Source organism: Dama dama, chromosome X (genome assembly GCF_033118175.1).
Source record: "Dama dama isolate Ldn47 chromosome X, ASM3311817v1, whole genome shotgun sequence".
Taxonomy (NCBI): domain Eukaryota; kingdom Metazoa; phylum Chordata; class Mammalia; order Artiodactyla; family Cervidae; genus Dama; species Dama dama.
In genome coordinates, this window is record NC_083714.1 from 6,810,648 (window position 1) to 6,954,826 (window position 144,179).

At 44.6% G+C, this 144,179-nt stretch overlaps 1 protein-coding gene, 1 non-coding gene and 4 pseudogenes across 2 annotated transcripts; 3 read left to right on the plus strand and 3 right to left on the minus strand.

Moving 5' to 3' along the window:
- Positions 1-18,757: 18,757 nt before the first annotated feature.
- On the minus strand, positions 18,758-27,033 carry LOC133052151 (protein PRRC2B-like; annotated as a pseudogene).
- LOC133053311 (small nucleolar RNA SNORD62) lies at positions 21,058-21,143 on the minus strand. The gene has a single exon (XR_009692229.1). It is a non-coding gene; the product is annotated as a small nucleolar RNA SNORD62 (small nucleolar RNA).
- Positions 27,034-28,868: 1,835 nt separating the features above from the next.
- LOC133051647 (AFG3-like protein 2) lies at positions 28,869-31,661 on the minus strand. Its single transcript, XM_061136220.1, has one exon. It carries the CDS (start codon positions 31,644-31,646, stop codon positions 29,232-29,234), a length of 2,415 nt encoding a protein of 804 aa, XP_060992203.1. The 5' UTR covers positions 31,647-31,661; the 3' UTR covers positions 28,869-29,231.
- A 28,970-nt stretch (positions 31,662-60,631) lies between these two features.
- On the plus strand, positions 60,632-62,718 carry LOC133051898 (PHD finger protein 1-like; annotated as a pseudogene).
- Positions 62,719-68,425: 5,707 nt separating this feature from the next.
- LOC133052152 (heat shock transcription factor, Y-linked-like) lies at positions 68,426-116,117 on the plus strand (annotated as a pseudogene).
- LOC133053361 (U2 spliceosomal RNA) lies at positions 115,576-115,722 on the plus strand (annotated as a pseudogene).
- Positions 116,118-144,179: the final 28,062 nt, after the last annotated feature.

Consider the following 144,179-nt stretch of genomic DNA (forward strand, 5'->3'; position numbering starts at 1 on the left):
CCTATCTCGCTTAAAAAACATTAGAGATTGATTTTGAATTTGATGAAAAGTTTATACCAGCATCGAGGACATCAGTGGATTTTATCACCCGGCATCCATTTTCCTTCTCTTGGTTCTGGTATCCTCCTGTCACCCTGGGAAATCATCCCTTTCCTTTTCTCTCACCCATTATGATTATGATAGAGTTGACTTCACCTCTGATTCCAGGAGTGGGCAGGTGGCTCAACCAGGCCAGTTGGAGTACTGCTTTCCTCCAGCTGTGTTGATATCATCCAACCAGTGACAGTTTGGGAGCTGTAGGGGAGGCAGGCTGGCAAGGGACAGAGGAGGAGCTAGAGCAAGAAGGTAGATCTCAGGGAACCAAATGCTGGATCCAGCCTTGCCTGAAGACAGAAACTACCTCTGTACCTTTTAGTTACACAGACCCAGAAATTCTCCCTTTGGCTTAAACCAAGGTGGTTTTGTTGTTATTGTTGTTGATTTGTTCCGTTTTTCACTTCCGATAGCAAAGTATTCACTATTATTGAATTGAGGTACCACAGTTTTGTGTATTACTTAATTTTCTTGCTAAGGGATTGGCTCTTAGCTAAGAAACCACCAACCACGTGGTAAAAAAGGAGACAAATGAGAGTTTTTGTGGGTAAATCACCAAAGTGGGAGGGGAGAGTTTACAAAGGATAGCTGGAGGAAAGGGCAAAACCTTGAGAAGGGGCACTGGGGACTGCCCTTTCTAGACAATGCTACCCAAACTGGCCCCGAATTGTGAAGCCAGGTCACCAGGGGGATGGGGCTGTCGTCTGATTCTCCTTTCTTTAGTCAGCAAACTTGGAATCATTCAGCTACTTTCACCCCATATATGGACTGCTGAAGCTGCTAGTTTGCCTTCATACCTGTCAGGTCCTGTAATTCTCTCCAAAACCTCCAGCTGGCTCCCTCTCAGTCAGAGTTGAAGCCACAGCCTTTCAGAGGCCTGAAAAGTCCTACCTGGTCCAGCCTGCATCTTCTCTGCCTTCATAACTTCCCATTTCCAGTACCACTTTGCCTAGTTGGATTGAGACACACAGGGCTCCTTACCCTTTATGAAACATTGGGGTACATTTAAGAAAATTTGTCACACAAATTTGTCTGTGAAAGCCATGGGAGAAATTGAAGACCTAAAATGCATAGATAGATCACATGCGTGTTCTTCAGTCATGTCTGCTGAGAAAAATTGATACTGTTCAGGGCTCAATATCCCCCAAACTCATCTGTAGAGTCCATCAAAATGCCAGCAAATATTTTTGTAGAAATTGATGACCTGATTTCTTAAACAAATATTTTCTTTCTTTATTTCACTGCATTGAGTCTTATTTGGGGAATGTGAAAACTTCACTGTGTCACACAGGATCTTTTGTTGCAGTGCACAGACACTCCAGTTGTGATGCCCAGTCTCAGTAGTTGCTCCACTGCATGTAGGATTTTAGTTCCCTGACCAGAGATCGAAGCAACGTCCCCTGCACTGTGAGGCAGATTCTTTTTTAAAAGATTCATTTGTTTGTTTGTTTATGTAATTTTGGCTTGTCTGGGTCTTTGCTGCTGCACACATGGGATTTTTCTATCTGTGGTGAGTGGGGGCTATGCTCTAGTTGCAGCAGATAAGCTTCTCATTGCAATTACATCTCCTGTTATGGAGCACAGGCTCTAGGCACTCCAGCTTCCGTAGTTGCAGCTGGCAGGCTCTAGAGCACAGGCTCAGGGGTTGTGGCGCTTAGGCTTCGTCGCCTTGCACCTTGTGGGCTCTTCCCGGAGCAGGGATTGAACCTGTGTTCCCTGCATTGGCAGGTAGAATCTCAACCACTGGACAACCAGAGAAGTCCCTGATGAGCTGACACTGAAATTTATGTGAGAATAGAAGCTCAACGATAGCCCAAACAATTGTGACTATGCACAAACTAAAAGACTAACACAGCCTAATTTCATAACTTACTCTACATGTCCAGTACTTGAACTGTGGATCCATGGAACAGGACTGACAGTCCAGAAGCATTTCCAGACATATGTATGTGGTCAGTGGATATTCAGCAGAGGAGTATAGATAATTCAATGGAGGGAGGATAGTCTTGTTGAACAAATGGTTGTGGAAAATCTAGATCCATATGTGGAAAAACAAACCTCCATTGCCTTGTGTACTTACCTTCAGACATTCACAAAGATTATGTTCAAATGCTCAGAGCTTTACAGGCAAAAGCTAAATGGATAAAAAAGTTAAGGACTCAGATGAGAACTTTGTGACCTTCCAGTAAGCAAGTCTTTCATGTATGAAGTCAATATCAATAAGCATGTAAAACAATACAAACAATATGTACCCGGACTTTATGAATCAAAAATATCAGTCAGATTATATCACTGCTCTGTTGATAATTGTACGAGGTTCCTAGGGCTTCCATCATAAAGTACCACAAAGGAGATGCCTTCAGACAAGAGAAATTTATTCTCTCACAGTTCGGGAGGCCAGGAGTCTGAGACTGTGATGTTGGCAAGGCTGATTCCTTCTGATGGCAGTGAGGGAGTCAGTTCCAGGCCTCTCTCGTAGCTTCTGGTGGTGGCCTGCAGTCTGGCCTTCTAGACTTGTGCCTTGTAGACACTTCACTCCAACTCTTCCCCTGTCTTCACACAGCCTCTCTTTGTGTGTGTTCACATGGCTTTCTTACAAACATACCAGTCATTGGATTAGGTCCACTGTAACACAGTGTGAACTCAACTAATTATAACTGCAAAACCCTAATTCCAAAACAAGTCAATCCACAGGCCCCAGGGGTTGGGACTTCAACATTTTTTTTTTCCTGGGGGACACAATTCAACCCACAGCCACCCTCCACCACCTCCCACTTCACTGTGAGCACAAGCCCTTAGCATGTCCCCTGAGGCCTCCACATCCAGTCCCTGTCAGCTCTCGGCCCCCCATCCTGCTGCTTTCCTCTTCACCAACTCTGTTCCAGTCACACTGGTCTCCTCATGCTCCCAAACCTCCCTCCAGTCCTCACTCAGTCTCTGCTTCACAACAAAGCTGACCCCAACCACCTGGTTGAAAATGGAAAACCACTTCTCCAAGCACCCCCTCTCCTTTCTCTTGTTGCACTTCCTACCATAGTTCTCACCATATTCCCATAGGTTACATAGTGTAGTTGTTTATTTGTTTCTTTTTTTCCACATTTTAAATTTATTTTTTATTGAAGGATAATTGCTTTATAGAATTTTGTTGTTTTCTGTCAAACCCCTACATGAATCAGCCATAGGTAGACATATATATCCCCTCCCTTTTGAACTTCCCTCCCATCTCCCTCCTCATCCCACCCTTCTAGGTTAGTACAGAGCCCCTGGTTGAGTTTCCTAGCCATACAGCAAATTCCCATTGGCTATCTATTTTTTACATGATTATATAAGTTTTTGTGTTATTCTTTCCATACATCTGACCCTCTCCTCCCCTCTCCCCATGTCCAAAACTCTAATCTCTGTCTGTTTCTCAATTGCTGCCCTATAAATAAATTGTTCAGTACCATTTTTCTAGATCCCATATGTTAAAACATTATATTTATCTTTCTCTTCCTGACTTACTTCACTCTGTATAATAGGTTCTAGGTTCATCCACCAAATTAGAACTGACTCAAAGGCATTCCTTTTTATTGCTGAGTAATATTCCCTTGTGTATATTTAACCACAATTTCTTTATCCATCCATCTGTTGATGGACATCTAGGTTCCTTCCATGTTCTAGCTATTGTAAATGGTGCTGCAGTGAACCATGGGATACATGTGTCTTTTTCAGTTTTGGTTTCTTCAGGGTATATGCCTAGGAGTGGGATTGTTGTGTCATATGGTGGTTTTATTCCTAGTTTTTTAAGGAATCTCCATACTGTCTTCCATAGTAGCTATATCAATTATAACAGTGCAAGAGTGTTCCCTTTTCTCCACACCCTCTCCAGGATTTATTGTCTATAGACTTTTTGATGATGGCCATTCTGACTGGTGTGAGGCGATATCTCATTGAAGTGTTGATTTGCATTTCTCTAATCATGAGTGATGTTGAGCATCTTTTAGTGTGTTTGTTAGCCACCTCTATGTCTTCTTTGGAGAAATGTCTGTTAAGGTCTGTTTTCCCACTTTTTGATTGGTTTGTTTGTTTGGTATTGAGATGTATGAACTGCTTGTATATTTTGCAAATTAATCCCTTGTCAGTTGTTTCATTTGCTATTATTTTTTCCCACTCTGAGAGTTGTCTTTTCACCTTGCTTAGTGTTTCCTTTGCTGTGCAAAAGCTTTTAAGTTTAATCAGGTCCCACTTGTTTACTTTGTTTTTATTTCCATTACTCTATGAGGTGGATCAGAGATGACCTTGCTTTGATTTATGTCACTGAGTGTTCTGCCTATGTTTTCCTCTAAGAGTTTTTATAGTTTCTGGTCTTCCATTTAGGTCTTTAATACATTTTGAGTTTATCTTTGTGTATGGTATTGGGAAGTGTTCTAATTTCATTCTTTTACATGTAGCTGTCAAGTTTTCCCAGCACCATTTATTGAAGAGGCTCTCTTTGTCCCATTGTATATTCTTACCTCCTTTGCAAAAAATAAGGTACCCATAGGTGCATGGGCTTATTTCTGGGCTTTCCATTTTGTTCCATTGGTCTATATTTCTGTTTTTGTGCCATTACCGCACTGTCTTGATGACTGAATCTTTGTAATATAACCTGAAGTCAGGAAGGTTGATTCCACCAACTCCATTGCTTTCTAAAGACTGCTTTGGCTATTTAGGGTCCTTTGTGTTTCCATATGAATTGTGAAGTTTTTTGTTCTAGTTCTGTGAATAATGTCATTTGTAATTTGATAGGGATTGCATTGGATCTGTAGATTGCATTTGGTAGTATAGCCATTTTCACAATATTGATTCTTCCTACCCAGGAACATGCAATATCTCGCCATCTGTTTCTATCATCTTTGATTTCTTTCATTAGTGTCTTATAATTTTCTCTGTGCACTTCTTTTGTCTCCTTAGGTAAGTTTATTCCTAGATATTTAATTCTTTCTGTTTCAGTGATGAATGGGATTGATTCCTTAATTTCTCTTTCTAATTTTTCATTGCTAGTATGTAGAAATGCAAGTGATTTCTGTGTATTGATTTTGTATCTTGCTACTTTGCTAAATTCACTGATTGGCTCTAGTAATTTTCTGATACTATGTTTAGGGTTTTCTGTGTACAGTATCATGTCATCAGCAAACAGCGAGAGCTTTACTTCTTCTTTTCTGATCTGAATTCCTTTAATTTCTTTTTCATCTCTGATTGCTGTCAGTAGGACTTCCAAAGCTATGTTGAATAATGTTGGTGAAAGTGGACATCCTTGTCTTGTTCCTCATCTTAGGGGGAATGCTTTCAGTTTTTCACCATTAAGAATAATGTTTGCTTTAGGCATATAATATATGGCCTTTCCTATGTTATGGTGTGTTCCTTCTATGCCTATTTTTTGAAGAATTTTAATCATAAATGGGTTCTAAATTTTGTCAAAGGCTTTTTCTACATCCGTTGAGATTATCAGATGGTTTTTATCTTTTGATTTGTTAATATGGTGTATCATATTGATTGATTTGCATATTTTGAGGAATCCTTGTATCCCTAGAATAAACCCAAGTGGATCATAGTGTATGAGCGTTTTGATGTGTTGCTGAATTCTGTTTGCTAAAATTTTGTTGAGGATTTTTGCATCTATGTTCATCAGTGATATTGGCCTATAGATTTCTTTTTTGTGCTGTGCCTTCCAGGGGATGTGCGTCCCTGTCTGGGCTGTCTATGGTGGCAGCAAGGACTGTCTGATTCTCATTCCATTTAGGCTGCCACAGATCAGCTGTTTCACTCCCAGCATTAAATGTTTCTCCTCTGACTCATATAATTGCCCTGATGTGGGGATCGGGCCTGTGCATCAGTTGCCCCACCCCCTGAGAGCAGTTCTAATCCTACTAACACTCATGTTTTTCCCCCTAGTTCCTTCATCCTACCAAGTTTTGCGTGGTTCTATATATTCTTTTCTGTTGGTCAGGTACTCCTGTCTGTTCTCAGTTGGTGTTCTTCATGCATATCTGGGTCTGAATGTGTATTCCTGATGTATCCATGGAGAGGGATGTGCTCCATGTCCACCTACTCCTCCACCATCTTGTTCTCCCTCATTTTTTTTTTTTTTTTTTCATTTCTTGACAGTCTCTCCTGGCTAGACAGTAATCTACATGGAGACCTAGAATGGTGTCCAGCAAAAATGTTGCCCAAGTTATCAAATAAATAAAGCTACTACAGAAAATTTAAGAAAATATCCTTATGAGTTTGGAGTGGGGAAGTACTTCCTAAACATTGTTATCAGTCCATGACAGATTAATATCAAGAATATACTGATATTTTTCATATCCTGCTGATCATCAAGAAGATAACTGCAATTGCAATTTTCAGAAATTAGCAAAGAATACAAATAGGCTAGTTATAGCAGAGGAAACCCCCAAAGGTCGCGGGATATGGTAGGAGTGGAGATGGGTGCAGCCATAGCAGAGAGCAGCCTGGCATGACTGAATCCAGTGAAGCCTGCACATCCCTGAACTCCAGCATTTCTGCTCCTGGGAAACGGTGACCAGTCCCCTCAGTGGGAGTGTATGAGGGTGTCCTCATGGTGTCACCTGTGGAGGCAGGAGTCAGAGTCATCTAGAAGTCCCACTGACTCTCCTTTTGCCCTAATGTCAGACCCTCAGATGGGTCTGCTTAATTCATGAGTTTCATCTTGTGTATGGGTGACAGCAGAAGTCAATATGCTAGATCCTTGCTCGGTATGTTCTTTGGGCTTTCCTCGCACATGTCTGACCAGGGTATCCACACCTACTCTATGTACCCATGTGAATTTGCTTCTGCCTTGACATGTTTTTTCTCCAGGGATTATGGTGAACCCTATTAATATCTGCTAAACCAACAACTAAAACTGTAAAAATGCCTGTCCATGGCTCCCACTTTGTAGCACCCACAGGGGAACCTGGGACAGAGAGCTCAGTTAGTCATCTATTAGCGACTGTGAGGCTTTACTTCACACTTGGCTTTTGTACAGGATCCCTAATCCAACTCTGCACTGCTTTTTAGTCAGAGAAGCTGGCCTGCTCTATTCTCTTCCTGTTGATTTTATTTATTTATTTTTGCATGTGCTGGGTCTTCCTTGCTGTGCTCAGGCTTTCTCTAGTTGTAGGGAATGCAGGCTACTCTCTAGTTGCTGTGCACAGTCTTCTCATGGTGGCTTCTCTTATAGCAGAACATGGGCTCTAGAGCACAGGCTCAGTAGTTGTGGGACATGGGCTCACTTGCTCCATGGCATGTTGGATCTTCCCGGATCAGGCATCGAAGCAGTGTCCCTTGAATTGACAGGTGGATTCCTGTCCACTGAACCCCCACAGAAGTCCTCATCATGTTTTATCTTGCTGTGTCCTGAATTGTAACCACTTCTCTAACCTCTGCTTTCTTCTGGATTAAAAGTATATGTGTATATGTATGTGTGGGCACAGTCACGTCTGAGTCTTTACGACCCACAGGCTATAGCCCACAGGGCTTCTCTCTCTGTGGAATTTTCCAGGCAAGAATACTAGAGTGGCTTCCCATTTCCTTCTCCAAGGGATCTTCACCACCCAGGGATGGAACCTGTGTCTGTTGCGTCCCTTGCTTTGACAGGCAGATTCTTTACCACTAGCGCCACCTGTCTTTCAAAAGCCCAAATCTACTCACACCTGCCGCCTGTCCTTTCCCATTCCTTTCAAACAGGTCCAACTTAGCATCTGCAACCTTTGACACATCCCCCTTGCCATGTGTTTCAACCCAAATATAAGCTTTATTACTGATGAATCTGATTAGGAACAATGTGGCCTGGGCAGCTTTTGCTGTTGTTCAGTCGCCCAGTCCTGTGTGACTCTGCGACCCCATGGATTGCAGCGCACCAGGCCTCCCTGACCCTCACCATCTCCTGGAGTTCACCCAAGTTCATATCCATTGTATCACTGATGCTGTCCAGTCATCTTATCCCCTGATGCCCTCTTCTCCTTCTGCCCTCAAACTTTCCCAGTATCATGGACTTTTCCAGTGAGTCAACTGTTCCCATAGATGACCAAAATATTGGAGCTTCAGGTTCAGCATCCATCCTTCCAGTGAATATTCAGGGTTGATTTCCTTTAAGATTGACTGGTTTGATCTTCTTACTGTCCATGGGACTTTCAAGAGTCCCCTCCAGCACCACAGTTAGAAGACACAGATTCTTCGGTGCTCTGACTTCTTTAGGGCCCAACTCTCACAATTGTATGTAATCACTTGGAAGAGCATAGCCTTGACTCTATGAACCTTTGTCGCAGAGTGATGTCTCTACTTTTCAACACCCTGTCTAGTTTTGTCATCATGTTCCTGCCAAGAAGCAATCATCCTGTAATTTCATGGCTGCAGTCACTGTCCATGGTGATTGTGAAGCCCAAGTAGAGGAAATCTGTCACTACTCCCACCTTTTCCCCTTCTTTTTGCCATGCAGTAATGGGGCCAGATGACATGATCTTCGTTTTTTAAATATTTAGCCTTAAGCCAGCTATTTCATGCTCCTCCTTCACCTTCATCAAGAGGCTCTTTAGTTCCTCTTCACTTTCTGCAATTAGAGTAGTATCATCCACATATCTGAGGTTTTTGATGTTTCTCCCACCTATCTTGATCCTGGCTTGTAACTCATTCAGCCTGGCATTTCTCATGATGTGCTCAGCATATAGATTAAACAAATAGGGTGACAGAAGACAGCCCTGTCATCCTCCTTTCTCAATCTTGACCTATCAGTTTTTCTACATAGGGTTCTGTTTCCTTTTGACCCGCACCCAAGATTCTCAGGAGACAGGTAGTATGGTCTGCCACTCCCATCTCTCTGAGAGCTTTCCATAATTTGTCATTGTCCACATAGTCAAAGGCTTTAGCCTAGTCGAGGAACAGTGTGAGATGATTTTCTAAACTTCCCTTGATTTCTATATAATCCAGTGGTTTTTGGCAATTTGAGGTCTAGTTCCTCTTTCTTTTCTAAACCCAACTTGGACATCTGGAAATTCTTGGTTCGCACAATGCTAAAGCCTAGCATGCAAGATTTTAAGCATGGCCTTACTAGCATGGGAGATGAGTGCAACTGTCTGATGGTTAACACATTCTTTGGTACTACCCTTCTTGGCAATTGGGATGAGGGTTGATTTCTCCTGTCCTGTGGTCTTCCAGATTTGCTGACATATTGAAAGCAAATCCTTGATGACATCCTCCTTTATGGGTTTGCAAAGTTCTGCTGGAATTTCACCATGTTCACTAGCTTTTTTTTTTTTTTTCCCCACTAGCTTTTCTAACAGCAGTGCTTCTTGGGCATCAGAGCAAAGTCAATTTGCTGACTTCTTCCCACTGGAGACCTGGGCATGGCCGCCCTGGGGGAAACATGGGCTCTGAGGATTGACCCACTTGCCCAGGCTGCTGCCTCCCACTGTCAGGTTCATCCCCTGTCTCACACTGATGTGTGTGACAGACCCATTTTCTTTCACACAGTCTCTCACATATACTTTCTCATACTGAGTCAGATTATCTGTCACATGCACTCTTTCTATAATATTCCTGCATCACTCTATAATGCTTTTTCCATCACATGTATTCTCTCTCACACCCCATCTCTCTTAGAATGCATCTCTGACACTCTGACACACACTCCCTCTGTCATGGTTTCTGCCTCTTCCCGTCACACACTGTCATTTTAAATTCCTGACCCAATCACACATTCACTCTGTAACACTCACTTAAAAGCTTCCACCTGCCATGGTGGTAAACTCTGTGAAACTCATACTATCATACACTCTCTTTCTTTCATAGTTCTGTCACTGTGTCACTCAAATTATTTGTCATTGTCATTATCATTATCCTTTGCAGATCTCACCATTCAGACCCAACTTAAGCCCAGCGCCTGATGGAGCCCTGCAGTCATCATAGTTTTGAGACATGCAGAAACCCAAATGCACAAGACTTTTATCCACTGGTGTTGGTGAGAGAGTGGGTGTTTGTGATTTATTTGGAAGAGACCTGCATCATGGGAGACAGGACACCATCATGGCCATACTGTCTGAAAACTGGTGTGATGGGTGAACACGTGGAAGGCAGCTGAAACAGCGCATGGACCATAGGAAGTGCTAGCTATCACTCTGGTCAAACAGCACAGGTATAGATGTGGAGTAGGCAGAGGGGGGACTTTGGTGGGTTGTGTGGCTTGGCCCTTTGCCCTCGACTGGCATCTTAGTCTAGTGAGACCCTTCTGTGGCATACGTTGGAGAAATCAAAGTTGCATTGTGGAACTAGTTTTAGGACTTGAGCCTGGAAAGCCGTCACTTGTGTCTCGGCGGCGTCTCTGCGGACACTTGGCAGGGTCCATTCCATGCCGTCTGGGCCAGCACTGGAAGGGCCCGAGTTCGCAGGCGCACCGGGGACACCCGAAAAGTGCGTGGCTTTGTGAGGGAGCCGAGTCCCTCCAGCCCCACGGGGTCTCCATAGCGGCCCGTGGGTAGCCCGGCCGGCTGGGCGGTAACCAATCCGGTGCGAGGAGGCGCTCCTGAGACGTTTCTGCACAGGCGCACTTTTGCCGTCCTTACGCAGAAGGGGAGGGACTTCCTGAGGAGCTCAGTCTTTTAGACCCTTGTGTTGGCATCTGAGGGAGTTGTGTGGCAGCCATGCAGCCATCGGGTAGTGGCGCTGGTGGTGCCGAAGGTGAGGGCCCGGGCCCCAGTGGTTACCGGGCCCCATTACACCGCCGGGGTGGGCCTGGCAGAGAAAGAGCACTGATGGAAGCTGCTAGAGCTCGTCCCCGGGGTGAGAGGGCACCACGTGCCCCAGGACCTGGTGGAGATGTAGCGCCCGTGGCTGTAGGGCCTAGACCTGGAGAGGTGGTGCTGTATCCTTTTCCTGGAGCCTCCCTGGGGAAAGTCAGTGGTATGGTGGTGGGAAACATGCCAGCAGCCTGAGGAAGGGATAGAAGGGAGCACGGGGGCAATCCGGGGCAGCAGGAGTGGGCAGCCTGGCAGGAAATGGGTTTGTCAAGGCCCGAGGAGCCTGGAGGGTGGGGAAGACAGACCGAAGTGTTAGGGAGGCAGCTCAGGGTGGTCACAGGTGTGGTCGGGAGCACGGGCATCCTGGGGTAAAAACGGGCCTCTCAGGTGTGAGGAAGCCTGAGATACCAGCAGATGCAGTAATGGACGGTGCCTTAACCGTGTCTCTCCCAGCATACTCAGAGTGCCTTTCCAGTCCCCGCTGGAGGCATGCTTGGCTCGCAGGTCTCTGCTCCCAGATATCCAACGCCACCAAGGAAGTATTCGGAAGGAATTTGTAGTGAATGGCCGTGACTTGATTGTGTCAGTTCCAGACGAGTTTGCTTTGGGTAGTGCGGGGGAGGCGGCAGGTGCTGTGGTGTCAGCTCCCTCTTAAGAGTGCTATGATGGACACTGAGGGGCTTGGTGTGAGGAGGGGGGCTAGTACCCTGGACCTACAGGAAAGATCTCCCCTTTAATCTGTTTTTCCCCGCTTTTAGTAGATGGACTGCTGAAGACGTTGCTTTCATCCGACTTTCCATCAACCCATTCCTCGATCAGCTTTTCCTGGTGATTGAGAACATTCGGAGCCTTGCGATACCACCTCCCCAGAGCCTAGGCTGAGGAAAGGGGCTGAAACCTAACCTTGTGTCCCCTACTCGGCAAGGCGTAGGGAATTCAAACTCAAGAGTAATTGTCACTTTGTTATTTAAGTCTAAGTTTTTGCCTGTAGTGGCCTTTAGTCTCTCTTGGTTCACTTGCTTTGTTTCGCAGCTGCTTGAGGAGTGAGATGCCCCAGTATTTATTATTGCAGAAAATAAAGCTAAGTTACTTTATGTGCCTCAGTTTCTTTTCAGCTAATGAGCTTCTAGATTTTAAAAAAAACAGCTTTTTATATTTGTTCTCGTGTTAGAGGGAAGGTTCTGAAATTCAGATATTCCAGTAGGACAAGGTAATTCAAAACTAATTAGGAAAATGAAATTGAGCCCTATGTTCAGCACTAAATATGGTCAACATTAAACAATATTTTCTAGTTGTACTTGGACATTAAATTTATAAAAGCATGTAATATTCATTTAAGCTGCTCAGTTGTGTCCGACTTTTTGGGACCCCATGGACTGCCACATGTCAGGCCTCCCTGTCCGTCACCAACTCCCTGAGCCTGCTTAAACTCAATGTCCACTGAGTTGGTGATGCCATCCAACCATTCTCATCCTCAGTCGTCCCCTCTTGTCTTCTATCAAGTTCAGCAGTAAAGATTTTCCTGAATTTTTTTTACTTAATATACTACCTTTTCCACTTCCTAAAAGCTCTTCAAAAATATATTATTGAATAGATATAAGATGCATCATAATGTAATTATTGGGGACTTCCCAAGCAGTCCAGTGGTTAAGACTTTGCACTTCCAGTTCAAGGGCTGCAGTTTAAATCCCTGGTAGCAGAACTAAGATCCCACATGCCGTGTGGCATGGCCAAAACATTAAAATTGGGTCATTAAATAAAAATAAAAACAACAATAATAATGTAATTATTGAGCATTTAAGTTGTTTACAATTTTTTCATTACTGTGGTTAATGATTCAGTGTAATTCATGTATATAATTCTTTCCCTTAATGTTTGTTTCCTTAAAGTATTAATATATTCCAAAAGTTAGAAATATTGACCTAAATGATTCTTTCTCTATTTTTTTTTTAAGACTCTTGATCACAGGGAATTCCCTCATGGTCCAGTGGTCAGGACTCCAGGCTTCCACTGCAGCAGGCATGGCTTTGGTCCCATGGTGGGGAACTAAGATCCTACAAGCCATGAGATACAGCAAAACAAAACAGAAGGCACAGAGAAAACAGACTCTTTAAAAAATAAAAAAAAAAAAGACTCTTGATCACAATTTCTCTTCAGAAAATATACCTGCTACCAGATTTCTGGTTTCCCAGCATCTTTGTCACAATAGGCTGGGTTTCCTACTAAAATAAAAAACCTAGTTTTAATGAGGAGACAAAAAATCTAGGCACACTAAAATAAGAATTTTGTGGCGGACTGTACTTATTTCAAGTCAGTGAAGAAAAGTGCTGGGACAATTAGTTAAGTGATTGGATGTGGGGAGTTAGCTCTCTCTTAATATATCTTTTATCCTATAATCTTGCTAAATTTGATTAGTTCTTGTCAATATTTTGTATTCGATTTTCTGCATAGGCAATCATGTTGTCTATGGGTAGTTTTACTTTTTCCTTTCCAATTGAGATGCCTTCTTATCAATTGATTTCTCTCCTCGTAATGGTTTGGACATTTCTCATTCTTGGCATACTCTTTTCCTTGGGTGCTGGGTATATTTTTCCCTGGGTGTATTCTACAACTTTTAAAAATTTAATGTTGTTTACTTACTTAGAGACACTTTGATCCTGTTGAGTCTTGCCTTATGGGTTGATCAGTGAGAGTTTGAGACAAGATCCCTCTGAGTCCTGTATATGATGTCACCTGAATGAAGAGTTTCTACTATGGCTCCAGCAGACTCTCTGCCCATGTGCAGGGTTCTCTCCTCCCTCTGCCGCCCTCTTCTCTCTGGTCTGCCACCTGCCAGCTCCAACAGTCTCTGCTCTGCGATTCCCCCTCGACACCCAGGGGGCCGGCTGGACATGGCCTGGGCAGTCTGTGTAGACAGCAAGCTGGGGCAGCGGCACAGCTTGTCTCTTCCGTGTCTCGGCTCCCAGAGATCACTGCTGATCCTCCCTGGCCTGATGTCCAGTTTTTTCACAGCCTGAGCTTCATACATTTTGGGCAGTTTTAAGGGGATCTTTCGGAGAAGGCAATGGCAACCCACTCCAGTACTCTTGCTTGGAAAATCCCATGGGTGGAGGAGCTGCAGTCCATGGGGTCGCAAAGAGTTAGACATGACTGAACGACTTTACTTTCACTTTTCACTTTCATGCATTGGAGAAGGAAATGAAAACCCACTCCAATGTTCTTGCCTGGAAAATCACAGGGATGGCGGAGCCTGTTGGGCTGCTGTCTCTGGGGTCGCACAGAGTCAGATACGACTGAAGCAACGTAGCAGCATCAGTGAGGGGATCTTTGAAGCCAGTGGCAGGGAAGAGCCAGTCCTGTTCCTCCATATGCATAACAGAGTCTGCCATGACAGAACCCAGAGAGCCCTGCCCCCGTGCGATGGAGGGAAGCAGGTGCTGCTGCCAGGGATGGTGGCAATAGTTCTGGGGGTGACAGTGATGGAGTTATCTCACCCGCCAGCACCCAGCAGCTCTAGTGACTGCAGTGATCCTTCCTTTCAAAATGTAAGCCAGATATGTCTCTCTTGTTCAGTTCCCTTCACTGGCTTTATTCTCATTCAGAATATAAGCCAGAGGTCCTTATAATGCCCAGAAAGGTCCCACATTCTCATCTGTGAATCCCCCATTGCCTCTGCACCTCCTCTTCTGTGCTCCCTCTTGCTCACTCCATGCCAACCACACTGGCCTCTTGGCTGCACCCTCAACATTCCAAGTTTTCTGAGGAATTAGTGCTTTTGCATAGTCTGTTCTCCCTGCCTTGATTACCCTCTCAAATATAGCTCCTGGCCACCTCTGTCATCTCCGAGTCTGCCCAGGTCTCATCTTCTCACCTGCCTTCCTCCTGCGGCCACCCTCCCGACAGCCCAGTGGGCAGTCAATCGTCTTCATGCGGTTCTTTCCCACACTGCTCATCCCCTCCTATAATACAGTATAATTTACAAATTTGTTTTACTTCCTGCCTCTTGCCAGTAGAGATAACCACTATTCTAACTTCTATCACCACAGAGTATGAAAATGAATTCAAAGTCATATTGAAGAACAAAAAAGTGGAAATATTTAAAATTTCAAGACAGATAGAAAACAATTAGGTTGTGTTCTTTTGCGTGAAAGTAAACAGAGGATAAAACTCATTCAAATAAGAGGTTTTGACCATGAGAACACAGTGCTGGATAGAAGCCAAATGAAGGGACACGTCCCATGGATTGCCCTGCCTTCTCCATGGGGGTCTCCCAGGAAACAATGTCCGTGTGTGGCGCCAGAGTGGGGTCAGGTTCACGACTGGCTTTGTGGAGTTCCAGTGAGTAGCAGCCTTGATTGGAAAGGCCATCCTGTCCCTTAGGCTCTCCAGGGCCCCATCTGCCGTCGGTGAGGTGTCCATGTGGAAGGGGTCTGGTCTCAGCTCTGCTCTCTCCCATTGGGCCCCCCGCTCCAGCCTGCACGGTGCCACTCTGTCTCAGAAAGTAAAAACTAAATTTATAAAAACAAATGGCACAATTAAAATAAAGAAATAATAATAAATGCAATTTAAGATCAAAGAAACTAAAGTAGAAAGCTGGGAGGTGCCTGGTGGAGTAAAGGGGCCTGTGTTCAAAGGGCCTGGGGCTCAGAGACCTTCAGGTTAGGTTCCCTGGCCCTTGCTTCTCAGGTGAGCCTTCTGGGCCAACATACCCTTCTTTAGACTGGGAGCTTGGTCTGGACTGTCAGGAAAAACCATTCGTGGTAATCAGCCTGGTCCTTGATCAGGGTGAGGAAGTTCACATGGCTTCTCCTCCTTTCTCTCAGCACCAGGATTCCCCTTGGCTGTGGGGTCTGTGTGTTTTGCCTGGTTCCCTGAAACCTGAGCCCCAGCTACTCTGGTTGTTTCTGCCTTACATCATGGCCTAGAGACACTGCTGGCCTGGCGCCCAGGGCAGCTGGGAGCATCAGCTATGGGGAAAAGAGAAGTGAGGGTACAAGAGACCCCTGCCGTGGGGAGGCAGGCTGGGTGCTGTTGCCTTTAAATGTCAGTACAGAAGGTCACCTTGTCTGTGGTTTCTGGCAGGGCCATTGATTTTCCTGTCAGCTACTGAGGCTAGTTTCTGACCCAGAAAAAAGAAGTCGTCTGGCTGACCAGAAGCAGTGCTTGTTACAGCCACCTGCTGAACGGCTTTCAGTGAAGTAACATGGATGTGGGGCATTCCATGTGAGTCAGGTTAGGCCTGTTGTACTTGAAAACATCAGGGAAGTCTATTTTCAACCCTCAGCCTTCAAAACGTGTTCCGAGTTTTTATCAGAGGTCATTACTTAAAACAAATAAGAGGACACTTAAGTCATGATTCTTCCTTATGACCTTTATTAATGCCAGAAATGAAATAGTGAAAACACAGTGAATTTTTCAAAATGGCATGATTTTGTCACATTCACAGGCTCCAGGGGTTAGGACTTCAACATTTTTCTGGGAGTCACAATCCAACCCACAGTCACCCTCCACCACCTCCCACTTCACTCTGAGCACAAGCCCTCAGCATGTGCCCTGAGGCCTCCACATCCAATCCCTGTCAGCTCTTGACCCCCTGTCCTGCTGCTCTCCTCTTCTCCCACTCTGCTTCAGCCACACTGGTCTCTTCACGCTCCCAAACCTCCCTCAAGTCTTCACTCCATCTCTGCTTCACAACAGAGCCAACCCCGACCACCCAGTGGGAAATGGACAACCACTCCTCTCCAAGCGCTCCCTCTCTTTTCTGCTGCTGCACTTCTGGCCAACATCTCACCACCTTTCCACAGGTTACATTGCACAGTTGTCTTCTCATTTCTTGACAGTCTTTCCCAGATGGACTGGAATCTCCACGGAGGCCTGGAAAGGTGTCCAGCAAAAACTGTTCCTTGAGTTACTGAATAAATAAAGCTACTATAGAAACTGTAAGAAAATATTCTCGTGAGCTAGGAGTGGGGGAGTACTTCTAAACATTGTTTTAAGCCCATAACAGATTAAATCAAGAATATACTAATATATTCAATATCCTGCTGAGTATCAAGAATATAACTACAATTCTGATTTGTGGAAATGGGCAAAGGATACAAATATGCTAGTCACAGAAGAGAAAATCCACCAAAGTCCCAGGATGCTGTAGGAATGGAGATGGGTGCATCGTGCCAGGGAGCAGCCTGGCATGACTGACTCCAGTGAAGCCTGCACATCACTGAACTCCAGCATTTCTGCTCCTGGGAAACTGTGACCAGTCCCCTCAGTGGGGGTGGATGAGGGTGTCCTCACAGTGTCGCCTGTGGAGGCGGGAGTCAGAGCCACCTAAATGACCCACTGTCTCTCCTTCTGCCCTAATGTCAGACCCTCAGGTGGGCCTGATTAATTCATGAGCTTTCGCTTGTGGGATGGATGACAGCAGAAGTCAACACACTAGGCACTTGCTTGGGACATTCTTTCGACTATCCTCTCACATGTCTGACCAGTGTCCACACCTACTCTACGTACCCATGTGACTCTGGTTCTGCCCTGACAGGTTTTTCTCCAGGGATGATGGCAAAAACCTATTAATATCTGCTAAACCTACAACTAAAACTGTAACAACGTCTGCTCATGGCTCTGCATTTGTGGGACCGACAGGGGAGCCTGGGACAAAGAGCTCATTTAGCTGTCTGTAAGCGACTGTGAGGCTTTACTTTCCACTTGGCTTTCGAACACGATCCCTAGCCAGCTCCACACTGCCCTTTACTCGGAGAAGCTGGCCTGCTCTCCTCTCGTCATGTTGACTATTTACATATTTTTGCCTGCACTTAGTGTTCGTTGATGCACATGTGATGTCTCTAGTTGTGGCCAGGGGTGTCTACACTCTAGTTGCTGAGCAGAGGCTTCTCATTGCGGTGTCTTCTCTTACTGCAGAACATGGGCTCTAGGGCACAGGCTCAGTAGCTGTGGGGCATGGACTCAGTTGCTCCGTGGCACTTTGGATCTTCCCAGACCAGCCGTCGAAGCAGTGTCCTTTGCATTGACAGGTGGATTCCCGTCCACTGAACCCCCAGGGAAGTCCCCCTCGTGTTTTATCTGGTTTTGTCCTGAACTGTATGTAACTACTTCTCTAACCTCTGCTTTCTCTTGGATTAAAAGTATATGTGTATATATGTGTGTGGGCTCAATTGTGTCTGACTCTTTGCAACCTATGGACTGTAACCCACACGGCTCCTCTGTCCATGGAATTTTCCAGGCAAGAATACTGGAGTGAGTTCCCATTTCCTTCTCCAGGGGGTCTTCCCCACCCAGGGATTGAACCTGTGTCCACTGCGTCTCTTGTGTTGGCAGGCGGATTCTTTACCACTAGTGCCACCTGTCTTTTGAAAGCCCAAAAGAAAGTGTCTGCAAAAGCCAGATGGATGGTCAGGTCAGGTAAGCGGCTGAACTGGCTGGTCTCACCTCAGCCCCCAGAGCACTCACTCCCACATGGGCTGTTGCCTCAGCCCCAGGGTTTCTGACACAAAGGCCTGGGATGGGGCCTGAGAACCTGCATTTACAGCAAGCTCCTAGATGCTGCTGCTGCTAGTCTAGGGACCCCAGTTTGAACCTCACTGGTTAAGCAGACATACAGGCTGTATGAGGCACAGGAAAACCTGTGTGATGCCAAAAGCATGGGACAGACACACTGAGAGAGCGGGCCAAGGGCAGCAATGGGGGAGAGCAGGAAGGGAGGCAGGAGGACACGGGGACAAAAGACAAGGCTGGGCCCCTGGTCTCTAACACACCACAGTTCACTCTCTACCCCAACCCGCATCCCCCGTGGACATGCTCACAGCAACAGGTGGACAAGGGAAGAGCCCCACAGCCTGTGAAGGCTGGAACCCCTGGGGGCAAGCCGCAAAGCCCCCTCAAACCCAGGCATCTCACCTGAAGGGCTGTAAGGAGCTGAAGATCTCCTGAGACTGGGAGACATGCGGCCCGTCCCTCAGTCCCAGCTGGGCTTGAGCTTTAAGAGACGTCACTCATTATCAGAGAAATGCAAATCAAAACCTCAGTGAAGTACCGTTACACGCCAGTCAGAATGACTGCTATCCAAGAGTCTACAAGCAATAAATGCTGGAGAGGGTGTGGAGAAAAGGGAACCTTCTTACACTGTTGGTGAGAATGCAGACTAGTACAGCTACTATGGAGAACAGTGTGGAGATTCCTTAAAAAAAAAAAACACTGGAAACAGAACTGCCATATGACCCAGCAATTCAACTGCTGGGCATACACACCGAGGAATCCAGATCTGAAAGGGACACGTGTACCTCAATGTTCATCGCAGCACTGTTTATAACAGCCAGGACATGGGAGCAACCTAGATGCCCATCAGCAGACGAATGGATAAGGAAGCTGTAGTACATAATACACAGTGGAATGCTACTCAGCCATTAAAAAGAATACATTTGAATCAGTTCTCATGAGATGGATAAAACTGGAGCCCATTATTCAGAGGGAAGTAAGCCAGAAAGATAAACACCAATACAGTGCACTAACGCATATATATGGAATTTAGAAAGATGGTAACGATAACCCTATATGCAAGACAGAAAAAGAGACACAGATGTATAGAACAGACTTTTGGACTCTATGGGAGAAGGCGACGGTCGGATGATCTGAGAGAACGGCATCAAAACATGTATGTTATCAAGTGTGAAACAGATCTCCAGTCCAGGTTGGATGCATGAGACAAGTGCTCGGGGCTGGTGCATTGGGATGACCCAGAGGGATGGGATGGGGAGGGAGGTGGGAGGGGGGTTCAGGATGGGGAACTCATGTAAATCCATGGCTGGTTCATGTCAATGTATGGCAAAAACCACTACAATATTGTAAAGTAATTAGCCTCCAACTAATACAAATAAATGGGAAAAAGAGAGAGAGAGAGAGAGACGTGGGAAGGAAAATTGGGGTCTGCTGGGAAGCAGCAGCCTGCAGTTGGGGAGGTGGGTGGTTCACCATGCTGCCCTGCAAGCTGTTTCTCACAGCCCATCACCAGCACCCCTTCACCTCCACCCCAGTCTTTGTTCCTGGGGCATCCAACACCACCCATAGAGTGAACTCAACACAGCCTGCCTGCACTTCCTTCCTTCTCAGGAGAGAGCAGAGAACCGGCAGGAAGCAACCCCAAACCAGCACTACAAGCATCCCTACACTGGACCCTGCACAGCTGGATGAAGGAGCCTGAGCTCCACCCCCAACAGAGGCGGGTCCAGAAGTGGAACCGTGGATGGATAACGCCACGGACAGAAGAATACAGGTGGTATGGCCCAGTTATGAGACCTTGCAGAGCCAAAAGACATAAAGTTTAAGAATATGCTCTGAAAAGGTCAGGATGGGCCATATCCTCTGCCCCTGGGGCAGTGCTTCACCCTGGGCTCTGCAGGAACAGGGGTTGGCGGGCACAGGAGCCCCGTGGAAGGCCCAGCACCAGCTTCAGGAGGGAGACTCCCTCCACACGCGGCCCCTGCCAGCACAGAATTGTGCCCACTGTGCATGAACACAGACACCTGCTCATTTATACAACTACCGCTTTCTAACGCATCCATGCCTGGGAGTCTAGGCCTTTCTTCTCTTCATCAGAAGGATACCTGATCACCAAAGAGAATTCCGTTTCAGTGAATCCCCTGGCTAGGGTGCAGGAGCGAGAGCGTCAAGAAAGGAAAGCTAAGCCGTCCAGAGCACTCAGCTCCGTCCCTCCTCCTCGGCTCTCACACGTTCACTCGGGAAACACTGACTGGCTGCCATAACGTGCCAGGTACACGGCAGTAATGTGAGGGGTTCAAAACATGAGACAGGCCAGGAACGGGTACATGAAGCAGCCAATCACGCCCTGTGCTGCACCCTCCCCTCTATCCCTGGGTCACCTGTCTCGCTGGCATTACCTGTTGGTAACTCTGCTGCTGAGGAACCAGCCGGGGCTGACTCGCAAACACATGGCCATCCAGGTAGAGAGGTGGCAGGTGGCTGCCTGGAAACACAATTCGAGGCAGGGGAACAGGATCAAGTCTCACTGTCCCAGAAGGTCCTGCAAAGTGGTGGGGGGAGGCAACGTGGCAGAGGTGGCCCTGGGCTCCTGTGCAGCCCAGGGCCCGGGGAGAGGGGCCGCTGCAGCCAGCCTTCCCCTCTCACCCACCACCCCGCACACCCAGGAAGGGCTCGGTCATAAAGGAGGCTGCCAAGGTCTCTCAGTCACGGTCCTCTTCATCTCCCTGCTATTGAGTCCACAGTGGAGAGTCAGAAGGATCTGTTGCAACCGGATCACTGAGACGCTGGCAGCTGGGCCCCTTGAGTCCCCACGGGCTCCTTTGGGCACTGACACCGTGATGAGGACAGTGACCATTGGGGTAAAACTGGCTCCTGCTTATTGAGGCTCAGTTGATACAAAACCCTCCCTGGATGTGAGCTCATCTCATGGGCATGGTGACCCCGCACTGGGCCATCACGACCCTGCTATTTCACAGAGGATGGGGCAACGTTCAGACAGCTGCTCATGCGACAGAATCTCTGATGGGACCTCTCTGCAGGAGGTGAGAGAGCCCTGCAGAGGTCACAGAGTCATGTCGCCCCCCAGGGTCGGACGCTGAGAGCAGCAAGTGCCAGAGACCAGAGCACACAGGAACCCATGGCCCCCAGGCAGGAACATGCTCCTTAGGTCAAGGCAGGGGGGCCTCAGGGCTACAAACCCATGTTTCCCTCGAGGGAACGGAGAAGGATCCGTGAGCTGGACCAGGGGAGAGGTACCTGGAAGGGCTGCAGAAAGTGTGACTGAGGCCACGGGCACAGAGGGCTTGGAGACTCCACTGAAGGAGCTATAGCTGATCCCGCGGGAGGCCCCCCTGGAGGGTGGGGGCTGCGGGCCTGAGCTGGAGCCTCCTGGCGAGCTCTGCTCCGGCTAGCTGGGCGAGTTTTCCCAAGCCTTGTGCACAGACTCCATCTTTGGATGCAAGGAGGTGGGGGGAGATTGAAGTTACGGGCCAGAAGGCAGCGGTGGCACAAAGCTAAGTCCAGGGGTGGAAGGAGGGGGTGTGCTGGGGTGGGGTCTGCTTGCTCTTGCCCACTCACAAGCCAGGCCCCAAGTTACCTTCAGAGTGAAGTCAGCGGTGGGGAAGGACATGTGGGAGGGGCTGATGGCTCTCTGGATGTGGTGGTCACGCTGCAGGATGGGGATGCTGGGGGTGAGCCCGGCCTGGAGGGAAGGACACAGTGGGACACCTGCAAAGGAGGGAACCACACCCTCTCCTGCCCGGACCCAGCCTTCCAGCAGGGCCGCCGTGTTTCAGCAACAGAAGCACAGCTGGTGGCCAGCACGCAGGCCCCACTGCATGGCATGGAGGTCCCAGTTCCTGTCTCAGCCCCTTCCCCCAGACTGCGAAAAACAGGCCCTGGAAACATGCTCAGAAATACAGTGCTAGACCCCCTTCCTGCAGTGTCCAGCGCCCACCTGCATGTCATGGGGTTTCTGAATAATCGCAGAGTAAGGACACTTGTTGACTTAAATTAGCACAGCACTCTCAAACGTGTGTGACTGCGGAACCCGGGAAGTTTTGAATCACAAAGTGCCAAATACAACAGACCTTAGGGGTTACACCACTCCATTTTAAGCTCACAAAACCAGAGCGGGGAACAACTTGCCACGGGCGTTCAACTAGCTAGAAACGGCACCAAGACACAAACCAACCCTTCCAACCCGAGAGCCACACTGACGAGGCTCTCTTCCCCGGGGCCTGCTGGCACAGGGACCACACAGCTGGGCAGTAGAAGCATGGCCAATGTGTCCTGAAGTTTGACAACTGGAATCCCTGTGGGACCAGAGGCAGAGCCGGGCTGCAAGCTGAAATCAGAGTCCTGTAAAAAAAAGGGAACAAGGCCCACCGAAATCACCCTGGCTCGCCTTCTGGCAGAGACACACGTGAAGGAGACCCATTGCCTCAGCAACTCAAAAAACCCAGTATGGGACTTCCCCGGTGGTCCAGGGGCAAAGACTCCGGGATCCCGCTGCAGGGGGCCCGGGTTCGATCCCTGCTCAGGGAATTAGATCCCATATGCCGCAACGAAGACCAAAGACTCCATGTGACGCAACTAAGACCTAGCACAGCCACATAAATAAAGACTTAAAAGTAAATAAGTAAGCAGTATTCACCATGTGAACAAAACGGCCAGCTGTTTCCGAAAAGCCCCCAAGCAAGGCAGCCATCCCCTTCCCTGCCTGGCTTCCTGCTTGGTCTGAGAACTTGCCTGGCATTGGCAGGGAGACGGGACCAGCCCATAGCAGCTCGGCAACCAGGATGCCACCCCACGACATCCCTTGGAGTGTTGCCAGCACCTACCAGCCCACTCCTCCAGGAAAGGCCCCTCCTTCCTCTCCAAGCACCAAAAACAGGGGTTGGGGAGATGTGGAGAAGAAACACTTCAAGCCTCATCTTCGGGTTGGCTCCAAATTCAATGGGTGTCACTGGCAGCACAGAGTCCCCGTGAATCTCCACCCCATGAATGGGGAACCACAGCGCCTGGCAGCCGTTCGGCCCCCTCGGAGCCCTTTCTGTTTTGCAGAGAGCACTCACTTCCGATGGGTCCCAGTCTGTGCTCCGTGCTCTGTCCTGAGCCTTGTTCTGAATCCTTGATGGAAGAGCAAAGAGGCTGAGACACACAGCCTGGAGTGACCCTGACCACTAGCTTCCAAGGAACTGGGAGCCAGAAAAGAAGAAAAAAGACACCGGCCGTTCTGCCAAGCCCCGGAGAGCCGGGCTCCAGATGACCTTTGGCTCTGACTGCTTTTGAGTTTGCTCCTTGTGGCTATTGGCCTTGGGCACCAGGCCAGGCCCACTTGCATCCTCAGGCTTCAGGGTGCCACATGGGGAGCTGCGCTGCGAGGAGGTCGCTAAGGACTCTGGGACTTTGAGCTCAGGTCAACACCACTGTCTCCCTGGCTGCTCTTAAAGCCCTGCTGTGCAGGACACACGGCCAGTCAGCACCTGAGTCCTGCAGAGCGAGACCTGAGGCATGACATGTCTCCTGGCCCGAGCCCATGATCCCAGGTACACATGGACCCCTGCACTCTGAGCATGGCCAGACACCAAGGACCCAGGGTGGGTGCTCCCTGGCCATCCCCTCTTTCTCCCTCCCACACAGGCACCTCCTGCAGAGCTGAAAGCAAGACTGGTGACCAACGATGAGCCAGGCTCACTGCCTGGCCAGGGAGAGCATGGGCGGGCCACTGGGACGGCCCTTGATGGTAAGCACATGCTTGGTGCCTGGGGGCCACTCACCTCAGCAGAGGCAGGCTTGGTGCTGGTGAAGGCAGTGGCAGCTTTGGTCCAGGAGTCACTAGCAGAGGCCTGAAGGGGGAGGGCTGCTAGGAGAAAGACAGAGTCGGGACATCAAAGAGGAACAACCAAGCCAGAAACACGGCCACGGGCAGCTCACACAAACTCAAGTCTCCAAACCACCTCCCTCCTCAGTCTGACACCTTCATTCGACTCCCCAACATCCCCAGAAACATTTCCATAAACGAGCTTCCCGTGATTTCATGGACAAGGAGCTCCAGGTAAACATGCCAGCAACTTCTCACTCACAGGGATTAGAATTCTGTATCACTACCTCTGCTGCGGTAAAGCTTTTCTCACATAAGCCAACTATTTATTTCTACAAATTGGCACCTCCCTACGGGTCTTTGAACGAGTCAAGCTGATTATTACTCAACTGTTGTTAGCCCAAGCATTCTTGAGAATCCAACAAAAGTCACAGACCCTGTGTGTGTGTGCAGAAAATCTCCTGAGCTCTTTTCCAAGATCCAGGGCCCTTCTGAAGCCATCCACACACCCCTGGTCTGAGCAACCACGAGACACTGCGCAATCCAGGAGGGAAATCCTTGATAGCCAAGGGTAACTCCCTAGTTGGTCCATTCTGCTTGACCACGCTGGCAGGTACGTATTTTTGGACATTTACACTGTGACACCCACCACTCTCACAAAACCAAACTGACTGCACCCAAAATATACTGAAAGACTACTGTACTTTCAATCAGAGTTGACTATTTCCCAATATTACATTGAAATGTTTAGAGTCAAGGTTTTAATCAGAAACATGAAGACAGGCCATGTGGTAAAACTAAGAGAACCAGGCTCAGAACCCAGGATGTCTGTCATGCGGCTCCGGGGTTGTCACTCACTCTGGAAGTCTCAGCTGCTTTGAATAAAAGAGCTAGCAATGGATGATTTCACCAAGTTCCCGCTGCCTTCCCTGCAGGGCCTTGCCCAAAGCAGGAACTCAAGAAGAATCTGCTCAATTAACATGGTTTCGTATTTTAAAATGAAAGATTACCAGAAAAATACCACTGGATAAGACATTCCTTTAACTTCAGGGAAACAGAGATTTTCTACAAATTAAGGGCCACCCTAGTCTGGTTTCAAGTCTAAGACGACATTTGGGGAGGGGCCGACAGAACCTTCCTTCTGGCAAGGAAAGGGCACACAGCACAGACAGGAAAGCTCTCGACTCCTGTTCTCCCAAATATTCGTCTGCTGCTCGCTCTCAAGGTAAGAAGAGAGGATTGCTGATGTGGGTGAGAGTCAAGTCAACTCCTGAGCGACCTCAGCCAGGAGGGGTGGGACCACTCTTTCCTGTCACTGGATGCAGAATGCTCTGCTCGCCACCACACTTCAGGCAGGGAAACGTACATCTGTTCAGAGGCTGCAGCGGCACGTGGTGCTCAGATGGCATTAACCCCAGACTAGGCAGAGGAAGCCAGGAAACAGGCAATGCTGTGTCTATGCTCACGGCCCCAAGGCAGAATCCTACCCTGAGAAGGACTGCAAGCCTGGGAGGCGGCCCGAGCCTTGGGATCCGAACACAAGCTCCTACCCTGACTGCTGCTCTCACAGATCTCGGTGCCCAGGCTGCTGCTGGGCACAGGCCCGTCGCCCTGCTCCAGACACAGGTTGTTCTGCTTCTTCGCAAACCGAGAGGAATTCAAGAGGAAAGACTTCGGCCTTTGACAGGAACCTACGGAGAAGAGGGTGATGGGGTCCAGCCTCGATGGCAGACGGGAAAAATTAGCTCCCCCCAGAAAGACGCCTCTGGGCTCCAAAACCACACCCAGAAACCGCTCCAGAGAATTCACGAACCATCAGTTAAAACCTTGACCACGCGGGAACGGCAATGCCAACCAAACCACCCCTGGAAGTGCCCAGTGGGCTGCGATCTGAGACTACAATAGGAGGAGGCTGGACTTCAGGAGCTGACAGAGGTCTATGTCCTGCTCACTTCATTTCAGCTGGTGTCAACAAGGACCAGTCATCCTCTGAGAGCATGGAAATCACACCATCTACCCCACGGAGCACAGGGAGAGTGGGCCCTGGGAGGCACTGCCTGCTTACAAGCATGTCATTCGTCCTCTCCCAGCCCGGGCCAAAATCTCAACACTCCGACTCCGCAGGTCTCTGCGTACAGCCCCCTTGCATCACGCCCCATACCTGCACTGCTTGCTCCTTCTTTCTCCTCTCCTCCTCCAGCAGGCAGCGCTGCTTCTTGGTCAGGACCTCAGTGAAGCCTTCGCCCACCAGAGCCCACCTCACTCTCCTCCCCAGGGCTGGATCCACAATTTTCAATGTTGGTGTCTGAACCAAGATTCACAAGGAAGGGCAACGGTTCCATTTACTGCAAGCTAAGAATAACCTAACCCTACAGACACCTGAAATCGAAGCACTGAGTCAACTCAAAAGGCCAGGCCCTTAGCTGGCTTGGGCCTCAGCCTATTCACTGTCACCAGGGTCTAGGAAACCCAGGGAGGATTTCGACACTCTTCTCACAACCCTGTAATGCGCTGTTATCTCAAACCAAACAGGAAAGAGTGAAGAAAACAGGCCTCAGCGACAGACACACCTGAGGCCCAGCTCCACTCCTAACCAGCTGTGTAACCCTGGACATATCACTCAACCTCTCTGGGCCTCAACTTCCCATCTTTAAAACTGGGACACTGCAGGGCTGTTATGGGGGTGCATCCTGCCAGACCACCAGGACTCCCTGAAGTCGCCCTTCCTTCCCGTGGCCTCCTCCTACTCTGGGAGCTCACTCTCATCCTCAGGCTCGGCGCCTCGCTGCTGTTGCTGCTTGGAAGCTCCTCCTACTCAGAGTCCTCACTGTGGGTCTCGCTGGCCATCCTCCGCCGGGGCTTGGCCCGGGGGAATTAATCTGGTGGGCCAAACTCCTGCAGACCCCGGCCCCGGCCACTCCTCTGGCTGCCGTTGTAGAGGGCCTGTGCCCCAAGGACGCCCCCGCCCCACAGGCTACTACCAGTGGGCTGCCAACAGAAGGTGAACTCTCAGAACCCATGGCCATGGCCCCGGGCTGGCCCCCGGCCCCCAAAGCCTTGCTCCTCATCAATGAAGATCCAGTTATTCCTCTTGGTTAGGAGTGTGTGGCTGGCCTCCCTGGAGGGTCTGGCCTCTGGGGCCCCATCTGTGTTGTTGTGCCCCTCGGGACGGCTGGCCTCATGGTCTGAGCTGGCACCGACTGAGCCCTGGTCCTCTGAGGTGGCCGGGGCTACACTGGCCAGCACGGGGTCAGTCTTTTGGTCCTCGTCCTCAGCCGCCTCTTGGACAGGCCATGTGTCCTGGGCCAGGCAGGTGCTCCCCTCTGCCAGCTCGCCTTACTTTCACAGGAAGGAGCCATAACACATGCACTCAACCCCACCCTGTGGCCCTGCCCCAAGGTTCTGTGGGATTTGCCTCTGACCCCAGGATTCCTCCTGGGCCTTCAGTCACCATCAGAGCCTCTCACGTGAAAGCACCCAGCCATCTTCATCTCACGCTCCTTCCCCAGAGCACACCGGTCCCTCCCAAGGTGCCCCTTCCCTGAGGGCAGTGTCTCCCGGGACAGGGCCTCCTCCCAGAGCCCATCTTACTGAGGACCGAGATTCCTCCTTCAGCTGCAGGGCAGCAGGACCAAGTGTCGCCTCACCTGACATGCACGTCCATGGCCAAATTGTCGCTGGATTTCAGGTGGGTCAGCGAGTAGCCTTTGCTCTGCAATGCCATGTAACCCTCGGGGCTCCACATGGGGCGGGGTCAATGGCAGTCATCTTCCTTTCCAGCAGCGGGGGCACACAGCTCTGGTCCTCAGAGCGACAGCCGGTCCCACTGAGGGAATCCGCGGGCATTATGGGTTTCATCAATCCCGAAGGAAGCAATCAGCCAATTGTTCACCTCGTTCAGCAAGCCATGGGTCGCCCACAGGCCCAGAGGAGACAAGCTGCCCCGACCATCACGCAGATGCAGCACCCCACCTGCTTCACGTCATCTGATCACAGAACCTCTGCAGGCACACACACATGCAATCTGAAAGGCCTGTTCAAAGACCCTGGAGGTCCAGTCTTAGTTCTCGATGAAGAGCCCCTATGTCAAAGGGTATAATGAACTGGCAAATGGAAACAGGACACAACCAACTAGAGAGCTCATGGCTGGTGGCAGAAAGCTAAGGGGTCAGGCAGCTAGCAGCGGGAGATGCCCGAGGGTCTCTTGCACAGACACAGGAAAGATGAGCTACTGCTCCAGGGAGCCCACACACACCAAGGAGCCAGTGTCTGTCGGCTTCTGAACCCTGCAAGAAGATTCTGAAAGGGGTCTGGGCTTCAGCTCCGCTTGTTTCTGCCCCTGAGCTTACAGTGACACACCACATTCTGTCCAGGGAAGGGGAGAAGGGGACACAGATGACACTCAACTCTTAACTGGCCCAAGGAGACAGGGGTATGCTGACATCTCAGTACAGTCAGATACAAACCGGCTGGGGAGATGGCACCCTCCCCCACCAGGGCCCCTCTGTCCACTTCTACCAGATGGGATGCTGCAGACGACATTAAAGTTCCCCCACTGGGCCAGAGTCTGTGTAGAAAAGGGGGTCTGATTGTTCAGAATCTTCAGAAAGCTAATCACTGGCTGCCAATGTTTTTGTGCCCATTTTTATTTTTTTTTATTTTTTTTTTCAGAAGGAAAAATGCAGCATTTACACTTTATTTGTGACATAAAGAAGCCGTATTTACACAATACATTCATATTTTTAAATATGTTACACAGCTCTCCTAGAAAACCACTCCATCACAGAACAGCAGCATGTAGCTTGGGTTCCGTCTTTAAAATATTAAATCAAGTAGAAATACTCTTAATTTCACAGCCCATCACAGAGGGAGACTCTGAGGGAGGTGGGAGTGAAGGGCGGGTAATGGTGAGCACACCCCCACGTGAGGGTACAGGAGACTGGAGGCTGGGGACGCACTCCCGCCCCTGTGACCTCCGAGGCCAAGGACGAAGCACCCCTTCTTGCCGTGCCCTTGGGGCGGCTCTGAGGGTGCAGCACCAGGAGCTACGCAGGGCCGGCACCCTGGACCTGGCTGGTCACCTTCTCGCCCGCGGGCTCCTCCGAGCCCTCGCGTTCCCTGTTCCAGTCCTTCAGGCCCTCTGGGAGCGAGGTGTCCTCGTCCAGGCTGCCGGTACCTTCCACAAACTCCTCATATGTAGACTTCTCCGCAAATGGCCTGGGGCCCAGAAGTTCCACCATGTCGTTCTTGTCTAACACTTCTTTTTCTAACAGCAGCAGAGCAACCTTCTCCACGTCAGCTTTCTTCTCTGTGAGGAGGGCCACTGTCCTCTTGTAAGCATCGTTGATAAGGATTCGTACTTCGTCATCTATGAGTCTGGCGGTGGCCTCGCTGTAAGGCTTCTCCAACACCATGTCCCCCTGACGTGGGAGGTCAAAGGAGATCTGCCCAACCTTCTCGTTCATGCCAAACTGAACAATCTGGGCGTAGGCACTCTGGGTCACTTTGCGCAAGTCGTCCTGGGCACCAGTAGTGATCCTGCCAAAGAAGATCTCCTCGGACACGCGGCCGCCCAGGGTCATGCACATGCGGTCCAGGAGCTGCTCCCGGGTGTAGAGGTACTGCTCCCGGGGCAGGTACTGAGCATAGCCCAGCCCTTTGCCCCATGGGATGATGGACACCTTCAGGAGGGGGTCCGCGTGCTCCAGGTACCAACCGGCAACTGCGTGGCCTGCCTCGTGGTATGCCACTGTCTTCTTCTCCTCGGGCTGTAGGACCTGGGTTTTCTTCTCTAAGCCGCCAATCACTCGTTCAATTGCTTGTTCAAAGTGTTTCTGGTTTATGGAATCTGAAAGGTGTCTCGCGGCAATCAAAGCAGCTTCGTTGCACACGTTGGCAACATCGGCTCCTGAAAACCCCGGGGTCAAAGACGCGAGCTTCCTCGCCAGCTTTTCCTTTTCCAGGGCACTATCCAGCTTCAGAGGTCGGAGGTGAACTTTGAAAATAGAAGCTCTTCCCTTAATGTCTGGCGGTCCAATGAAGATCTGCCTGTCGAAGCGGCCGGGCCTCATCAGAGCTGGGTCTAGGATATCTGGTCGGTTGGTGCCCGCCAAGATGACCACATTGGTGGTTGTGTTGAATCCATCCATCTCCACAAGCAGCTGGTTGAGCGTGTTCTCCTGCTCACTCTGCCCGCCGAAGTTGCCCCTGCCTCTCTTCCTTCCCACCGCATCTATTTCATCGATGAAGAGGATGCAAGGGGCGTTCTTCCGAGCAAGAGCGAATAAGTCACGGACTCTAGCTGGGCCCACACCAACAAACATCTCCAAGAACTCAGACCCGCTAACGGTGATGAAAGGGACATTGGCTTCTCCAGCTGTGGCCTTAGCCAGCAGTGTCTTCCCAGTGCCCGGAGGACCAGTGAGAATGGCACCCTTTGGGATTTTTGCTCCCAGGTCTTGATACTGCTTTGGATTTTTCAGGAAATTCACAAATTCCATGATCTCCAGCTTGGCCTCCTCGCAGCCAGCCACATCTTTAAACTTCACGTCGATCTCATCCTTGAGGACCTTGGCGGTGGTCTCTCCTACACTGAAGAGTCCGCCCATGCCCCGGCCTGTGCAGCCGATCCCGGCTGGGCCCCTCCGGATGGTATAGAGCAGGAAGGCGATGATGAGTACGGTGGGCAGCATGCTCAGGAGGAAGGAACCGTCGCTCTCAGCAATGTAGACCACAGGGACCCGGTTCTCCCCTTCTATGCCCAGTTCCTGCTGCAGAGTCTCCAGGTTCCGCTCAAAGGTGTCCACACTGCCAATATTGAACCAGACGTACTGTCCATCAACAGGAGTTTTTCCTGGTGTAAAAGTCACTCGAACAAATCGCTTGTTGACAACTTCCAGTCTGTCTACTACTCCCTTGGAAAGATAGTTGTTGGCAAAGTCCTTCCATGTGATTTCTCTCCCGGAGCTCTTGAACAGGAAGTAAAACAGGAATCCTCCCCAAAACAGGGCGGTCCAGAGAAAGTACATCCTGAATTCCTTGTCATCCCATGGGATGTCACCCTTCTGGAACCTGGACCACCAGTGAGAGTCATCCTTCTTGCCACCTCGTTTTCCACCACCACCAACTCCTCCAGAAGGACGCGAGGCAGCAGCTGGCTTGGGTTCTTTTTTTTCTCCCATAACTTCTTTAGGTTCACTAGCTTTTTTTCCATTTTTTCCATTGGGAAAGTATTTTTCAAATCCTTTTGGAGGCCGAGAACACAGCCTCTGATAAGCAGCAATCACATCTGTCAGAAGGGAATTCCTGCTGGTTTTCGCCTGAGTCGTGGCATATCGATAAAGCGTCCGCAGGTAGAGCCGTTTGGTGGAGCCCGCGCGGCCGCCAGGCACGAGCATCGGGGGCAGCCTGCGGGGTCGGCAGGCGCCCCGGCCCCACAGCAGCAAGCAGCGGTGCGCCATGGCCGCCGGCGCGCCGCTCAGGCCCGGAGCGGACGCGGGGGCGGCACCGGACGGCCAAGAGGACCCGGAGCGGAGGCCACGGGACCGCCCGCCCGCGACCCCATGCTCGTCTGCGTCTTCTCACGCCTTGCCCCTTGTGCCCATTTTTAAAGCTGAGAAAATCTGATCAGGAAAATGGTTCTGCATCAGGCCAGTGGTTATATACTTTCTTTCAGCTGTGGAGTGCTCTGTCCAAATGTGATCAATATATGACTCCGACACAAAGGTAGTCTGAGTCATGTGGTGGCGAGGACCCTCTCTGGAATCCTAAAATTACACACCATTTACTAAGTATTGATTATGAGGTATGCAGAACTGTTCAGCACTACACAGACCTATTTTTGGCAATATAGCAGCTCATATTACCTGAAAAAGAAAAAAACCCCTCCTGTCACAAAAACACTGTACAAAACCTATTACACATTTCACTTGCAGAGCTCTGCTCCCCCTAACCAGGAAACCCCCAGGGAGCTGAAACCACAGCCATGGGCAAGAGCCATGGGTCAGAGGCACAAGCAAGGGCTCCCTAGAGGGGAGCCAGGGACACATCTGTCAGATGTAGAAACCTACAAGCGTGCTCCTAAGCACTGCCCCTTCCCCCTCCCGACAAGAGATGGGGCTTCTCTGCACAGGCAGAGAGCTACAGCTGAGGTGCTGCTTACACAAAGACCCTCAAAGGGCTGTGCGTTTCAATTTCAAGACCAGAGAAACCTCATGCTCTTTAGGGAGATGACTGAGCTAGTGTCCCAGCCAGGGCCAGAGCAGGGAAAACAGGCCCCTGTGAGGAATTCAGGGCCACATGCCAGCTTTCACTCAGGCTTGGGGGCAGCAGAGTGGACTTCAGACTTACACTCCTAGAATTCTCCAGAAATTTCCTGAGCTACAATAAAAGGTAGTTCTAGGCTGGCAGATGAAAACGTAGAGCCGCCCTGGAAGGACACACCCTCAAACCAAGCTATACAGAATCCCCAGGGTAAGACTAGCTCTGCTGGAAATGAGTCAAAACCCCCAGAACATCAGGGGGAAAGCAATCCACCACAAGTCCACAGCAAGTTCATAGGATCATGCACTGTCCCCAAGAACTTCAGAAAACAGATCAAAATGTTAAACACCAGAGAATTACTGTTTACATTATTAAAATCATAAAAGAAGGAATTGAAAACTCACAAAAAATACAAGACAGAAGGAAAAAAAAGCTTTAAGGGGAATAGTCTAGTAATAAAAATACAGTCATTGATATAAAAAACCCACTGGACAGTAAAACAAAAATAAAAACAGCAGAATAGACACAGTTGGAGAGAACATGGAATTGGAAAATAAGCATTTTCCCAGAGGCACCACAGAAATCAGCTCTCATATATTCAAGAGACTTGGAGGCAAAGTGAGAAGTATCATGATGCAGACACTCGTATAGCAGAATAAGTACAAATAATCAGTACAAATAATCTAAGTATATTACCTAAATACAAATTACCTAAGTACAAATATTAAGTACAAATAATCAAAGTAGATTACCTAGGAAGAAAGGATACAAAGAATGAAAAAAGGCAAATAGTTAACATGATAATTAGAAGAGAAACTCCCAGAAGTGATGAAAGCCGTACAACCGTAGATTTGAGCACCGTGAGTTTTAAGCAGAATAAAGTAAGGATAGATATAGATACATACCTAGACACAGCCTTTTGAGAAAGAACTCCAGTTGACCAAAGACAGAGAGATCTTAAAGCAACACAAACCAGACACAGGAGCCAGAAGAAAAGGAATACTATCTTCACAGTCCTAAAAGAAAGTAACTGCAAACCTAGAGTTCTCTACCAGCTACACTATCGTCCAAGAGAAAGGCTGTCATAGGTGAAAAATAGTGCTCAGTCGCTCAGTTGTGTCGAACTCTTTGTGGCCCCATGGACTGTAGTCAGTCAGGCTCCTCTGTCTATGGGACTTCACAGGCAGGAATACTGGGGTGTGGTGCCATTTTTCTCCTCCAGGGGATCTTCTAGACCCAGGTGTGGAACCCATGTCTCCTGCATTGGCAGGCGAATTCTTTACCACTGGTGCCACCTGCGAAGCCCCATGTGAAGAATGCATATTGCCAAAAATCTTTCCTAGAGGCCTTGACAGAATGTACCTTCTGAAAAAATAAATGGAACCCAGATGGAAGGATAAGCAGCAAAGAAACTAGTCAGCATACAGGCAGATCTGAACAAGCACAGACTGAATAAAACAACAAAGATAATAATTTGGTAGGAATCAAAACAAGGGAAGAATTACAATTCCAGGCAAAAATTACAAGACTCGTGAATTAGAGCTCAGGTTCAGGTTAAACTGATTAGCCTTTTTTAAATCAAGGGTGCATGTCAGAGTTTAACCTAACCACTAACCGTAGAAACAGAATGTAGAAGGAAAGCAAATAAAAAGAATCAGAAAACTTGACACACTCTCCCCCAATCTAAGGGGAACAACTTTGGCAACTAAAGTCACAAATTCTCAATGTGGGTAAAACCGGACACATCTTAAATGTACAAAGATATTCTCCTCCAAGAAGGGCTCAAGCTGACAATAAAAAGTTGGGGGAAAAAGATAACACACAAACACTAATCCAAAGAAAACTGGAATGAAGTTATGGTCAGATAAAGTAGACATTAAAGGTAGAAAACCCAAGTAACAAATGTGCTATACAAAGATACAGGAAAGAAGATGCAGTCATCCCAAGTCTATATGCTTCCAGGTAGGTAAAACAAAAACTGACAGGTTTATAAGATTTGACAAATCCACAATCATAGTCTTAAATGTTCACACACCTCTTAGTAACTGATCAAGGGGATAAAAAACTGTGATGATATTTGTACAGCACAGTTAGCAAGCACAATTTAATGGACCATGTCCATTAGGAGAATACATTCTTTTCAAGCCCCTGAGTGAAGTGTGATCTGCCACTTGTTAAAAATAGAGTTTACTGGAAAGCAACCACACCCCTTCACTTACTATTGTCTATACCTGTTTTTGTTCTACAACAAAAAAAACTGGAGTAGCAGTTTGAAGACTAAATTATTTATTATCTGATATTAATAGAAAAAAATCGTGACTGCTGGTGTATATCATACAGACCATGATATAGGACCGAAAGTCAGCCACAGGAGAAATTAGCATCATAACAGTGATATTAAAACTGTGTATTTGGAAATTTTACAAGGTACCATTAAAAATCACTCAAAATAAGACTAATATTTAGAACTGAACAATAATAAAAATGCTATTTTAAAACTCAGTGACTCATAAACTTAGGTGAGTCTTAAATACATCAGTCTGTTTGCCAGACTCCCTCAGGCTACTCTGGCACACTCAGACTTCCTTCTACTCTTCAGGAAGGATTTACCTCTCACTGCCCATCCCTACCCTCCCAAGAAAACTTCCCTAGAGCAGCTCTTATGACTGTGTCTGGCTGGAGTGACTCTAGAGATCTCTCCAGTTGGCAGTAAATCTTCACCAAACTGAGGAGTAGTTGCATGGCGTCTGCTCACAGTACAAAACTACAACAGCACAATGAATGTATGTAAGTGTCTAGAACATAGGCCACAGTGGGTTTCTGGAATGCTTCCCAGGAGCCCAAGAAAAATAGGGTCTGGGGAGAAGGTTGTAAAGGCAACTTTAAAAAATTCTGGGGAAAGGTGGGAACTTTGATCTGTTTCCCCAGGGCACCCACATTTTGGAACATTTTTGTTAGGTAGTTAGAATAGGAAAAAGGATTCTAAAATGGTGGTGGCTAAAAGACAAGGAAGGGAAAAGCCCATGAAAATAGAACAAAGGAAGATCCGAGGACCAGAGTAAGGTCCTCAGGTAGAACAAACAGGAATCCTTGCTTGCCCAATTTACATAGGGCAGGCCCAGGGGGAGGAAAAACATATAAAACAAGGCACCAAATGCTGTAGGTTACTCTCTCTCCCGCGTGCTCGCTCTCTGTCTTTCTCTCTCTCTCTTCTCTTCACGTCTTTTGGCTCGGCATGCTCTCATGCGTCAAGGATGTACTTTCCTTTTATTTTCTAAATAAAACTGAGCTGTATCATGGAGCTGTTAACACTGATCTGTCCGAGAGCTATAACACGGTCTGTCTGAGAGCTGAGAGCTATAACACAGTCTGTCCGAGAGCTGTGACACGCCAAGGGCTTTAACGTCCATCACTTCAAATTTTTGTTGTGAGGAGACAGAACTCCCCTGACTCTCCTGCTGGCTCAGATGGTAAAGTGTCTGCCTACAATGCAGGAGACCCTGGTTCAATCCCTTGGTTGGGAAGATCTCCTGGAGAAGGAAATGGCAACCCACTTCAGCATTCTTGCCTGGAAAATCCCATGGACAGTCCATGGGGTCGCAGAGAGTCAGACACGACTGAGCACTTTCTTTTCTGACAATTTTTTTATTACTAACAATAATTTACCAGACTTTCCTGGGGGTCCAGTGTTTAAGAATACACCTTTCAATGCAGGGGATGTGGATTTGATTCCTGGTCAGGGAACCAAGATCCCACGTGCCACAGGGCACCCAAGCCCATGCTCTGTAACCAGAGAAGCTGACGTGCCACCACGAAGACCCAGCACAGCCAAAACAAAGAGAGAGAGAGAGACTCAATATTTTAAAAACATTGAGGGAACACCAATAAAAACACTACTAGACTATTGATTAACTAGTCTACTGGCATGGCAGAACCCCTCACTGCCACACAGAGGGTCAGGGCTTCATTCCTTCTGCTTCACACTGACCTGTCCAAGGCCCCACACAGCTAGATAAGCAGCACCGTTAGGAACAGAACCCAAAACTGTTTGACGCAAAAGCTACAAACCTCCGCCCTTAACTCCAAGCCAACATGCCTCTCTAGTGCTCTCCACACAGGCTCCAGGCCCCTTCCTCCTGGGGAGGCTCCAGGGTGGGGTCGCTGTCAGTGTGAAGAGTAGCCACATTGTACAACTCTGAATGAGAAAACCACTCAGACACCACCACCCATTCCTTTCAACACTAGACAACAGGGTCCGTAAACTACCAACAAAGGTTTTCATCCAGAGGATGAATTACCTGGAGAAATGAAAGGCCAGGGCTGGTCTCCAAGGTCCCCTCTCTTCACATCCCTGCTGGCGACTGGGGTACAGGAGGGTGTGTGTCGTTTGCTTTATTTTTTTTTTAATTTTATATATTTTTTTAATTTTAATTTTTTTTCATTTATTTTTATTAGTTGGAGGCTAATTACTTTACAATATTGTAGTGGTTTTTGCCATACGTTGACATGAGTCAGCCATGGATTTACATGTATTCCCCATCCCGATCCCCCCCTCCCACCTCCCTCTCCACCCGATTCCTCTGGGTCTTCCCAGTGCACCAGCCTGGGCTGGTGATCTGTTTCACCCTAGATAATATACACGTTTCGATGCTTTTCTCTCGAAACATCCCACCCTCGCCTTCTCCCACAGAGTCCAAAAGTCTGTTCTGTACATCTGTGTCTCTTTTTCTCTTTTGCATATAGGGTTATCGTTACCATCTTTCTAAATTCCATATATATGCATTAGTGTACTGTATTGGTCTTTATCTTTCTGGCTTACTTCATTCTGTACAATAGGCTCCAGTTTCATCCATCTCATTAGCCTTTGCTTTAATTGAAGGGGCCTGGGAGACGGAGGAGTGGGTATGTTTACAATATGGGCTAAGCATCTCCTGTTTACCTGCTGCTGCTGGCTCTAGAACCTGGAGGGAGTGCTACTTGCTGAATTCCTGTGCAGGGGACCCAGCCTCCCTGGGCCGTTCCTCACTGCTACCACTCTGAGCCACTGCTGGAGGAGCTGTGGGGGCATCTTATGAAAATGTGCTGGTGGTCTCCTGGGCAGAGAACTCAGGGGAGCCTACAAAACAGTTAAGTGGGCAAGCGGCCAGGTGAGATCATGAAAGCTTGGCTGAGCGAGTATTTAATGGCGAATGCATTTTCTTGTTGGCATATACTTTCCACTGCTAAACTATTTGCATCCCCAAACCCCTGCACTGGGCTAACACTTCCTACGCCTGAGCTCACAGACTTCCCTGGCCCCCCACCATCACAGATGAGAAAATGAAGGGTGGAGAGATCAGATGAATTGCGTCAAGTCGCATGATTGGCAGTAGAGCTGGGATGCAATTCCAGGTGGGAGAGGGTCTATTAAAATGGACCCAGCACAACAGAGCAGACGGGGCCTCAATGAGAGCCCACGTGCCCCCAGCTCCACCCAGAACTATGTGAGTCAGGCTGGCCAGACAGCCCCCTGAGGATGACAGCCACGCCTGCCCCACGGGGCTTCTGTGAGCATTAAGTGGGCTGGTCCATGGAGTGCACTTCGAACGGATGCTCCCCACCGTCTCTGAGACTGTGCCCCTTGGAATCCCCTGCTGTCTTCCCCATCCCAGCTTTGCACTTTTCTCCAGCTGTATTATAATTGACATTTGCATTCTTAAGAAATCTACTGCAGAGAGCAAACACCAGTGCAAAGCCTGGGGGTGACTGCAGCTTCCCAGAGGAATGCTGATGAGCAGGGTGGGTGTCAAGGAGCCAGGGGCACACCCCACACCCAGGCCCACTTTGCACCCTGCTGTCCACTCCCTGACTCTCTACTGCCCTTTCAGTGAGTCCCTGACACTGGGCCCAGGCTTCACTCAAACTTCAGTGACACAACATTTACAGAAAGACCAGGGTCTGAGTTCCTTGGCCAGAAGGGCACAGATGACCACCAAGTCACCGGTAAGCCCTCCATCGGAAGCTTTCAACGACTAAAACTAATATCTGGCCCTTCTCTGCTTAAAGACACATGGCTTGAGTTCATTTAAGAAAGCCACAAAGTACATAACTGATCATATTATTTAAAACTAGAGCAAGAGACACCCTCCACCACGTAACACTGGTGTCTCTAGCGCAGCCACGTGATCCAGTCCTTTTAGAATTAACGTCAGGGAAACTGTATTCTAAAAGCAGGCAGGCTTCTTTCAGCGCTACAGAGAGCCCTGTGCTCCTAGGGAGGTCCTCCAGCAACCACATCGCCACTGCCAAACAGTAGTGCTAATGACAACGGTGACGACACCGCGAGGACATGGGTGCTTCTGCATCTAGAGATGTGCTGCATGCTTCGTGACATCATTTCCCAGGACCCTCAGCCTGGGAGGTGGGGGTGGGGTGGGTGGGGTGTGGGTACAAATTCTCTTCCACCCACATCACTGACGAGGAAACAGGCGTCAGAGGGGAGGTGCGTGGCCAGCTGGCTTCAGTGGTGGAAACAGGATGTGACCCAGGCCCCTGATCCAGGCCTGAACTCCTAACAACTGGGATCCCCGTGTGTCGAGCCATCAGCCACAGTGTGTGCTGAGAAGCCAAGGAGATACTCAGTGACACAGCCCCAGTTTCCAGGTCAGGTGCCGGGCTCACTGCTCACCTTTGTGCATGGCAGGGCCGTTCTCCTGGGGAGCCGCCTTCTCAGTCCCCGGAGAGCGGGGGTGGGGGGGGGCTTCCTTTTCTGCGTGCTTCTGGGCCTCCCTTGCCCACTGAGCCTGCTTGCACTTCTGGTTCAGCTGCTTGAGTTTGGTGGCACAGGCAGCCAGCCTCTCCTTGTGCGGCTAGTGGTCCTCCTCTTCCCGGTGCTTCCAGGCTCACTCCACAGCCTCCGCCATTTCCACCTGATGAACTTCTGCTGCAGCGGGGTCTTGTCCTCTTTGTTCTCTGCAGACAGCTGCCAAGATACAGTGCCCATGGAGGACTTCTGCCGAGAGAATACGGTCAGAGGATGTCACAACTCAGAGACAGGCCACTCCTTGGAGGGGGTCGGCTCCCTTCCCAAGACCCTTGGGCACCTTCAAGAGGCCCATGGCAAGAGGATCTGGGCTTCGATCCTGCTCTGCCCTTCACTGTATTTGGAAAGAGGGCTGGACAAGCACCAACAGTCTAAACTCTAATTTCTCTTTTGGAAACTGTGGATAATCAAGGAAGCCCTCCAGGTTGTAGAGGTGCACTGAACAGGAACAGCAAACCACATGCTCATCACTTCCCAGCCACAGAACTACCCTACTGCTTCTCCCATGACAGCAGATGAACCCATGGATACAAAGAGCCCCATGACACCAGAACTCACAGTCATCCATGAGGTTTCAAAGTGATCATATGTAAAAACAAAAAAGCATCTCTAAAAAAGTCTCTTTGAGGTATTTGATCTACTCTTGAGTCTCTCATTGATTGTTAGTTACTAGACAACCACCAGGGAGCCAATGATGCAGTGTGAAGACCTTTCAGTTCTGGGAGGATTTCTCACTGATTTGCAGGAAGTGAGGCTGCAGGCAGAATATGCAGCAGTACAAAGGATGGGCCGGGTCCCTGGACCCCAGCCACTGGAAGTCTAATGACATACGACTGGCAGAAAAACAGTCAACTTCTTGTTTGGAGTGATAGCTACACAGATGAATGTAACTGTCAAAAGTCATCAGACATTAAAAAAAAAAAAAAAAAAAAACGAGATCTGGGACTTTTCCTGTATTTCAATTGTTATCTTTCAATCGCTAAGTCTTGTACGACTCTTCTGCAACCCCATGGACTATAAGGTTCAAGAGAAAGGCCACCTCAGGTTTAGAATAGGACTCAGTCACTCAGTTGTGTCTGACTCTTTGCAACCTCATGGACTGTAGCCCACCAGGCTCCTCTGGCCATAGCATTTCCCAAGCAAGAATACTGGAGTGAGTTGCCGTTTCCTTCTCCGTGGGATAGTGCTGACCCAGGGATCAAGCCCATGTCTCCTGCTTTGGCAGGTGGGCTCCTTACCACTGAGAAGCCAGGGAAGCCCTTTATGTAAATTACACCTCCTTAAAAGCAGTAGCTAACAGTGACTGTAGACAGTGACTTTTCTCCTAAAACTAACTTCTCATAATCCAGAAGCAATTACTACAAGATTATAAATGTCTGATTTAGAAGCACAACGGTAATTTTTACATAATATAATTGGGGCCAAGTGTGTATTCTCCTACTTTGCCCCGACTGGTGCCATCTGTCCAGGCACCATAATGGTTGTGCACTGTCTCACTGCGAGACTCCAGCAGGACAGATCTCACCCTCTGGTGCTCAGGACGCCTTGCAGATGATCTCCAAGGCAAACGCCTGATTATTCCCTTCAGAACATCCAGGAAATGAAATACCAGAATGAAAGGGTATGGGCATATCATCAAGACTTCAGATGTGCCTTTCAAATTGCCCAAAGTGGGCTATCATTTTATAAACTAAATGTTCTGCAAAACATTTACGCAGTGACAATCTTTTCAGAAATTTGGATTAATGAAATGATAAGAGATTTTATCTTTGTTGACTTTAGACAATAACAAAAACACTCAAGATAATTCAGTGTTCTTATCAGCAGATCATTTAAAAAAAAAAAAAAGAAACCTTTTTTTGAATATGGAGCAATCCCAATATGTGAATGAAATCTGGGTTAATTGCAAGATAATTTATAAGAGCTGTACTGTGTGTATTTTCACTTTTTTTCCCCATTTATTTTTATTAGCTGGAGGCTAATTACTTTACAATATTGTAGTGGTTTTTGCCATACATTGACATGAATCAGCCATGGATTTACATGTACTCCCCATCCCGATCCCCCCTCCCACCTCCCTCTCCACCCGATCCCTCTGGGTCTTCCCAGTGCACCAGCCCTGAGCACTTGTCTCATGCATCCAACCTGCGCTACAGAACAGACTTTTGGACTCTGTGCGAGAAGGCAAGGGTGGGATGTATTTTCACTTTTGTGTCCCCTGTACTGAGCACAATTCCTAGCGTGATATATGATATGTGCTCAGCACAAAATACTCAAGATAAAGGGCATTTTCACTTTAGAGGAAGATGTGGAACAGGAGTCCTTTAAATAGCAAAGTGCACTGAAAATGGCAAGTCTGCCAAGTTTATTCAAATTAATGCCTTCCCCGCCACAGCTCTGCCCTTCCTGCTCAGTTCCATCCCAAAGTCATGCGATGTGGCAGAACCAGGCCGGCACCTGGTGCCGGGGGGTCAGACAGCTCAGGGCAGGTGGTCAGAGCCCTCAGAGCAGGTGAGCAGGGTGTCCACATGGAGGTGTGGCTGATGAGGAAGGTGCAGCCCAATCAAGTGGGGTGAAGAAGGAACTTCTAGAAGAGAGGGCTCAGCAGGGAAATTCAGGGCCTCCAGGAGAGGGGGAGGCTGACATCTGAGGCACTGAGGAGGGCACTTGTGCAAGGGAGAGGGTGAGGGTAGAAATAGGGAGACTAGGGAGACAATGGGAAACAGAATGAAGTGTGTGTGTGTGTGTGTGTGTGTGTGTGTGTGTGTGTGTGTGTGTGACAAACATACATTCCTAACTCTGTCACAAACATACATTCCTAACCCTGTGTGTGTGTCTCTCTCTCCAATACATACATTCCCTAACTGTCCTTGGAAAAGGCCAGAAGCAGCAGCACTCCTGCCCATGTACTGGTTTATAAGTGTCATTAAAGGCTGACTCCAGGGCCAAGGTAAGGACAAAATGAGCTTGGAAAAGCTTGTTCCACCAGAAAGCAAGGAATCCCTCAAAAAAGAATAGAGACAGGTGAAAAAGCACATGGCTGCCAGCCTGAAGCTCCCAAAGCAAAGACAACCTGAACATCCAAAGAAACAACGATACTAATTAATTAAAAATTTGATGATAAACAGGATATTCATAGTCTTAAAGTAACTAGCCACAAAACTGCCATCAATTATGAATCTGAAGTGCACGTGAAAGCTCCATGTTGTGAAACACAGTAGCCAACACCTCAATCCTGAGACCAAAGTAAGGCTGTCACAGTGGGCAGAGAGGGACCAGGGTCACCCAGGTGGGAGCAATGAGAAGAGTCAGTGCCAGTTCTGAGAGACTCTAGCCAGAAAAGGGAAGCCTTGAACCCCACCATGAGGAAGCTCCAGACAGAAGATATTAAGAAGAGGTGGCAAGAATATACAGAAGAACTGTCCAAAAAAAGATCTTCATGACCCAGATAATCACGATGGTGTGATCACTCACCTAGAGTCAGACAGCATATTAAAAAGCAGAGATATTACTTTGTCAACAAAGGTCCGTCTAGTCAAGGCTATTGGTTTTTCCAATGGTCATGTATTGATATTAAAGTTGGACTATAAGGAAAGCAGTTAGAGCAGTCCTTATACAGCAGGAATTTTGGTAAAATTGTTATAAGCTTTGAGCAGATATAGAACAAGACAAAATGTGGCCCAATGTTTATAAGAGTCTGAAAAAGAATCACAGAACTGTACTACTTTATATGAGTCTGCCAAAATTTGTACTGGATGACACACTAGAAGTTTATAAAATAAAAATACACAAAAGCCTTATATAAGTATGTTATTTTTCATGTTTTATGGCTGTTATTCAATTTGTATTAAAATTGATGATAATAGGTCTAAGAGAATAACCATTTAATGCAAGAATAAAATGAAAACAAGAAAAAAAAAAAAACAAAACTGAGCACCGGAGAATTGATGCTTTTGAACCGTGGTGTTGGAGAAGACTCTTGAGAGTCCCTTGGACTGAACAGAGATCCAACCAGTCCATCCTAAAGGGGATCAGTCCTAGATGTTCATTGGAAGGACTGATGTTGAAGCTGAAACACCAATACTTTGGCCACCTGATGTGAAGAGCTGACTCATTGAAAAGACCCTGATGCTGGGAAAGATTGAGGGCAGGAAGAGAAGTGGACAGCAGAGAATGAGATGGTTGGATGACATCACCAACTCAATGGACATGGGTTTGGGTGAACTCTGGGAGTTGGTGATGGACAGGGAGGCCTGGCGTGCTGGGTTCATGGGGTTGCAAAGAGTCGAACACGACCGAGAGACTGAACTAAACTGACACATGACTACTGGATAAACCACAGAGGTTTGTGACTGAGGGGACCTTTTTATTAATAAGCTGATGTCTCTTCTTTTCAATACAAGGTCTAGGTTTGTCATAGTTTTTCCTCCAAGAAGCAAGTGTCTGTTAATTTGATGACTGCAGTCACCATTTGCAGTAATTTTTGAGCCCAAGAAAATTAAGTCTGTCACTGATTCCATGCTTACCCCTTCTATTTGTCAAGTAGTGATGGGACCAGATGCCCTGGTCTTGGTTTTTTGAATGTTGAGTTCTCAGCAAGGTTTTTCACTCTCCTCATTCATCCTCATCAAGACACTCTTTAGTTCCTCTTCACTTTCTCTTTTTACAGTTTTACCATCTGCATATCTAAGGTTGTTGAAGTTTCTCACAGAAACCTTGATTCCAGCTTATTACATCCAACGTGGCATTTTGAATAGTATACTCTGCATATATTTCACATAAACAGAGTGATAATGTGCCGTCTTGTCACTCTCCTTTCCCAGTTTTGAACTGGTCAATTGTTCCATGTCCTGTTCCAACTCTTGCATCTTGACCTGCATACACATTTCTCAGGTGACAGGTAAGAAGGTCTGTTACTCCTGTCTCTTTCAAACTGTCCACAGTTTACTGTGATACACACAGCCAATGTCTCTAGTGGAGTCACTGAAGCAAAAGTAAATGCTTCCCTGGAATTCCCTTGTTTTCTCTAGGATCCAATGAATGTTTCCAAATTGTTCTCTGGTTCCTCTGTTGTTTCCAAGTCTAGAAACATCTGGAAATTCTTGGTTTATGTACTGCTGAAGAATTTTGAGTATTACCTAGCTAGCATGTGAAAGGAGCCAAAGTGCGTGCTTGTTTGTACGTCCTTTGGCATTACCCTCCTTTGGTGTTGCAATGAAAACTGACCTTTTCCAATTTCATAGCCACTGATGAGTTTTCCAAATATGATGACATAGGAACTCAGTGCCCCAGTTTAACAGCGTCATTAACAGTTTAGCAGTTTCATGTTAACGAATGCTCACAGTTTTTACTTAAACCATTTGATTTCTCCTTCACATCTGAATGAGATCCTTGTTGGTTTTAGGTTTGGCTCATTCATCATTTTGTGAATGTGCTACCATCCTCTACTGGCCTGAAGAGTTTCTATTGAAATACCAGCTGCTAATCCTTATGGGGATCCAACTGTATGTTATTTATGTCTTTCCTCTTGCTGCACTTAATGTTTGCTTTTTGTGCTTAAATTTTCAGTGTTTGATTAAAATGTGTTTTAAAGTGTTTCACTTTGGGTTCGTCCTGTTTGGGACTCTCTGGTATGTTGGGATTCAGGGAACTATTTCCTTCCCCATTTAATGGAGGTTCTCAACTTTTATGTCTTCAAAAGTTTTCTCATGCCCCCCTCACTTTTTTTCTGTTTTTATCTTCTCCGTTTGGACACCTATGATTCTCATGGTGGGGCATTTAATATTGTCCCAGAATTCTCAGAGCTTTTCCTAACTTTTTCCCCCTTTTTTTTTTTTTTTTTGGCACATCCCACTGTGTTTCATTTATTTCCTCTTTTCCACCTCCACCACAGTTCTTTCTCTGTCTCAGTAATTCTACTGTTGGTTCCTTCCAGAGTGTTGTTAATCTCAGTTATTTCATTGAGTATAACTGCTTTACTCTTCTTTATTTCTTCTAGATCCATGGTAAACGTGTTTATTTCTTCTCAGTCTGGGCCTCCAGTGTATTTATTGGCAACTCCACTTAGCTTTCAAGATTTTGATCATCTTTACTATCATTATTCTGAATTCTTTTTCAGGAAGACTTTCCATCTCCTCTTCTATTGTTTGTTTTGGTGGATTGTTTTTTTCATGTACCTTTACCAGATGCATATTTCTCTCCCTTTTCATTTTGTTTAGATTGCTGTGGTCTGGGTCTGCTTTCTGGAGGCTGGAGGGTTATGGATCCATCAGCTGTGGAACCTGATCTTTGTGTGTGGCACTGGACCGGTAAGCAGTCAAGGTTTAATTCTTGGGGTATCTTGTGCTTGTGCTCTGTTGGGTGGAGCTGGATCACTTCTCTATGAAGTGCAATGAATTGTCCTGTAATGCACTTTGTGGTGTCTGTGGGTTTGGTATGGCTTTGGGCAGCGCCTTTTTAATATTCATTTTTGAGTTCCTGCTTTGCTGGAGAATAGGTGTGGGTTGCCTTGCACTGAAATTGCTGGCTTCAGCTAGGGGCTTGATTTCCATTTAGGCATGGAAACTTTTGGATGTGTTTCTCTTTTAATGTTCACTGATGTCAGGAGTTCAACAGTGATCTAAAGATCTGGAATTGACCTCATGGCCCCTGACAGTAGCATCAAGAATTCTGCACCCACAGAATAGAAGAAAAAACCCAAGGTTAGTGGAGAAGCAATTCTCCACAGCCCGAAATAGCCAAAGGGATTCACAGAGTTATACAGAGCAAAGAAAAGTGAGGAGAGAGACAGAGGTTTCTAGGAGGAGTAAAGGGAGAGTCAAAAGAGAGGGCACAGTTAATTCAGGAATTAAATCCATAAGTGAAAATAGTTCCTAAAGATAGAATTCCCAAAGGTAAAAACAGTGATAAAAAAGTTTCGGGCCTGGTGCACTGGGAAGACCCAGAGGAATCGGGTGGAGAGGGAGGTGGGAGGGGGGATCAGGATGGGGAATACGTGTAAATCTATGGCTGATTCATTTTTTTTTTTTTTTTTTTTTTAGTTGGAGGCTAATTGCTTCACAACATTTCAGTGGGTTTTGTCATACATTGATATGAATCAGCCATAGATTTACACGTATTCCCCGTCCCGATCCCCCCTTCCCACCTCCCTCTCCACCCGATTCCTCTGGGTCTTCCCAGTGCACCAGGCCCGAGCACTTGTCTCATGCATCCCACCTGGGCTGGTGATCTGTTTCACCATAGATAATATACATGCTGTTCTTTCAGAACATCCCACCCTCACCTTCTCCCACAGAGTTCAAAAGTCTGTTCTGTATTTCTGTGTCTCTTTTTCTGTTTTGCATATAGGGTCATCGTTACCATCTTTCTAAATTCCACACATATGTGTTAGTATGCTGTAATGTTCTTTATCTTTCTGGCTTACTTCACTCTGTATAAGGGGCTCCAGTTTCATCCATCTCATTAGGACTGATTCAAATGAATTCTTTTTAACGGCTGAGTAATATTCCATGGTGTATATGTACCACAGCTTCCTTATCCATTCATCTGCTGATGGGCATCTAGGTTGCTTCCATGTCCTGGCTATTATAAACAGTGCTGCGATGAACATTGGGGTGCACGTGTCTCTTTCAGATCTGGTTTCCTCAGTGTGTATGCCCAGAAGTGGGATTGCTGGGTCATATGGCAGTTCTAGTTCCAGTTTTTTAAGAAATCTCCACACTGTTTTCCATAGCGGCTGTACTAGTTTGCATTCCCACCAACAGTGTAAGAGGGTTCCCTTTTCTCCACACCCTCTCCAGCATTTATTGCTTGTAGACTTTTGGATAGCAGCCATCCTGACTGGCGTGTAATGGTACCTCATTGCAGTTTTGATTTGCATTTCTCTGATAATGAGTGATGTTGAGCATCTTTTCATGTGTTTGTTAGCCATCTGTATGTCTTCTTTGGAGAAATGTCTGTTTAGTTCTTTGGCCCATTTTTTGATTGGGTCATTTATTTTTCTGGAATTGAGCTGCAGGAGTTGCTTGTATATTTTTGAGATTAATCCTTTGTCTGTTGCTTCATTTGCTATTATTTTCTCCCAATCTGAGGGCTGTCTTTTCACCTTACTTATAGTTTCCTTTGTAGTGCAAAAGTTTTTAAGTTTCATTAGGTCCCATTTGTTTAGTTTTGCTTTTATTTCCAATATTCTGGGGGGTGGGTCATAGAGGATCTTGCTGTGATTTATGTCGGAGAGTGTTTTGCCTATGTTCTCCTCTAGGAGTTTTATAGTTTCTGGTCTTACATTTAGATCTTTAATCCATTTTGAGTTTATTTTTGTGTATGGTGTTAGAAAGTGTTCTAGTTTCATTCTTTTACAAGTGGTTGACCAGTTTTCCCAGCACCACTTGTTAAAGAGGTTGTCTTTTTTCCATTGTATATCCTTGCCTCCTTTGTCAAAGATAAGGTGTTATGGCTGATTCATATCAATGTATGACAAAACCCACTGAAATTTTGTGAAGTAATTAGCCTCCAACTAATAGAAAAAAAAAAGAAAAATAAATAAATAAAAAGAGATCAATATAAAAAAAAAGTTTCAAAAAGCAAAGATTAAGAACCTAGAATAGAATTTAAACTACTATAATTACTGGAAAAAAGATAGAAGCCAAAATGATTCTCAAACTTATAATGTAGTATATAGCAATGAAAGTAAATGGAATGATAAGGAACAAAAATGTTTAAAATGTTTTTAGAAAACATGAACATAATAAAGAATAATCTAGCAATTTCTCTAGAGTTGCTGTGAGCTTAGTGGTGTCAGATCAGTATCAGATAGTCTCTTTTTCCTGCTTCTACTTGTTATCAAAGGCTATTGTTGTCCCTGAATTGCAGTTTCTGCATTAACTTCAGAGTTTCAATTTGTTGCACCTGTCCCTTCTGGGCCAGTTCACACTTCTTTGCTTATTTTTAATTCCTCAGTTTGCAATTCTCTTCCATGACTAGTTTACACCTGACTAGTTTGCACCATAACACGAGGGGACAGTAGGCCCTTATTTGACCTCACTTGCTCAGTGGTGCAGTGGTGAGGGGGGAAACACTGAAAACCAATACCACTGGAATATGTGGGGGTGCTTGAGGTGGATGGACCACAGTGGGCTTGCCACTGACTTAGGTGACATGTATTTTCTTGGTCTACCCGGCTCAGGTTCCTGGCTGATCTGTGAGGGCACTGTCCAAAATGGGCCCTGTGTTTCGTGTACTTCCCAAGTCTAAACCACTCAGGCTCTTGGGTGTTCTGCAAGGGCACTGACCACAATCGGCTGTGCGCTTTGGTCCCTTCCTAGGTCCAAGCTGCTCAGGTGACTGGGTGGCAGGCAAGACACTGTCCCAGATAGGCCGTGGATCTTATGTACCTGGTGGGTCCCAGCCACTCGGTTTGTTGTCTTTGCTAGAAGGGCAATTTGCAAAAGTGCCGTGTGTCTCCAGAGGGGCACTGGACTCAGGCTTTGACCCTCCTGGCCTATGTGAACTGTGCAAGAACCCAGAAAGACATGATTAACAACTGGCAGCCTGCTCAGAGCTTGGTGGGAGATGTCGTCTCTGGGGCTGATATAACAGCAGCTTCTTGCCTTCTACCTCTGGCTGATGCAAACATTCCTCTCTGCCTTCATGGAGGAAAGGGCCATAAATGGCAGCTAGCTTGCACACCTTTGATATTTTGTAATGTACAATCTTTTGTTCTGTGAGTGTGCCAGTTTTCACTATGTGACCTTAGAGACTTCTCTCAAGAAAGGTCCTTTTTTTTTGCATTTTTGTCTTTGGTATTCCCATAGTTTAGGTTGCTACATAACCTTAGCTCTGTCAGATTGTTCTCAGGGCATTAAAGCTGGGATCCTTACCATAGGGCAGATGATACAGCCCAGGAAACCCTCCCAGGCCCACCTCAATGATGGTGGACAGGAGCATCTGAGCTTCTTCTCTGCTGGTAATTGCAGTTAGGGACACGTGTTTTTGTTTTTCTTTCCTCTGGTTATGTTGCTCTGTGTGACCCGAGAGTTCTCCACTGTCACTGATCTGAGAGGGTTTACTATTGTCTGCAGTCTTCTCCTCCTTTACAACTTCCTCTTCAAGACGGGTCTCAGCCCCTAAACACTTTATCTCTCTTTATGTCTCTTTTATTTTGTCCTACCTCCTTTTGAAGAGAATTGTTTGACTTTCTGGGTATCTAGGGCCGGTCAACAGTGTTCACAATTTATTTTCCGGAAGTTCTTCCATGTGCAGTCGATCCTTAGATGAATTTGTGGGGGAGAGAGTAGTCTTTACCTCCTATTCCTCTGACTTCTTGAGACCAACCATCAACCTACAAGACCCATTTTATTAACTGAAATGTTGTTGCTCTTCAGCCACTAAGCCATGTTTGACTCTTTGTGCCTGCTTGGACTGTAGCACATCAGGCCTCTCTGACCCTCACTGTCTCCCATATTCTCCCTGAGATCATATCCTTAGAATCGCTGATGCTATCCAAACTTTTCAACCTCTCTCACTCACTGCTCCTCCTGCTTTCAACATTTCCTAAAGATCATGGTCTTTTCTAATGAGTCAGCTCTTTGCCTCAGATGGACAAAGTTTTGGAGCTTTATTTTCAGCATCAGTCCTTTCAATGAATCTTCAGTGTTGGTTTCCTTTAGAATTCACTGGTTTGATATTCCTGCAGTCCAAGGGACTCTCACAAGTCCTCCCCAGCAGAGCAGTTCAAAATCATCAATTCTTTGGTGTTCTCACATCCGTACATGTCTACTGGAAAGACCAAAGATGTGACTCTTATAGGCCTCTATTGGCCAAGTCATGTCTTCGTTTTTTAAAACACTTTCTAAATTTGTCATAGGTTCTCTGCCAGGAAGCAATCATCTTGTAATTTTAAGGCTGCCTTCACCATCTGCAATGAATTTAGAGCCACAAAAAATGAAATCTGTCATTCTTTCTGCATGTTCCCCTTCTATTTGCCTTGAACTGGTGGGAACAGATGCCATTATCTTACGTTTTGTAATACTGAGTATTCAAATGTATTGCTTAGCAAATGTTTCCCTCTAAACAGTGGCAATTATTGTTTTCTTGTAACTTTGTTTTCCCTCAGTGTTTAGAGTAAGAAATTATTCTCTAAGTGTTTTCTAAGAGTCTGGCTGCTCATTATATGTAATACTGATAGCTTTAATTTTCCTGCTGGAAGCATATGCCCTATGCTTCTGTGACAGCTGGGTGACGTGTTGATAAAATACCCAGCCTATAAGATATTTCCACATTAACATAATGTCTTGAGCCTGTTCAAGGTATCCAGCTGGTTTTTCCCTAATATGGAAACTAGGCAAATACAAAGGATGACAATACCAAGAAGATGTGATATGGAGAGGGGGCAGGCAGCTGAACCACCATGGCATGAAGGGACAGAAGTTTTTGGTTCATCAATGCTTTCTATTGTAATATTTAGAACAAAAAGTTAGTGATGAAGGGAAATTTTACCTACTGAGATATGGAGAAGAGATTCTGATTTATACATCATTTAATTGCAAAGTTAGGCTATCCAGAATAGCCTGATTATGGCCTATGCACTGTGCACTCTGCATCTGTTTTACCCATTAAAGCGAAATATATTTTTTAGAGGTGGGGTAGCTCTTATCCCAAAAGCAACTAGTTGACCACTGGGAATATTATTCAGATATGTTCCTATGTTACTGGAACTTGAATTTTTAAAATTTTATCCAATGTAAGAATAGCAGCTGCTTTCTTACAACAATATCTTTAAGCACCTGACAGTTGCAATTTTATGGGCTCAAGGTCTCATCAGATGTATGAAACCCATCTCTTGTTACAGAAAGAATAGCAGAAGATGAGCCAGATTATGGCATAGCCTTTCAGCAAGAGGACCTAAATTATTCAGCCAGAAAGTTATTAACAAATCTTAGGTTGCCCAAATAGTTCATTTACTCTCTTGGGAGTGCCAATTGTTTGGCCAGTTTAATAAAGATGCTGTGAATTATATTTTGACAAAAAACAAAAACAAAAAAGTTGGAACAAGATACAAGTCCTGAAGCCATTTAAAGTGGTATTTACTGTAGATTTATAGCATACTTTACTTGAGGAGCATAGTTGCTACTATTATGTAAGTTTTTAAAACTACGAATGGAGGGGGATTATTTGATGCTATTAACTTTGTATGATTAAAGGAATCAATTTTTATAGTTTAGCTTTGCTTTTCTGATTTACCTGGGTTTAAAAAGTTACTAAACAATTCTCTCCTTTGGTTTCAGCTGCAGCTCTATCATAATCCAAATTTTGTATGAGGTTATCCCCAAATTTGGTAAGAATGAAAAGAAGAGTTGAGAATAAAAATTTCTCTACAGTATCTTCATTAGTCCTAGATTGTAAGAAGCATGTTAAGCAAGGGGTAATGTGGATGATCATAACTCTGACCTTCATCCTGAGACTAGAGGGGAGAATGTATTTTCTGCCTGCCCAAGTTTAAGTATGCCATTCCTATGAAAGCCTGCTACCATCCAGACAGTTGCTGATACAAGTGCTCCAACTCAAAATGTTTTCTCTTCTCCATCATCAATATCAGTTAGACCGCAGAAGCATATTGTGATACATCAACCTGGTGCTGCTGTCGTCGTTGTTTTTAATTGAAGGGTAATTGCTCTACAGGATTTTGCTGTATTCTGTCAGACCTCAAAATGAATCAGCCATAGATATACATGTATTTCCTCCCTTTTGAAACTCCCTCCCATCTCCCTCCCCATCCCACACTCTAGGTTGAGCATTTTTCATGGGATTTCACATAGCAGCTCCACTAAATCAAATGGCCCGAATGAGAATTTTGCAGCTATGTCTGCTTCTGTTTCTCAGTACCACATCTTATCTCCATTGCAGAACAGTTACTTTGGACTGAGGGTAGAGACTTCTACCTTTCCAGGTTTGTACGGTAATATGTCAGCCCATGGAGAAGGCAATGGCAACCCACTCCAGTACTCTTGCCTGGAAAATCCCATGGGCAGAGGAGCCTGGTGGGCTGCAATCCATGGGGTCGCGAAGAGTCGGACACGACTGAGCGACTTCACTTTCACTTTTCACTTTCCTGCATTGGAGAAGGAAATGGCAGCCCACTCCAGTGTTCTTGCCTGGAGAATCCCAGGGATGGGGGAGCCTGGTGGGCTGCCGTCTATGGGGTCGCACAGAGTCAGACACCACTGAAGCGACTTAGCAGCAGCAGCAGCAGCAGCAGCATGTCAGCCCATGACGGTCCTTTTCCTAAACTACAACACGCAGGCAATTCATGTTTCCCAGTGCCAAAGATCCCTGATAACATCTGCTGCCTCTCTTTCAAGGTCAACTCATCAACCACCTTCATTATTTGAAAATCATCCTAATAAAACTGAGCTACCAAATAGGTGTCAGATTATGCACGATAATGAAGATTAGAATTATTGTTGGGAGATATCAACAAATTCCTACAATTCTCTTATTTGAAGAATAAAGTTACATGTTCATTTTCATAGTGTCAATTTCTATTTTGAAATAATTAAGAGTAAAATGAGTCTTTATTTCAGTACCTGGCTATTTTACTGTGCTTTAATATAAATTCTTCTGTTCGAGGAAACATTCAATATGCATCCTATGAAAATTACACCTAATGAATTATTTGAAAAAATAGAAAATGAGAACAAAGTGAAAAGAGAAATGTAAATAAAGTGACTTTTGAAATCATCCAGGCTGAATTGACTGGGTGTCTAAGTTAAGATAGTATGGGAGAAGGAACAGATACAAATCAAACTTAGAAAAAGCAAATGAAGAATGTGTAGTTTAGTGCTTTCTCAGTTTTATTATATTATGTCAGTTATCGGAAAGAAAGCTAAGAGGTTAGACAGTAGGTTGTCTTCATTAAACAAAAATTTGTTTCATACTTGAAAATATAGATGTAGCCTACTCAGTAACCATGATCACCATCATACCGTCACTGGAATACCAACAATAACATGACATAGTCAAAGATTGCACCACAGTCAGCAAATGATAGGTATTTTACAGGTGGTTTTATAAAGGGTCATTTTTGCTCTGCTCTCCTTGTATCATACCTTTATTTCATCCCACCAAGACACCACCCTATTTTTCCTAATGTATATTTTGATGTTGCTTTCCTGTTCCAGAAAGACAGACTTGAATCTTTGTGGCAAAAGCAGCAACTCAGCATGGTTAACCAGTTCATGGAAGACATGGCATCTGTTTCCCTTAGTAGCTTATCTATCTGTTTCACTGAACATCTAAAGCTACAATCAAGCAAAATATTTTCAGTCATGCTAAGCCACATTTCACAACTTTTCCTAAACTCTCACTTGGGATTGGAAAGAACCTGTTTGCCTACCTACCAGGTTAACCACAGATATCAAATTCTTCTATATGTTTCGTGTCTACCCAAGTTTCCTTATGTATCTTGCACATCAGCTAAGACTTGAAAGAAAAAAGTACAGTCGCTCAGTCATGTCCGACTCTTTCTGACCCCATCGACTGTAGCCCACCATGCTCTTCTGTCCATGGGATTTTCCAGGTGAGAATACTGGAGTGGGTTGCCACTTCCTTCTCCAGGGGATCTTTAAGACTTAGTGCCTGCCAAATGATGTATTTTAAGTACTTACTGAATTAGCAATAAAGAGATGTAATAACCAATCAAAAGCTATACACATTATTCAACAACGTCCCATAGCCTCTACTATTATCATAATTGACTTTTCTTATTTAATGAAAATTTAGTAAGGTGATGTGTCTTCTTGTTAATGCAATGTCTAGGTTTCTCTTAGATTTTACATCAAGAAGCAAGTGACATTTAATTTGATGACCACAGTCACCATTCTTAGTGATTTTGGAGCCAGAGAAAATTAAGCTTGTTGTTATTTCCATATATTTACCCCTTCGATTTGCTGAGTAGTGATGGGACCAGATGCCCTGGTCTTTGTTTTTATGATTGTTGAGTTTTCAGCAAGATTTTTCACTCTTCTCATTCACCCTCATCAAGATGCGCTTTATTTCCTTTTCACTTTCTTTATTTTTTTTTTTCTGTCTTACCATCTGTATATCTGAAACCTCAGATATTGATGTTTCTCCCAACAACCTTGATGACATCTTGTGATTCATTCATCTGGTATTTTGATAGTACACTCTGCATATGTTTCGCATAAGCAGAGTTATGAACGGGTTTGTCACTCTCGTTTCCCAGTTATGAACTGATTAATTGTTCCATGTCTGGTTCCAATTCTTGCGTCTTGACTCATTTAAGGGTGGTTTCAACTTTTGCCTTCTCAAGAATTTTCCATGTACCACACCCCCTCCCCCTTTTTTTTTGTTTTCTCTGTCTGGACACCTGTGATTCTCACTGTGGGGCATTTTTTTCCATCTATTTTTATTAGTTGGAGGCTAATTACTTTACAATATTGCAGTGTTTTTTGCCATACATTGACATGAATCAGCCATGGATTTACATGTGTTCCCCATCCTGAATCCCCCTCCCACCTCCCTCCCCATCCCATCCCTCTGGGTCATCCCAGTGCACCAGCCCCGAGCACTTGTCTCATGCATCCAACCTGGACTGGAGATCTGTTTCACACTTGATAATATACATGTTTCGAAGCTGTTCTCTCAGATCATCCCACCCTCGCCTTCTCCCATAGAGTCCAAAAGTCTGTTCTATACATCTGTGTCTCTTTTTCTGTCTTACATATAGGGTTATTGTTACCATCTTTCCAAATTTCATATATATGCGTTAGTATTCTGTATTGGTGTTTATCTTTCTGGCTTACTTCACTCTGTTATACAGAGTTTTATCATCTCATTAGAACTGATTCAAATGTATTCTTTTTAATGGTTGAGTAATATTCCATGGTGTATATGCACCACAGCTTTCTCATCCATTCATCTGCTGATGGGCATCTAGGTTGCTTCCATGTCCTGGCTATTATAAACAGTGCTGCGATGAACATCGGGGTACACGTGTCTCTTTCAGGTCTGGTTTCCTTGGTGTGTATGCCCAGGAGTGGGATTGCTGGGTCATATGGCAGTTCTAGTTCCAGTTTTTTTTTTTAAGGAATCTCCACACTGTTCTCCATAGTGGCTGTACTAGTTTGCATTCCCACCAACAGTGTAAGAGGGTTCCCTTTTCTCCACACCCTCTCCAGCATTTATTGCTTGTAGACTTTTTGATAGCAGCCATCCTGACTGGCATGTAATGGTACCTCACTGAGGTTTTGATTTGCATTTCTCTGATAACGAGTGATGTTGAGCATCTTTTCATGTGTTTGTTAGCCATCTGTATGTCTTCTTTGGAGAAATGTCTGTTTAGATCTTTGGCCCATTTTTTGATTGGATCATTTATTTTTCTGGAATTGAGCTGCAGGAGGTTCTTGTATATTTTTGAGGTTAATCCTTTGTCTGTTTCTTCGTTTGCTATTATTTTCTCCCATTCTGAAGGCTGTCTTTTCACCTTACTTATAGTTTCCTTTGTTGTGCAAAAGCTTTTAAGTTTCATTAGGTCCCATTTGTTTAGTTTTGCTTTTATTTCCAATATTCTGGGAGGTGGGTCATAGAGGATCTTGCTGTGATTTATGTCAGAGAGTGTTTTGCTTATGCTTTCCTCTAGGACTTTTATAGTTTCTGGTCTTACATTTAGATCTTTAATCCATTTTGAGTTTATTTTTGTGTATTCACCATGGGGCATTTTCATTGCCCCAGATGTCTCACAGCTTTTCCTGTTTTCCTTTTTTTTTTTTCACACCCCACTGTGTTTCATTCATTTCCTCCTTTCTACCTCCACCTAATTAGTTCTTTCTCTGTCTCATTTAGTCTACTGTTGGTTCCTTCCAGAGTGTTGATAATCCCAGTTATTGCATTGGTTATTACTGCTTGATTCTTCTTTATTTCTTCTAGATCCATGGTAAGCATGTTTATTTCTTCTCGGTCTGGGCCTCCAGTGTATTTACTGGTGACTCCACTTAGCTTTCAAGATTTTGGTCATCTTTGCTCTCATTATTTTTAATTTTGTTCAGGAAGACTTCCTATCTCCTCTCCTTTTGTTTGTTTTGGTGGGTTTTTATCATGCACCTTCACCAGCTGCATATTTTTCTCCCTTTTCATTTTGTTTAGATTGCCGTGGTTTGGGTCTGCTTTCTGCAGGCTGGAGGGTTATAGATCCACTTCATTGTGGAACCTGCCCTTTGTGGGTGGGATTGGACCAGTGACTTGTCAAGGTTTAAGGCTTCATGGAATTTGTGTCTGTGCACTGCCAGGTGGATCTGGATCTCTGTGTTCCGCATCCTGAACTCCCTGTACATTTGTTCCCCATCCTGAACACCCCTCCCACCTCCATCCCCATCCATCCCTCTGGATCTCTTCTATCTGGAGTGCAGTGAATTGTCCAGGGTTGTGCTTTGGGGTGTCTGTGGGCTTGGCATAGCTTCTGGTGGCCCCTTTTAATATTAATGTTAATTAATATTAATATTCACTGTCATGTTTCCATTTTGCTGGAAAATAGGTGTGGGGTCTCTTGTACTGAACTTGCTGGCTCGAGCATGGAGCTTGCTTTCCATGTAGGCATGGAAACTCTGGAGCGTGTGTTTGTCCTTTAATGTTCCCTGAGGTCAGGAGTTCTATGGTGATCTAAAGTTCTGGAATCGATGTTCTAGCCTCTGGGTTTCTGTCCCCAAGTTACAGTAGCATCAAAAATCCACATCCACACAATACAGAAGTTAAAATCCCTAGGTTAATGGTGACACAACTCTCCTCATCCAGAAACAAAGGGATTCACAGAGTTACATAGAGCTGAGAAAGGGAGGAGGGAGATAGAGGTGCCTAGGGGGAGAAAAGGGAGAGTCAAAAGGAGAGAGAGCAATCTACTCAGGAAACAAATCCCTAAGTGAAAGCAGATCCTAAAGATTTTGTTCCTAAAGTTACAAAGTTGATAACAATTTTCGGAAAGCAGAAATTAACAACCAAGAGTAAAATTTAGACTCGTTTAAACAGTGTAAAAAAATTGAGGTCAAAATCATTCTCATATACATGAAAGCATGTTTAAAAAATAGATTTATGTTTATTTTTTCATTTTTTCCCAGTTTTGTTTATTGATTTTTTTTTCAATTTACAATATTGTATTGGTTTTGCCATACATTGACATGAATCCGCATGGCTGTACATGTGTTCCCCATTCTGAACCCCACTCCCACCTCCCTCCCCATCCCATCCCTCTGGGTCATCCCAGTGCACCAACCCTGAGCACCCTGTATCATGCATCGAACCCGGACTGGCGATTCGTTTCACAGATGATAATTTACATGTTTCAGTGCCTTTCTCCCATATCATTCCACTCTCACCCTCTCCCACAGAGTCCAAAAGATTGTTTTATACATCAGTGTCTCTTTTGCTGTCTCACATACAGGGTTATCATTACCATCTTTCTAAATTCCATATATATGCATCAGTATACTGTATTGGTGTTTTTTTTTTTTTTCTGGCTTACTTCACTCTGTATAACAGGCTCCAGTTTCATCCACCTCATTAGAACTGATTCAAATGTATTCCTTTTAATGGCTGAGTAATATTCCATTGTGTATATTTACCACAACTTTCTTATCCATTCGTTTGCTGATGGACATCTAGGTTGCTTCCATGTCCTGGCTGTTATAAATAGTGCTGAGATGAATATTGGGTTGCACGTGTCTCTTTCATTTCTGGATTCCTCGGTGTGTATGCACAGCAGTGCGATTGCTGGGTCATATGGCAGGTCTATTTCCAGTTTTTTTAGGGCATCTCCACACTGTTCTCCATAGTGTTTAGAAAGGTAACAATAGTCAATAGAACTAAAAGTTTAGGGAATAATAAAGAACTAAAAGTTTTAAAAGTTGAAGAAATCATAATTATAGAAATAGATCTGAGAATTTCTAAGAAGTTGTTGTGTGCTTTATGGTGTCAGTACAGCATCAGATAGTCTCTTGAAGCTTGTACTTATCAAAGGCTACTGTTGTCCCTCAAGCGAACAGTCTTGGCATTAACTGCAGACTGTTGTTCCACTGAACCTGTCACTTCTGGGTTGGCTTACACTGCTCCGCTAATATTTTCTTCTTCTATTTGAAAGCCTCTCCCTTGTCTGGTTTTCAACATGAATGAGGGTGTGGTAGCCTCTTATTCAACCTCACTTGCTCAGTGATTTGGTGGTGAGGGACAGGACACTGAAAACAAATACCACTGGGATATGTGGTTGTGTTTGAGGTGGATGAACCACATTGGACTTGCCACTGACAAATGTGACATGTCCTTTCTGGGTCCACCCATCTCAGTGTCCCATTTGCAACACGAGGGCACTGTCCCAAGTGGGCCCTATGTTTCATGCACTTCCCAGGTCTAAGCCAATCAGGCACTTAGGTGCTCGGCAAGGGCCCTGACCATGACTGTCTATGTGCTTTGTGCTCTTCCCAGGTCCAAAAACTCAGGTGACTGTGTGGTGGGCAAGGCACTGTCCCAGTTGGGCCATGCATCTTATGCAGCTCTCTGGTCCCAGACTCTCATTTTGCTGCCTGTGCCAGAGGACACAGTCTCAGCTGTGCCGTGTGTCTCCTCAGGGTAGCTGACCCCAGGCTGTTACGATCCTGGCCTGTGTGAACTGTCCATGAAGCCAGGAATTCATGGTTAGCAACTGTCATCCAGCTTAGAGCTTTGTGGGAGATGTTTTTGGGGCCAAGATACCACTAGCCTATTTCCTTCTGCCTCTGGCAGTCGTGCACATTCTTCTCTCCCTGCATGCAGGAAAAGGTCTTAAATGGAAGCTGGCTAGGTCTCCTTTGGTATTTTCTAGTGCACAGTCTTCTGTTCTGTGAGTGTGCCATGGTTCACTACGTGGCCTTAGAGCCTTCTCTCAGGAAAAGTCCTTTTTAAAATTTTTGTCTCACGTGCACCCCAATGTTCATCGCAGCACTGTTTATAATAGCCAGGACATGGAAGCAACCTAGATGCCCATCAGCAGACGAATGGATAAGGAAGCTGTGGTACATATACACCATGGAATATTACTCAGCCGTTAAAAAGAATTCATTTGAATCAGTCCTAATGAGATGGATGAAACTGGAGCCCACTATACAGAGTGAAGTAAGCCAGAAAGATAAAGAACATTACAGCATACTAACACATACATATGGAATTTAGAAAGATGGTAACGATAACCCTATATGCAAAACAGAAAAAGAGACACAGAAGTACAGAACAGACTTTTGAACTCTGTGGGAGAAGGTGAGGGTGGGATGTTTAGAAAGAACAGCATGTATACTATCTATGGTGAAACAGATCACCAGCCCAGGTGGGATGCATGAGACAAGTGCTCGGGCCTGGTGCACTGGGAAGACCCAGGGGAATCGGGTGGAGAGGGAGGTGGGAAGGGGGGATCGGGACGGGGAATATGTGTAAATCTATGGCTGATTCATATCAATGTATGGCAAAACCCACTGAAATGTTGTGAAGTAATTAGCCTCCAACTAATAAAAAAAAAAAAAAAAGAAAAGAAAAAAAATAAATAAAATTTTTGTCTCTAGCGTTCCCATGGCTTAGGATTTTATGTCACCTCAGCTGCGTCAGATTGTCCTCAGGGCACTAAAGCCTGGTTCTAACCAGAGTGTGTTTGATACAACCCAGGCCTCCCTCCCAGGCCCCACTCTATGATGGTGGACAGGAGCATCTGAGCCACTTCTCGGTCGGTAACTGCAGTTACTGGCATAATCTGTTTTTGCTCCTCCCCCCGACAACCCACAGTTCTGTTTCTTCCCCCACTGACACCTACGAGAGAGGGTTTCCTATTTTGCCCAAATTTCTCTTCCTTTATGACTCTCTCTCCAAGATCAGTCTCCATCCCTAAAAACTTTTCCTCTCTTTATATCTCTTATTTTGTCCTACCTCCTTTTTAAGAGACTGGTTTGCCTTTTTCGGTTTCTAGGGCCCATCAACATCGTTCACAAGTTGGTTTCTGGAAGGTGTTCCATGTGCCCCGAGGGCAGGCCTCCCTCTGGAGGAAGGGGCTGCGGGGATTCCCTCTCCCGCCGGGTCCGAGAGCCCGCCCTCCCCATCCGCGGAGACGCTCCGGCTCCCTCCACGCCCTCCAGGCCCGCTGGAGGTGAGGGAGGTGGGGTGAGGAGGTGCCCGCCCCCCGCCCCCCCCCCCCCGCTCCTCCTTCCCCCCCCCCCGGCCCTCCCCTCCCTCCACCCTCCCCTCCCTCCACCCTCCCCCCGAGCCGGTTTGTCCCTCCCCTCCCCTCCCCTCCTTCCCCCCGCCGCCTCCTCCTGCCGCTGCCGCTGCTTTGGCTGCTGCGTCATACGCCCCAGAGGACGGAGGGGCTGGGCCTGGGGACCCCCGGTCTCTGCCTGCACGCCCCCCCGACGCCCAGCCGTGCCCTCCCCGCGCGGGGGTTTCACCTCAGTCTCCCACGTCTGCCTCTGCCCGGCTCCCGGCGGCCCCAGCTGTCACTGGCCCCCCCCAGGATGCAATGGCACAGCCCCCACGGCTGAGCCGCTCTGGTGCCCCCCCACTTTGGGACCCAGCTTCCCCTGCTCCCACCTCAGGCCCTCGGCCTCGACTTTGGGAGAGTCAAGATGTGCTGGCCAGATGGACAGATGGGCTGCTATACTTGGGGACCATCAAAAAGGTGGACAGTGCTCGGGAGGTGTGTCTGGTTCAGTTTGAGGATGATTCCCAGTTTCTGGTTCTATGGAAAGACATTAGCCCTGCGGCCCTCCCTGGGGAGGAGCTCCTCTGCTGTGTATGTCGCTCTGAGACTGTGGTCCCTGGGAACCGGCTGGTCAGCTGTGAGAAGTGTCGCCATGCTTATCACCAGGACTGCCACGTTCCAAGGGCCCCAGCCCCCGGAGAGGGAGAGGGCGCATCCTGGGTCTGCCGCCAGTGCGTCTTTGCCATCGCCACCAAGAGGGGGGGTGCGCTGAAGAAGGGCCCCTACGCCCGGGCCATGCTGGGCATGAAGCTCTCCCTGCCGTATGGACTGAAGGGGTTGGACTGGGACGCTGGGCATCTGAGCAACCGGCAGCAGAGCTACTGTTACTGTGGTGGCCCTGGGGAGTGGAACCTGAAGATGCTGCAGTGCCGGAGCTGCCTGCAGTGGTTCCACGAGGCCTGCACCCAGTGTCTGAGCAAGCCCCTCCTTTACGGGGACAGGTTCTATGAGTTTGAGTGCTGTGTGTGTCGGGGGGCCCTGAGAAGGTCCGGAGGCTACAGCTTCGCTGGGTGGATGTGGCGCATCTTGTCCTCTACCACCTCAGTGTTTGCTGTAAGAAAAAATACTTTGATTTTGACCGTGAGATCCTCCCCTTCACCTCTGAGAATTGGGACAGTTTGCTGCTTGGAGAGCTCTCAGAAACCCCCAAGGGAGAACGGTCTTGCAAGCTCCTCTCTGCTCTGAACAGCCACAAGGACCGTTTCATTTCAGGGAGGAAGATTAAGAAGAGGAAATGCTTGTTTGGTCTCCGTGCTCGCATCCCTCCCCCTGTGGAGCCCCCTCCTGGAGACGGAGCCCCCACCAGGGCAGGGCCCTGGGGGAGGGGTCTCACGTCCCCTGGGGAAGCGCCGGAGGCCGGAGCCAGAGCCCCTGAGGAGGAGGCAGAAGGGGAAAATGGAGGAGCTGGGGCCACCCTCAGCAGTGCGCAACCAGCCCGAGCCCTGGGAGCAGAGGGAGCGGGCTCGTCTGCAGAGGGCACTGCAGGCCTCAGCGTCTCCACCACCCTCCAGCCCTAACCAGAGCTACCAGGGCAGCAGCGGCTACAACTTCCGGCCCACAGACGCCCGCTGCCTGGCCAGCAGTCCCATCCGGATGTTCGCTTCCTTCCACGCCTCTGCCAGCACCGCAGGGACCTCTGGGGATGGTGAACCCCCAGACAGGTGAGATTCTATTCCTTTACCTGTGATACCTCTGTACTCTTAATTTCCTTGGTCTTGTAAACCTTTTTGTTGTTGTTCCTCTGATCCCCACACGGCCTCCATTTCTGGTCAGTCTTTATCTCCATCTGGACTGACATTTGCTTTCTCTCCCTAGGTCACCCCTGGAACTTCACACTGGTTTCCCCACAGACCTCCCTAAAAGTGCCCCCCACTCGATGACTGCCTCATCTTCCTCAGTCCCAGCCCCCTCCCCAGGTGTTCCCAGACGCTCAGCACCCCCTTCTCCCCTGTGCCGTAGTTTGTCTCCTGGGGCCGGGGGTGGAGTCCGAGGTGGGGTCGGCTACCTGTCCCGAGGGGACCCCGTCCGGGTCCTTGCTCGCAGAGTGCGGCCTGATGGCTCTGTGCAGTACCTGGCTGAGTGGGGAGGTGGGGGCATCTTCTGAACAGCCTGCCTCTGCCCGACTGCCCACTGACACACACCGGCACTTTCATACCCTGACCTCTGACCTCAGCTACAGCTGGGATGTACCTGGGGCACTGGGGGGGCACTTCCCTCCACTGTCCAGGCTGGAATCCAGGTTGGGGGTTGGGGAAGAGGCTCACTCTCCTCTACTCCCTTCATGGTTCCTGACCCTTCCCCCCAACCAGTCCCTCATTTCCTTTGACGTTATTTTGTTACAGCTTTTTAAATATTTTTTAAAATTATTTAACCCCTGGGGAGGGAGACTGAGGAGGGGAGGAGAACAGATCCTGGGCTCGGTATCACTGAAATAAAGATAAATAAACAAACAAACAAAAAATTCATCCATCGATGAATTTGTGTGGGAGAAAGTGGTCTGTGCCTCCTATTCCTCTAACATCTTGAGGCCTAACCACGACCCTGAAAGATCCATTTTATTAACTGAAACCTTGTTGTTGCTCAGTCAGTAAGCCATGCCTGACTCTGTGAGCCCTTGGACTGCAGCCCACAAGGCCTCTCTGTCCCTCAACATCTCCCAGAGTCTGCCCAAGATCATGTCCATTGAATGGGCGAAGCTATAGCACCTTCTCCTCCTCTCTAACCCACTTCTCTTCTTGATTTCAGTGTTTTCTGAGAATCGGGGTCTTTTCTAGTGAGTCAGTTCTTTGCTCAGGTAGTCAAAGCTTTAGAGACTCAGCTTCCGCGTCAGTGATTCTAACGCATCTTCAGAGTTGATTTCCTTTATGTTTGACTGGCTTGATCTCCTCGCAATCCAATGGACACTCACAAGTCATCCCCAGCAGGGCATTTTGGTGTTCTCACATCTACACATGTCTACTGGAATGAACATAGATGTGAATCTATGGGCCTCCATGGGTCAAGTCATGTCTTCACTCTTTAACACGCTTCTAAATTTGTGACAGCTTTTCTTCCAGGAAGCAATTGTGTTCTAATGTTATAGCTGCCATCACCAACTGCAGTGAATTTTAGAGCCACAAAAGAGGAAATCTGTCACTGCTTCTGCCTTTTCCCCTTCTATTTCCCACGAAGTGGTGGGACCAGATGCCATGATCTTACTTTTTATAATATTGAGAATTCAAATGTGCTGTTTGCCAAATGTTTTCCTATCAACATTGACAATTGTTGTTTTCTTGTAACTTTGTTTTCCCTCAGTGTTGAGGATAAGAAATTATTTTCTAAGAGTATTCTAAGATGACAGTTACTCATTATATATAATACTTCTGGTTTTAAGTTTCCTGCTGGAAGCATTTGTGCCATGCTTCTGTGACAACTGGGTGAAATGCTGATAAAATACACAGGTTATAAAATATTTCCCCATTAACATAACATATTGAGCCTGTTAATGTTATCTAGTTAGATTTTCTCTAATGTGGCAACTATGGAAATACAAAGGAGGACAAGATCCAAGAGACATAATGTGGAGAGGGGGCAGGAAGCTGAACCACTGTGGCATGAAGGGAGAGAAATTTTGATCATCAATGATTTCTATAGAAATATTTGGTACCAGAAGTTTAAAGTGACGAAAGAAAATTTTACATACTGAATTATGGAGAAGTGATTCTGTTGTATACATCATATAATTTTAACGTTCAGCTAGCCAGAAGAGCCTGATTATGATCTATGCACAGTGCACTGTGCATCTGTTTTACCCATTAAATGGGTAGCTGTTATCCCAAGTCCAGCTAGCTGACCATTGTGCATGTGGTTCAGACATGTTTCTATCTTACTGCAGACTAGAATGTTTCAAGTTGTATTCAACGTGAAGAGAGAAACAACTTTCTTAGAACAATATCTTTAAGTAACTGAGAGTTATGATTTTATGGGCTCAAGGTGTCCTCGTATATATGAACCTGATTTCTTATTACAGAAATAATAGTGAAAGATGATCTAGATTTAGGGAGAGCCTTTCAGCAACAGGATCTGAATTATTCAGCCAGAAGATTGTTAAGAAATACTGGGCTTCCCAAACAGTTCATTTAGGACCTTGGCGGTGAGCAAAGAGTTTGGCCAAATAAATAAAGTTGCCTAAAATTGTATTTTGACATATATGTACACACACACACACACACACACATATATATACTTATTTGCGTGTGTGTGTGTGTATTAAAAAAAAAGTACAATGGCTTATAATTCCTGTTAGGTATAACAGCAATGGGAAAAATTAAAACCCAAAAGTAGAATGATTCAAAAGCCTACTTGGTTACAGAATATATGTAAAGTGGAAATACTTCAAAATGTGTTTTCTTGGCTGCATCTAAAATATGAGGACCCTTTTATATCACTCCCCTCTTTCTTTTTAATAAATATCTATCGATTTTCAAAAGTTTGTACAGGTTTAATGACAAAAAATAGACAGATATACTGTTTGCATAACAGAAAATATTGATACCAACCTTAAATCTCAGGATTATTTCCAACTCTGAGCTCCATTTCAACAGGAAATAACCAAAGTTGTTGTTGACTCAAACACTCCAAGAGCTGGGGAACCCAAAACAGAAATCAAACCTGCAACTGAGATTTTCTGTCACATTTATCATCAACCTCTAAGCCCAACACTTTATTTCCTTTCTTGCTCTAAGCAGTCTCTTCTTAAGATCGAAAAGTATGAAAAAAGAGAGAGAGAGGTAGGAGATTGTAGACCTCCGTGTGTTCCAAGAGTAATTTTAATCAGAGAAGTTAAAAAAGACAGAAACAAAGGAAAAGAATCAAGCTATATAAAATAATAATGATTTAGCCATTAAGCAGAATCCAGGATCTTTAGTTCCTCCTCAAGGGCCATAGATAATATTCTGAGCAATATCCTGTGAGCAGCTTTAGAGATGCTAAAGCCCCAACCAGGCTGAAATTTAAGTACATAGACCACAGAGTAGTTGGAACTAGCCGGCCACTGATGTTGTCTCCCAAAATCCTCAGTAACAGGCCATTAGTGGAATGTCCTAAAACTGATCACACACTCCATGGCCCACCCTCACTCTGTCATTAAACTCTTTCCTGTGAAAGCATTTGGGGAGTGTGGGTCTTTTAAGCACCAGCTGCTAGGACGCCTCGCTTGGTCCTACAATAAACACTACACTTGCTTTCACTGCAACCCACGGTCAGTTGATCGACTTTATTGCACAGAAGCGAGCGGACCCAAGTTTGGTTTGGTAACAGTACTGAATATTAAGAATGTGTGTGTGTAAGGGTGATAGATATTTTATTTCAGGAACCAAGTAGATTTATTGATGTGATTTTCCTGTGTAAAAATTCTTTAGGAATGAGATTTTGCAGGTTTCATTTTTTTGGTTACTATTTACGTAAGCAGCCTGAATTTTAAGTTGATACAGAAGTAAACACTGGTTGAACATTACCCTTCAATTGCTAGGAGACCAGTGACTTTGTGATGTCACAGCTACCCTTCAATTGCTAGGAGACCAGTGATTTTTTTTTTTAATTTATTTTTATTATTATTATTTTTTTTTTCCAGTGGGTTTTGTCATACATTGATATGAATCAGCCATGGGTTTACATGTATTCCCAATCCCGATCCCCCCTCCCACCTCCCTCTCCACCCGATTCCTCTGGGTCTTCCCAGTGCACCAGGCCGGAGCACTTGTCTCATGCATCCCACCTGGGCTGGTGATCTGTTTCACCATAGATAGTATACATGCTGTTCTTTTGAAATATCCCACCCTCACATTCTCCCACAAAGTTCAAAAGTCTGTTCTGTATTTCTGTGTCTCTTTTTCTGTTTTGCATATAGGGTTATCGTTATCACCTTTCTAAATTCCATATATATGTGTTAGTATGCTGTAATGTTCTTTATCTCTCTGGCTTACTTCACTCTGTATAATGGGCTCCAGCTTCATCCATCTCATTAGGACTGGTTCAAATGAATTCTTTTTAATGGCTGAGTAATATTCCATGGTGTATATGTACCACAGCTTTCTTATCCATTCATCTGCTGATGGGCATCTAGGTTGCTTCCATGTCCTGGCTATTATAAACAGTGCTGCGATGAACATTGGGGTGCACGTGTCTCTTTCAGATCTGGTTTCCTCAGTGTGTATGCCCAGAAGTGGGATTGCTGGGTCATATGGCAGTTCTAGTTCCAGTTTTTTAAGAAATCTCCACACTGTTTTCCATAGCGGCTGTACTAGTTTGCATTCCCACCAACAGTGTAAGAGGGTTCCCTTTTCTCCACACCCTCTCCAGCATTTATTGCTTGGAGACTTTTGGATAGCAGCCATCCTGACTGGCGTGTAATGGTACCTCATTGCAGTTTTGATTTGCATTTCTCTGATAATGAGTGATGTTGAGCATCTTTTCATGTGTTTGTTAGCCATCTGTATGTCTTCTTTGGAGAAATGTCTGTTTAGTTCTTTGGCCCATTTTTTGATTGGGTCATTTATTTTTCTGGAATTGAGCTGCAGGAGTTGCTTGTATATTTTTGAGATTAATCCTTTGTCTGTTGCTTCATTTGCTATTATTTTCTCCCAATCTGAGGGCTGTCTTTTCACCTTACTTATAGTTTCCTTTGTAGTGCAAAAGCTTTTAAGTTTCATTAGGTCCCAATTGTTTAGTTTTGCTTTTATTTCCAATATTCTGGGGGGTGGGTCATAGAGGATCTTGCTGTGATTTATGTCGGAGAGTGTTTTGCCTATGTTCTCCTCTAGGAGTTTTATAGTTTCTGGTCTTACATTTAGATCTTTAATCCATTTTGAGTTTATTTTTGTGTATGGTGTTAGAAAGTGTTCTAGTTTCATTCTTTTACAAGTGGTTGACCAGTTTTCCCAGCACCACTTGTTAAAGAGGTTGTCTTTTTTCCATTGTATATCCTTGCCTCCTTTGTCAAAGATAAGGTGTCCATAGGTTCGTGGATTTATCTCTGGGCTTTCTGTTCTGTTCCATTGATCTATATTTCTGTCTTTGTGCCAGTACCATACTGTCTTGATGACTATGGCTTTGTAGTAGAGTCTGAATTGATTCCTCCTGTTCCATTCTTCTTTCTCAAGATTACTTTGGCTATTCGAGGTTTTTTGTATTTCCATACAAATTGTGAAATTCTTTGGTCTAGTTCTGTGAAAAATACCGTTGGTAGCTTGATAGGGATTGCATTGAATCTATAGACTGCTTTGGGTAGAATAGCCATTTTGACAATATTAATTCTTCCAATCCATGAACACATTGGAAGTTCTGGCCACAGCAATCAGAGCAGAAAAAGAAGTAAAAGGAATCCAGATAGGAAAAGAAGAAGTAAAACTCGCACTGTTTGCAGATGACATGATCCTCTATATAGAAAACCCTAAAGACTCTACCAGAAAATTACTAGAGCTAATCAATGAATATAGTAAAGTTGCAGGATATAAAATTAACACACAGAAATCCCTTGCATTCCTATATACTAACAATGAAAAAACAGACAGAGAAATTAAGGAAACAATACCATTCACCATTGCAACAAAAAGAATAAAATACTTAGGAGTATATCTATCTAAAGAAACAAAGGACCTATACATAGAAAACTATAAAACACTGATGAAAGAAATCAAAGAGGACACAAACAGATGGAGAAACATACCGTGTTCATGGATTGGAAGAATTAATATTGTCAAAAGAGACCAGTGATTTTATGATGTCACAGCTTTTTTACTTTGAGAACCACTGTGATGGTCTAGAGAGTTTATCTCTGTAGGCCAGCCAAGCAGCATTTGAAGTTGCAGTGTGTAATATCAGACAAATAAGAAAAGTATCTTAAGAAAGATTTCTTTGAGATGGCACATATTTCTTCAGAAATTCAAGATGTACCTCCTAAAGATGAATCAACGGGTTCAGAAACCTCCATTGGATCTCCTTTGTGTGATTACACACTTACTGAGGACTCAGTTTTGAGATCTATGATTGAAGAATATGCTTTTCAGGCTTTGTTTGAGGAAGTTGTGATAAAAATGCCACGTTACACATTTTCTGTCTCTGAAACAAATGAATTGAACGATTTTCTTTCACTCAATTTTCCTCAAAAACTTTGGAAGATAGTTGAAAGTGACCAGTTTAAATCTATTTGGTGGGATGAGAGTGGCACTTCTATAGTGATCAATGAAGAAGTCTTCAAGAAAGAAGTCTTGGACAGAAAGGCCCCTTTCAGAATATTTGAAACTGATAGTACGAAAAGTTTAGTTCGACAGCTTAACCTTTATGGGTTTAGAAAACAACAAACTTTTCAAAGACCTGCATCACTAGCTGACTTTCTGGAAGAAGAAAACAATGTCTCTGTTTTGAGAAAGGTATTCCAAATTTTTCATTCATTATTGGCAATATGTAAGATTAAGTTATGTGACCTAGAAAGCATGTTCATATATGTAGCTAAAACTGAATTTAAAATTGAGACAACAAACTGTTGAAAAAGTTTTATTTTTTGAAGTTGAGAACAACTGGAGGTTAAAATATTTAACAAACATTTGATATTTGATATTTAGCAAACATTCCTAGCAACTTGAAATTGGATACAAGCCCTGAAGCTAATTAAAGTGGGATTTACTATATATGATTACAACATATTTTTACTTGGGATTTACTGTATATGTTTACAACATATTTTTACTTGAATATCATAATTGTTTTCTAACATGTAAGGTGTTAAAACTACTAATGAAGGTGTTTTATTTGATGCTATTTAATTCGTATCACTAAAAGAATACATTTTTATAGTTTAGCTTTGCTTGTCAGTTTTACCTTGGTTTATAAAGAAACTAAATAATTTTCTCCTTTGATTTTAGTTACAGATCTATCATAATCCAAATTTCAAAAGGGGCTATCCCCAACTTTTAGTAAGAATGAAAAGAAGAGTTGGGATTTAAAAATGTCTCTCCAATATCTTCTTTAGTTCGAGATTACAAGAAGAAGCATGTTAAAGTAAGGGGCAACATAGATGATCGTAGCTCTAATTTTCTTCCTGAAATCAGTGGGGAGAGTGCATTTTCAGCCTCGACAAGTTTAAGTGTGCCTTTCATACGAAAGCCTTATACCAGGCAGACAGTCACTAATACAGGTGCTCTATCTCCATGTGATTTTCCTTCCCCATCATCAATATCAGTTAGACAAACAGAACAGATTGTGATAGATCCACCTGCTGTTTTAAATCAGTTGAGCATTTTAAATTGGCACTCACATAGCAGCTACACTCAAGCAAATGGCCGCATTGAGAACTTTGTTACTACAAGTACTTCTACTTCTCAGAACTACATCATATCTCCATTACAGAGCAGTTATTTTGGACTGATGGTGGAGTCTTCTAAATTTCCAGTTAGGTACAGCAATATGTCAGCCCATGACAGTCCTTTTCCTAACCTGCAACAGAGAGGCAACTCATGGTCCCCAGTGCCAAGGATCCGTGATACATCTGCCTCCTCTCTTTCAAGGTCAACTCACCAAGAATCTTCATTATATGAAAACCATCCTAATTAAAACTGATCGATCAAGTACATGTCATTATGCAGCATAATGAAGATTAAAATTTACGGTGGGAGACGTCAACAAATTCCTACCATTCTCATATTTGAACAATAAAGTTACATGTTCATCTTCATAGTTTCATTTTCTATTTTGAAACAAGAGTAAAATGAAGCCTTATTTCAATGTCTGGCTATTTTACTGCATTGTTTTATAAACTCTTTAGTTCAAGGAAACATTCTTTATGCATCCTAGGTAAATGACCCCTAATCAATTGTTTGTAAGCAAGAAAATGATAACAAGAGGAAAAGAGGTAATGGATGTAAAAGTGATTTCTGAAATCATCCCTGCTGAAATGAATGGGTGTCTAAATCAGGATGGTATGGAAGAGATACAAGGAGGAAGAGATACAAGTAAAATAAAAAAAATGCAAATACACAGAACATACCTTAGAGCATTCTAAGTTACATCACATTATATGAGTTATTGGATAGAGTTATTGGATAGTTAAACAGATTGTCTTCATTATAGAAATTCATTTCACACTGAAAATATAGATGTTGTAGCCTACTCAAAATCATGATCACCATCACACCATCACTGGGATACCAAAGATAACATGACATAGTCAATGATTGGCCCATGGTCAGCACAAGATAGGTATTTTACAAGTCATATTATATAGGGTCATTTTTGCTCTGCTCTCCTTAGGGCATGCCTTTTTTCCCTCCGACCAAGATTCCATGCTATATTTCCTTATGCATATTTAGATGCTGTTTATCTGTTCCCACAGAGACAGAATAAATTCCTTGTGGTGATTGCAGCACCTGAGCATGGTCAACAAATTCTTTGAAGACATGATATCTGTTTCCTTAGTTGTTTCATTATCTTTCTGTTACACTGTGCTTCTGGAGCTACAATCACTCAAACTACTTTCAGTCATGCTAAGCCCCACCTCACAACTTTGCCTCAACTCTTTCTTAGGGTTGGAAGGAACCTCTGTTTGCCCTCCTATCAAGGTAAGCACAGATATCAGGTCTTTGATGTGTTTTTGATCTACCCTCTTTTCTTCATGTATCTTTCACATCACCTAAAACTTAGAGCCTGAAAATGACACATTTTAAGTACTTAGTGAATTATCATTAAAGAAATGTAATAACCAATCAAATGCTATAAACATTACTCAACAACATCCCATAACCTGCACTATCATCATAATTGACCTTTCCTATTTACTGAGAATTTTTTCCAAGTTGATAAATATTTATTATATTTACATGAATGTCACATGTGGTAATTCAAATTATAAAATGATTGCTACTCTAATGAAGTTTACAGTCTATAAGAACCCATTCTAAGCATGTTGTTTCAGACCCCAGTTCCCTAAATTTCAGTAGTAGTTATAGAGATATGTATTTTAAAAAAAGGAATCATTCAATTTAATCATCTAGAAAAGTCATGGAGTAAGCAGGGATCAAAATCAATGGCTGATCCTTAATATATTTCACAATGAACTACTCTGAGCAGAGTGTCTGCTTGTTAAACTATCCAGATTGTTGTGAATACTACCTAGAAATCTTGGCAATCTCAAATTTGTGGCCATTCCTTTAGGCAGCGGTGGCAACATCAAGTCATGTCCCTGTTTTATTATGGTAATCCACATAGGACAACACAAAGTTAAGTTCACCATTCTCATTCTTGCAGCTAATGCACAGTGAAATCTGTGGAATATTTGTGTAGATAAGGGAGTTGTCCACACAGCACACTCTTTCTTTCACTGAAAACTTTCATTAAATGTAGGTGAGAATACCATGCTTTAGAGAGGTAAGCATTTTACAGCAAGTGCAAGAGTTATTGAAATTGCTGTCCTTAGTTATCACTTCAAGCACAAAGTTCAGTGGCCTTGTTTTAGATTTCAGGCGTCTTACTATGTAGTCAAATTTGCATGCTTTGAGAAATATCACCTTAAATGCAATTACATCTTCTATTTCATTACCATACACTGATTATTCCTTCTCACTCCCTTTTAACTTCTTTTCATGCTCTGCTTTGAGTGGCAGGTCCTTCTCAAAAAAGAACAGGATTAATCCACTTAGTCCTCTGTGATCACTTGGAAAAGGCATGGATAAGACATGCAATATACCATGTTTAAAAACTACTGTTTTTGTTTCCTCCTGAAAACATGTTATTAAATTGTACCTCAATTGCCCTAACAAGGGAAGCCTGGTTGCATGATACATTACCTTGGTGGTCAATTCCCGTATGGCTTTAACATATCCGTACCTTTAATTCTCAAAAGCTTATAGAGAATATAGCTCAGTACATTAGGTAAACATTGTACATGAATTCAGTTTGCTTTTCTTTAATTTTTTAATTTATTTTATAATTGGTGCCTAAAATAGTAAAAGTGAAATTGAAAATTTAAGTGAGGTAAATGCAGAAGATTGGAGCTAAAAGTAGAAAAATTGACAGGAGAAGGTCAGAGGATGGAATCGGATGCTTGAAGTGTAACAAGAAATGTGTAACTGCAGGGCCTAAAGAGGTCACTATGTCTTCAATATTGTTGCCCTACAACATTATTTTCATTTTAGCAAATCACAGAATAGTCTTACATACAAAATATTCTAAGATCCCCTGGAAAGCAGAACAAAGTTATATCTTTTAAAACATTCTGATTTAAAATGTCACTAGAGTGAAATCATTCAACTAAAAAATAACTTCCAACATTAAGCCTACAAGCAAGTTACAGAGAACTTCTGTGCAGTTCATAGGTGTCCTTCAGTGAGTCCTTGGGTTTTCTTTTCCTTTTGTTAATTGTGTTTTGAGCAGGTAAGATGGTGACTGTGCTTGTGTGTGTCCATCAGAGTAAGAACGTGTTTGTGAGTGTATGCCTGGGTTTTCTTTTTGACTTTTATGTTAGAGATTTCAGCTGAAGAGATGGTTAATTCAAAAATACAAGAGGCACAAATTAAAATGCCCATTCAAAAGTCTACTTTCTCTTTTCAAAGTGCAAGACAAACGGGTGAGTTTCAAAGGTTGAAAGCATTTCGATAATAACCAAGCTACTCCATCCAAACATAGTTGAAAACTATGGTACTCTCCCAATCAGCCCAGCAAAAGTTAAGTGGGACCTTAGATGTCTATTATGTCTGGCAATAGCAAAACACCCACCTTCTAATATGGCAGTACCAGAGAAGGCTTAGTAGATGCCTGGGGTTTCAACCAAGTCCTTCCTGTAAGAGGATACCACCTTCCTTCTTAGCCAGCAATGTACTGTGAAGAATTAATGGGGAGCATGGAGGCTGCACACTCACCAATAACGAGGAACACTCTTAGGAATCAAATGACACTAAGGATGAAATCTGGAATTCTGTTCCCACACGGTGGGAGTTGCCTTCCCCCTTCCCAAGTGTATCAGACAGACACTTAAAAATAGAAGGAATAACATATAACATGGCCCACATTCTTCTTACCTAATACCTTAGATGTCCAAGCCCCACCACACTGCTAAGATGCTGACTATACAGGACTTCTGGGCTTCAACTCTGTGTGGCAACCATCAAACAAAAATGTTATGAATATTTGAGATGCACTGATAGTGCAAATCTATAAAGCCAAAAGTCTTGAGATCTGATTCAAAGAGGAAAACTGTGTACTCCCTGTCATCAGTTTTATGGGGCTTTCACATGCATTCACTCACTTCCCAATCTTCAACCTTCACCTGAAGATAAAAACTATGACATTAAGAAAAGAGGAATGGTCTATTCACAGAGAAGGCAAGTGCCAAAGTCAAAATGGGTCCAGCTGCCTACCAGCTTCCATGCTCAGTGATAATGTAGCCCCTTGTAAGCATTCCTAAAGGCGACTAGGATGCACAAGTCAGAGATGCTGCTCACTGGATTACAGAGTTTGACTGAGGAGCTATAAGTTTGTTTACCTCTCACCCCATTTCTAAGATCACATACCATGCTTGTTACCACATCAGAAGATGGGCAGCTCTAGCAGACACTTAGAGACAGGTTGTTGATCCAAGGGGCATGTGGGCTAAGGTTTCCATCTCAGGATACCACATGACTCCACAGGAGTTCTTCTCTGGAAAGTTCTCAAAAGGCATTTAGTTTCATGGCTACAGTCACTTCCAGCAGTGATATTGGAGGTCAAGAAAGTAAAACCTGTCACTTATTCAATTGTATCCCATCGATATATCTCAAAATAATGGACAAAATTCCATGATCTTATTTTGTTTGTTTGTTTGTTTGTTTTTGTACTGAGTTTTAATCCAGCTTTTCCGCTCTCCCCTTTCACCTTCATCAGAAGGCTCTTTAGTTCCTAGTGTTTTCCAGCCATTTGTGTGGTGTCATCTTATAATTAAGGTTATTCATATTTCTCACACAGTAATTTTATTTCCAGCTTTAGATTCTTTCAGCAAGTTACTTTTCATGATATATTCTGCACAGAAGTCAAATAAGCTGGGTGACAGTATATAGCATTGATGTATTTCCTTCCAATTTTGAACCAGTTCATTGTTCCTTGTCCAATTCCAACTGTTGTGTCCTGACCTATATGCACGTTTCCCAGGAAACAGGTATGATGGTCTGGTACTCTTATCTCTTTAAGAATTTTCCACAATTTGTTGTGATCCACACAGTCTAAAGGCTTCCCTGGTGGCTCAGATGGTAACGCATCTGCCTGCAAGGCGGGAGACCCAGATTCCCAGGGTATGGAAGATCCCCTGGAGAAAGAAATGGCAGGTTACGGTCCATGGGGTCACAAAGAGTCAGACACGGCTGAATGACCTCACTTTCACACACAGTCTAAGCTGTTAGCAGAGACAATAAAGCAGATGTAGATGACTTTATGGAATCCCCTTGCTTTTTCTATGATCCAAACACCAATTAAGGTTTACCTATTAAGATAAAATGACTACCTACACATTCCTTTTTTTTTTTTTTTTGTATTATTTTTTCTCTCTCTCTCTCTCTTTCAAGATATCATTTACCAACTGTTACATTCCTGGGCACTTGCCATCTTCTTATACAGGAATTAAATTATGCCCATGACAGTCTCTGACCTTTGACACCCACTTAAAGCAGTTAAGTCTCCAGAGCAGAAATAAGGAATCTGTGCTCTGGGAAAATGTCAGGACAGTTTGACAAATAGCTATTTATTTTCAGGAACTGACTTTTGAGCCCAATTCCTGTATCATCTCTTATCTGGAAAAGAACTACGTTTCTTCAAGCTGATGACAATTCCTCATTAGCAGAAATTTCAGGAAAAATAAATGTGCTTGTCTGCATGTTCAAAGTCAAAGATGTGCCAGTTATGTGTGTATGTGTGTAACCTCCAATCAAACAGATTAATTCATGTCAACTAAAGTTTGTTGTTTTACTGGCATGCAGAAAGGAATTACAGAGCTTGCCTAGAAAGAAAATCAGAAGTTCCCATTTTAGCCTCCAACTAATAAAAATAAAAAAAAAAAAAAAAGAAAACTGAGAGGACTTTGAGTGCAACTCTCTCCATGGAGGCATGACAAATAAAGCTTCTATAAAGACAACAGTTTCCCCAGAGCATCAGATTAATATTAGCAGAAGATCTTGCTCAACAGAGAGGACTACATGGAATCTAGACATAACTGGGAAGAATTGAGGGAAGATGGTAGAAGGAGGACGAGAGGGAAAGGATCAAACCTGTGTCTTGTGCTGGGAAATCAAGGAGCACGGAATAGTTTGAGGATTCAGGCAAGTCATCTCACTATACCTTAAATTACTTTCTATTAAAGGGGAGCAAAGTGAAGAAGCTGATGAAATAGAGCTTGTATAGAGTGAGAATCAAACAGAGAATGTGTGGTGTGGTCCAGAAGTTTCTGTGGGCCAGAAACTGCAATGCAGGTCAACCAGTGTGCATAGGGCCTGGAAGATGAAACTTGGTGTTAGAAAGCCAACCTGGGAGGGAACTGCTTATTACTATGTGGAGATGGAATGATGGATCTGGGACAACAAAGTGTGTAGAAGGAATGCCTTTCGAGAAATCCCAAACTGACTAAGAAGCAGGACCTTAGGGCTCAGTCACACGGAGGAGGTGGTGACACCTTTGAACCCCCCCTCTTCCCACATGCTAAGACCTACTATCAGGCAACAGAGAAAGACTAGCCAGACTACCACTCATGCTGCTGCCACTGCAGGCTAGAAAACGCTCTCATTAGGGCCATAACTTTTCTGCCCATGGCTGCTGGCTCCTCTGCAAAACTGACACCACCAGGGCTCCTACAGTCCAAGAAGCTGTACCACTTCCGCCAGTGTTCAACAAGGCAGACCCACGTGTTCCACAGGAGTCTTGGGGTAGGCTCCTCTGGTGACCATATGGAGAGGTTTTCATAAAACTACATCTGAGACCCAGGGTCAGGGAAACTAACAAAAAGGATTGAAAACTTTCCCACCAGCTGAGCAAGCTGCAGATTAAATCCACACAATCAGTTGTGCAGACTTTTTGTCTATGGGATACATAAAAGGACAATAGATTTCCAATGAATGAAAATGTCCAGGCTCTGGCAACTCTAAGAACAAACAGGAGTTATCCCAGATTAGAGTCTGACCTGTCCCTACTTCAGATCCAGAGTTCAGTTCTCCCCACATTTGGGAGAGCTTTCTGGAGATTTGCAACTGTGCTGTGGCTCATGTTGAGACCAGAACACTGACAGCAGGGACCCTAGGTAACATCCATTATATTTATGATGTTTCACTATGTTGTGTGGTCGGTTCACTCTTTTTGTCAGTTGTAGGCTTTCTTATCATTCTTGCTTATGCGGTGTTCTAAGATCGTTTAAATCATATATTTATTTTTTGTATGTATATATTGTGTATTTGTTTTCCTGCTATCTGTGCCTTTTGTTGATGTTGTTTCTCGTCATTTTTGTTTTAATAGCTATATGTTTCTATATTAACTGTGATTTTCTGTTGTTCTGTGGGAAAGCTCTTGTCATTTTTGTTAGATTTGTTTTCTTTATTCTTCGGGTGGCACTCTGCTCTGGTGTTGTTTTATGTCTTGCAAGTTATTTGCTTAGTTCTATTGTTGATTCTGTGTTCTTCCCTATTGTGATTATTGCTTTTGTTATTTTACTTGTTGTTTGATTTTGGTTTCTTACCATTATTCTGTTTCTTTTACTCATCTGTCTAATCTCGTCCTATGTGATCATGGTTCTCTGACCTGAAGTTGGGCCTGATCATCTAGGGTTTCAGTGCTGTATCGAGGATCATATACCACCAGAGAATTCCTGGCTCCAGTGAATATTAGTTGGTGAGAGTCCCTATGAAGGCCTCCATCTGAAACTAAGAACCAATTCCGCCCAAAAGCCTATACTATCCAGAACTGATGCCACACACCATGCAAAAAGCAAGACAGAAACACAAGCCAAATCATCCTCAGATGGGCTGCCTGAAGTCAGACTAAACCTGTACATACCTGCAAAAGACACCACTGACATGGTCCTGCCACGAGAGAGAGAAGCCTCCAGCTTCTCCAGCTGTGGCCACAATAATATAGTTGCCAGGCCCTATACCTCCAAGGACACACAACCACTGGACAAAACTTATCCACTCAGGGCACAGAATGGAAGCAAGAACTACAACCCTGCACCCTGGGAAGAAAAGACCATTAACATAGTAAGATAAACAAATGTAAAGACAGTAGAGTATGTTGCAGGCAAAGAAACAAGGTAAAAAAAAAAAAAAACACAAGACATAATTAAAGAGGAAATAGGAAGTGTCACTGAAAAAGAATTGAGAGTAATGATAGTAAAGATGATCAAACGTCTCAGAAAATAAATGGAGATCATGCAAGAAATATTTAAGAAGGGTGTGGAACAATGAAACAACAACAATAAATGATTAACTGCACAGTAACTGACATATGTATACTGTAGGCTGATCTATGCTTGTATACAGCAGAAACCAGAACAACATTGGAAAATAATTATCTTCCAATTTAAAAATGAAGTATTAAAAGAAACACAAGCTTTAAATAACACAACAGACCTGACAATTTAATTGATACTTAAGTAGATTTCATCCAAAACCAGAAGAATGTCGTTTTTTCCCAAGAGCAAATGAAATACGCCCAAGATAATCACAAACTGGATCACAAATCAAGCCTTGGTAAATTTAAGACAATCAAAATTGAATCAAGCATTTTTTTTTACCACAGTGTTATGATTTACATGTCAGTTATGGGGGGAGCAAAACAAAAACAAACAAACAAAAAACAAAAATAACAAACAAAAAAGTAAAAAGCACGAATACATTGAGGCTCATGTATACACCTCGATGTGGCCAAGAAATCAATGAAGAAATCGGAGAGAAGAAAAAAAAAAAATATATATATATATATATATAAATATATATGTTTATATATTCATACAAACAAAAGACAAACTGTGATTGCATAAAACCTATGAAACAGGGAAAAACAGTAAGAGTAAAGATTATAACAAAGGAATGTCTCAAATAATCAACCTAACCTTACAACTAAAGCAATTAGAGAAAGAGAAAAAACATACAAAACCCAAAGTTAGTTTTGGGGAAAAAAAAATCATAGAGAATAGAACAGAAAAAAAAAAAAAAACAACATGAAAACAATAGCAAAGATCAATAATACTAAAAGGGGGCTCTAGGAGAGCATAAAGAAAGTCATGAGCCAGACTCATCAACAAAACAGGGAGAACATTCAAATCAATAAAGTTAGACATGAGAAAGGAGATGTTATAAGTGATGCCACAGAAATATCAAAGGATCATAAGAGACTACAACGAACATCTTTAAGCCAATAAATTGTAGAATCTGGAAGCCACAGACAAATTCTTGGAAACCCAACTAAGAGGAAAGAGAAAGTATGAACACAGCATTACAAACACTAATATTGAAACTGTGATGAAAAATTTTCCGGTTAACAAAATTCAAGGTCCAGATGGCCTCACAGGTAAGTTTTATGAACCATTAAGAGAAATGTTAACACAAGAATTTCTAAAACTCTTCCAAAATACTACAGTGGTAGGAAAACCTGCAAACTCATCCTATGAGTACAGCATCACCCTGATGTCAAAGTTAAAGATAACACAGAAAAGGAAAATTATACACCAATATCTGTGCATGCAAGTGTGGTGGCTGTGCAGCACAGGAGTGGCGCACACGCAGGGACAGCCGAAAGGAGTGACCCCACCTCCAAGGTCAGGACCCAAGGTTACCCCATGTCCAAGGTGAGGAGCAGCGACTGAGAGGAGCTACACCACGTCCAAGGTCAGGAATGTTGGCCACGGGGAGATAACCTACATCCAAGGACAGGAGCAGCAGACGGGAGGAGATACCCCACATCCAAGGTAAGGAGAAGCAGCTGCACTTCATCGTAGAGGCTGTGAAGAGATAGCCCACATCCAAGGTGAGAGAAACCCAAGTAAGATGGTAAGCACTGAGAGAGGGCATCAGAGAGCAGACAGACTGAAGCCACAATCAGAGAAAACTAGCCAATCTGATCACATGGACCACAGCCTTGTCTAACTCAGTGAAACTAAGCCATGCCGTGTGGGGCCACCCAAGATGGTCGGGTCATGGTGGAGAGGTCTGACAGCATGTGGTCCACTGGAGAAGGGAATGGCAAACCACTTCAGCATTCTTGCCTTGAGAACCCCATGAACAGTATGAAAAGGCAAAAAGATAGGACACTGAAAGAGGAACTCCCCAGGTCGGTAGGTGTCCAATATGCTACGGGAGGTCAGTGGAGAAATAACTCCAGAAAGAATGAAGGCATGGAGCCAAAGCAAAACCAACACCCTGCTGTGGATGCGACTAGTGATGGAAGCAAGGTCCAATGCTGTAAAGAACAATATTGCATAAGAACCTGGAATGTTAGGTCCACGAATCAAGGCAAATTGGAAGTGGTCAAACAGGAGATGGCAAAAGTGAACATCAACATTCTAGGAATCAGCAAACTAAGATGGACTGGAATGGGTGAATTTAACTCAGATTACCATTATATCTACTCCTGTGGGCAGGAATCCCTTAAAAGAAACCGAGTAGCCATCACAGTCAACAAAAGAGTCCAACATGCAGAACTTGGATGCAATCTCAAAAATGACAGAATGATCTCTGTTCATTTCCAAGGCAAACCATTCAGTATCATGATGATCCAAGTCTATGCCCTGACCAGTAACACTGAAGAAGATGAAGTTGAACAGTTCAATGAAGACCTACAAGACCTTTTAGAACTAACACCCCAAAGATATCCTTTTCATTATAGGGGACTGAAATGCAAAAGTAAGAAGTCAAGAAACACCTGGAGTAACAGGCAAATTTGGCCTTGGAGTACAGAATAAAGCAGAGAAAAGGCCAATAAAGTTCTGCCAAGAGAATGCACTGGTCATAGTAAACACCCTCTTCCAACAATACAAGAGAAGACTCTACACATGGACATCACCAGATTGCCAACACCGAAATCAGACTGATTACATTCTTTGCAGCCAAAGACGGAGAAGCTCTATACAGTCAGCAAAACCAAGACCAGGAGCTGACTGTGGCTCAGATCATGAACTCCTTATTGCCAAATTCAGATTTAAATTAAAGCAAGTGGGGAAAACCAGTAAACCATTCAGGTATGACCTAAATCAAACCCCTTTTGATTATACAGTGAAATTGAGAAATAGATTCAAGGGACCAGATCTGTTAGAAAGAGTGCCTGATGAACTATGGATGGAGGTTCATGACATTGAACCAGAGACAGGGATCAAGACCATCCCCAAGAAAAAGAAATGAAAAAAAAAAAAAACAAAATGGCTGTCTGAGGAGGCCTGACAAATAACTGAAAAGAAGAGAAGTGAAAAGCAAAGGAAAAAAGGAAAGATATACCCATTTGAATGCAGAGTTCCAAAGAATAGCAAGGAGAGATATGAAAGACTCCCTCAGTGAGCAATGCAAAGAAATAGAAGGAAAAAATAGAATGGGAAAGACTAGAGATCTCTTCAAGAAAACTAGAGATACCAAGGGAACATTTCATGCAAAGATGGGCTCAATAAAGGACAAAAATGGTATGGATCTGACAGAAGCAGAAGATATTAAGAAGATATGGCAAGTATACACAGAAGAACTGTACAAAAAAGATCTTCATGACCCAGATAATCACGACGGTGTGATCACTCACCTAGAGCCAGACATCCTGGAATGTGAAGTCAAGTAGGCCTTAGTAAGCATCACTATGAGCAAAGCTAGTGGAGGTGATGGCACTCCAGTTGAGCTATTTCAAATCCTAAAAGATGATGCTGTGAAAGTGTTTCACTCAATATGTCAGCAAATTTGGAAAACTCAGCAGTGGCCACAGGACTGGAAATGGTCAGTTTTCATTCCAATCCCAAAAAAAGGTAATGCCGAAGAATGCTCAGACTACTGCACAATTGCACTCGTCTCACACACTATTAAAGTAATGCTCAAAATTCTCCAAGCCAGGCTTCAGCAATACATGAACCGTGACCTTCCAGATGTTTAAGCTGGATTTAGAAAAGGCAGAGGAACCAGAGACCAAATTGCCAACATCTGCTGGATCATCAAAAAAGCAAGAGAGTTCCAGAAAAACATCTGTTTCTGCTTTATTGACTATGCCAAAGGCTTTGACTGTGTGGATCACAGTAAACTGTGGAAAAATCTGAAAGAGATGGGAGTACCAGACCACCTGATCTGCCTCTTTAGAAACCAGTATTCAGATCAGGAAGCACCAGTTAGAACTGGACATGGAACAACAGACTGGTTCCAGATAGGAAAAGAAGTTCATCAAGGCTGTATGTTGTCACCCTGCTTATTTAACTTATATGCAGAGTACATCATGTGAAACTCTGGGCTGGAAGAAGCACAAGCTGGAGTCAAGAGTGCTGGGAGAAATATCAATAACCTCAGATATGCAGAAGACACAACCCTTATGGCAGAAATTGAAGAAGAACTGACAAGCCTCTTGATGAAAGTGAAAAAGGAGAGTGAAAAAAAGTTGGCTTAAAGCGTGACATTCACAAAACTAAGATCATGACATCTGGTCCCATCACTTTATGGCAAATAGATGGGGAAAAAGTGGAAGCAGTGGCAGACTCTGTTATTTTGGGCTCCAAAATCACTACAGATGGTGATTGCAGCCATGAAATTGAAAGACGTTTACTCCTTGGAAGGAAAGTTATGACCAACCAAGACAGCATATTAAAAACCAGAGACATTACTTTGCCAATAAAGGTCCGTCTAGTCAAGGCTATGGTTTCTCCAGTAGTCTTGTATGGATGTGAGAGTTGGAATATAAAGAAAGCTGAGTGCTGAAAAATTTATGCTTTTGAACTGTGGTATTGGTGAAGACTCTTGAGAGTCCCTTGGGCTGCAAGAAGATCCAACCAGTCCTTCCTAAAGGAGATCAATCCTGGGTGTTCTTTGGAAGGACTGACGTTGTAGCTAAAACTCCAATAATTTGGCCACCTGATTCAAAGAGCTGACTCATTTGAATAGATCCTGATCCTGGGAAAGATTGAGGGCAGCAGAAGAAGTGGACAACAGAGGATGAATGGTTGGATGGCATCACTGACTCAATGGACATGAGTTTGGGTAGACTCCGGGAGTTGATAATGGACAGGGAGGCCTGGCGTGCTGGCATTCATGGGGTCACAAAGAATTGGACATAACTGAGTGACTGAACTGAACTGAACTGATACGTGAATTGTCTTGTGGTTTTCCCTACTTTGTTCAATTTAAGTCTGAATTTGGCAGTAAGGAGTTCATGATCTGAGCCACGGTCCACTCCCAGTCTTTTTTTTTTTTTTTTTTGCTGACTGTATAGAGCTTCTCCATCATTGGCTGCAAAAATTATAATCTATCTACTTTCAGTGTTGACCATCTGGTGATGTCCATGTGTAGAGTCTTCTCTTGTGTAGTTGGAAGAGGGTGTTTGCTATGACCAGTGAATTCTCTTGTCAAAACTCTATTGGCCTTTGCCCTGCTTTATTCTGTACTCCAAGGCCAAATTTGCCTGTTACTCTAGGTGTTTTTTGACTTCCTTCTTTTGTATTCCCATACCCTATAATGAAAAGGACATCTTTTCTGGGTGTTAATTCTAGAATGTCTTGTAGGTCTTCATAGAAGCGTTCAGCTTCAGCTTCTTCAGCATTGTTGGTCTGGGTGTAGACTTGGATCATCATGATATTGAATGGTTTGCCTTGGAAACGAACAGAGATCATTTTGTTGTTTTTGTGATAGTATCCAAGTACTGCATTTCAGACTCTTTTGTTGACTATGATGGCTACTCCATTTCTTCTAAGGGATTCTTGCCCACAGTAGTGAATATAATGGTAATCTGAGTTAAATTCACCCATTCCAGTCCATTTTAGTTCGCTGATTCCTAAAATGTCAATGGTCACTTTTGCCATCCCCTGTTTGACTACTTCCAATTTGCATTGATTCATGAACCCAATATTCCAGGTTCCTATGCAATATTGCCCTGTATAGCATCAGACCATGCTTCCATTACCAGTCACATCCACAGCTGGGTGTTGTTTTTGCTTTGGCTCTCTCTCTCTTCATTCTTTCTGGAGTTTTTTCACCACTGATCTCCAGTAGCATTTTGGACACCTACCAACATGGGGAGTTCATCTTTCAGTGTCCTATATTTTTGTCTTTTCATACTGTTCATGCGGTTCTCAAGGCAGGAATACTGAAGTGGTTTGCCATTCCCTTCTCCAGTGGACCACATTTTGTCTGAATTCTCCACCGTGACCGAGAGGAGAAGGGGATGACAGAGGTTTAGATGGTTGGATGGCATCAGCGACTCAATGGACATGAGTTTGAGTAAACTCCGGGAGTTGCTTATGGACAGGGAGGCCTGATGTGCTGCAGTCCATGGGGTCACAAAGAGTCCAGTTCAGTCACACTACTGAGTGACTGAACTGAACTGAACTGTGGGTTTTTATCTTTTTCCTTTGCCTGCAAAGTATTTCTCTGGTTTCACATTTCTTTACCTTACTATGTTAATCATCTTTTCTTCCCAGGGTGCAGGCCTGTAGTTCTTACTTCCGGTCTGTACCCCAAGTGGATAATTCTGGTTCAGTGTCTTGTGTGGCCTTGGAAGGGTAGGGAATGGAAGTTAAGTTACTGTGGCCACATCTGAGGCTTTTCTCTATAATGGCAGAACCATGTCAGTTGGTATCTTTTGCAGGTGTGTACGGGTTTAGTCTGACTTTAGGCAGCCTATCTGCTAATGATTCGGTTTGTGTTTCTGTCATGCTTGTTGTGTGGTGGGAGGCATCCACTCTGGGTAGTGCAGGCAATTGGGAAGAATTGGGTCTTAGATTCAGGTTCAAACATTCATGAGGATTCTCATCAAATAATATTCACTGGAGCCAGGAATTCGCTGGTGGTCCATGATCCTGGACTCAGTGCTGACACCCTAGAAGATCAGGCCCAACTTCTGGTCAAAGAAACAAGATCCCAGAGTAAGAGACTAGAGAGAGAGAGGGAAAAAAAAGGAAAACAGACAATTGGTAAGAAAGCAAAATCAAGAAAAATAACACAAACAATAATTACAATAGTGAAGAAGACATAATCAACAAGAGAACTAATCAAATAAATCAAAAGACAAAAAAAATCAACAGAACAGAGTGCCAACTGAAAGATAAAGAAGACCAATCTGACAAAAATGATAAGAGCCTCTTCACAGAACTATATGAAATCAGTTAATGTAGAAATATATATTTACTTAAAAAAAGAGAAAAGCATCAACAAAAAGGCCAAGAAAGTAGGAAAACAAGGTAAGTTTAGAAATATATATGCAAAAGTAAAAAAAAAAAAGAAATATATATGCAAAAGTAAAAATATGATTTAAACCATCTTAAAGACAAAATAAATAAGAATAATAACAAGAAATACTACAACTGAGAAAAACAGCGATTCAACAACAGAACAAATCAAAACATTTTAATTATAATAAATGCTACCTACTAACACATATATATGGAATTTAGAAAGATGGTAACGATAACCCTATATGCAAAACAGAAAAAGAGACACAGAAATACAGAACAGACTTTTGAACTCTCTGGGAGAAGGCGAGGGTGGGATGTTTCGAGAGGAATCGGGTGGAGAGGGAGGTGGGAGCGGGGATTGGGATGGGGAAGACGTGTAAATCCATGGCTGATTCATATCAATGTATGACAAAACCCACTGAAATGTTGTGAAGTAATTAGCCTCCAACTAATGAAAAAATTAAATAAAAAATAAATGCTACCTAGGGCCTCAGCTCTCAGTGTACTACTGGTCCTCAAGATAAACCACAGCGAAGCTTCTCGTCTCCAGGAAGCTCTCCTATGTTGGGAAGATCTGGACACTGGCTATGCTATAGGGATAGCCCAGACTCTAATCTGGTTTAAGCACTATGTGTTTTTAGAGCAGCCAGAGCCTGGGCATTTTCTATTGTGGGAACTCCAACTGTCCTTATATATATTCCATAGATAAAGAGTCTGTGTAGTTGATCATGTGGTTTAATCTGTAGCTTGTTCAGCTGGTGGGAAATTTTTCGATCCTCTTCCATAGTGACCCTGCCCCTGGGTCTCGGATGTAATTTTATCACTACCTCTATATGTGGTCACTAAAGGAGCCTTCCCAAGACTCTTATGGAACACTTGTATCTGCCTTGGTGAGCACAGGCGGAGGTGGTACATCTACTTGGACAGCAGGATTCCTGGTGGTACCAGTTGTGCAGAGGAGCCAGCAGCCATGGGCATAATGGGATCCTTTTCTAGCCTCTGGAGGCATGAGTGTGAGTGGTAGTTCTGGCTAGTCTTTCTCTATCCCTGCTAGTAAGTCTGAGAATGTGGGAACAAGGGGGATACAATGGTGTCTCCACATGCTGTGTCTGACTCAGCACTAAGGTCCCGCTTCTTTGGTAGTTTGGGATTCCTTGAAAGGCATTCCTTGCAACACATGTCCTCCTCCCTGCTCCATCAGGACATCTCCACATAGTCAACTGCAGTTCTCTCCCAGGATGATTCTCTAAATCCCATATTCCAGCTTCCAGGCCCCATGCACACTGGTTGACCTGCACTGCAGTTAGGGACATGTAGGGGCATACCACACATTCTCAGTGTGATTCTCACTGTATACTAACTATGTTTCATCCGCCTCTTCACCTGGCTTCCTTTCAGTCCAAAGTAATTTATCTTTAGTGAGTTGGCTTGCCTGGATCCTAAATCTCTTCCCTGATTCTCCATCTCCCACCCCATGGCACACATTTGGCCCTGTTTCCTCTTGTCCTCATTTTCCCATCTTAACTCAGTTCTTCCCAATTATGTCTAATAGCCACACAGGCCTCTCTGTTGACCAAGGTTTTCTCCTTGTATTCAGCTGATGCTCTTGCTGAACTTTTGCCTCTATAGAAGTATTATTTGTGGTGCATTCATGGAAAGAGATGCACTCAACGTACTCCTACCATTCTGGCATCTTGGAACTTCTGATTTTTCTTCCAGGCAAGTTCTGTAATCCCTTACTGAATGGCAGTAAAACAGCAAACTTAAGTTGACATGAATTAATATGTTTGATGGTAGGTTACATGCATACACACATAACTGGTAATTCTTTGACTTCCAACATGCAGTTAAGCACATTTTCCCCCCAAAATTTCTGCTAGTGAGGAATTGTCCACAGCATGAAAGGATATAGTTTTTTTCCAGTTTAGAGATGATATAAAAATCTGGCCCCAAAGGACAGTTCCTGAAAGTATCTAGCTATTTGCATAACTGTCCTGACAGTTCAGCTCCCTCATTTCTGCTCACAAAACTTAACTGTTTCCACTGGGAAATCAATGTCAAAGACTAGCATGGGCATAATTTAATTGTTGTAGAGATAGATGGCAATTGCTCAGGAAACCACCATTTAGTAGGTGATTACTTGAAAAACACAGAGAAACAACCAACCAACCAAAAGAAAACAAAACAGAAAAAAAAGGCTTGTGTACTTGGTAAAACTTAGCTGGTGTCTCGATTATAGAAAAAGCAAGGGAAATCATTAAAATCATCTACATCTGCTTCATTGCTGCTGCTAATGACTTGGAAAGTGTGGTTCACGACAAATTGTGGAAAATTCTTAAAGATACAGGAATACCAGTCCACTGTACCTGTCTCCTGTGAAACGAGTATTCAGATCAAGACATAACAATTATATTCAAACATGGAAAAGTGAACTGGTTCAAAATTAGAAAAGACATGCATCAACACTATATATTGTCACCCAGCTTATTTAACTTCTGTGCAGAGTACATCATGGAAAGTAACTTGCTGGATGAATCTCAAGCTGGAAACAAAATTTCTGTAAGAAATACGAAGTAACCTTAGTTCTACAGATGGCACAACCAAGATGGCATAAAGGCAATAGGAAATAAAGAGTTTCTCTTTTCATTTTTAATGTATTTTTTATTTTATATTAGACTGTAGTTGGTTCACAGTGTTGGGTTAGTTTCGGGTAAAGAGTTTCTTGATGAAGGTTAAAGAAGAGAGTGAAAAAGCTGGATTAAAACTCAATATTCAAGAAATAAGGTCATGGCATTTGGCCCCACATTTCAAGTCATATCGATGGTGATACAATGGAATCGGTGACAGATTTAATTTTCTTGACCTCCAACATCACTGTGGGCAATGACTGAAGCCATGAAAGTGAAAGACACTTGCTTCTTGGATGAAAAGCTAAGACCAATGAGGACACATGTTAAAAAGCAGAGTCATCACTGATAAATATCCAAATAGTCAAAGCTATGGTTTTTCTAGGAGTCATGTATGGAGCTGAGAGATGGGCCACAAGAACTGAGTGCCAAATCATCAAGGCTTGAGAAGAGTCTTGAGAGTCCTGTGGACAGCAAAGATAACAAACAACTCAATCATGAAAGAAATTAAAAAAAAGAAAGAAAGAAAGAAATCAACTGGGACTCTTTGCAGAGGGATTGATGCTGAAATTGAAGAGCCAATAGTTTGGCCCATCTGAGGCCAAGAGCCAAATCACTGTGGAAGACCCTTGGCTGAGAAAGATTTAGTACAGGAGGAGAAGGGAACCAAAGAGGACAGTTCAGTTCAGTCATTCAGTCATGTCCGACTCTTTGCAACCCCATGGACTGCAACACACCAGGCCTCCCTGCCCTTCACCAACTCGCAGAATTGATTCAAACTCATGTCCATTGAGTCGGTGATGCCATCCAACCATCTCGTCCTCTGTTGTCCCCTTCTCCTCCCACCTTGAATCTTTCCCAGCATCAGGGTCTTCTCAAATGAGTCAGTTCTTTGCATCAGGTGGCCGAAGTATTGGACTTTCAGCTTCTACATCAATCCTTCCAATGAATATTCAGGACTGATTTCTTTTAGGATGGACTGGTTGGATCCCCTTGCAGTCCAAAGGACTCTCAAGAGTCTTCTCCAACATCACAGTTCAAAAGCATCAATTCTTCGGTGCTCAGCTTTCTTTATAGTCCAACTCTCACATGCATACATGACTACTGGAAAAACCATAGCCTTGACTAAATGAACATTTGTTGACTGGCTTCTTGAGGAAAAAGCTTGCCATGAGAAAAAGCACAACATTCTGAACAAAGGGAAGAGTCTAACCAAGAATCAGAAGCATTAAAGAGACTCACAGGTTCGTGCAAATACAAGGTGGGGAGACAGCATATAAGCTGGGGGTGCCACCAGGCAGGACAGGGAAGGGCCGGGTTTCTGGACCCTCACAGTCTCTGCTCAGGAATTTAGAATTCAGCCTGTAGGTTAATGTTTGCACTGGCCTTCATTTCTCACATAACTCACTTAATGGGCTTCCCTGGTGGCTCCGCAGTAAAAAAATTGCCTGCATGCAGGAGCCACAGGAGACCCGGGTTGATCCCTGAGTCAGGAAGATCACCTGTTCGAGGATATGGAAACCCACTCCAATATTCTTTCCTGGAGAATCCCATGTTCAGAGGAGCCTGGTGGGCTGCAGTCTCTGGGGTCACAAAGAGCTGGACACAACTGAAGCAAGTTAGCATGCATGCACACATAACTCAGTTAACAGAACGTGTAATGGTGTTATAAACAGTGTAAGGTAAATACCAAGCGGGTTTCTGGTGTGTAACCACATGTATCTAGTGAGAAAGTCTCATGTGAATGGAGCCAGGTCTGAGGTGGCCAAGCCACTGCGAGAAACCTTGATCCAGCTGCAGCGATGTGACTGCGGGTGGTGTTTACAGAGTCTCCAACTGTGCAAATGAAAATAGAGGAATGGTGTTGAGACTGAAATAAAACTCCTTTAACTCTACTCTCTCATTCATTTAGAGTCTAGGTTTTTTTATAGACTGACTTTATTATTGGGAAGTTATAAACTACACTGTAAATTTAGAAAGTGAGTTTATACTAACAAACTACAGCTATTGGCTATTTGACTCATTGGAGTTCAGTGTTACCTTCTATTTTAAACAGGGTTCCACTGCTGAGAAATGGAAAGCCCACTCTTAGTGTAGCAGGGAGCCAGTTACGAGGTGGCCTCAGCAGGTGCATGACTCAGGGAAAGAACAGCCAGGGGTGAGTGTGTGAGGGTGGACCTGGACATGCCCCCTTTCCCCTGGGCTGTTCTTGTGGTCACAGCTTAAGAACAGGACCACATGCGTGAGGACAGCTCCAGCACCATGCCTCACAGCTCGGGCATCCAGCCTTTCTGAGCCTCTGTCTCCACATCTGTGAAACGGCTTGTTTTCTGGGTTGTGTTTATATTTAAGCAGCATCTCCTGCAGCCCGTGAAGTGCAGTTTCACCACCATTAGTTCTTGGACAAGTGACCACAGCCATGCCAACGTCCAAAGCCCTCAGGGAGCACCTTCATGCTTGTCTAGCCCATTAGTTAAGCCAACATCCAGCTTCACAGTCCCAGCAGAAGCTTTGAGGTGCTCCAAAAAGTTAAAAGTAATCTTTTGTTTCACCTCAAGCCGGTCGTTTCTTAGACAAAAATAGAGAGACAGAGAGAGAAATTCTTGACCTAGATTGGTTCTGATTTCTCATCAACTCCAAAATTCTCTGTGCCAGTTTGGAAAGCCAGTCATGTGATTTTTTTTTTTTTTATTGAAATATAGTTGATTTACAATGTTGTGTTACTTTCTGCTATTCAGTGAACAGTGATTCAGCTACACTCATATATATTAGTTTTCATATTCTTTATGGCTTATTGCACAATGTTTCGTATAGTTCCCTGTGCTATAACAGAAGGACCTTGTTGTTTATCCGTTCTGTATATAATAGTTTGCATCTGTTCATCCCGACCTCTCAGCCATTTCTTCCCCCACCCTCTCTCTCTTGGCGACTGCAAGTCTGTTCTCTGAGTCTGTCTCTGTTTTGTACATAGGTTCATTTGGGTTGTATTTTAGATTCTGCATATGTGATATCATATGATGTGTACCTTTATCTTTCTGACTTACTTCACTTAGTAGGACAATCCCTGGGACCATCCATGCTGCTGCAAGTGGCATTATTTCATTATCTTTATGGGTCAGTAATATTTCACTACTATATATATATGTATATGTATATATGTATATATGTATATATAAAACATCTTAAGCATTCATCTGTGGATGGACACTTAGGTTGTTTCCATGTCTAGATTGTTGTAAATAGTGCTGCTCTGAACACAGGGGTGTATCTTTTCAAAGTAAAGCTTTTTCTGGGTAAACACCAGGAGTGGGGTTGCTGGATCCATGTGGTAACTCTGTTTTCAGTTTGCTGAGGAACCTCCAGACTGTTCTCCACGGGGGCTGCACCAACTTCCATTCCCACCCACAGGGCAGGAGGGCCCCCTCTCTCCGCCCCCTCACCAGCACTCATTCACGTGGTTGTGCGCTCACACATAGTCACGTTTTGTTCTCCTTGGTGCCCAGGCGAGGCCCCTGACCTCAGGGAAGCTACAGACTCTGGAGGCTCCCGCTGACCAAAATGTGTGGATTCAGAACCTGGATGCTACTCTAAAAGTCTGTTGGTCACCCTCTCCCTTCCCACCAGCAAAGCCCCTACCGGTGTGACAGACGAAGACACCCAGACACCCAGTCCCTTCACCCACAGGCGTGTGGCCCGTAGGGCAGAGCCAGGACCAGAGTCTGTCTTTCATCCATGCCCGCGAAGTCCAGGTGCCCGTGACAGTGTGTTTGTCACCTCTTGTGCACTGAGGAAACTGATCTCATCGCTGATGGCTTCCCACAAAAATCTCCTCTGCAGACCTGAGTGCACCAAGCCCCAGCAAAGCCCCAGACACAAGAGGACACTGCAGTCTTGCACTTTAGCTCCTCTTCCTAGAACCCCTGTAGGGTCAGATTTCTGGTGATTCACTGGGAGCAGCCTGGTATGTCCTCTGAAACCAGTGTCCAAACCGCCTCATCTGAATATGTCAGACCACCCAATGGGCCCCGGGAACTGACCCGTCCACTGTGGGCAGGAAGTCTTTCTGTGATGCCTGCTAAGTGCCAGACATGGGCTGAATGCTGGGCATGCAGATGTGAGCAAGGCAAAGGCTGCTTTCAAGTAGCCCAGCATCTTCCAAATTACCAGCTGGCCACTGGGGTAAAGGAGCATGGCGGGAACCCCTTGTCAAGCACCTCTGCTGGAGGTGGGCTGCCTGCACTCTTGGTTCTGATGACTGGCAACATCGGTATACATTGTAGTCAGTTAATGATGGCTGTCAAGTTTCCAAGCTAAGCAACAAATAGGCTCAAATGACCAAAGGTTATCACTGAACATACCTGTGGGAAAAGGACATTTCTTTACTATATGGGTGCAATAACAGTCCAGGTGGCATTCCGGACTGGCCAAAGTGGCTGTGGATGAGATGCGCTGGGGTCTGGACCTTCAGAATTCAAGTTCGCCCGTCTGTAGGTGGGAGAGCTCCGACAAGACTTGAGTCTATGCTCTTAACGAACTCCTGTCTATGCTGTGAACATGGGATCATGATGTCCAGAAGGTGCATCTGATCTGTTAATTGGAGAAAGGATCATCAGTTGTGGAGCCTCCAACCTGGATGAAGTCAAGTGTCAGTTGTTCAGTTGTGTCTGACTCTTTGCGACACTATGGACTGTAGCCCACCAGGCTCCTCTGTCCATGGAATTCTCCAGGCAAGAATGCTGGAGTGAGTTGCCATGCCCTCCTCCAGGGGATCTTCCAAACCCAGGGATCAAACCCATGTTTCTTAAGTCTCCTGCATTGCAGGGGATTCTTTACCACTAGCACCACTTGGGAAGCCTCTATGTATGAGGCACATGGCATATTCTAGGCTTTTTGTTCGTATCACCATTTGGTTCCAGAACAACTCTTTAAGGGGAAGATGCCAATGACCAGCTAATAAAGGTAACCTGCAGAACTCCACTCAGCTAGCCAGTGTTGCTGCTAAGATGTCACTGCCCTTTATAACTAAGAAATATATGTACGTGAGCAGCCACATAGATGGACTGTGTATGCTGTCATTCCTGGCAATACCATAGGCAATTCTGTACCTCAGTTAGTCGTCTGTGAAATGGGGATATACTAGCTTCTTCACAGGGTTATTTTAAAGACCAAAGGAATCACTACATGTAAAACACTTAGAACAATTCCTGACATGGTGATCATGGTGTAATTATGGCGTTGTTGCTGTTCTTATTATTATTATCACACTGGTACTACCAAAGAGGGAATAGTCAGGGAGTCACAGAGAAGACGCTGGAACTGAGCCTTGCAGGCAATGCAGAGGTTTAGAGGAGACTAGGTGGGCAGGGCATCGAGGGGGAGGAGGGGTGAGCAGGCACAAAGATGAGAAACTACACAGTTTCTCTTCTAAAAAACAAGGCGTTTGGGAGGTGTGTGTTGGGTGATAAGAGATTGTCTGAACAGGTCTTTGATTTGATGCCAAGGGTTTCAACTTTGTCATGCAGGGAATGGAGAGCGACTTGAGGGTATTAATCAGAAGAGTGCCAAGGTCAAAACTGTGTGGGAATCCTAGGGCGGAGGTGAGGAGGGCAGTGCTGAAAGTGTTACCATGGCAATTGGAGGTGGCAGGAGATGCTTCAGCAAGTGCGCTTGAGGAGACCTGCTTAGGAATCAGATATGGCAGTTTGAGAGAGTTGAGTGTGGGATTCAGTTCAATTCAGTTGCTCAGTCGTGTCTGACTCTTTGCGACTCCGTGAATTGCAGCACGCCAGGCCTCCCTGTCCATCACCAACTCCTGGAGTTTACTCAAACCCATGTGCATCGAGTCAGTGATGCCATCCAGCCATCTCATCCAATGTTGTCCCCTTCTCCTCCTGCCCCCAATCCCTCCCAGCATCAAGATCGTTTCCAATGAGTCAACGCTTCGCATGAGGTGGCCAAAGTACTGGAGTTTCAGCTTCAGCGTCAGTCCTTCCAATGAACACCCAGGACTGATCTCCTTTAGGATGGACTGGTTGGATCTCCTTGCAGTCCAAGGGACTCTCAAGAGTCTTCTCCAACACCACACTTCAAAAGCAGCTATTCTTCTGCACTCAGCTTTCTTCACAGTCCAACTCTCACATCCATACATGACCACTGGAAAAAACATAGCCTTGACCAGACAGACCTTTGTTGGCAAACTAATGTCTCTGCTTTTTAATGTGCTGTCTAGGTTGGTCATAACTTTCCTTCCGAGGAGTAAGCGTCTTTTAATTTCATGGCTGCAGTCACCATCTCCAGTGATTTTGGAGCCCCCCAAAATAAAGTCTGACACTGTTTCCACTGTCTCCCTATCTATTTCCCATGAAGTGATGGGACCAGATGCCACGATCTTAGTTTTCTGAATGTTGAGCTGTAAGCCAACTTTTTCCACTCTCCTCTTTCACTTCCATCAAGAGGCTCTTTAGTTCTTCTTAGCTTTCTGCCATAAGGGTAGTGTCATCTGCATATCTGAGGTTATTGATATTTCCCCTGGCAATCTTGATTCCAGCTTGTGCTTCTTCCAGCCAAGCGTTTCTCATGATGTACTCTGCATATAAGTTAAATAAGCAGGGTGACAATATACAGCCTTGATGTACTCCTTTTCCTATTTGGAGCCAGTCTGTTGTTCCATGTCCAGTTCTAACTGTCGCTTCCTGACCTGCATACAGGTTTCTCAAGGGGCAGGTCAGGCGGTCTGGTATTCCCATCTCTTTCAGAATTTCCCACAGTTTATTGTGATCCACACAGTCAAAGGCTTTGGCATAGTCAATAAAGCAGAAACAGATGATTTTCTGGAACTCTCTTGCTTTTTCGATGATCCAGCAGATGTTGGCAATTTGATCTCTGGTTCCTCTGCCTTTTCTAAAACCAGCTTGAACATCTGGAAGTTCATGGTTCACGTATTGTTGAAGTCTGGCTTGGAGAATTTTGAGCATTACTTTACTAGCGTGTGAGATGAGTGCAATTGTGCGGTAGTTTGAGCATTCTTTGGGATTGCCTTTCTTTGGGATTGGAATGAAAACTGACCTTTTCCAGTCCTGTGGCCACTGCTGAGTTTTCCACATTTGCTGGCATATTGAGTGCAGCACTTTCACAGTGTCACCTTTCAGGATTTGAAATAGCTCAACTGGAATTCCATCACCTCCACTAGCTTTGTTCGTACTTCCCTTTAAAAGAAGTGGTCTGCTTGTTCTACATCCTTGAGTCCAAAAGGAAAAGCAGGAAGCTCTGTATCCACCAAGTATCAAGATCCATAGGGGATCAGCTCCTGGTCACCCCAGTACCCCACAGTCAGGTGGCACCCCCACCTCACAGATCCTGCACCAAGAACTGAGACCTCTGCCCTTGGGATGCACACCCAACACTTGGCGAGTCACTCCTGCTTACATTCAATGGACTGACCGTGAGGGGCGAGGGGAAGTGACACAGACAGGTGGTCAGCAGTGGGCAGAAGCAGGCAGACTGAAGGGCACATTAGAGTCCTGCCAGCCAGAGTCCTCCAGTCTGAGTCAATATTTGATCAAGTTGAAAAAATAGAAGACTTAAAGTATAGCGTGTCCTCATTGGGATTATAATAAAAGTCTCATTTCTTTTTATTCTGTAATGTGTACTCAATATGCCAGCAAATTTGGAAAACTCAGCAGTGGCCACAGGACTGGAAAAGGTCAGTTTTCATTCCAATCACAAGGCAATACCAAAGAACGTTCAAACTACTACACAACTGCATGCATTTCACATGCTAGCAAGGTCATGCTCAAAATCCCCCAAGCTAGGCTTTAACAATAAGGGAACGGAGAATATCCAGATGTTAAAGCTGGATTTAGAAAAGGCAGAGAAATCAGAGATCAAATTGCCAACATCCGGTGGCTCATCTGAAAAACAAGATAATTCCAGAAGAACATCTACGTCTGCTTTATTGACAATGCCCAAGCCTTTGACTGTGTGGATCACAACAAACTGTGGAAAATTCATAAAGAGATGAGAATACCAGACCACCTGACTTGCCTCCTGAGAAATCTGTATGCAGGTCAAACACCAACAGTTAAAACCAGGCATGGAGCAATGGACTGGTTCCAAATTGGGAAAGGAGTACATCAAGGCTGTATATCGTTACCCTGTTTATTTAACTTATATGCAGAGTACATCATGAGAAATGCCGAGCTGTATGAAAAACAAGGTGGAATCAAGATTGCCGGGAGAAATACCAATAACCTCAGCTATGCAGATGACACCACCCTTTTGGCAGAAAGTGAAGAAGAATGAAAGAGCCTCTTGATGAAAGTGAAAGAGGAGAGTGAAAAAGCTGGTTTAAAACTCAACATTCAATAAACGAAGATCCTGACATCTGGTCCCATCACTTCATGGCAAATAGATAGGGAAACAATGGAAGCAGAGACAGACTTTATTTTCTTGGGCTTCAAAATCACTGTGGACGGTGCAGCCATGCAATTTAAAGACGCTTGCTCACTGGAAGAAAAGCTATGACCAACCTAAACAGCGTATTAAAAAGCAGAGACATTACTTTGCTGACAAATGTGTATATACTCAAAGCGATGATTTTTCCAGTAGTCATATATGGATATGAAAGTAGGACTGTAAAGAAGGCTACACGCCAAAGAATTGATGCTTTTGAACTGTTATATTTGAGAAGACTCTTGAGAGTCCCTTGGACTGCATGGATATAAAACCAGTCCATCCTAATGGAAATCAGTCCTGAATATTCATTGGAAGGACCCATGCTGAAGCTCCAAAACTTTGGCCACCTGATGTGAAGAGCCGACTCATCGGAAAAGACCGTGATGCTGGGAAAGATAGAAGGCAGGAGGAGAAGGTGTTGACAGAGGGTGAAATGGTGGGATGGCATCACTGACTCAATGGACATGAGTTTGAGTAAGCTCCGGGAGTTAGTAAAGGTCAGGGAACCCTGGTGTGCTGCAGTCCATGGGGTTGCAAAGAGTTGGACATGACTGAGCAACTGAACAGCACCAAAAGGCAGATAGTTCCAAAAACCTCACACTTCTATGGATCAATTTCCCAAAGATACTAGCTGACTTTGGGGAGCATACATAGTCCCCTCCCATTTTATCATTGGGATGGTTTCTCCTACTAAAGATGCCTGTCATGTGCCTGAAATATGACATGTAATTTCTCAAGCAAGAGGTTACATGTGACTGTGAAAGGTTAACGTGACACTTCTCACCACCATTTTTGAGCAGGTGAAACCACCACTGATTTCCGTGAAGCCCTCTTAGTGATGCACCTTACCCAACTGCTTGGGATATCTGGTCACTTTCAAGTGGCCCCATGAACCTGAATTGAAGCAAAACTCAGTGCTACCAGGCATGGCAGGGAAACCCCCAAATCCCACACTCGATGTCAGGTATAACAACATTTCGAAGTCAAACACAACAATATCCATCTGCAGTGTTGACTAGGAAGTCACATCTTTGGATACAAATATTTTCATTCTCTGTAGTAGTTCTGTGAAGCTTGGCTAGCACCCTGCTTAATATCACCTCAAAGTATGAAACTTGTGAATCAAGCATACATGTATCATGAACTGGCAAATAAAGATATCCAGCTGATGCACCCAGCAGGGCCAAGGCCCATCTTCTGTGCTGGCCAGAGCCTTTCTCCCCTCACCCAACTGGCCACTCGCCTTTGAACCATTCATGCCTGCTTAAGAGATATTTGAGTTTAGTTTCTGGTGGGAATTATTTGTCACACAAATTCCTCTGAGGACACAGATGAGAGCAATGAGGACAAGCACTGTCTCTATGGTTTCCTTTTAGTCTGATGACTTTTTTCATTTCCAGTCTGTGTCATTTTTCATCACTTTATTCTCATCTGTAGTTGTCGCATCTCTCCCTCCAGTCGAGCAGACATAAACTCAGGTTCTGAAATGAATGGGACTGGAAACCAGAGACAGAAAAAAAAATAAGTATTTTCTGTTTGCAAGTCTGTGATGTACTTCAAAGCTTTTCTGTTTATAATTTGAATTTCTCCCCATCTGGCAGCCGGATCTTTATCTTATGGGTTGGTTGTGAATTTGCTTGCTTCAGTGTGGATATTTTCCCACTCGGAAACAATATAAACTTGAAACTCAGATTTTTTTTTTTTTTTTTTTACCTTGAGCCAAAATAGTCTCTGTCAGCTACCCGGAGTTTTTTAAAGACTGAATGTTTTTATGGCAGTTGTGTCTTTGTGAACAAAGGCTGAGCAAACAGAACCGTTTCTGTGCAACTTCAGTTTGAGCAAAGGGGCAAGAGCTGAGACACCCTTAACCTACCAAGAATGTAGGAAATCTCAGGAAGGGGAAGAGACTCATAGTATTAATAAATATTTTTGTGACTGCACGTGTGTGTTCACAAACGGCTGCTCACGTGAGTCTATGCGTGTGTGCATGAGTGTGTCCATAGGTGAACACATGGAGAATCAAGTGTTTAATGCATGACCTGATTGACAGAGGCATTTACAGTGGAACATGTCCTGTGTCCTAGGACTACCTGAAAAGGGATGACAGGGAAGGGATGCAAAGAGGGAGGAGACAGGTGGTCCTGCTTCTCCATCCTCCTTCCTGCCCCTCCCCGCCTTCCACGTCAGCTGAGAACAGCGCCTCCTTCTGGGCACAAGTGTAGAGCATCTCCCCTCCCCAGGGTCCGTGTTTGTATCTCATGGGGAGGCTGCAGTCAATCACAGCATCCTAACGTCTGTGCAGACAGGCTTCCTCGGACTCCCGGAGCCAGTGAGGTGAGGCGGTGTCTCTGCAGCACCCAGCCCTGCACCTAACAGGCACCAGAGTGGTGGTGTCATCATTTTTGCTGTTCCTCTTATTAAGAATAGACCTTAGCCACCCTGTATTCCACAGATGGGACCCAGGTGAGAAACACCCCTTGGCTGGAACCACAAGTAGTTGGTGGCCGAGCTGACCCAGACAGGACTGGGGACCACATCCTGATTCCTGGGTCCATGTGCAGGCTTCAGAATGGTGCATCTTCTTCTGGGGACTGCTTCTGTGCCTGGCTGCCTTCCTCCTCTAGCCTCTGAGCTCCCTGGTGGCAAATACTTCTGTCTTCTTCTGCCTGTATCCCCGGGACCTGGCCCTGCTCCCTGAACATGGTAGAGTCTCAATATATGTTTGTTGGGCTGAATCACATGCAAAGTAAGAAGAAATGGCGAATAGGAGCTGTTGGAAGGATAGTAGTTAAAAAGAGTGCTGTCAGATTCTGATAATTTAGAGAGATTTGGGCCACAGTAGTCTGTGCAGAGACCAGGGGAAGGGAGGGATTGCAGGCAGCAGTGATGAACAAGTGAAAGCTTCCAGTGTTCAAAACAACATATTTAATCAGGTAGCTCTTGACTGGATGCAAGTGAGATTGTTTGAAAGAGGAGGAAGAAAAGTAAGGAAAACCAACTTAAAGCTTCAGTGCTGAAGCCCATCTGAAGGCTCTTTAGTAAAAGTGTCCTTAATTGTTTAAAATGAGTTTAGCACGCTCCCCTTTAAGTGTTGCAAGCTCCCTGAAGTCATGTGGGTGGGCCTCCTGGGTTTAGGGTGTTTCTACTCTTCTTACAGAAATCCTTGGCAACACTAACCCAGGTACGGTCAAAGGATCACAAACCCCAAATATCTTACTCTGAATTGGGAATCTCCTGCTTTTTCTCCATTTATTGTGAGTTTCTTTTGAGTTAGGTGTTTTCCTAAATTATCTGCAAATTTTCAGGAGCCCAAGAATCATAGAAATCTCTAAACAATGGGTGATCTTAAAATTCACACAGAGCAGTGGGTTGAGGCCACCTGGCCCAGAGGAGCATGTGTGATGGCATGAGAGGAGGAGGACACAGCACTTCGACCAGGACACCCATGGACCTGGGGGGTGGGGCTTCCCAGAGGAGGTCTGGGTAGTTGGATAGGATTAGGCTGGGTAGTTGGATAGGCTATAATCAAATTATGCATACAGCCTGCTTTGTAACTTTGGTGTCCACCAACAATGCAGGAGACCCCGGTTTGATTCCTGGGTCAGGAAGATCTGCTGAAGAAGGGATAGGCTACCCACTCAAATACTCTTGGGCTTCCCTTGTGGCTCAGTTGGTAAAGAATTTGCCTGCAATGCTGGAGACCTAGGTTTGATCCCTGGGTTGGGAAGATACCCTGGAGAAAGGAAAGGAGCTTTCCCACTCCAGTATTCTGGCCTGAAGAATTCCATGGACTATATAGTTCCAAGGGATCTCAAAGAGTTGGACACGACTGAGCGACTTTAACTTTAAATGTAGTTCTAAAGAATGTGACCTGACATGTCCAACTGGTCTATGACTTGGTCATGTCCAACTCTTTGTGACACCCTGTCCATGGGATTCTCCAGGCAAGAATACTGGAGTGGGCTGCCATTTCCTCCTCTAGGGGATCTTCCAATCCAGGGGTTAAATCCAGGTCTCTTGCATCTCCTGCATTGGCACGCAGATTCTTCACTACTGTGCTACCCGGGAAGCCCATTCTTAAAGAAAAATTCTATATTAAAATGACAGGAAAGATGACATGGTTGTGATGTGACTCTCAGAAAAAAGAGAATACATTTCAGATCCTGTAAGTAAAGATAGCTACCCTCGGTGCAGAGAGAAAAGGGTTGGGGACAGAGGGGTTGCTGAGTATCAGGAAGGAAACCATGACCTGAATAAAACACAGGACCCAGAGGGTGGTCTTAGGGGATCCTGCTTTAGCTGAGTTTAAATTTGCTGCCTTGATACATGATGGCCAAGTATATGCTTAGGAAGTTGTCCTTCACGAGCTGCTAATCCACTCAACAAATGTTTTGTTCGTGACATTGACTCCCAGATTCAGAACAGGCTCTGGGGTGACTCAGATACCCGGGCCGAAGATTCGTGTGTGTGTGTGTCTGTGTGTCTGTGTGTTTGTTGTGTGTGTGTCTGGGGAGTAGTGGAAACTTGGTGGGAGAAATTATGTTGTATGTGTGTGTGTGTGTGTCTGTGTGTGTGTGTGTGTGTATGGTAGTGGAAACTTGATCAGAGCAGTTACGTTTCTTGAAAGTGGAATTCATCGTGACGGTTGCTGCTGTTGGTACTGAGGGCACGTTTTGAGGCACAAATCAGAAAGGACACAGGAGGAGAATCTGCAGCCACTCAGTAAAGAGTGAGCTCCTTTGTTTGCATCTGCATGTCACTGCTCAATAACGTCCTACCAGTTCATTCACCTGTTGGTAGATGTCTGTATTGTTTATAGTGTCTGTCTGTAACAAATAAAGCTGCTGCAAATATTCCTATAAAATAGAACTGATTACTAAATAACGTGAACCCAAGCAACAATGTATTTGAAGTGGACCATGCACGAGACAGGCAGTTTGCAGTCCACACACGTGAATTGCACAGGCAGTTGTCCAACATCAACCCACTCAAGATTTGAAGAAGGTAGATCAAAGCAACACCTAGATAAATACGAGCCTGTAAAGATGGTAAAAGCAAACACAAACAAACAAACAAAAACCTCACATATCTTTTTTAAAGTTATATCATAGACCTCTGTCCGCCATTAGTCATAGGCTAATGAGACCATGTGCACTGGCATCCCGGTCTCCACTGAGTGTGGTAATGCCCTAGTCCCAGTGTCTGCCCTCCCCAGACCACCCTCCGATCGTATGTGATTCATGGTCCCTTCTCTGGAGAGGTTTTCCAGCACCATCGTTGAGGGCACCAGAGTGTGCATAAACTATGGCCCTAGGTCTTTTTCTGCAGCGCCCTTCTGGTTTCCCATGGCCATGAGTGTGTCCTTTCCAGATGATGGCTGCCTTCTCAGCCTGGGTCCTGGAGGAGGACCAGCATGGCTACAGCTGACCAGTTCCCCAGGATGTAACAGCTGCAAGGGATGAACTCCTGTTGTATTAAAGCACTGAGCTTTGGGGGTTTTGTGTTTGAAACCATGAGCTTATTTAGTGAAAACTGACTATATGGCCTTTTTAACACAGCAACTGCAATGCCATTAATGAGCTTAACCAGCACAGTCTTACCTGTGTGTGAGATATGTGTTAAATGATTTCTATGACAGCATTTTTAGTAACAAAAAAAAAAAAAAACCAGAAGAAAACAGTGTGAATATCCATCAGCAGGGAGTGGACCAAAGACATATGATGTGTCCACGTAACAGAATACAATACATCTGTTTAAAATGAAGGTTTACCGCTTGTGGAAACTATTTCCATCTTCGTGGTATTGCAGCATCTGCCATTCTGCATCTTGATGTTTTCATGTAACATGGAACAGTAAATCCCCAACATATGAATCTTCAAGTTGCAAACTTTCAAAGATGCACATGTGTGTTCCATCAGTGTCAGGCGTGACTGACCCCACAGCTCGCCCTCCATCTCCCATCGCTCACCATCCTTCACCTCCACCATCTCCCATCCCCCCTCCCTCCTCCAGTCAATCATTCTTGCCTGTTCACGGATGCCAGCCCCTGTGTGCCAGCTGTTGTGCTGGACTACTGTACTCTTCAAGGTACTGTCCTGTGAGATTAAACATATTTTCTTTATCTTTTGTATGTTTTTTTAGGTATTATTTGTGTGAAAAGAATTATAAATTATTATTTATAGAACTATAAACCTATTACAGCACAGTATTATGCAGCCAATTGTCTGCTAACTTTGTTGGACTTACAAACAAACTGGACTTACGGACGTGCTCTCAGAGTGTAACTTTTTGTGTGAAGGGGGCTTATGGCATTTTCCATACTTGCCTGTGTGCACAGGTGTCCTCTACTCATCTCATGCACTCTGCGGTCTTCCACTGGGTGGACAGACTGCGTTCGTGGTGCCCCCTCCCACCCCGCCCACGGCTAGCCTGGCAGCTGTTGCTCAGATGAAGTGATGGTAAAGAGCAGTCTCCATGCCTCCATGTGTTCATTCACAGGACCCGCTCTGAGACAGGGCACAGTGGTGGGACCCTCTGGTCGTGGGTCAGGCGTCATCAGGTTTCACAACTATGGCTGAGTTCTCCTCCCATGGACCACAGCATGACAGGCTTCCCTGTCCTTCACCAACTCCCGGAGTTTACTCAAACTCATGTCCATTGAGTCGGTGATGCCATCCAACATTCTCATCCTCTGTTGTCCCCTTCTCCTCCCGCCTTCAATCTTTCACAGCATCAGGGTCTTTTCAAATGAGTCAGTTCTTCACATCAGGCGACCAAAGGTTGGAGTTTAAACTTCAACATCAGTCCTTGCAATGAATATTCGGGACTACTTCCTTTAGGACGGACTGGTTGGATCCCCTTGCAGTCCAAGGGATTCTCGAGAGTCTTCTCCAACACCACAGTTCAAAAGCATCAATTCTTCAGCTCTCAGCTTTCTTTCAACTCTCACATCCACACATGACTACTGGAAAAACCATAACTTTGACTAGACGGACGTGGTTATAATTTAATTCTGTGTGAATCTGAGGTTTTGAAAACTTGGTTTAAGAGCATTCAGTGACCGTCTTGAGGAAGAAGAAACTCACACTAGAATCTTCCTTCCCAATCTTTCCCCCACTTGCTGGCTTAATTAGCATTGTATCTTTATCTCCTTTTTTAAAAGACGTGAAACACACATACAGCTTCCCACATTAACCACTTTTAAGTGTGTGCTTAAGTGGCATTAGGTCCTTTCAGGTTGTTGTGTGGTCTTACCCACCACCCATCTCCAGGACTTTCCATTTTTCCAAAGTCTGCCCCCATTAAACACTGGTTCCCCTTCGTCCTCCCCAGCCCCTGGCCTCATCATACACTTTCTGCCTCTGTGGAAGTGACCACTCCAGGCCTCTTACATTAGCAGAGTCTTACAGCATTTGCCCTCCTGTGACTGGTGTATATCACTTAGCCTTACATTCTGGAGGTTCACCCACAACATAGCAGGTGTCAGAACTTCCTTCCTTTTTAAGGCTGAATCATATTCTGGTGTATGTATGGACCACTTTTGTTTGTCTATCAGTGGGTGTACACTTGCTTTGCTTCCAATTTTTATTTATTGTGAATAATGACTCTACAGACAGGGGTGCATACATGTCTCATGGAGACCTTGCTTCCAGATCTTTGGGGTATATATGCAATAGAATTGCTGGATCACATGATAATTCTAGTTTAAAAATTTTTAGGAAGTGTTATAATGTTTTCTACAGTGGTTGTACCATTTTTTTCTTTTATTTTTTAAATTGTAGGGTAATTACTTTGCAATATTGTGTTGGTTTCTGCCTCACATCAACACGAATCAGCCATAAGTATACACATGTTCCCTCCCTCTTAAACCTCCCTTACATTTCCACTAACAGTGCACAAGTTTTAATGGGTCCCACTTGTTTATTTTTGTTTTTATTTCTATTCTATTTCTATTCAGAGCCTGTTTTGCCAGTGAGTTCTCTTCCAAGACTTTTATGGTGTCATGTGTTTTAAGTCTTTAAGGCATTTTGAGACTGAATTTGAGTTCAGTGAGAGGTCTTGTTTTAACTTCATTGATTTACATGCAGCTGTCCAGCTTTCTCAACATTACTTGCTGAAGAAACTGTTTTCTTCTCACTGTATTTTTTTGTTGTTGCTGATTGTAGGTGTGTGGGTTTACTTCTGGGCTTTCTGTTCTATTCCATTGATCGGTATGTCTGTTTTTGTGCCAATGCCAAGCTGTTTTGATTACTGTAGCTTTGTAGTATTATCTGAAGTCTGGGAAGGTTAGGTCTGCTTTATTCTTTTTTTTCCAAATTTGTTTTGGCAGTTCTGGGTCCTTATGTTTCTATATAGATTTTAGGATTATTCTAGCTGTGAAAAATGTCATGCATAACTTGCTATGGATTGCATTAACTCTATAGCTTGCTTTGAGTAGTATAGCCATTTTAACATTCATTCTTTCAATCCAAGAGCATGAGATATCATTCCACAATCTTTCAGCCATCTTCAGTTTCCTTTATTAATGTATTTTAGTCATTTTATTTTTTTTAAACCTTTTATTTTGTATTGGGATATAGCCAATTAACAATGTTGGTGATAGTTTGAGGTGAACAACAAAAGGATCCTTTATTAATATCTTACAGTTCTCAGTGTATAATTCTTTCACTTCCTTTATCAGGTTTATTCTTAAGTAATTTATTTTGGGTGGGGGATGCAATTTTTAAAAGGTAGTTGTTTTTTCTTAAACATTCCCTTTTTGATATTTCATTTTTTGTGTAAGAAATGCAATCAATTTCTGTATGTTAATCCTGTATCCTGCTACCTTACTGAATTCATTTCTCCATTCTAGTAGTTTTGTGTGGAGTCTTTAGGGTTTTCTATATATAGTATTGTGTCCTCTGCATATCATGACAGTTTCACCACTTCCCTCCAATTTAGATACCCTTATTTCTTGTCTTATTATTGTGGCTAGGACTTGCAACACTATGTTGAGTAGAAGTGGTGAGAGTTCTATCTTTGTTACAGATTTTAGGGGGAAGACTTTCAGCTTTTCACTGTTTAGTGTTATACTAGTTGTGAATTTGCCATAGATTTTTATTATGTTGAGACACAGTCCCTCTATACCCACTTTTGTAATTTTTTTTAATCATGAATGAATGCTGAATTTTTGCAAAGGCATTTTCTGAATCTACTGAGAATCATATGATCTTGGTTTTTGTCTTTTGTTGATGTGGTATATGACATTAATTTTGCGTATGTTGAACCATCCGTGCAATCCTGGGATTTATCTGACTTGGTTGTTGTTTATGATCCTTTTTATGCCTTGTTGGATTTGGTTTGCTAATTTGTTGAGAATTTTTGCATCTATATTCGTCAAAGATGAATCAAACAACAACAACATATTCATCAAAGATATTGGCCTATAATTGTGTTTGTAGTGTCTTTGATTTTGGTATCAGGGTGATGGTGGCTTCATAGAGTGTCTTTAGGAGTGTTCCCTCCACTTCAGTCTTTTTGAAAGACTTTGAGTAGAATTGGTATAAGTTCTTTGTATGTTTGGTAGAATTCCCATTTGAAGCCATCAGGTCCTGGACTTTGGTTTGTAGGGAGTCTTTTGTTTTTCAATTTGCAGATTCTATTTCACTTCAGGGCTTCCCAGGTGGTTCAGTGGTAAAGAATCTGCCTGCCAATGCAAGAGAGACAAGGGATGTGGGTATGATCCCAGGTTGGAAAGATGCCCTGGAGTAGGAAATGGCACCCCACTCCAGTATTTTTGCCTGGGAAATCCCATGAACAAAGGAGCCTGGTGGGCTGCAGTCCATGAGGTCGCAGAGAGTTGGACACAACTGAGCAACTGAGCACACGCACTTCACTTGTCAGATCAGTTTAGTCGCTCAGTTGTGTCTGACTCTTTGCGACCCCAGGGAATGCAGCACATCAGGCCTCCCTGTCCATCACCTACTCCCAGAGCTTGCTCAAACTCATATCCATCAAGTTGGTGATACCATCCAACCATTTCATTCTCTGTCATCCCCTTCTCCTCCTGCCTTTTACTTTTCACAGCATCAGGGTCCTTTCCAATGAGTCAGTTCTTCGCATCAGGTGGCCTAAGTATTAGAGCTTCAGCCTCAGTCCTTCCAATGAATATTCAGGACTGATTTCTTCTAGGATTCACTGGTTGGACCTCCTTGCTGTCCAAGGGACTCTCAAGAGTCTTCTCCAACAACACACTCCTAAAGCATCAATACTTCAGTGCTCATCTTTCTTTATGGTCCAGCTCTCACATCCATACATGACTACTGGAAAAACCATAGCTTTGACTAGAGGACCTTTGTCAGCAAAGTAATGTCTGCTTTTTAATATGCTGTCTAGGTTGGTCATAGCTTTTCTTCCAAGGAGCAAGTGTCTTTTAATTTCATGGCTGCAATCACAATCTGCAGTGATTTTGGAGCCTAAGAAAATAAAGCCTCTCACTGTTTCCATTGTTTCCCCATCTATTTGCCATTAACTGACGGGATCAGATGCCATGATTTTAATTTTTTTGTCTGTTTTTTTGTTTGTTTGTTTTAGGTTTTTTTCCTTTTATTTTTATTAGTTGGAGGCTAATTACTTTACAATATTGTAGTGGTTTTTGCCATACATTGACATGAATCAGCCATGGATTTACACGTATTCCCCATCCTGAACCCTTCTCCCGCCTCCCTCCCCATCCCATCCCTCTGGGTCATCCCAGTGCACCAGCCCCGAGCACTTGTCTCATGCACCCAACCTGGACTGGAGATCTATTTCACACTTGAAAATATTCATGTTTTGATGCTGTTCTCTCAGATCATCCCACCCTCGCCTTCTCCCATAGAATCCAAAAGTCTGTTCTATACATCTGTGTATCTTTTTCTGTCTTGCATATAGGGTTATCGTTACCATCTTTCTAAATTCCATATATATGCATTAGTATACTGTATTGGTGTTTATCTTTCTGGCTTACTTCACTCTGTTATACAGAGTTTTATCATCTCATTAGAACTGATTCAAATGTATTCTTTTTAATGGCTGAGTAATATTCCATGGTGTATATGTACCACAGCTTTCTTATCCATTCATCTGCTGATGGGCATCTAGGTTGCTTCCATGTCTTGGCTATTGTAAACAGTGCTGCAATGAACACTGGGGTACATGTGTCCCTTTCAGATCTGGTTTCCTCGGTGTGTATGCCCAGGAGTGGGATTGCTGGGTCATATGGCAGTTCTATTTCCAGTTTTTTAAGAAATCTCCACACTGTTCTCCATAGTGGTTGTACTAGTTTGCATTCCCACCAACAGTGTGAGAGGGTTCCCTTTTCTCCACACCCTCTCCAGCATTTATTGCTTGTAGACTTTTGGATAGCAGCCATCCTGACTGGCATGTAATGGTACCTCATTGAGGTTTTGATTAGCATTTCTCTGATAACGAGTGATGTTGAACATCTTTTCATGTGTTTGTTAGCCATCTGTATGTCTTCTTTGGAGAAATGTCTGTTTAGATCTTTGGCCCATTTTTTGATTGGGTCATTTATTTTTCTGGAATTGAGCTGCAGGAGTTGCTTGTATATTTTTGAGATTAATCCTTTGTCTGTTTCTTCATTTGCTATTATTTTCTCCCATTCTGAAGGCTGTCTTTTCACCTTGCTTATAGTTTTCTTTGTTGTGCAAAAGCTTTTAAGTTTAATTATGTCCCATTTGTTTAGTTTTGCTTTTATTTCCAATATTCTGGGAGGTGGGTCATAGAGGATCCTGCTGTGATTTATGTCGGAGAGTGTTTTGCCTATGTTCTCATTCAAAATGCTGTGCTGGATGAAGCACAAGCTAGAATCAAGATAGCCGGCAGACATATCAATAAGTTCAGATATGCAGATGACACCATTTTTATGGCAGAAAGGAGAAAGGAACTAAAGAACCTCTCTCTTGATGAAAGTGCTTTTCACTCTCCTCTTTCACTTTCATCAAAAGAGAGGTTCTTTAGTTCCTTTTTTACTTTCTGCCATAAAAATTGTGTCATCTGCATATCTGAAGTTATTGATATGTCTCCCGGCTATCTTGATTCTAGCTTGTGCTTCATCCAGCGTGGCATTTTGAAAGAAGTACTCTGCATATAAGTTAAACAAACTGGGTGAGGATATACAGTTTTTGTTTACTCCTTTCCCAATTTGGAACCAGTCTGTTGCTCCGTGTTCGGTTCTAACTATTGCTTCTAGACCTGCATACAGATTTCTCAGGAGGCAGGTAATGTAGTCTGCTATTCCCATCTCTTTAAGAATTTTCCACAGTTTGTTGTGATCCACACAGTCAAAGGCTTTGGCACAGTCAATAAAGCAGAAGGAGACGTTTTTTTCTGTAACTCTCTTGCTTTATCTATGATCCAGTGGATGTTGGCAATTTGATCTCTGGTTCCTCTGCCTTTTCTAAATCCAGCCTGAACACCTGGAATTTCACAGTTCATGCACTGTTGAAGCCTGGCTTGGAGAATTTTGAGCATTACTTTACTAGCTTGTGAAATGAGTCCAATTGTGTGGTCATTTGAGCATTCTTTGGCATTGCCTTTCTTTGGGATTGGAATGAAAACTGACCTTTTCCAGTCCTGCAGCCACTGCTAAGTTTTCGAAAATTGTTGGCATATTGAGTGCAGCACTTTCACATCATCTTTTAGGACTGGAAATAGCTCAACTGGAATTCCATCACTTCCACTAGCTTTGTTCATAGTGATGCTTCCTAAGTCCCACTTGACTTCCCATTCCAGGATGTCTGACTCTAAGTGAGTGATCACATCATCGTGGTTATCTGGGTCATGAAGATCTTTTTTTGTATAGTTCTTCTGTGTGTTCTTGCCACCTCTTCTTAATATCATCTGCTTCTATTAGGTCAATACCGTTTCTGTCCTTTACTGTGCCCATCTTTGCATGAAATGTTCCCTTGGTATCTCTAATTTTCTTGAAGAGATCTCTAGTCTGTCCTATTATAGTGTTTTCCTATATTTCTTTGCATTGTTCACTGAGGAAGGTTTTCATATCTCTCCTTGCTATTCTTTGGAACTCTGCATTCAGATGGGTATATCTTTCCTTTTCTCCTTTGCCTTTCATTTCTCTTTTCTCAGCTATTTGTGAGGCCTCTTCAGACAACCATTTTACCTTTTTATGTTCCTTTTCCTTTGGGATCACTTTGATCAACACCTCCTGGACAATGCCATAAACCTCTGTCAACAGTTCTTCAGGCACTGTCTATCAGACTGAATACCTCCAATCTACTTGTCACATCCACTGTATAATCGTAAGGGATTTGATTTAGGTCATACTTGAACGGTCTAGTCATTTTCCCCTACTTTCTTCAACTGAAGTCTGAATTTTGCAATAAGGAGTTCATGAAATGAGCCACCGTTGTTTTTGCTAGCTGTATGGAGGTTCTCCATCTTCAGCTGCAAAGAATATAATCAATATGATTTTTATATTTACCATATGGTGATGTCCATGTAAAGCCATCTCTTGTGTTGTTGGAAGAGTGTCTTTGCTATGACAGGTGCATTCTCTTTGCAAAACCCTGCTAGCCTTTGCCCTGCTTCATTCTGTACTCCAAGGCCAAACTTGCCTGTTACTCCAGGTTATCTCTTGACTTCCTACTTTTGCATTCCAGTCCCCTAAGATGAAAATGACATCTTTTTGGGAGTTAATTCTAGAAGGTCTTGTAGGTCTTCATAGAACCGTTCAACTTCAGCTTCTTCAGGATTAGCGGTTGGGGCATAGACTTGGATTACTGTGATACTGAATGGCTTGCCTTGGAAATAAACAGAGATCATTCTGTCACTTTTGAAATTGCACCCAAGTACTTCATTTCAGACTCTTCTGTTGACTATGGGGTCTACTCCACTTCTTCTAAGGGATTCTTGCCCACAGTAGTAGATATAACGGTCATCTGAATTAAATTTCACCCATTCCAGTCCATTTTAGTTCACTGATTCCTAAGATGTCAATGTTCAATGTTGTCATCTCCTGCTTTACCACTTCCAATTTTCCTTGATTCATGGATCTAACATTCCAGAGTCCTATGCATTATTGTCCTCTACAGCATTGGGCTTTACTTTCCTGCCAGACACATCATCAATGGAGTGTCATTTTTCCTTTGGCCCAGTCTTCATTTTTCTAGAGTTATTAGTAACTGCCCTCTATTCTTCCCCAGTGGCTTATTGGATACCTTTCCGACCTGGGGGTTCATCTTGTGGCATCATGTCTGAGAAATTTCCTCTCCTTTTCTTCTAAATGATAGTCCTCCTCGGTAGAGTATCCTAGGCTGTGGGGTTTTCCCTTTAAGGGCTTTGAATTTATCTTGCCACTCCCTTCTAACTTGCAATGATTTTGGAGAGGAATCTGCTGGCAGCCTTGTGGGGGTTCTCTTGTAATGAATCCTTTGTTTTCCTCTTACTTCCTTTAGACATCTCTTTCACTTCTGACATTTTTATGACCCTCTGTCTTGGTGTAGGTCTGCTTGGGACCCCATCCTCTGTGGGGGTGCAGGCAGGCAGCCCTGGTGGCCGTCAGGTGCTGTGCTCACAAAGTCACCAGTGCAGATCCTCTGAAATCAGTAGTTGTGCACCCGGACCTGCCATGGAAGCGGGGAGCAGCTCAGGCCTGGCCCGGCCCCCGTGTACACCCACAAAGCCCACAGCTGCCCGGGCCCAACCTGTCCCAGCCGGGGAGCCCCCGCTGTCTGCTCGTGTGTCCTGCAGGCACCAAGTGGACAGAGCTAGAGGCAGTGGTAGAGATTGGTCCATGGCACAGCAATGGGGAGGATGATTTCAGCTCCGCCTCCGTGGGTGAGGGCCCTGCTGGTGCCAGCGTGCTCCCAGAGCTCGTGGAGCCAGTGCTGTGCTGGGTGAGTGAGGAAGAGGTTGATGGGGGCCCTGCCCTGCTCTTCACACACCCCTTAACATCTGTGCTTTGCTTCTACGACAGCTGGGGCATCTTCCACGCCACGCCAGTTGCGGCCATACCACATTCCAGCCCTTCAGGCTCTTCATGCAGCCAACTGCAGTCCTCTCCCTGGGTCAGTCCTGCAGGAATCAGCAGGCACGCATCTCAGGCTGGAGATTGTGTGCAGGTAGCACAGAGCCTCTCTCCTGGGCTCTCTGCTCTGCCTGCTCCATGCTCCTCCAAGTCTCTGAAGACCCCCTCTCCATCCCGGCTGGTCTCCGCTTGGGAGAGGGCCTTTCAAGGGGGGCAGAACCTGTCCTCTATCAGAGCTTCTACCCAGGGTGCCGGGCCTGTCCTTCTTCCCTTTTTATCCCCCCTTTCATCCTACGGTGTTACGTGGAGAACTTTCTTGTGCTCCTTGGTGCCTGAGCTTTCCCACTGGGAGGTATTGTGAGAACTGTTCCATGTGTAGATGTATTTGTGTGAGGAGGTGATTTCCATTTCCTTCTGTTCTACCATCTGAATTCAAAGTTTCCTACTTGTCTACACAGAGGTATGATATGATCCTGGGCTTGTTCGGATACCAAGTGTGCCATCTTCAGTGGCATCCCTGTTTCTCCCACCTGTTTGCAAAGTGAGACAGTGGAGACCAGCCACACCAGCTCACCATGCACTGGACATATGCCTGGTGTGAAAGATGGGCTCAACTGTCAATCATCGTTAAAGTTAACTTTAAAAAAAATAAACCCTACACGTAAAATAACTTGGGTATGTAAGCCTACTTTTTGAACTGTAAGTGCTGTGAAATCTAAAGTATTTTTAAAAAATTTTTAAATGTTACTTAAAAATTAAATAACACTTCAGGTATATTAAACTATAGAAACTAAAATCTAAGAGCATTTTTATTGTGGCTACTAGAAATTTTTAAATTACATATGTGGTCTACATTATACTTCTACTAATTCTTGAGTCAGACCAAACAACAGGACTGAAAGACTTCCTTTCTTATTTTATAACCTAATCAACCTAACAAGTTGATTTACTTTATCATTTTTTTTTCCTTAAATCTTCATATGTAATTTCCTCTGATCCTCCAAGTCACTGTTCAGCAGCTGTGCAGGTCTTGGAGTTTTTAAGGAGTATTTCTTGGCAGCTCTTGAAAAAACACTCACTGAAAGGTTAATCAAGTCAGTCAGACTTGCATGGTGCTTAAACAAACCCCTTTCTTCACTGAAGACTGAACAGATGCATAGATTATGCCATTATCATGTTCACTTTTCTTCAAGGGTATAAGCAGCAGGCCCATACTCTGAATACTGTGCAATCAACATTTTGTGTCAACTCATGAAACTCCTCTGTACTTTCAGGACCTTGTGGATTCTAAATTCTTTCACATTAACGTTCATTCCACTTGTGGTTCGTGAGAAGACAGTCAGTTCTATAGGTAGGTTTGTTTGCTTAGGTACAAAAGTAGGAACTGAAAAGGACACACATTGTGAGATAGTCTGTTAAAGATGTAAGTGCCAACTGGGTGTGTTTTAAAGAGCTTGATAGATTGATGTTTCCAGGAGACCATCAGCATGTCATCCACGTGTGCTGAGAGACTTAAGGGTGCCCACATGGTAAGAGATGGGTCACGGGAAAGTCATCACAGTCCAGGGCCTAGAGCACAGGTGAGGTCGCAGGTGTGGAGCCTCACCTCACAACTGTGACACTGAGTGGTGATTTGCAGGACTAACTCCACGTGGCTCCAGGTCAGAGCCGGGAGGACATCCCACGTAACTAAGCGACGCCTGAGCCTTACGGCAATGCTGACAACTCCTGTGACGTGGAAGTCCTAACGTGTTTATTGCACGTGCTCCACCTAAACTGCGTTCGGGAATTAAACTGTACAGATTGCACAACTGGAGAACAGACTGGAGCCAATTACAGCTCCTTCTAGGAAGACACCTCAGCGGTTGCCATGGAGGCAAATTCAGTGTCTGAGGAGCACACTGCTGGGCAGTGACATTGGGGCAGGGCTGAACCTCTGTGACAGCACTGGTCTTGAGCACACTAATACCTGTAGTATATTAAACACACTTGTATGTCAGTAGTCACTGGTAAGACGATGGTCTCCACTTAACGTTTTTGTACCTACAACCCAACAGGAAGTGTATTAGAACCATATCTGGAACAAAAGCAGGAGAGATGTGGGTTTCTGTGGTATTAATGACTCTGGCCAGTCTGTGCCTGTGGTAATAACTGCTAATGTTCTGAACATAGCTCTACTCAGGAGTCTATGTCTCACCTTGATAGAAAATGGCTACCTTCCAGAAATTACTTCCACAGGAAAAAATTCTACTAGAAAATATTTTGCCTTGAAATTACTTAAAATGTGATCCAGCTTAATGCAAATCCTATAAACTATACCAAAAAAATGTGTCATAATAAAGGATCACTCAATTCTAAGTAAAGTTCAAAAGTACATATATTTAAAATGTGGGCAAGATTTCAATATAATAGAAAAGAGTATAAGAAATAAAAATAAAAGTACAAAATATTTCAAACCTTTAACATCTATAATTTAGAGATAGCAAGGTCTTTATTTGCATCATTTTATTTGAAGCTAAAGTTCCATTAACAGTGTTATGAAAACATTTAAAAACCTGGCAAATGAATCATAAAACCTAACATAGGCTCTTTAAACTCATATAATACAAAACATGATTTATGTTTCCTCAGAATAAAATTACACACCTTAATAAGATGCAACATATTTAATATATTTGTCTTCATGCTTAAAAACACTTGTCTCAAACAAAGCAGCTGAAAAACAAGGGCGTCTGAGGGAGTAGGGCCAAGGGCAGGCCTGTGCGGCTCCTGGCACCAGCGCACGTGCATCAGTTAAATTTATGTGTAGGCGTGTTGAGGAAAACAAGTTCCCACAGCAGTGTGGACCACTGTCAACACCCAACAAGGTTCCCGAGTTCAGATAAAGAGCCCCAGGTGCCCGAAGCCCTGCCACAGAAAATCAGCCCCTCCCTTCTCCTGCAGGGCACATGCCAGGTCCTGCAGCCCAGGCCACCGCCTGCGGCAGGATGACAGGGCTGCTCTCAGGCTGCAGACGCGAGGAGAGGCCCAAGAGGTCAGCCACAGATGGCTCAGGTAATCTTTATACTAAGTCTTCCTCCCACAAGGAAAGGCAGGGCAGATGGGCATTCAGATCTCAACATGGAGGGCGGGAAAGAGCCTGGAAAGATGTAAGAGCACCTACTCTAGAAGAACAGCCTACGAAATTCAATGGGCCTCTCAGCGGTTCTATCACTAACCCTGGCAATAGTGCCCTAATCTGTGGGCTCACGGAGCGCACGCAGCTCTGACACTAACGATGAGACGGGCCCACCCACCACCTTCCCAAAGGATATGACTTGTAGTCCAGTGTCTGAGTGAGCACTCCAGTGAGAACAAGCTCTGCATTGTGAATATCTGCAAGGAACAAAGACAAAACCTGTCAAACAGACGCACCTGCCCTCACCCATGCACACCAACACGCAGCAGAGCAATGAACATACCTAATCCTCTGGCAAAATATTCTTGACACAAGTGAAGGTCATTTTCACAGGATATTAAAATTTCTGACAGACTCTAAGAAAGAGAAAAGCAGCTTCTTGGTTATTGAGCCTCATACATGACACTGATGCATTCAACAGTATTACACTTCTGTGTACCTTATCCTCCTTATGTTCCATGAGTTTCTGGAAAGATGGCTGTTTAGACAATACTTTGCCTCCTGCACATTCCATAATCATTTTCATGGTTGATAGACTTGGGCAGATCCCAGGAGTGATATAAAAGTATTTCACCTAAAAATGAAAATATGTGTACTGGTTTCAAACTGAATTTTCAGTGTGTGTAATTTCTCATTCTACCCAAGAATTTTGACAAAATGTCTAATTTCATGGAGCTACACAGTACTAGACCCCCCTAGTCCCCAACCTGAAGTGGACCTGGTGAACCCAGACATGGAATTTCAGAAATAAGCACTCTCATATGCTAGGTGTGACCTATAATTATTAAAAAGTGACTAGAACTTTAATTCCTGTAAGACATGAAGTATTCTGTGATAAGAGCAAGAAAAACATTTTCCACAATTTCTAAAGCTCAAATGGATTACAAAATGATTTTGAAGATTAAATTTTTCTAACACCTTTACTCTTAAATGTAACAAAAATACCATTTTGTTTTAAACTCCTTAAACATTTAGAAAAACACAGACTATTTTAGGTAATGTACTCTTTTTTTTTTTTTTTTTTTTTTAAATTTTTATTATTATTATTTTTTTTTCCAGTGGGTTTTGTCATACATTGCTATGAATCAGCCATGGATTTACATGTATTCCCAATCCCGATCCCCCCTCCCACCTCCCTCTCCACCCGATTCCTCTGGGTCTTCCCAGTGCACCAGGCAGGAGCACTTGTCTCGTGCATCCCACCTGGGCTGGTGATCTGTTTCACCATAGATAGTATACATGCTGTTCTTTTGAAATATCCCACCCTCACATTCTCCCAGAGAGTTCAAAAGTCTGTTCTGTATTTCTGTGTCTCTTTTTCTGTTCTGCATATAGGGTTATCGTTATCACCTTTCTAAATTCCATATACATGTGTCAGTATGCTATAATGTTCTTCTCCGCCTTTTGGCTAAGATCAAGTGTAGTATCTGTTCTTATCAGGTAATGTACTCTTAATTCAGTACTGAAAATCTCTTTGAATTCCAAAGTTGCCTCCTTAAGAGAAAAAAAAAAGAAAGAAAAACTGATTACCTCTATTAATCTACTAAGCCACTGTTTGATACAAAAAATTTTTCAAACTGTTCTAACTTAGAAACATTTAAACACTGTAGTTTAGAATTATTAGACACGTATTCAGTAATATTTTCTCAAGATTGGTCTCCATTTTCCAGCTGAATATACATTTTATGAGAATAGTATTAATGCAAGTTGGTAAAAGCAAAAATAAAAATGTAAATCTCTTACACACTATTCATAGCATACTCTTTGAACCTGGGTTATTTGTAATGCATCTCTCCCCATATCGATTCTCTTCGACCCGGAACAGAACCTAGAGGAGGCCTGACTGCACAGGGGGAGTGGGGAGAGCCCAGCTCTCTGGGTGCAAGCCGCCCACTCCGTCATGGTTGCCCAGCTGCAGCAGCTGATCTGAGCTCCAGTCCAGGCGTACCTTGAAAAGCGGAGAAACATGGGCCCTCCTCAAGGACTCCTCCAAACTGAAGGAGAAAAGCACTTCGGCCTCCGCATCTCAGAGAAGGTAGTTCTGCTCGTCTGAAAAGGAAGACAGCACAGCCTCAGAAAGTGCGTGGCACTGGGATGCATCACATGTGACTGGCTCCAGGTGCCCCAGTGAGCCAGGTGCTGGCATCCACCTGTGAAACCTGTGAATGAGTAAGTCTCCCCGATTATATTTCATTTACTTTCCTCCCAAAAACAGCCAGCCAGGCCAAAGACACTCTTCTTCCTGGATCAGTGTTTCTTAGCTTTTAGGAACAAATGTTCTGACAGCCGTCCATGGACCCTCCTCTCATCCCTGGGCAGCTCCCCACTCCCCCCTCAGCTGTAACTTCACACTGTTGGGGGGCCACAGCGCCCCAACCCAGATCCAGGTGAAGAGTGCCAGCATGGAGGGCCAGGCCGGGAACCAGCTTCACAGCCAGCGTGTGCTCACAGGGACCAATGACTTCAGAGCCACTGGACTCCAGCTGAGAGTAAATTAGCCATATTTTACAGATGTACCAAAAACAAGTTCCTTTTATACATGAACATGTACAGCAATTTGTAAAGAATGGTTTTACCAGATTTTGAGGATCTAAGAATTTTTAAATAATACCTAATTTGTGAAAAAGTAAAGATCACAAAATGTTTTAATCTTCTTATGCATATATCTTGTTCAGAAAACCATTTATTTCATCATCATAACCAAACTAACAGTCCAGGGTCAGGCTGAGTCACACTGTGGGTCTGCCAGTTGCCCTTCTCTTTTTAAAACAACACCTGAAAAACGAGAAAACCATCCTCAGCTCAGAGAGCATAGTTGCTGACTCCATCAGGTCACTCAGGAGACACTGAGATTTAAACAACTGCTAGAAATGCAAGTCCATCAGCCACCAGCAGAAAAAGAAGGCACTACACTAGGTGAAAGAAGAGAAGAATGTCTAAAAAATGAAGTTAAGAAATGAACAAAGAAGTATTGTCATGCATGAAGTTACATACTTAAATGAAGTGATGTATTTGAAATGCTAGTTTCTACAGCAGAATGAACGTTGCTCTGCCTGCTGAAGAGCTGTGAGGGATGACAGGAAGCAGTCCCTGTTTAAGGTGAGAGATGACACTGAAAGGAACACAGTAGCTGCAACAACCTTGGGTTTCTAAGAGGAGCAGCAGAATTATATTAACTTGGTCGGAGTTGTGGCAAGAGTCAAACTTTCCACAGCAGTGCAAAGGGCATGTGTATTCCAGAAAGAAATATCCTACACAATTAGTGTCCCAAACTATATAGATATAAATACAAAATGTCAAAATACCCCTCCCCCATGATAGGAAGCGTCCAGTCTTAAAGCTGTCAGAGCCCAGGCGGGGGCGGTGTGCTGCAGGGGTGGGGGTGCAGGGGTGGCCAACGGGGGCTGACTACATGGGACTCGTCCAGGAAGCTAATGTATTTAGGACATCAGGAGCAGGCGTCTCACTGCTGGAGTACAGACATGGGAAGGGAGAGACAAGCCTGAGCCCTGTGGTGTGGGACTGGAACCGGACAGACAGACACGAGAAGCACTGTGTGAGTCAGCTTGGCATAGGCAGACCCCATGGGCCTGAGCGCCATCAGCTCCCCAGGTCTGCCCTGAGATTGGAACTGGGGGTGGGGTGGGGGGGTGGTCCCTGGGACATGATGGTGCCAGTACCAGGGCAGAAAAGCCTAAGACAAGTCTAGGACGCTCTTGTTTTGCCAAAAGCTACCAGGTGGTCACGACTGATGGGAAGAATGGAGAGGAGACCAGCAGTCACTGGTCACAGCGGGGCGACATGGAAAGAGTGACAGCCTCATGGTCAAGAAAGAAAGGAGACATGTGAGGAAATAGGGGATAAATGAGAGTCGGTCGAGGAGCAACAGCAACTACAGACTTCAGAGTGCTTCCCACAGATGACTCGAGAGCAGCACCAGGTGAGAGCAGGCAGAGCGGAGAAGGGACCACCATGGACACCACCCAAGGACCACCTATGCAGCCTCCGGCAGGAGGCGTGTGGGAGGGGGGCACAGAGCAATGGAATGAAGGTCCCACCACAGATGCCCCTGCCTGTCCTGGGGGTTGGTGACCCACACTGTCCCCCCAGGCCACTTGCCCCATGTTCCCAGGACACTCCTGGGCTCCCTGGCCCTGCTCCATTCACTGTCCCACACCTGGAACCCCGTTCAACAGCCAGCATGACATACAGGACGGATCATCAGGAGAAGAAGGCAAGGCTACAGAGCTCTTCCCCAGTACTTCCCCAATTACCACAACCTTCCTATTTCACAGTAAAATGCACAGATATCAAATGCCTCACTGGGACATGAAATAATTTGTTATTTATCCATTTAAATTCACAGAGTTAAAAAATGAACTTGATGTGTGCTGGGATGAAAATGGGGACAAATTTCAAGGCAAAAACCCTCCTAACTGGGCATCCAGTGCACAAGATGCGGCTCGGCCACTTACCGATGAACTTCTGGCACTTGAAGCACTCCTCCAGCCACTCTGGGGTGACGATGTGCTTCACCACGGAAACGGCCATCAGGAACTTGACGGTCCGCTTCACCTTGCTGGCGATGAGGTGGGTGCACTTCTGTGCAGGCTCGGCGACCTCCCCACCCAGGATGTAGAGCTTCTGGGGGCCGGGAACACAGAGCAGAGGTGAGACCATTTGGTCTGCAGAGCCGCCTGCCCGCCCTCAGCCCGGGACTTGTCTAGACCATGAATGGGGCTCTTGGCCACCCAAAATGGTGAAAGCGGTGAAGCCAGACCTACGCCACCGTGCGAGCAAAGTGGAAACTGGAAACGACAATGTACATTTCCCTAATCCGTGCCACACAAGTCAAGATTAAAGCAGGACCTTCACTGGACACCAGGAGGACACCCCTTTGAAGAAGTAGAAAGCTCTGAGAACAAGGCAGCTCGCTACACAAGGAGTGAACCTCCCAGGCTGTCTACGCCGAAGTGAGTATTGATAAGGCACATTAAGACACAGTCTCTAAGAAATGATGACATAAAAATCGACTTAAGACATAGACGTGTAAAAGATGATCTCTTCATACCCAATTTTAAAAGTAAAAAATAATTTTATAGTAGCATTTATAATTATTTCTTTTCCTTTAAAAAAATAAAGGGAAATGTTTGAATCCCTGTGATACAGGCCAACTATATTTTAACCATTCCTTCTCCAGACACAAGCCCACAATCCCTCCTGGTGTTACTTCCAGAAGTGCATTTATGTAAATAAATACAAAAACACCTGTGACCCCTGGGCCTGCCCCACCAGAGAGAACAAGTCTTGAGGAGATGGTGGGTTCATTTAGGAAACCTGAAGGGGCACAGCTACTCTCGTAAGCTAATGCCCTTATGAAAATGGTATTTGCGTGGCTTTGCTAATGTGTGATTACAAGACTGCTCTTGGTCTCCTCACCTGAGTCGTCCTAACGAGAAAGAAAGCATCTAAGGAGGAAGTAGCAGCAAGAATGAGGCGGGAAAGCAACGACGTAATGATGACGCAGTTTATAAATAAACACGATGAGCAACGTTACAACATGATATTCCTAATTACATATTAACCTAATAAAACTGCTAGCCTAAAGCAAATATAAACAGAAAGGAAAATTCCTAAAAATCCTTATGCGAAATAGAAGGAGTACTTTATGTACTCTTGAACTTGAATAGACTCAAATCCAGTGAAAAGCACAAAAGGGGTCAGTTCTGGTGATAACTTCTTGGTGGGAGGTGGAATATCTCTGATTCTATGAAACACACATAGAAGAGAACGGCTATTACTTCCCTAAGATGTTCTTTACCAAACAAGACATTTTAATTTTAACAGCTTTAAGAAGCTCTGAGAGCGTTACCTGTGTGTGGTTTTCTGTTCTTAAAGGGAAAGTGCAGTGATTCACCTGCTCTTTCTTTCCCACCATTTACACAAAGTCACCCCAAAGGACTCTCAGCTGGCACCCCTAGGGGAAGGGCTAATCAGGCACCACCCACCACCCCCCAGCCTGCACTGTCCCTGGGGGTCTGTGAGGGTGGAAGGGAGGGCTTCCAGGGCCCTCTGTGGTCCCCAGTCCCCCACCGTATCCCACAGGACCCATCTCACCCCAGAAGCTCTGACGCAGAGCAAAGCTGGTCGACTCAAGCGCACACTCTATATTAAACTTCTTTGCTTAAATTTGTTCAAGCCCTATTTTTAGCTTATATTTGAGACAGTCTATGAAATAAAAAAAAATCTGTCGTGTTTTAATGATGTATATAATCACACAATTAGGCTTTTGCTAAAGAATCCAACAATCCCCAGATTGGGTGGCTGTGGGGACTGGAAGGAGGGGACTGAGGAGCAGGGAAGAGACAAAGACCCTCACTCAATGCAGCTCAGAGGGTCTCTCGGTTCTGGTTAAACCACCGGCTTACCTCCACCAGGTGAGACCAGAACAAGTCTGACAACACCCCCACCCCAGCCCCACAGAGGGGGCTCCATCCCCCATCCTGACCTGGGTCAGGGGTCGGACGTGGGCTCCCGGGCACACACTGAGGATGCCTAGAGCCGGGTTCCAGTCCCCCCGCCCCCATCCCACCACAGCAGCTCGTTTTCACACAATGGGGGTTCTGGCAAGATAGAAAAAAGATAAAACTGAAGATTGGACTTTTTTTTTTAATAAGAAAGGAAAAGACACTGGCTAATCCCCGTTTACCTCCAGTGATGAAACGAGAGATGTCATGATACAGCTGCAATGCAAGCAGCACATCCTTCCAAGTCCTGGTGGTTTAGTTGCTCAGTCGTGCCCAACTCTTTGTGACCCCATGGACTGTAGCCCGCCCGACTCCTCTGTCCATGGGGATTCTCCAGGCGAGAATACTGGAGTGAGTAGCCATGCCTTCTTCCAGGGGATCTTCCCGACCCAGGGACTGAACCCATGTCTCATGTCACCTGAATTAGCAGGCGGGTTCCTTACCACTAGTGTCACCTGGAAAGCCCTTCCAAGTGAAAATCTTAGGAATTTCCCCAACTGCCACCATTTCCTAGAACAGACTGTAAAAGATCATCAACCATTAAAAAAAAACCAAGGTGATTCTTCCTACCTGGCTCTTTTGGAAGAAGGCTGGATATTAGTTACTTCATTCTGCTTCGCTTTGGGAGGTAGTCTTACACCCTGTAATTAAAGTATGATGTACCTTAGTCAACCTCCCCAGTAACACAGCAGCTTCTGAGCGCTTTCTACCCATCTCACCACACACAAGAAACACTCCCCAAGGCACAACTGGCAGAGACCACGGGCACATGCAACTGTCCAGGGAGGCCCTGGCGCTGGCCACCCTCTCTATTCACCAGACCCGACAGTTCTTAAGATGTCTTCACCCCTCTCCTAGCACTTGTGATAGATTTAATCCTCAACCTTGAACTTGTCGAAACACTTTTTACCTCAAATACTTTGTGTCTCAATGGAATCTGGAAAACACAATGATTGCAATTACACCCCTCCAGAAAGACGGAGGTTCCCCTATGAGGGTGCAGGACGGTCGGGTCACAGGACACTGGAGGGGAAGGCAGGCCTCTGACGGCCACTCTGTGTCCCGGGCACAGCGCCCATGCTCCCAAAACCAGCTGGAGGCCCTGACGTGCAGAGATGTGGAGCCCGGTGGGGAGCCAGTGCCCCTAGAGGCCCCCACAGCCAGCCTCGCACTGTGGCTGCTGCCCCCTCACCCCTTCCTTGCCTCTAACCCAGTCTTTCTTACACAAGCACACACATTTATGTTCTACTATGGGGAGCAACCACCTCTCCATCTGAGATGAGGGTGGAGATGACCCTCCCCCCCAAGTGAAAGGCAGCCCTACCAGAGCTGCCCACCAACCAACCCCTGGCACTCCAGTGCAGAACAGCCCATCCTGAAGGCAGCCCATCAGAGACCCCAGCCAGTGGCCTGGAAGTCCACCGCCACAGTGAAGCGCTGCGGTCAGGGCTGACACTCTGGCGCCCCAGTTCCCACCTCCTGAACACCACGGGAACACACGCTCTCCCTGTATTCTGCTCTGCGGTTCTGTAAGCACTCACGTAGCTCTCTGAAGAAGTCATGCGGCTAACGTGTGTCACGTGAATGAGTGACTCCCAATATCACCAACGAAGAGGGTAAAGACACAGGGTGCACTGAACAGCTTATGACAGGTGAGAAGATTCAGCCCTCATTGGTCATGATGGCCAATTACTAAAAGAATTAGTTACAGATACAAACATATTCCTACTTCTTTGTAACACCGTAAGTAAGGTGACTAACTTGACATACCATCAACAACTCTGCTGACCCTTTCAAAGGAACTCTCCAAGCATCTGAAGAGAGAACAGGTTACTTTTCAGAAACACTATGTACATAAAGGAGCCCTTGTCAATATAAAAGCTCTTTCAGGACACACACACACTATTATGAAACAGGTTAACAATAAGGACCTGCCATATAGCACAGGGAACTCTACTCCATACTCTGTAATAGCAACGTGGGAAGAGAAGCTTTAAAAACAGTAGACGTATGTACAAGTGTGACTGATTCAGTTTGCTGCACACCTGAAACTAGCACAACATTATTATTTTTTTTTTTAGGATAATTTGCTATCTTTTTTTTTATTTTATTATTATTTTTTTTTGTCATACATTGATATGAATCAGCCACAGATTTACACATATTTCCCATCCCGATCCCCCCTCCCACCTCCCCCTCCACCCGATTCCTCTGGGTCTTCCCAGTGCACCAGGTCCGAGCACTTGTCTCATGCATCCCACCTGGGCTGGTGATCTGTTTCACCATAGATAGTATACATGCTGTTCTTTTGAAATATCCCACCCTCACCTTCCCCCACAGAGTTCAAAAGTCTGTTCTGTATTTCTGTGCCTCTTTTTCTGTTTTGCATATAGGGTTATCGTTACCATCTTTCTAAATGCCACATATATGTGTTAGTATGCTGTAATGTTCTTTATCTTTCTGGCTTACTTCACTCTGTATAAGGGGCTCCAGTTTCATCCATCTCATTAGGACTGGTTCAAATGAATTCTTTTTAACGGCTGAGTAATATTCCATGGTGTATATGTACCACAGCTTCCTTATCCATTCATCTGCTGATGGGCATCTAGGTTGCTTCCATGTCCTGGCTATTATAAACAGTGCTGCGATGAACACTGGGGTGCACGTGTCTCTTTCAGATCTGGTTTCCTCAGTGTGTATGCCCAGAAGTGGGATTGCTGGGTCATATGGCAGTTCTATTTCCAGTTTTTTAAGAAATCTCCACACTGTTTTCCATAGCACAACATTATGAACCAACCGTATCCCAATAAAGAAATTAAAATGGAAGTGTATCAATAATAGCAGAAATGAGAAGCCTCTCCAGGTGTGGGTCGTCCTGGACACGCAGTGGCTCGGGTGATGGCCTCCAACAAGGGGACCGTAAGGACTACTCCTGAGTTTACAGGGAAGCCTGGCGGGTGCCGAGTGTTCCGTACGAGACCAAGCTGAGCAAACCAGCAGCCTGTGGCCCAGTGCAGCCACCGCCCACCCGCATGTGCTGAACCCCAGACAGTTCCGGGAGCCCCGTGGTCTGGCGTCCTAGAAACTGACTGTGAGGAGCACGGCACGTGGGGGCGGCGGCCCGGCTGGGCCCTCAAGGACACGTGTCCACCGAGGAAGGGCCTGGCGTCCGCACCACGGCTTCAGAGTGGACGTCATAGCCAGGTCTGTCCCAGGGAAGCAGGCTGGCTGTGGCTCAAAACCAGAAAGGGATTTCTTGCGACTGAGACCTTTAGGACCAGAACTGGACGGGCTCCTTCATGGGAGCACATGTTAAAGCAGCGTTCGAGCGACCACTTCCTGGAGTGACGCTCAGGTGGGTAAATGGGGTTAAGCACCATCTGGTGTACAGTCAGGGCAGTGGGCCTTCCTCGGGATCTGTGCAGCAGAAAGTGGGGGGCGGGGGGGGGTGCCGTTTCTCACAGAGCAAGTTAAATGAGAGCTGGCTTGAAAGACAAGATCAAAAGGCTTTCTAGTGTTCCTTCCACTTCTGAGAGTCCATTAAAAGAAAGCAAACAAAAATACAAGCCAACAAAACTTCTGGGCTCAGTGCAGTGGGAGACAGCGTGGAGAGGAAACAGGAGAGGAGATAAAAACCGACGTGACCCTGAAGCCAAGAGCGGTGTCTGGAGCCCCAGCCCACGGCCACAGGGAGTTGGCCTGCTCACCCAGAAGGTTCACCACCAGGTGTGGGGTCGGGGCGAAGGGGTCCTGCAGGCCAAAGGCGGTATAACAGCCATACTGTGTCTGCTGCAGGGCCTCGAAGTTCCCCAGCAGGATGTCCCCCAGCCACTTGACATTCACGCACGGGATCTGCCCCTCTTTGGCTCTCTCGTACTTTAAACCAGTTGGTCTTTTTTGGTTGGGATCGAGGGGAGAGAAAACACATTCATTAGAGTTACCGGTGTTCAAATTTGTACTTCTGTTAACACAAACCAGCCCACACTTGCTCACGCTGGACATGGCAGGGACGGTTCTGCAGAGCTGATCGGGCTGTAAGGAGGTGTCCACGTGATCATGAGGTCATCGCCCACCCTGCTTTCACCTCACCATTGTCACTTAATTTGACTGCAGCCTCCTTTATCATATGCTTTCATTCTTCTGCTAACATTACGACGAATAGCACTGCCATTCTTTCAGCAGACTCTGATGTCCACCATGGAACTCTGACAGACTGAGAGATCCAGAATGGCCCTGTGAAGGCCGAGACAGAACCCCGGCTGACTGAGGGACCCTCAGAGGCCCTGTGTGGGCAGAGATGGAACCCTGGCTGACTGAGGGACCCCGAGAGGTCCCATGTGGGCTGAGACAGAACCCCGACTGACTGAGGGACCCTTAGAGGCCCTGTGCGGGCAGAGATGAAACCCTGGCTGACTGAGAGACCCAGAGTGGTGCCAAGCAGGCTGAGGGCGGACGTGGTGGTGGCTGCGTTTACTCTCTGCAGACGAGGATGGTGTTGCTGCGGCACAGGTAGCCCATGTACTTGGCACCTGCCAGGTACACCATTCGCTTCAGGTCGTCCCTGTTGCTGTCGCCGAACCCAGTCACGGAGATAATCTGGGGGGGAAAGGTCCAGTAAGATCAAGATGTAATGATGGTTTAACCCAGTTAGTGTGACTCTTTCTTCTCCCTGTTGGTTGCGCTACAGACACACGTGTTTCCATTCCTCCTCCGGCATTGAGGGGCACTTGGCAACATCACCTCTGAGAATGCTGTCACTGCTGACAACGCTGCACATGAGACAGCAAGGGGGGACGGAAAGCAAACATACCAAATGGACAATGTTTTCCTGTGTTAGCATGACACTGTTCCGATCATGTTAATGGAAGTTACTTTACTAAGCCGACGAATATTGGTCAGTTCCTCTTACAGATCCCGGTTTTGGGCTCATCTGACAGGGAGAACCGACAGGAGATGATGTCCGCCCAGCTGTGGCCACTTCTGGTGTCAGACGCTTAACTGTAAAGTGAAAGTGAAGTTGCTCAGTCATGTCTGACTCTTTGCGACCCTATAAACTGTAGCCCTCCAGGCTCCTCTGTCCATGGGATCTTCCAGAAAAGGATACTGCAGTGGGTTGCCATTTCCTTCTCCAGTGGATCGTCCCAACCCAGGGATTGAACCCGGGTCTCCTGCATTGCAGGCAGGAGCCACCAGGGTGTAGGCACTTATTAAACAGTGTCAAAGACTTGGGGGAACCTGTTAAATGTCAGGAAGCTGAGACTGTGACAGGGGGACAGAGAAGGAAACAAGATGCTGGTTCTGTTCAGGGAGGCAGGGAGCGCCTTACATGCTGGGAGCATGGCTTGTCCCCCAGCGGGAAGGCCAGTGGAAAGTGCAGGGCCCGATGGGGCGGCACCAGCTTCTTCTTCAGGACCGTGTTCAGCCAGTGTGCTGTGATGCACCTCTTCCTCTCCTTTATCGCCTGCAAACACAACAATACGGGCCGGTCATTGGGGGCTTTACTGCAGGTGACATACAGAACTGTGTAACTACAAGGTCATTTTTACTGGAAGTCCAATAAATATAGGAATTTCAGGAGCTTAGCACTCAATTTACTAAGTTAATAAACTACAACAGTGTCATAGGTTAACTTGAACACAACCTGAAACACAGGAACAAGAGCCGACCACGGGGAGGAGAGCTGACGGCCCAGGAAATGACTTTAATCATGGAAAGAGATGACACTCCCGATCATCAGAATTCAAATTGCCCCGTGAGAACACAGCGAGTTATGAAAACGTAACTGCCCCTGAAGTTAACCGCGGGATGACCCCTACGTGCTCTTCACCAGGCATTTCTCAGAGGCCATGTACCACATACACACTAACGGCAGTCAGTCCATGAACAAGAACCCATCAGAGAAGAACAGAAATGAGCCCTCAGGGGATGAGCGCAGGCCGCCCCGAGGGGGAGCTGCCTGTCAGCAGCTCCGAGCGACCCTGCTCCCGCCGCTCCATGCTCGGGTGGCCCTGCCGGGGCGGACGGTGTCCACCTCCCCCTCATTGGGAACCTGCCTTTCCTCCCCAGTCCTGACAGACAGAGAAGCCAGGGGCCAGAGGTGTCCACACGCCAAAGGTGGATGGAAACCAGTGAGAAGCAGTTTCCTGTCTTCAGAGGTGGGAGAAAGACCTTTCCAAGCATGACTGTCCCAGCATCTCTCAGAGCCCCCCAGTCCCAGAAGAGCTGAGCCCTCACCTGTGTGAACAGCCCGCTGACCTGACTCTCGCAGAGCAGGTGGGTGCAGCGGCTCGAGAACGTGGGGTCCACGGCTCCTCCATGTGTCTGGATGATCTGCACACACATGAGACCCACGGTCAGTCAGCTCCCACGCCCGGGGAAGAGGGACTTGTGATCTCCAGTCGGACAGCAGTTCACGAGACCCACCACATCATGTACACAGTGTATTTCCCAAAGTGTGAATGAACTATCAGTTATATCTATGGGCTTTCCCACCCAGCACTACACAGCAAAAATGAACTCTAAGCCCCGTTTCATCTGAACTTCTGGAGGAAGAGCAGGATGCTCTCTTTCTAAGACAGGGCGCTGTGGACATTTTAGATAAACCAGCTGATCTGAACTGTGGGGCATCGCACGTCTCAGGGGGCCAGCTGAACCCTGACCCCCATCCCAGGTGCCATGAGCACTTCCCCTGCTGGGACAGCAAGAAAGGTGTCAGACATCGCCAACTGGTCCCTGGGGCCAGAAGCACTGCCTTTAAGAAACTTTATTCTAAAAGGAAAAAAAGAAAGCAAAGCAAGATGAAGTTAAATTCAGTTTCTGAATTTCTGAATTTTTTGATACCGTCCTATGTCCCAACTGCAGTGGTTACACGGTCGTGTGGCACTGAGGGGAACACCGTTACCAAAAGGGTGAGAACTTCTTGGGTTGGCAAAAAAGTTCCTTTGATTTCTTTAACTAAAAGACATACTTTTTATCTGCCCCAAGAACTTTACTGAACAACGTATTCACTGTTCTGTTCCACTACCGTCGGCCATTTTTCAGGCAACTTCATAATTGCATTTTCCCAAGACTTTTTATCTTTCTGAGCAAAGAACTGTTCCAGGTGCCTTTTACAGTCTTCCAGACAATTAAAAAAAATTTTTTTTTCCAGTAAGAGAATCTTGTAAAGACCAAAATAAATGGAAATTCAAAGGCGCCATGTTTGGTGAATAAGGTGGATGAATCAGAACTTCCCATACAAGCTCTAACAGTTTTTGCCTGGTCATCAAACATCAACGAAAAATGGAAGAATGTGAGTTTTCTGTTGGTTAATTCCGGGTGCTTTTCATCAACGGCTGCTTTCAGATGGTCTAATCAGGAGGAGTACTTGTTGGAATTAATCGTTTGGTCTTCCAGAAGGAGCTCACAACAGAGAACTCCCTTCCATTCCCTCCATATACACAACACCACCTTCTTTGGTGTGGTTGGTGGTAGTTCATTTCACTTGCCCCCATATCTCTTCTGTTCATTATTGTACAGTATTGCTTCATCACTGGTCACAATTTGTTGTAAAAACAAAACGTTTTTTGTTATGTTTCAGTAGAGAACTGCATGTGGAAAAATAGTCAGGAAGGCTTTTTTCGCTTCACTTGTGTGGAACCCAAACATCAAAGTAATGAACACAGCCACGCTGGTACAATTCATTCTCAGTGCTGGATTCGGATGTTCTGAGTATGCTGGCTACCTCACATGTGGTATAATGTTGACTGTTCTCAGCTAACATCTCGATCTGGTCGCTATCAACTTCAATGGGTCTGCCCAGCTGAGGGGCATCATCCAGCAAGACACCTCCAGCAGGAAACTTTGCAAAACACTTCTGGCACGTTTGATCAGTCACAGCACCTTCTCCATACACTGGACAAAGCTCTCTCTCTCTTTTTTTTTCAATTGTGTTTTTACCTTTCTTTAAATAATTAAGCATAATATGCCCGAAATATTCCTTTGTTTCTTTCATCTTCAATATTAAAATGGCTGCACAGAAATTCACCAATTTTGATAACTGTTTAAAAGAATGCACACTGATAAGACAGCTGTGACAGAACAATCTAACAAAATTGTTTTGCATGAAGTTAAAGTCAATTAAGTGCTATCAGAGCCACCTTACAGTAAAAACAAATGAGCTTCTTGGCCAACCCAGCGGTTATAGGCGTAGGTACACGTGTATGTGTGTGCGCAGGTACATGTATCTCAGTGACCTCACCCTTTTCCAGGTGGCCAGCAGCTGCTTGTCAGACATCTGCTCTGGATAATCCACGATTGCAAACACACATCCCAGGAAGAAGCCTTCTTCTGGGACTAGAACAGAATTATACAAGGAAAATGAATTAGAAACCCCATTCTGTGAATGTGTGCACAAAACATGAAAAAGTTCAGAGTTTGATGTGAATTTATGAAGTTAGTCATGCTTTCCCATGATGTCCCCACCAGCAGTCTGAGGACCTCTGCAAAAGGTCCTACAAATACAGCTGCTACAAATGGAGCTACTCAATCACCAATATTACGTGATTCAAAACTGGGAACCACCAGAGTTTATGTCTGGGTGCCGAGTGCTCCGAGTGGTCCTTGAGACAGCCCACCATTCCAAGGGCACCGGTGTTCACTTCAGGGTAGGGACGGAGGCCCAAACCACCGGAGAAACCTAACAATTCCTAACTATAGCTCCTATTTTCTAAGTATTACCCTGACATGAATCCTTAGCCTGCCCTCAAACGCTCTCAGAGAAGGTACAAGGGTTTCAGGAGAGGGAAAGACAGAGATGCATATTACTAACTCTCCACTGCTGGGTCATGTCCAAACAGCGGGGGCTGAGCCTGCGCCTGGGCGGCGGGGTCTTCAGGGCCTGGGCAGTCTGGCCGGGTGGCTGTACCGTCGGCATCGACTGCATCTGCTGCTGCAAGTGGGCGAGCTGCTGCTGCATGGGTGGCTGGGGCTGCTGGGGGAACTGGTGCAGGTGGGCCTGTGGTGGCTGGAATGGGTACAGCGGGGGTGGAGAGTAGGGCTGCTGCAGCAGGTGCCACTGCTGGAACTGCAGGAGCTGCTGGGGCTGCAGGTGCAGGATGGGGTGCGGGGCTGGGGCTGGCTCCAGGGCCATCTTCACCTGGCTGAGCAGCACCATTCTCAAGGGGCCCTGCTGGCCTTGGTTCACCTGCTGCTCCAGCGCCTTCATCGGCACCGAGAGGGACTGCAGGATCTGGAAGCAGAGATCAGGCAAGGTCGTGTCAATAGCTGCTGCCCTCAACTCACAGGCCCCTCAGAGAGCAGAGCAGCACACCCTACACGCCGTGGGCTAACTCTCAACAGCAGGAGGTTTCAGGCACACCCACGGCCCCCCCATGTGCATACACACTGCCAGCTCACTGAAGTGAACATACTCATACTTGAGACCTCTTCACCAAAACGTGAAACAGAGTAAGTAAGTAAAATGGAAGAGGCTACTGAATGGACATGGGCAGATATACACCCTGGAGTGGCTGACTCGCTCCAGAGCAGAAGGACTGGAGCGGGAGATGTATGCTGTTCTGTCCCACTGACCCCCACAGTCCTGCTGTAAGCCCAACGCCCCGCCATGCCCTGCCTCACCCGGGCCATATAGCCTGCCCAAGCATCCCTCCCACAGCTGCCGTTTCCCAACAAAGGGTCCAGAGGACGCCAAGACCCCACCTGCATGAAGGCACAGGGCTCTGCAACAGTGGACGGCAGCCGCCAGCCATCCCCGTCTGCGGCCGCCCTGCTCCGCCACACACACAAGGGACAGGAGAGACCCAGCCCCAGGGCTGTGCATGCGGGTAGCCTTCCCCAGGTCAGAGGCCCGTGCACAGCTGTCCATTCCCCGTCCTCAGGGTGAGGCGGGGCCCTGCACACACACTGGACAGAAGACCACAGGCTGGAGCTCACGCGGGCCACGGTCAAGAGTATGCGAACCAAGAACTTCCAGATGTTCAAGATGAAGGCAGAGGAAGCAGACATCACATTGCCAACACCCACTGGATCATAGAAAAAGCAAAAGAATTCCAGAAAAAACATCTACTTCTACTTTACTGACTACGCCAAAGATTCTGACTGCATGGATCACAACAAACTGTGGAAAATTCTTAAAGGGATGGGAATACCAGACCACTGCACCTGCCTCCTGAGAAATCTGTATGCAGGTCAAGAAGCAACAGTTAGAACTGGACATGGAACAATGGATTGGTTCAAAATTGGGAAAGGAGTATGTCAAGGCCGTAAATTGTCACACTGCTTATTTAACTTATATGCAGAGTACATTATGTGAAATGCTGGGCAGGATGACTCAAAAGGTGGAAATCAAAATTGCTGGGAAAATATCAATAACCTGAGCTATGCAGATGGACACCACTCCTATGGCAGAAAGCAAAGAACTAAAGAGCCTCTTAATGAAAGTGAAAGAGGGGAGTGAAAAAGTTGGCTTTAAACTCAACATTCAAAAACTGAGATCATGGCAACCGAACCCATCACTTCATGGCAAATAGATGGGGAAACAACAGAAGCAGTGAGAGACTAGTTTCTTGGGCTCCAAAATCATTGCAGATGGTGACTGCAGCCATGAAATTAAAAGATGCTTACTCCTTGGAAGAAAAGCTATAACTAACCTAGACAGCGTATTAAAAAGCAGAGACATTCCTTTACGGACAAAGATCCGTAAAGTCAAAGCTATGATTTTTCCAGTAGTCATGTATGGATGTGCGAGTTGGACTATAAAGAAAGCTAAGCGTCGAAGAATAGTTGCTTTTGTACTGTGGTGTTAGAGAAGACTCTTGAGGGTCCCTTGGACCGCAAGGAGATCCATCCAGTCCATCCTAAAGGAAATCAGTCCTGAATATTCATTGGAAGGACTGATGTTGAAACTGAAACTTCAATACTTTGGCCACCTGATGCGAATAAGTGACTCATTTGAAAAGACCCTGATACTGGAAAGATTGAAGGCAGGAGCAGTAGGGGCCGACAGAGGATGAGATGGTTGGATGGCATCACAGACTCAATGGACATGAGTTTGAGTCAACCCCAGGAGTTGGTGATGGACAGGGATTCTTTGGCGAGCTGCAGTCCATGGGGTCTCAAAGAGTCAGACATGACTGAATGACTGAAATGAACTGAACTGAACTCCCTCCCCACAATACAACTGGACAAACGAGCTTAAATAAGTGACCACCTTTGCCCCCTTGTGTCAAGGTGGAAATTAGTCACTGAAGAGACCTGCAAACAGAGGAAGCCAAAATAAACAAAGAGGGAACCGCTCTGGAAGTGACAGGTGCAACAGATTAAAACCCTGTAGTTAGCACTGACTAAGCATTGGAAGGGGCTTATGGACATTGAAAATAAGTTTAAGCTGGAACAAGGAAACTGAACTGACCCCACACTGTCCTCAACAGCTCCAGAGAAATTCCTAGATATCTTCTTCTTATCTTTTTATTTTTTAATTTTATTTTTAAGTGCTTTATTACTCCTTCACTCTGGTTGAAAATGGAAAACCACTCCTCCAAGCTCTCCCTCTCTTTCCTCCAGCTGCACTTCCAGCCAGAGTTCTCAAGACCTTCACGTAGGCTACCTAATGTAGTTATTATTTCATTTCTTGACAGTCTATCCCATCTAGATGGGAATCTCCAATGGAGGCCCGGAACAGTGTCCAGCAAAAAATGTTCCTTGACTTACCGAATAGATAAAGCTACTCTAGAAAATGTAATAAAACATTCTTCTTAGCTAGGAGTGGGGAAGTACTTGTTAAATATTGTTTTAAGCCCGTAACAGATTAATATCAAGAATATACCAATATTTTCAATAACCCACTGATCAAGAAGATAACTGCAATTCTGACTTGTGGAAATGGGCAAAAGATACAAATAGGCTAGTTATAGAAGAGAAAAACCCCAAAGGTCGCAGCATACGGTAGGAGTGGAGATGGGTGCAGCCATAACAGGGAGCAGCCTGGCACGGCCACATCCAGTGAAGCCTGCAAATCCCTGAACACCAGCATTTCTGCTCCTGGGAAACTATGACCAGTCCCCTCAGTGGGGTGTATGAGGGTGTCTTCATGGTGTCGCCTGTGGGGGCAGGAGTCAGAGCCATGTAGATGGCCCACTGATACTCCTTCTTCCCTAATGTCAGACCCTCAGGTGGGTTTGGTTAATTCATGAGCTTCCACTTGTGGTATGGAGGACAGCAGAAGCCAACACGCTAGACCTTTGCTTGGTACATTCTTTGGGCTTTCCTCCCACATGTCTGGCCAGAGTCCCCACACCTACTCTCTGCATTCCCATGTGAATCTGGTTCTGCCCTGACACAGAATTTTCTCCAGGGATGATGGTGAAAATGTATTAATATCGACTAAACATACAACTGGGCTTCCCTGGTGGCTCAGCTGGTAAAGAATCTGCCTGCAATGTGGAAGACCTGGGTTCAATCACAGAAAACTAACCAATCTAGTCACATGGACTGAAGCCTTGTCTAAGTCAATGAATCTATGAGCCATGCTGTGTAGGGCCACCAAAGATGGATGGGTCATGGCGGAGAGTTCTGACAAAATGTGGTCTACTGGAGAAGGGAATGGCAAACCACTTCAGTATTCTTGCCTTGAGAACCCCATGAACAGAGTGAAAAGGCAAAAAGATAGAACACTGAAAGATGAACTCCCCAGGTTGGTAGGTGCTCAATATGCTACTGGAGATCACTGGAGAAATAACTCCAGAAAGAACAAAGAAATGGAGCCAAAGGAAAAACAACACCCAGTTGTGGATGTGACTGGTGATGGAAGGAAAGTCCGATGGCTGTAAAGAACAATATTACACAGTGGAGTGTTAGGTCCATGAATCAAGGCAAATTGGAAGTGGTCAAACAGGAGATGGCGAGAGTGAACGTCAATATTTTAGGAATCAGTGAACTAAAATGGACTGGAATGGGTGAATTTAACACAGATGACCATTATATCTACTACTGTGGGCAAGAATCACTTAGAAGAAATGGAGTAGCCCTCATAGTCAACAAAAGTGTCCAAAATGAATGAAGTACATGGATGCAGTCTCAAAAACGACAGAATGAGCTCTGTTCGTTTCCAAGGCAAACCATTCAATATCACGGTAATCCAAGTCTATGCCCCAACCAGTAATGCTGAAGAAGCTGAAATTTAATGGATCTATGAAGACCTACAAGACCTTCTAGAACTAACACACAAAAAAGATGTCCTTAAAAAAAAAAAAAAAAAGACGTCCTTTTCATTACAGGGGACTGCAATGCAAAAGTAGGTAGTCAGGAAACACCTGGAGTAACAGGCAAATTTGGACTTGGAGTACAGAATGAAGCAGGGCAAAGACTAACAGAGTTTTGCCAAGAGAACGCACTGGTCATAGCAAATACCCTCTTCCAACAACACAAGAGAAGACTCTACACATGGACATCACAAGATGGTCAACACCGAAATCAGACTGATTATATTCTTTGCAGCCAAACATGGAGAAGCTCTATACCGTCAGCAAAATCAAGACAGGAAGCTGACTGTGGCTCATATCATAAACTCCTTATTGCCAAATTCAGACTTAAATTGAAAAAAAGTGGGGAAAACCACTAGACCATTCAGGTATGACCTAAATCAAATCCCTTAGGATTATACAGTGGACGTGAGAAATAGATTTAAGGAACTAGATCTGATTGACACAGTGCCTGATGAACTATGGATGGAGGTTCATAACACTGTACAGGAGACAGAGAACAAGACCATCCCCAAGAAAACGAAATGCATAAAAGCAAAATGGCTGTCTGAGTATGCCTCACAAATAGCTCTATAAAGAGGAGAAGTGAAAAGCAAAGGAGAAAAGGAAAGATATACCCATTTTGATGCAGAGTTCCATAGAATAGCAAGGAGAGATAAGAAAGCCTTCCTTAGTGATGACTGCAAAGAAACAGAGGCAAACAATAGAATGAGAAAGACTAGAGATCTCTTCAAGAAATTTAGAGATACCAAGGGAACATTTCATGAAAAGATGAAATGGCATAGATCTAACAGAAGCAAAAGATATTAAGAAGAGGTGGCAGAAATACACAGAACTGTACAAAAAGATCTTTAAGACCCAGATAAGCACGATGGTGTGATCACTCACCTAGAGCCAGACATCCTGGAATGTGAAGTCCAGTGGGCCTTAGGAAGCATTAGTACGAACAAAGCTAGTGGAGTTGATGGAACTCCAGGTGAGCTATTTCAAATCCTAAAAGATGATGCTGTGAAAGTGCTGTACTCAATATGCCAGCAAATTTGGAAAACTCGGCAGTGGCCGCAGGACCACTGAAAAGATAAGTTTTCATTCCAACCCCAAAGAAAGGCAATGCCAAAGAATGCTCAGACTACCACACAGTTGCACTCATCTCAGATGCTAGTTAAGTAATGCTCAAAATTCTCCAAGCCAGGCTTCAACAATACATGAACCGTGAACATCCAGATGTTCAAGCTGGTTTTAGAAATGGCAGAGGAAGCAGAGATCAAATGGCCACCATATTCTGGATCATTGATAAAGCAAGAGAGTTCCAGAAAAACATCTATTTCTGCCTCATTGAGTATGCCAAAGCCTTTGACTGTGTGGATCATAATAAATTATGGAAAATTCTGAAAGACATGGGAACATCAGACCACCTGACCTGACTCCTGAGAAAGCTGTATGCAGATCAGGAAGCAACAGTTAGAACTGGACATGGAACCAAAGACTGGTTCCAAACAGGAAAAGGAGTACATCAAGGCTGTATATTGTCACCCTGCTTATTTAACTTATATGCAGAGTACATCATGAGAAACGCTGGGCTGGAAGAAGCACAAGCTAGAATCAAGATTGCCAGGAGAAATATCAATAACCTCAGATATGCAGATGCCACCACCCTTGTGACAGAAAGTGAAGAAGAATTAAAGAGCCTCTTGATGAAAGTGAAAGAGGAGAGTGAAAAAGTTGTCTTAAAGCTCAACATTCAGAAAACTAAGATCATGGCATCCGGTCCCATCACTTCATGGCAAATAGATGCGGAAACAGTGGAAACAATGGCTGACTTTATTTTGGGGGGCTCCAAAATCACTGCAGATGGTGATTGCAGCCATGAAATTAAAAGACTCTTACTCCGTTGAAGGAATGTTATGACCAACCCAGAGAGCATATTAAAAAGCAGAGAAGTTACTTTGCCAACAAAGGTCCGTCTAGTCAAGTCTATAGCTTTTCCAGAGGTCAGGTGTGGATGTGAGAGTTGGACTATAAAGAAAGCTGAGCGCTGAATGATTTATGCTTTTGAACTGTGGTGTTGGAGAAGACTCTTGAGAGTCCCTTGGACTGCAAGGAGATCCAACCAGTCCATCCTAAAGGAAATCAGTCCTGAATATTCATTGGAAGGACTGATTTTGAAGCTGAAACGCCAATACTTGGCCACCTGATGTGAAGAGCTGACTCATTTGAAAAGACCCTGATGCTGGGAAAGATTGGAGGTGGGAAGAGAAGGGGACGCCAGAGGATAAGATGGTTGGATGGTATCACAGACTCAATGGACATGAATTGGAGTAAACTCTGGGAGTTGGTGATGGACAGGGAGGACTTGGTGTGCTGCAGTCCATGGGGTTGCAAAGAGTCGGACATGACTGAATGACTGAAATGAACTGAACTGAACTCCCTCCCCACAACACAACAAGCGAGCCTAAATAAGTGACCACCTTCGCCCCCTTGTGTCAAGTTGGAAACTAGACACTGAAGAGACTTGCAAACAGAGGAGGCCAAAATAAACAAAGAAAAGGGAACCACTCTGGAAATGACAGGTACAACAGATTAAAACCCTGTAGTTAGCATTGACTAAGAACTGGAAGGGGCCTATGGACCTTGAGAAGAAGTATAAGCTAGAACAAGGAACTTTCTGAAACTGAACTGACCCCCGCACAGCCCTCAAGAGCTCCAGACAAATTCCTAGATATATTTTTACTATTATCATTTTTTAACGTTTATTTTTTTATTTTTAAATTCTTTATTACTCCTTTAATTTTCATTTTATAACCTGTTATTACCTAGCAAAAAAAGACCCTGTTTGTAAAGCAAATTTCATACATATATTTTTTTTTATCATTTTTGTGATTCATTTTGTTTTGTATTTTTAATATCGTATTTTTGAGAGTCTAACCTCTACTCTAAAATTTTTATCTTTGCTTTTTGGTACTTGTTATCAATTTTGTACCTTTAAGAATCTAATCTTCAATACCCATTTTTACTTAGGGGTGTGATTACTGGTTTGATCACTCTCTCCCCTTTGTGCTCTCACTTTCTCCCCCACGTCACCTCTATCTTCCTCCTCCCTCTTTTCTTCTCCATGTAACTCTGTGAACCTCTTTCCACCATTAACCTAGATGTTTTATCATCTGTGCTGTATGGATGGAGAAGTCTTGAGGCTACTGTAGGAATACAACTGAAAGCCAGAGGCAGGAGGCTAAAATCCCAAACTTGAGAACACCAGAAAACTCCTGACTCCAGGGAACATGAAGTGACAAGAGCTCATCCAAAAGTCTCCGCACCTACACGGAAACCAAGCTCCACCCAACAGCCAACAAGTTCCAGAGAAGGACATACCACGCTGATTCTCCAGCAATGCAGGAACACAGCCCTGAACATGAAAATACAGGTGGCCCAAAGTCACACCACACCCACAGACACTCCAAAAGTCACTACTGGACACTTCACTGCAATCCAGAGAGAAGAGACCCAGCTCCACCCACCAGAACACAGACGCAAGTTTCCCTAAACAGGAAACCTTGACAAGCCACTCGTCCAACCCCACCCACAGGGAGCAACCTCCACAATAAAGAGGAACCACAAACTTCCAGCATACAGAAAGGCCACCTCAAACACAGCAATCTAAATAAAATGAAAAGGCAGAGAAATAGTCAGCAGGTAAAGGAACATGATAGATGCCCACCAAAACAAAAAAAACAAAACAAAACAAAAAAAGAGGAGGAGATAGGGAGTCTACCTGAAAAAGAGTTCAGAATAATGATAGTAAAGACGATCCAAAATCTTGAAAACAAAATGGAGTTACAGATAAATAGACTAGAGACAAGGATTGAGAAGATGCAATAAATGTTTAACAAGGACCTAGAAGAAATAAAAAAGAGTCAATATATAATGAATAATGCAATAACTGAGATTAAAAGCATCTGGACAGAGCCAACAGTGGAATAACTGAGGCAGAGGATAGGATAAGTGAGGTGGAAGATAGAATGGTGTAAATAAATGAAGCATATAGGAAAAAAGAAAAAATAATTAGAAGACATGAGGACAAACTCAGAGACCTCTGGGACAGTGTTAAATGCCTCAACATTCGAATCATAGGAGTCCCAGAAAAAGAAGACAAAAAGAAAGGGCCTGAGAAGATACTTGAGGAGATAAAAGTTGAAAACGTCCCTAAAATGGGGAAGGAAATAGCCACCCAAGTCCAAGAAATCTAGAGAGTCCCAAACAGGAAAAACCCAAGCTGAAACACCCCAAGACACATACTAATGAAGGTAATGAAGAGCAAACACAATGAGCACATATTAAAAGCAGCAAGGGAAAAGCAACAAATAACACACAAGGGGATCCCCATAAGGATAACAACTGGGTTTTCAATGGAAACTCTTCAGGCCAGAAGGGAATGACAGGACATACTTAAAGTGATGAAAGAGAAAAACCTACAACCCAGATTATTATACCCAGCAAGGATCTCATTGAAATATGAAGGAGAAATCAAACCTTTACAGACAAGCAAAAGCTGAGAGAATTCAGCACCACCAAACCAGCTCTTCAACAAATGCTAAAGGATCTTCTCTAGACAGGAAACACAGAAAAGGTGTATAATCTCGAACCCAAAACAACAAAGTAAATGGCAACGGGATATTACATATCAATAACGACCTTAAATGTAAATGGGTTGAATGCCCCACCAAAAGACAATGACTGGCTGAATGGATACAAAAACAAGACCCCTATATATGCTGTCTACAAGAGACCCACGTCAAACCAAGGGACACATACAGACTGAAAGTGAAGGGCTAGAAAAAGTCATTTCATGCAAATGGAGACCAAAAGAAAGCAGGAGTAGTAATACTCATATCAGATAAAATAGACTTTGAAATAAAGGCCGTGAAAAGAGACAAAGAAGGACACTACATAATGATCAAAGCATCAATCCAAGAAGAAGATACAATAATCATGAATCTATATGCACCCAACATAGGAGCACAGCAATATGTAAGGCAAAGGCTAACAAGTATGAAAGGGGAAATTAACAGTAACACAACAATAGTGGGAGACTTTAATACCCCACTCACACCTATGGATAGATCAAACAAACAGAAAATTAGCAAGGAAACACAAACATTAAATGATACAATGGACTCAGTTCAGTTCAGTCGCTCAGTCGGGTCCGACTCTTTGCGACCCCATGAATCGCAGCACACCAGGCCTCCCTGTCCATCACCAACTCCCAGAGTTTACCCAAACTCATGTCCATCGAGTCGGTGATGCCATCCAGCCATCTCGTCCTCTGTCATCCCCTCCTCCTCCCGCCCCCAATCCCTCCCAGCATCAGGGCCTTTTCCAATGAGTCAACTCTTTCCATGAGGTGGCCAAAGTACTGGACTTTCAGCTCCAGCATCAGTCCATCCAATGAACACTCAGGACTGATCTCCTTTAGGATGGACTGGTTGGATCTCCTTGCAGTCCAAGGGACTCTCAAGAGTCTTCTCCAACAGCACAACTCAAAAGCAACAATTCTTCGGCAATGGACTAGCTAGAGCTAATTGATATCTATAGGACATTTCACCCCTCAAAAAATGAATTTCACCTTTTTCTCAAGTGTACATGGAACATTCTCCAGGACAGATCACATCCTGGGCCATAAATCTAGCCTTGGTAAATTAAAAAAAATTGAAATTATTTCAAGCATCCTTTCTGATCACAATGTGGAAAGAGTAGATGTCAACTCCAGGAGAAAAAACTATTAAAAATACAAACATTTGGAGGCTAAACAATATGCTTCAGAATAAGCAACAAATCACAGAAGAAATCAAAATATGCATATAAACAAATGAAAACACGACACCCCAAAAGCTATGGGATTCAGTAAAAGCAGTGCAAAGGGGATGGGTCATAGCATTACAAGCTTACCTCAGGAAACAAGAGAAAAATCAAATAAATAACCTAACTTTACACCTAAAGCAACTAGAAAAAGTAAAGAAGAACTCCAGGGCTAGTAGAAGGAAAGAAATCATAAAAATTAGGGAAGAAATAAGTGAAAAAGAAACAAAGGAGACTATAGCAAAAATCAACAAAACGAAAAGCTGGTTCTTTGAGAAGATACATAAAACAGACAAAACTTTAGCCAGACTCATCAAGAAAAAAGGAGAAGAATAAAATCAACAAAATTAGAAATGAGAATGGAGAAATCACATCAGACAACACAGAAATACAAAGGATCATAAGAGACCACAATCAGGACCTCTATGGCAATAAAATGGATTAACTTGGAAGAAATGAACAAATTCTTTTAAAAGTATAACCTTCCAAAAACTGAAATAGAAACAGAAAATCTTCACAAACCTATCAGAAGCATGGAAATCAAACCTGGAAACAAAAAAATCTTCCAACAAACCAAAGCCCGGGGACCAGATGGCTTCACAGGTGAATTCTACCAAAAATTCAGGGAAGCGCTAACACCTATCCTACTCAAACTCTTCCAGAAAATTTCAGAGGAAGGTAAACTGCCAAACTCATTCTATGAGGCCACCATCACCTCAATATCAAAGCCAAAGATGCCACAAAAAATGAGAACAACAGGCGAATATCACTGATGAACATAGACGCAAAAATCCTCAAGAAAATCCTAGCAAACAGAATCCAACAAAATATTAAAAAGATCATGCATCATGACCAAGTGGGCTTTATGCCAGGGAGGCAAGGATTCTTCAATATTTGGAAATCAATCAACGTGATACACCACATTAACAAATTGAAAGACAGAACCCATATAATTATCTCAATAGATGCAGAGAAGGCCTTTGACAAAATTCAACCCCCCATTTATGATAAAGTGAAAGTGAAGTAGCACAGTTGTGTCTGACTCTTTGCCACCGCATGCACTGTAGCCTACCAGGCTCCTCCATCCATGGGATTTTCCAGGCAAGAATACTGGAGTGGGTGGCCATTTCCTTCTCCAGGAGATCTTCCCGACCCAGGGATTGAACCCGGATCTCCCGCACTGTAGGCAGATGCTTTACCGTCTGAGCCACCAGGGAAGATATTTATGATAAAAAACCCTCCAGAAAGTATGCATGGAAGGAACATACCTCAACATAATAAAAGTCATATATGATAAACCCACAGCAAACGTTAGCCTCAATGGTGAAAAATTGAAAGCATTTCTCCTACAGTCAGGAGCAAAACAAGGATGCCCACTCTCACCACTACTATTCAACATAGTTTAGGAAGTTTTACTCACAGCAATCAGAGAAGCAAAAGAAATAAAAGGAATCCAGGTTGGGAAAGAAGAAGTAAAACTCTCACTGTTTGCAGATGACATGATCCTCTACACAGAAAACCCTAAAGACACCACCAGAAAATGACTAGAGCTAATCAATGAATATAGTAAAGTTGTAGAATGTAAAATCAACACATAGAAATCCCTTGCATTCCTATACACTAACAGTGAGAAATCAGAGAAGTTGAGGAAGCAATTCCATTCACCATTGCAATGAAAAGAATAAAACACTTAGGAATAAATCTACCTAAAAAAACAAAAGACCTATATACAGAAAACTATAAAACACTGATGAAAGAAATCAAAGATGACACAAGTAGATGGAGAAATATACCATGTTAGTGGATCAGAAGAGTCAATACGGTGAAAATAAGTATACTACCCAAAGCAATCTATAGATTCAATGCAATCCCTATCAAGCTACCAACGGTATTTTTCAGAGAACTAGAACAAATAATTTCACAATCTGTGTGGAAATACAAAAAAATCTTGAATAGCCAAAGCAATCTTGAGAAAGAAGAGTCAAACTGGAGGAATCAACTTGCCTGACTTCAGGCTATATTACAAAGCTAAAATCATCAAAACAGTATGGTACTGGCATAACGATAGAAATATAGATCAATGGAACAAAAGAGAAAGCCCAGAGATAAATCCACACACCTATGGACGCCTTATATTTGACAAAGGAGACAAGAATGCACAATGGAGAAAAGATAATCTCTTTAACAAGTGGTGCTGGGAAAACTGGTCAACCACTTGTAAAAGAATGAAACTAGAACACTTTTTAACACTATACACAAGAATAAACTCAAAATGGATTAAAGATCTAAATGTAAGACCAGAAATTATAAAACTTCTAGAGGAAAACATAGCCAAAACACTCTCTGACATAAATCATAGCAGCATCGTCTATGACCCACCTCCTAGCACAGTGGAAATGAAAGCAAAAATAAACAAATGGGACCTAAGTAAACTGAAAAGCTTTTGCATGATGAAAGAAGCTATAAGCAAGGTGAAAAGACAGCCTTCAGAATGGAAAAAAAATAATAGCAAATGAAGCAACTGACAGAGAATTAATCTCAAAAATATACAAGCAGCTCATGCAGCTCAACATCAGAAAAATAAATGACCCAATCAAAAAGTGGGCCAAAGAACCAAACAGACATTTCTCCAAAGAAGACATACAGATGGCTAGCAAACACATGAAAAGATGCCCAACATCACTCATTACCAGAGAAATGCAAATCAAAACCAAAACGCCAGTCAGAATGGCTGCTATCAAAAAGTCTCCAGACAATAAATGCTGGAGAAGGTGCAGAGAAAAGGGAACCCTCTCACACTGTTGGTGGGAATGCAAACTAGTACAGCCACTATGGAGGACAGTGTGGAGATGCCTTTAAAACCTGGAAATAGAACTGCCATATGACCCAGCAATCCCACTGCTGGCCATACACACCGAGGAAACCAGAATTGTATGAGACATGTGAGCCCCAGTGTTCATCGTAGCACTGTTTGCAATAGCTAGGACATGTAAGCAACCTGGATGTCTGTCAGCAGATGAACAGATAAGAAAGCTGTGGTTCATATACACAGTGGAATGTTACTCCGCGACTAAAAAGAACACATTTGAATCAGTTCTAATGAGGTGGATGAAACTGGAGCCTATTATACAGAATGAAGTAAGTCAGAAAGAAAAACACCAATACATTATATTAATATGGAATTTAGAAAAATGGTAATGATGACTCTATATGCGAGACAGCAAAAGAGACACAGAGATAAAAAACAGACTTTTGGACTCTGTGGGAGAAGGCGAGGGTGGAATGATTTGAGAGAATAGCATTGAAACATGTACATTACCATATGAGAAATAGATCGCCAGTCCAGGTTCAACGCAGGAGACAGGGTGCTCAGGGCCAGTGCACTGGGATGACCCAAGGGATGGGATGGGGAGGGAGGTCGGAGGGGGATTCAGGATGGGGGACACATGTACACCCATGGCTGATTCATGTCAATGTATGGCAAAAACCACTACAATATTGTAAAGTAATCAGCCTCCAATTAAATAAATAAATTTTTAAAAATGAAAAGCAAAAAAAAAAAAAAAAATGCCTTTTTAGATGAAATTAAGAAAGTCCTTGAATGACACAAATTCCCAAAACTAACTCAAGAAGAAAGTGAAGACCCTAGATATCCCTAAATCTATCAAAAATATGGAACAGAAAACTCCAGGCCCATGTGACTTAACTACTGAATGCTATGAAATACGTAAAGGAGAAATATCACCAAGCCCATACAAATTCTTTCAGAAAGGAGAGGAGGGGAAACAATTTTCGAATCATTTTATGAGGCCAGCCTTACAAAATACCAAAACCAGATGAACACATTGCAAGAAAAGAAAACCATAGAGCAATATTCATTAAGTTAAGCACACAAAAATGAAATGTTAGCAAATTTAATCCCACCATATATAAAGCATTATGATCAAATGAGATCTATCCCAAGAATGAAAGATTGGTTATGCATTAAAAAAAATCATCCACCAGTGTTATTCATCATATTAAGAAAACACAGGAGAAAAACCATATGATCATCTCAATAGATGCTGTAAAATCATTTGACAATATTCAACAACCACTATGATAAAAACTCTCTGAAAACTAGGACTGCAAACAGACTTTCTTAATCTAGTCAAGGGTTTGTCCTGGGGGACATTGCCCTTCCAGCAGCCTTTGAGTGCTGCTGGTCCCACCGGTGCTTCTGGGTGTCCTGGGGTAAGCCCCCAGCCTGGAGTCCCTGCAGTCTGGAGTCCCTGCAGTCTGTGTGCCTGGAGCCCCAGGTGGCCCTGCCCCATTCCGTTCCCAGTGAGTTCAACAGCAGTCCCCACTTCCCTC

What these genes read in the sequence shown, in the direction of transcription:
- LOC133051647 (XM_061136220.1), bottom strand. Translation starts at nt 31,646, where the DNA reads ATGGCGCACCGCTGCTTGCTGCTGTGGGGCCGGGGCGCCTGCCGACCC.